This window comes from Lepidochelys olivacea (genome assembly GCF_965140295.1).
Source record: "Lepidochelys olivacea isolate rLepOli2 genome assembly, chromosome: 10".
Taxonomy (NCBI): Eukaryota; Metazoa; Chordata; order Testudines; family Cheloniidae; genus Lepidochelys; species Lepidochelys olivacea.
The window spans coordinates 47,881,282-47,988,779 of record NC_140420.1 but is presented as its reverse complement, the minus strand read 5'-3'; the positions used below and the strand labels follow the sequence as shown (position 1 = coordinate 47,988,779).

The 107,498-nt window shown below is 47.0% G+C and overlaps 4 protein-coding genes and 1 pseudogene across 12 annotated transcripts; 1 reads left to right on the top strand and 4 right to left on the bottom strand.

Annotated features, from left to right (window-relative positions):
- Nucleotides 1–6,917: 6,917 nt before the first annotated feature.
- On the bottom strand, nt 6,918–11,783 carry LOC311527647 (zona pellucida sperm-binding protein 3-like; the record flags this gene model as incomplete). The annotated part of the gene is given in 10 exon segments (XM_084641839.1): nt 6,918–7,092; nt 8,447–8,572; nt 8,742–8,884; nt 8,973–9,064; nt 9,165–9,285; nt 9,363–9,540; nt 9,613–9,716; nt 9,807–9,925; nt 11,371–11,498; nt 11,501–11,783. Coding segments are annotated over 10 exon segments (1,428 nt in total). The 3' UTR covers nt 6,918–6,958.
- A 7,172-nt stretch (nt 11,784–18,955) lies between these two features.
- On the bottom strand, nt 18,956–22,263 carry LOC311527650 (zona pellucida sperm-binding protein 3-like). The gene is made up of 9 exons (XM_084641842.1): nt 21,804–22,263; nt 20,948–21,066; nt 20,764–20,867; nt 20,514–20,691; nt 20,313–20,433; nt 20,117–20,208; nt 19,864–20,006; nt 19,603–19,728; nt 18,956–19,122 (listed from the first exon to the last, which is right to left on the bottom strand). The coding sequence occupies exons 1-9, from the start codon at nt 22,215–22,217 to the stop codon at nt 18,992–18,994; spliced, it is 1,428 nt and encodes a 475-aa protein (XP_084497968.1). The 5' UTR covers nt 22,218–22,263; the 3' UTR covers nt 18,956–18,991.
- Nucleotides 22,264–38,420: 16,157 nt separating this feature from the next.
- Nucleotides 38,421–56,610, bottom strand: LOC311527576 (uncharacterized protein). Of its 3 annotated transcripts, XM_084641712.1 has the most exons (12): nt 49,164–56,610; nt 48,449–48,507; nt 47,861–48,018; nt 47,095–47,219; nt 46,546–46,604; nt 44,882–45,018; nt 44,670–44,794; nt 43,081–43,139; nt 42,474–42,628; nt 41,720–41,829; nt 41,021–41,143; nt 38,421–40,381 (listed from the first exon to the last, which is right to left on the bottom strand). In XM_084641712.1, exons 1-12 carry the CDS (start codon nt 53,274–53,276, stop codon nt 40,331–40,333), a joined length of 5,274 nt encoding a protein of 1,757 aa, XP_084497838.1. In that variant the 5' UTR covers nt 53,277–56,610; the 3' UTR covers nt 38,421–40,330. The 3 variants fall into 3 exon arrangements, 2 of the variants coding, with proteins under 2 accessions (XP_084497838.1, XP_084497839.1); XR_014713372.1 differs by lacking the exons at nt 38,421–40,381; nt 43,081–43,139 and having other exon boundaries at nt 41,115–41,143; XM_084641713.1 differs by lacking the exons at nt 38,421–40,381; nt 41,021–41,143; nt 41,720–41,829; ... (1 more) ...; nt 43,081–43,139; nt 44,670–44,794 and having other exon boundaries at nt 44,882–45,007.
- Nucleotides 56,611–62,597: 5,987 nt separating this feature from the next.
- LOC311527082 (uncharacterized protein C15orf39 homolog) lies at nt 62,598–95,862 on the bottom strand. Of its 6 annotated transcripts, none has more exons than XR_014713236.1 (5): nt 95,444–95,862; nt 77,324–80,974; nt 69,136–69,169; nt 68,029–68,145; nt 65,918–66,056 (listed from the first exon to the last, which is right to left on the bottom strand). XR_014713236.1 is itself a non-coding variant. In XM_084640707.1 (4 exons), exons 2-4 carry the CDS (start codon nt 80,913–80,915, stop codon nt 66,053–66,055), a joined length of 3,630 nt encoding a protein of 1,209 aa, XP_084496833.1. In that variant the 5' UTR covers nt 80,916–80,974; nt 95,444–95,862; the 3' UTR covers nt 65,917–66,052. The 6 variants fall into 6 exon arrangements, 4 of the variants coding, with proteins under 4 accessions (XP_084496830.1, XP_084496831.1, XP_084496832.1 ...); XR_014713237.1 differs by lacking the exon at nt 65,918–66,056 and adding an exon at nt 69,631–69,847 and having other exon boundaries at nt 68,075–68,145; XM_084640707.1 differs by lacking the exon at nt 68,029–68,145 and having other exon boundaries at nt 65,917–66,056.
- On the top strand, nt 88,093–88,807 carry LOC311526984 (histone H4 pseudogene; annotated as a pseudogene). The gene has a single exon. The product of its transcript is annotated as a histone H4 pseudogene (transcript).
- Nucleotides 95,863–107,498: the final 11,636 nt, after the last annotated feature.

Below are 107,498 nucleotides of genomic sequence, written 5' to 3'. Positions count from 1 at the left end.
GTCCTGGGGAAGAGCCCAGTGGTTTTCTGTGAGCCATGCATGCTGTGCCTGTATGCACAGATAAACACAGGATTCCTCTTTCAACCAGGGGACAGGGCACTGGGCGAGGAACCATGACCCAGCTCCTCATAGGTAGTTAGGCTCAATGGAATTTAGGAGCCTAAATACCTTGGAAGAACTGGGCCCAGGAGACTGTAAGTTCAAGATTTGTTGCTTCCAGCGATGGCTGTTCATATTTATGTGTATTTATACTTGACTAGCTTCCTCCGCATGCACTAGGGGAGACAGGTCTCATTCTCCCCTGTTTTATAGGTAACGTCACCAAGAGGCTGCACAATAGTCCTCTTGGGAAAGGTCACATTTATATCTAGGTCATTAATATGGCAGACCTGAGTGTCATCCACTGAGCCAGGCTGTCTATTGAAGTGAAGATCCGAAGCATGTAGTTGGTTGTCCTGTCTGTAGCCACGGTTCTAACCACTAGAGAACACTTCCATTCCTGACACAAGCAGCCTGAATCTCATGCTGTCTAACCAACCATTGAACAGTCCACTTATACGGTGGATTAGCTGAATGGGCAGAGGGCCACGGGCTGGTTCTAAAGGGCCTGCGTTAAATTGGATGCCGATCATGGTTGGGCATTTTATGGTTCCACCTGATTGAAATTCTCTGTAGCCAGTTTAGTGAAGGCCGCAGCTAAATTTCTCTTTAAAACCAAATTTTGCATTTTTTTTTCAAAATCACTTACATGGGAATTGTTAGGGGGCTTATTCCTTCACCTACTTACTTCCCTGGTCCTTCTCGCATGAACAGAGAGCAACAATACCCGAAGTCCAAAGGTGCAAACAATTCGATGTTTATTGGGGTGAACTTCCAGCAAGCATGATTCCAGTTTCCTTCCTTAGTATCCTCCTTCCCAGCTCTGACACCACAGAGCCTTACACCTGTGTCCCTGTTCCCATTTCTGCCCTTTGCCAAACATGATTCCAACTTCCTTACTCCCATTCCCTGTTCCCATTTCCCCCTTTAGCAAAACATGATTCCAATTTTCTTACCCCCATTCCCTGTTCCCATCTCACACACCCACACCCAGTCACTTCCTCATTGACTACAGATTATATAGTAAAACTTGAGTTCTGCTTAGCTATACCTTAACCAATCATTTTCCTGAAATTTAACTAACCAATCCTAACATATTGTAACATGATTATGTAACCAATTATATCCCACCACCTCAATTAGTTTACACCCAGCAAAATTAATTATACAGCAGACAGGAACAATCACAGAACCAGACAGAGATTATACAGACAAACAACAGCAAAGTGGGAACTATAATGACAAAACAATACAGAAGTGAGGATTTCACATCCCAGCTATTGATAAGTGAGTTCTTGCCAGACAGGATGCTATCAAACTAAGTTTCCTTTTACATTTTCTAGGCACTTCCCTTTCTCTGGAGGTGATAGGAATACAATCCTGTCCTGATAGTGCCTAACAGCCCAATAGCACCTTATTTCAATGTGACTAGTGTGGAATGTGAGGATGTGACCGTTCACTTCCCAGCTTATGGCTGCCTCTGCTGCTTAGCCAAAGGCCTGAGCCTAAGCACAGGGCCACAAACTGTCACAGTAAGAGAAGGCCCTTACACTGGCAGACAGTGATTTTGATTCTTTCTTTTATACCTCTATCACTAGCCAAGTGATAAGAATACACCTAAATTCTTAGAGTATAGGCCTTTACAGACAGGCCTGAATATCTATATCCTAACACTCCACCCCTTTTTTTTTCTTTTGGGATCCTCCTGCCCAGGTATCCCTGGAAAAGCATAGGACATATGGCGACACATTTCCTGATAGGGCCAGGCATCAAGGTGGAAGGTGTCGATATTCCATTTGTCCCACTGCCCCTTGTGTAGTATTGTGCCCTGCACCTTCTCTCATATGGGCATACCACACCTATTCCAATTAGTGTTCCAGACTTCCCATTAGTTTGGGCCTGAGAAGGTTGGGTCCGGGTTGTCTAGTACACTGCAGGGTTTGGAGGGCTTATTACATTCCTAATAGGTTATCTCCCTATGCAACGTAACACAAGTACAGTTAACAATACAAAATCCACAGCAACACCGAGTCCTGACCACTGCAGTATGGTCCAACATCCAAGACACCCCCAGAACACTTCCTCTCCTCCTTCGACGGGGTCACGATCTTGTGTCCAGTTGCTGGCAGTTGCAACAAGCTGCTCCTTCAAGTTTTGTATGCTTTTGTCCATATCACAAGTCCATTGAATGTTCACAGAGAAATGGGATATTGTCCAAACCAGCTTGACCACTTGGTATGGAATCAGGCAGTAAGCCCTGGCTTATTCACAGCAATAAGATTCACAGATCCATTTGTGCACCAAAGTCCATATAGCAGCATGTAGATGGGTGTAGTTTGGTTATGGGCTGGTGTAATTGTGCCCCCAGTAATATGTACATTCCCAGCAAAACACCTTATACACAGTACACCCAATTGTCCACCCCTTGCATAGGCCATTGATCCCGCTCCTCTATAGTCATAGGAGAGGGGCACATCCAAACATCTTCTATTAATTTACACTATTTTACACACACCCCCATTGATTTCCAGTGAGCTCCTCCCCTTCTCATTATTTCCATAGGGCTTGTGGGGGCCACCTTAGTTGCCATTCCATTTCCAGGTACCACGGTAGCTCTTACACAGGTGCTGGCCTCCTAGTTGAGAATTTGCATTCCCATACACATCTTCCCCCCCAAGGCCAGCCTTTGGAAGCCATCCCCCACCCACATCATGAGGTTTTCTGTTCATTAAAACACAACAATGCTAGCAACAAGACAAACACCACAGACAAACAACACAAAACATAGATCCATGGTATTCTGGGTTATTTTTCCGCTGGCGCCAGCTTGCTTGTAGAGTGTCTGAAAAACAAAAGAAACAATTTCCACCCCCCTGGTGGGGACAGATTATTGCTTAATAATAATACCACTTTCTTTTACAAATGTCCTTGCTACTTGCAGGAAAAACAGAAGAATTACCTCCAGACTGTCCTTATTTTGTTCTATAGTCAGGCTAGTGAATTACCCCACTCACTGGTCATTTATGAAATTCATGAGATGGTGTACCTCAGTTTCCCCTCTTGTACAACAGACCAAGTTTGCAATAGTTTCTCTGCTGTACCAAGCTTTAAGTTTATTCTCAGGTAATAGCTGAGACACAGCTTCAGATTTTAGCACTGTACACACACACACACACACACACACACACACACACCCCTTAAGGTTAACCTGTCCCCCTTATTTTCAGGCTTGACTTGTTTTTTTCACCTCCCTTTTCTGAAGGGCCATAATCTGAGTCTTCTAGTAGCTTGTTTGCTGACCAGATGTATTTGTTATTTGCAGCTCCTTTGTGCCCATCAGCTAGGTAATTTGCATTTACACAGAGGATTACTAGCTTGCTTCTGGATCCAAAGCTGTTAGCAGCTCAGACACTGTCTTAAAAGGGAAGCATTTTACTTCCACCAGAGTTCTGATTACTTTCCACTTTCATCTCCTGCTCCAAAACACAGCGATCTGAAAAAGAAAGCACAACCTATTGTGGCTCCTTTTGGAGCCCTATTAGGATTTTAATGAAGTACCATGTTTTATTTGCATTTCTTTTACTCCTTTTCCAATATACACTGCACATGTCCTGGGAAAATGCAAATTCCTTACATATAGTTTAACCTCCATAACATCATATTAGCCAAATTAATTTTACACAAGGTATAACTGCCTCCCCCATGCCTACAGAGTTTTCATGCAGAACCCACCAAAGCAACAATCTGATCCCCCAGAGCCATCCCAAGGCTCAGTGTTCCCATCATTCCTCCCCTTTTCCTTTTCTTTTACCTGTGCACACATACACACAAAATTCTGTTTTGCCTAACATCCCTTGCACTGTAATTACTCTTTTTACACAACTGTACCCCGATTACACTTCCATCTTGTACAACTAGACACAACTAGGGGCAGCCAAGTTAAGTTCCAAAAGAAACCTCTTCCATCCTTTAGTGATTTTGATTACATTACCCAATAGTCAAATAATTTTGCTCAGATTCTCTCTCTGCCTGCAGCAGTCCCTTATAGACCATTTCTGTGGGAAAAGGGCCCATTTTCCCTCAGAATAGCTGTAAAGGCTTCTGTGGACAGAAGCGAAGATGGTGATAGTAGCCACTCTACCTGACCCCTTTGGAAAATTTAATGACCAAGCTTCCATCCAATGTGACTGCACAGAGTTGCACATACAGTTACATTTATATAACTGGGTTTTATCACTAAACAAAAACTTCCTTCTTGACATCTCACATAAGTATCCAAAGTACCCTCCATTAAAACTTCAGAAAAACAAAAGAGTGTGGAAAGGCAGGTTGCACTTTGAAACTTTTATTTTTTTTTCCCTCTACTCCCCCAGGACCAAGTCTCAGATCCAGTCTCTAAAGGTGGTCTGTTAACTCTGCTTTTGACCTTAAACCCTTTTGTGCCAAATCATCTTTCACTACCCCTAACTAATTTACCCTTTGTCACCGTGCCTCAGTTCCCCTGTGTGAGATGGGGATGATTACATGACCCCTCCCTAACTGCAGGTTTGAATAGATAAATGCAGTCATAGTGGAGGGATATTAGAGGCAGGGAGCTGTCTAGAGTGGAACAAAGGGCTGGGTTGAAAGCTTAAGGAATGGGGGGAAGGTTAAAGTTGTCCTAGAGGCAGCTGAGCAGTCAGTATCTCTGCAGCACCAGGCGTGGGAAGGTTGGGAGAACAGAGGGACGGTCAGCGGCTAGAGCCAGCTCTGCTCTTTTGAGGGCAGTATGTGTGCAGAACCCTGCTGATGACCTTGAGGTGTGTTCTGGTGGTTGAAGCACTGGCTTTGGACTCCCCAGCTCAGGGTTCAACTTCTAGTTCTGCTGCCATATTCTGGGGGGACCATGTCACAGCCTCTCTATGTCTCAGTTTCCACAGGTGTAAAATAGGGATAAAATTCCTCCCTGCATCTTGTGTCATCACAGGTGCCGACTCCATGGGTGCTCTGGGGCTGGAGCACCCATGGGAAAAAAAATGGTGGGTGCTGAGCACCCACTGGCAACCCAGTGCCTCCTGCCTTCCAGCGGGCCTTGCCCATCAGCACCTCCCGCTCCCTGTGCCTCCCACCCACCATGAACAGTTCTTGCCTCTGTGCTCCCAGCCAGGAGGGCAGGTACCTGAGGCTTCTTGCTTCCAGCAGAGAGATCCACAGCTGGAGTCTAGCTGGCTGCTGTACTCCTAGCAGGGACTCTGGGGGGCAGTAGGGCTCCCAGTGGGGAGCCCAGGTAGCAGCCCAAGCCAGAATAGCAGCCAGGCTGGGGAATTGGCTTTCTTGTTAGTTTCATGGCTCCCCTGGAGCCACAAAATTGACAAGAACAGCTGATGTATGGAACAGTATCTACCCCGACACTCCATCATCCTAACTACATGGACAGAAGTGCTACACCTCTCCCTGTGATGGTTTTCTGATGTTGCCATTGCAGGGGAGTTACATTTCAGCACAAGTGTTCACTGGAGACAAGGCCATAGTTTTCCCCACAGCAGCACAGCCCTATGAAGATGTTTAGGAGGCACATGGGATTATTTCCTATTCCACATCTTGTCAGATAGGAACATGCATCTTAGCTGCTGGCATCCTCCACCGTAGCATTACTGGTGCCCTCAGTGGTCCTGCTCTCTATGCACCCCTTCCCCCCCCCCCCCCCAGGCCTGCTCTGTCCCCTGCATTTGCAGTTTTCCTTCCAAGGGAGTTTTTACTGTACCAGGTTTCAGAGTAGCAGCCGTGTTAGTCTGTATTTGCAAAAGGAAAATGAGTACTAGTGGCACCTTAGAGACTAGCTAATTTATTTGAGCATGAGCTTCCGTGAGCTACAGCTCACTTCCTCGGATGCATTCGATGCTCAGATAAACTGGTTAGTCTCTAAAGGTGCCACTAGTACGTCTTTTCTTTTTACTGTACCAGGACTTTTCTACAGCAAGGCAGGTTGGATGGAGGATGCTGGCTACAGAGGTCATCAGAGCCCCGCTGCAGCGTCCCTTCCCCACACTGTAAGGGGTGTCATGCAGCAGAGTTTTCTGACCAAGATAGTGCAGGAGGTTGTTTAAGTGATGTTGGCTGGGCCACTGTATAAATAAGCCAAGCCCTACTGAACCACCGCAGGGCCAGGACTATGGACTAATGCCTGGCCACCAAAGTTATACCAGGGATGAGTTTGGTCCACTGGTAGCTTGTTCTCATTAGCAATAATGCTACCCTAGACTTGACCAGGTGTAAATTCCAGCTGGAGGAAGCTTATCTGCACTTGGCTGTTGAGCTTGCCAACTTTAAAATAAAATGGTTGAGTGGGGTATTGTGAGGGGCTAGTTGCCCTGACAGTGATACCCTGGTACATAGGGAGGCAGGGAGCCCCTCCCACTCCACAGCCACACTAGTTATAGCGTGGGTGTCTCCCCTCGAGGTGGAATTTATACCTTTCTATCTAGGATAGGCCTGCTGTTAGATCTGTTCTCAGCATTCTGGCTGCCTCTAGCTGTTGTCACCAGTGACTTCCAGCCATGACTCCCCCTGCAAATTAAGGCAGACTGCTTTTGTTTGGAGAAGGACTACAGGTAGCAGGTGTTAGATCCCAAGCAGCTCAGGACAGCACTGCCAACATTTCACATTAACAGCTCAACTCTGTTGCCAGGAGAGAGGCTAACTCTGCCCTCATCCCGCCACTGTGTGAATAGTAATCACTGCAGTGTCAGTTCATAAGGAGACCAGCTGGTTGAGTTACCCCCACAGCACAGAAAGCATCACTCCCACCCATTAAGAAGTCAGCACTGACCAGACTCAAGTCCATTTATGGGTTTATTTTACATGACACAGAAGGGCCAAGTCACATGACAGCACCAGCCATTGCACGGCTGCGGTTTTTGTATATGAAGCAGATGGTCAGAGTCACGGAGGCCAAACCAATAGCAGCCGCCACCAAGCTCAGCCCAAGCACCAGCCCAGGAGTCTCTTCTGCACCTGTAGGAAAGATCTGTGGTTAGAATGGGAACCAGGCACTTTTCCAGCTTTAGTGAAATCGCTGGGTGTTTGTATCCTACATAGGCAAGCCAGTTATTCCCTCTTTTGTAGCCAGGCATTTGATTTTTCCCTTCTTAAGTGTAGTGCTTAGCATTTCATGGACTTTCATCTTGAATTCTCCAGTCAGTTTTGAATTCTTATCCTGTACTCCAGAGTGCAAGCTGAGAGGGGTTGCACGGTGTCAGCCACATTTTAAGTACACTCAACTGTCTTATCTAAGAGATTCACAAAAATATTGACTAGTACCAGACCCAGGAACTGTCTGCTTAAATACACCCTCTCAGTCACAGCAGACTGCTGATAACTACTGAGTAACATCTTTCAACCAGTTGCATCTACATGCATTTCCTTAGTTTGCTTATGAGACTCATTGGACTGATCCAAGGCTGACTAAAAAAGTCTATACACACACCTGACATCTGCTTCCCCCACCTCCTGCACCACTAGGCCAGTAATTTCCTTTTTTGACAGTTATTGATCAAACACAAATGTCAAACCAATTCATGCTGCCTACTCCCTATAACCCTATTGTCTTCTAGGTGTCTACCTGTAAGGTACGGCACAATCAGTTTGTAATAAAGTTAGGCTAATTAGTCCCCCGCCCCCCCAGATATATTCTTTAGGCAGAGACATTAAACTGATCTAAGATCCAGGAGAGGACACAGAACACATGTACATCAAGAATAGACAAGGTATCCTTTTTTTAAATCCTGTCCTTCCTGAAGGAGCTATATCCATCTATAGCTACATTCCAGTCATCAGATTTCTCCCACCAAGCTGGGACATAAGCTAAACTTATGTACTTCTACCACCACTTTATTCCCCATACTCCTTGGATGTTGATCCACAAATCCAAGACATGATCAGATTCCCACCTTGTTAATCCTATGACCCTACTGTAATTTTCCATGTTCCCTCCTAAATCTAGCCCTCTGTTAAGGTCACTCTATTGGTTCTGTGGTATGTGTTTTGTCATAACTTCCTGGAGCAGGAGTCAGGCACTTCCTGTTAAACAAGCCACCCAGATTATAAATTAGTCTCAGCCACTTTAGTGCTTCAGCCCAGCTGGGGGTGGAGTCAGGAGTGGAGGATGGAGAACTTCCCTGGATTCTAGTTTGCTTCTTTTGGGTCCTCCCCACTGGTCTGACAGCCCATAGGTTTGTCCTGGCAAAGCCATTTACTCAGTGTTCCCTTGGGTTGCAGGGCTGAGCCTGGTGGTTGCAGGGAGTTTTCACTTTTCATAAAGGCCCAATGCCCTGAAGGTGCATGGATTACTACTATACAAGTTAAGTACCTGGTGATGCTGCCTTCCCTACTTCCATTTGATCTTCCACAAGATTCCTGGATCCCCAATAGGCATCAGTGATGAATAGGGGTCCTACCACAACATCAGCCTGAGCCTCCCTCAGTGAGGAGTCACCTGTATTGAGGTAAGAGATGTTACTACATCGGTGTTGCTTCTTTTGTTATCCACATTGTGATAAAGCCAAGCTGAAGGTCCCTGGGTTGTCTAGCAGAACCCCCTTTTTTATTGAGAGAGACCTAAACACCACACAGCCACCTATTAACTCTGATTATAGAGATCCTACCATGCCTGGAGGCCACGTCTCTCTGGAAGCGCCTCCCTGACCATCTGTCCAGAGGGTTCACTCTCCTGGACTGTCCAGCCAGCCCACAGTTCCCAGTCTCACAGCACCTGCAGATGTCTCGGGTGCCTTCCACTGGAGACCAGCTGGAACAGAACAGGAACAGTCATCTACAGTGAAGAGTTCTATTCTAGGCTGCCTGTCACTCCCCTGATGGGGTTCTAGGCTACTCACATGTTGCCTGCTTTGTTGAAGGAACAAGCCTTGTTCAAGGCATCTGGGGCTTGCTCAGCTGCAGTGACTTTCAGATGACAGGTGATGTAGATCTGGAAGGGAAGTGGGAAGAGGGGTTAGGACCATCCCAGGGGACCCTAACAGCTGCTTAGCCTGGGGAAATCGACTTGGAGCAGAAATGTGGGCTCTCACCAAGTTCCTGGCATCTCCTGCAAACCTGAACACATCCACCATGAACTGCAGTGAGTCCTGCCTGGGCCTGGGGGATATGAAGGCCGAGGTGGTGTCATCTAATCTTCCATCCACCAGGCACCTACACACAAGAACCAAGGGTCAGTAAGAGTCCCTGATCAGTCTTGTTTTAGTCTAGAAAGGGCTCCCAGCTCTTACCCATTGAAGTCAATGACAGCATAGCGGGGAGAGGAGTCCCTGTCTGGGCTCAGGGTGGCCACACAGCTGTCCACAAAGAGCCTCAGAGCCACATGGTTCCCAGTGCTGACATCAGCTTGGATATGCATGACCTCCCCCAGCTGGAATCCATTGGAGGGTCTCTCAGCACTCCAGTCATCTGGAAGGGAAGTTCACAGTGAGCAGGACAGACAGGCATGGCTGGGCTCCCCTGAACGGACCTCCCACCTACCATTCATCAGGTGCAGGGAGAAATCCAGCCTCTCCTCAGCAGACAGGGTAGAGCTGAAGGGAACCCACGTTGGCTTGATGGCTTTACTGCTCACATTGTCCTTCCTGGGAGAGGAGCAAACCTCAGTCACTGAGTCAGATCCCAGACCAGGGACTGAAGGGGAGGGAGGGGATCTGAGCATCTCAGACTCTCACCTGGGGTAGAGACACTCAATGGGAATCACAGCTGGATTGGTTCTTAGGATCACTGGGTTGCTGGCAGGTGTGGGGTTATAGTTCAGGCTTGTGCTGTAAACCAGGGAGTCCGGGGTCATCTGGGAAGGAGCAGACATGGAAGGGTTAACAGCACACAAGTGACATACAAAACTAGTAGGTTACAGCAAGACCTAGAGAAACATTTCCTATTAACAGAAAAGTCTTTCAACACGTGCACAACCATAGATGTAAGGTAACAGGAACTCTGGTTTTAGGGCTCCTTCCGCAGAAGGCCAGCCAGGTAAATACTGGTGTGTACTGTAGGCTCTAGTGCTGTATAGCTCTAGTCATTGCTAGAAATAGATGCTGCACTTTCCTACAGGTAGTCATCTTATCCCCCACAGTGATGTCACTCTGGAAGTCAGTGAGAATCTAGCTCCCATTGGGCACTCCTTTATGCTGTTGGCCATCCTTCCCTGGGCAGGATGAATTAATCCAGCTGCCCTGGCCTATTGTTATAGGGACTCTCCCATGGCAAGAGTCATTGTGAAAGTGAGACAGGGGAAGTCCAACAGCTGGTTGCGACTATCTCTTAGCATTGCAAGCAGGGAAGCGGATCAGCATGGTGGTATCTCAAGATATGACCCAAAGAGCTCAGTTTCCTTGCTGATAACACACTGGCCTACAGCCTCCCACAGCACTGGGCATCAAAGGCGCAGCAGAAAATTAAGTGGGATCCATGTGCTCTTGTCCACACCATGTACTTCTCTAAAGTTAGGGCTAAAACTACAAAAAAGCTGTGTTCTTAACTCAGGTGAGCTAACTGGGGTTCAAATAGCAGAGAAGACCTGGCACATCTTGTTTTAACCCAGGTTGCAGCTGAGATGCAACCCCAGGCTCCTCTACAAGTATTAGCCGAGCTGCTAACATAAGTTAGAAAGCCAAGCTGCTGTAACTTCACTGCTGTTTGACCCCCCAAGATAGCCAATGCTAAGTAAGAACAGCTTCTTTGAGTTTAGATACACACTAGATCAAACCCTCTAGAAGGGCACTATTGTGAGGCAAGTGTTAGACAAGGAAACCCCAAGCTAATCAAGTGACATGTGCCAGGTTCCTGCTCTCCAACTCAGATACGATATTGGGGGATCATTCACTCACTTACCCCCAATCCTTATGGGACTCCAAGGAGGGAGAGGTCACAACCCATCAGTGCATTTACTTGGATTTTCTTGTGTCTTATAGGACCAGGCCTATTCTGGCCTAAGCAAGATTTACAGCCTGTGTCCAGAGGGACATTCACACAGTGCTACCAAGCATCCCTCCCCACCCTATCTTTGGGCACTGCTTTAAAAGCACAGCTCAGGATTGTTTTGTGGGACAGGTGACATTAGGGATTCTGATGCAGCATCCACAAGGGAGGACCAGAGTTAATTCCACCCTTTGGTGCCTTTAACCCAACATTGCTTTTACACCCCATTTAGCCCCCCAATAAAGCACAAATGGGACAAAGTGTATGAGGCTCATCTTACTCACAGGTGGTCTAGCTTGTATGAAGCTGCCTTACCTGCAAGGTGCTGCCACATTCATGGAGCCCAGCTTCAAAAGTCACCATGTTCTCTGCAGCATTAAGGGATGTGTACTGGCAGGCAGCCGGGCCAAGACTCAGGTCAGCAGCTTTGATCAGTCTCCCATCCCAAACAGATCCCTGTGCACAGTGATCACCATCTGAGCCTCTTCACACTGCACCAGGACAGGCTGCAGTGGGGACACAGCCCTGAGCTGGGAAGCATCAGGCTGAGCCCAGGGATAGGGCTGGGCAAGAGAAGGCACATGGGGCTGTCTCTGAGGGGGCTCAGCCCTGAGGTTGGGTCTCCAGATGGCTGAGTCACCCCTAGAGAAATCCCAGGGATTGTAACAGGTCACTCTACTGACTACCCAGCATAGAAGAGCAATGCCCAGACCACCCCTATACCCCATCCTTCCTGCCTGAAGCAAACCCAGTACAGAAAGAAACTGCTGCTCTGCGACCCTTTATACCCTGCACCTAAAGCTAGCTCACAGCTGCCCCAGATAATTAACACCCTCCCCCAGACTGCAGGCAGCTGGAGCCCAATCACACCCACTGCTCACACCCTGGAGCAGGGAAATGGGAGGAACAATGGGAATCAGTCCCACCTGTTGGTCAGTTCATCAGTTGTATTTTGGGAGATTCCTACCATGTTTTATTCAATTAAAGTTTAAAAGATTTTGATATGATGGAAGTGCCAGTTGTACAGTCTGCTTTGGGAATGATGGATTCCAGGGGGCTTTCCATCATGGGGCAGTGGTAGCTGCACCAGAGTTAAACTTGTAACATGGACTTGTTAAAGCCGAAGTTTGCATCCTCTCTGAAATCCACATACCCAGGCAGATCAGTTTCTGGGTCAATGGCTGGGGTGGAGATTGTGATGCAAAGTTGAGTTCATTTGACCAAAGGCATCTTCTCCAGATACAGCTCTGCCAAAGGGCCTGTTTTTAAATGTGAACATTCTTATCATGAGAGTCATAGATTCCAAGGCCAGAAGAAAGAATCTCATCTGACGTTCTGACCAGCACAGGCCAGAGAATTTCCCCCAAACAATTCCTAGAGCTGATCTCTCGGAAAAACATCCAACCTGGATTTTAAAATTGCCAGTGATGGAAAATCCACCCCCCTCCCACCTTAGTAAGTTGATCCGATTGTTAATTACTCTCACTGTGAAAGATTTACATCTTATTTCCAGTCTGAATTTGTCTAGCTTCAACCTCCAGCCATTAGATGGTGTTAGACCTTTGTCTGCTAGATTGAAGAGCCAATTCATAAATATTTGTTCCCCAGGTAGATATTTATACACTGTAATCAAGTCATCCCTTAATCTTCTCTTTGTTAAGACAATAAATTGAGCTCTTTCAGACTTTCCCTATAAGACATATTTTCTAATCTGTTACTCCTTCTCGTGGCTCTTCTCTGAACCCGCTCCAATTTATCAATATCCTCCTTGAACTGGATGCAGGATTCCAGCAGCAGTCATACCAGTGCCAAATAGAGAGGCAAAGTCAAATCTGTGCTCCAATTCGAGATTTCCCTGTTTATACATCTCAGGGTCATATCTGGCTGCAGCATCACACTGGGAGCTCACCCCCAAATCTTTTTCAGAGTCACTGCTGCCCAGAATAGAGTCCCCCATTCTGTAAGTATGGCTTACTCTCTTTGTTTCTAGATGTATATATTTACATTTAGACATATTCAAATGCATCTTGTTTGCTTGCGCCCAGTTTACCAAGAGATCCATATTGCTCTGTATCAGTGGCCTGTCCTCTTCATTATTTACCACTTCCCCAATTTCTGTATTATCTGCAAAAGTTATCAGTGATGATTTGATATTTTCCTCCAGCTCATCGATGAAAATGTTAAATAGCATCTGGGACCCCACTGGAAACATGTCTGCTCAATGACAATTCCCCGTTTATGGTTTTATTTTGAGACCCCCACTCAATTAGCCAGTTTTTAATACAATGAACGTGTGATGTGCTCATTTTAGATCGTTCTAGTTTTTTAATCAATATGTCATGTGGGACCAAGTCAAACGCCTCACAGAAGTCCAAGTCTACTATGTCAGTACTGTTACCTTTCTCAACCAAACTCGCAATCTCATAAAAAAAAATCAAGTTAGTTTGACAGGATCTATTTTCCATAAGGCCATGTTGATTGGCATGATTTACATTACTTTCCTTTAGTTCTTTATTAATTGAGTCCCATATCAGCTGCTCCATTAGCTTTCTCAGAATCGCTGACAGGCCTATAATTAACCAGGTCATCCCATTTACCCTTCATAAAAATTGGCACATTAGTTTACTTCTAGTCTTCTGAACCTCCGAGTACTCCAACACTTACTGAAAATCAAGATTAACGGTACAGCGAACTCCCCAGCCAGCGCTCTTATGTGCATAGAGATAGGTACTGCTCGGGGGGGTCCACCTGAAGCCAAGATCATTGGGATACCCCTGCTAAGGGCTAGTGTCCATTCCCAAAGTGCAAGTCCCTAAACTTGTCCCATCCATTCAACTTTATTGCTGGCCCTGGGGAGCAGTCCAGGGCTTGCTGGGAGCTCTGCATGCCAGGCCAGCGTCCACAGATGAAGATAGACAGAAGGACCTGTAGTTTGGGGAAGTTGCACTTGGCTGGGACCCAGAAGGACATAAATTCAAGAGTCCTCTTCTGCTGCTGCCTGTTAATATTGATGTGTATCACTCAGCTCTGATAATTGACCAGAACTTCCTGTCCTACATTGTGAGGGACACATCTCTCATTCTACCCCATTTTACAGATCAGGTAACTTTGAGGCTGCACAAGGCTCCTTCTGGGAGAACTCAGAATAAAATCCAGGCCATTAATATGACAGACCTCAGGGTCATCCATTGATCCATACTGGCATTTGAAATGCTCATACCAAATGCCTCTGGTTGGTTCTCCTGTCTGCAGCCATGGCTCTAACCTCTAGAGCTCACTGGCAGACCAGATACAGGAGCAGAATCCAGGAAGCCTGCATCTGCTGCTGTCTAACAGCACTAGTTACAGAGCAAGTAACCTCCAGGGTAAGGGACCACCTGGTGGTTTTGAAGGGTCAAATCCTTCTGCTGAGCTACATTGTGAGTTCTGTGGTTCCAAATGAAGGAATTTCTCTTTGGGGGTCTTGGTGAAGGTTGCAGCAAAATTTCTCTTTAGTGCAACATTTGGTTTTTTCTTCAAAATCAGTCACACTAGAATTTTGTTAGGTGGCCATTCATTTTGGCTCTTTAGTTTCCCTGTGTGGAATGGGGATGATTGTATTCCCTTCAGCCACTGCAGTTTTGGGTAGATAAATTCAGGGGTGTTTGCAAAGAAGAGTGGAGAGATGTCAGGGGCTCAGAGCTTTCTCGGTCAGGACAGTCATGTGGGGAACATTAGTCTGTGTTAAAGGGTGGAGTTGTGGCAGTAGCGTGGTTAACAGGGGAACCCCATCTGCTGTGTGGGGTGGAGGAGGGCTGGGAGAACAGAGGGACCAAGGGGCTGTTAGGAATGTAGCCAGGGGACCCCAGGGATGAAGGAGGGTCAGATACTTGTTCAGATCAGGCACTGGCTTCACATTCACCAGAGCAGGGTACAGCTCTGGTTCTGCCACTGTCTTCTTCTGTGACCGTGCCCAAGTCATTCTGTATCAGTTTCCACACATGTGAAATAGAGAGAATAGTTCCTCACTCCCACAACACTGTCAGGGTATCTTCACTAATATTAGCAAAGTGTTCATATAGTATGGTGATGGGGCTGTGTAAGCACCTTGCTGGAGGCATCAGTGGCTGCCCTCGGGCGCCACCTCCAGTGTTAGACTCATGGAGAGTCCGGACAACCCTTCTACCCCTTGAGAGGCTAGGTAAGGGGCACCAGTCTTAAACAGAAACAACGAGGAATCTTTATGGCACCTTAGAGACCAACGAATTTATCTGGGCCTAAGCTTTCGTGGGCTAGAACCCACTTCATCAGATGCAAGTGGGTTATAGCCCACAAAAGCTTATACCCAAATAAATTTGTTAGTCTCTAAGGTGCCATAAGGATTCCTCATTGTTTTTGCTGTTACAGACTAACATGGCTACCCCTCTGAAACCTGTCTTAAATAGCAAACGCCTTGGTAGCTACCCTCAGGTCCAGGCCTAAGCAGTCAAAGGATAGAGGTATGCGTTTGAATTTAAGGACTCCAAGTGCTAGCAAATCCTCCAGTGCTCCTGCTAAGCGGTACGAGGGTTCATCATCCCCTCTTGTAAATATTGGCATCTTCTGTTCAGTTTCAATGTGGTTGCTTCAGCTCCCAGATCTCTTATGTCTTCATCTGTTAAGAAGGCCCCTGTGTCTGCAGTCTCCTCCCCATGTAGGAGCTGCTGAGCCAACTCACTCACTGCTGATCTCTCTTACTCTCCTCATTCTCTGGAAGAACTCTGGGCCCTGGAGAACACACACACAATGGATGCTAGAGCAGCATACCTCATTTTCCTTTCTTTTTGCAAAGACCAGGCCAAAAATGGCCCAGGCCCATTGTTCCTAGTTTCAGAGCTGTACATCACAGCTAGTGACATTTCCCTCTCCTCTCCCATGCACTCGCTCTGCCAGGGCCGCCTCAGGTCGCTGAAGAACGTGTTAATGGAAACGGGTTGGCACTGTAACAAGAGTTTTCTAAAAAAGCGAAGATCAGCCCCTGTAGAGGGCAAGTTTTAGTCAGCACAGAGTTCTTCTCTGGATGTGTGAGCAGTGTCTAGTTAAGCAGCTTGCTGACCTGGGACAGACTTCTTTCACCAATGGCATTTTAATCTAATCAGGCTTCAGCACCGAAGGTGGTTTAAGCAGGTTACGCTAGACCAACACGCAGACAAGCCAAGGCATTTCAGTGAGCACAGGGCCACATTCATCACGAATGCCTGCCTACTGCAGTCATACTAGGGATAGGCCTGGGCCATTATTAACCTGATGGCATTGCTACCACAACTCAGAGTGCTGTGAATAGATACAGAGTGTTGTCAGTACTCAGCCCTGGGCCCTGTTTGAAAGGGGAGTAGTGGCTAGGAGCGGGAGGGTTTCCCCCAGTAGTCTGGGGAAAGGGCTCTAGGATCTTGCAGTTGACAGGGAGCAGCTCAGAGAGAGAGAGAGGAGGGTGTCTCCTTTAATATTTGTCCATTACATGGCATGACCAGCAGTTCAGCTGTTCATATAGAGGAGGATAATGCCACATACAGCCTGGGTGCTCCCTGGGGTGGGGGGGGGGGAAGAGGAGGAGAAATCTCATTGAAATACCCCAGAGGGACAAAGTCAGGCAAGCCCTGAGTTAAAACTGGCAAGAAATATTCGTGACAAGAAGGGGTTCTATAACTCTATCAGACAAAAGGAAGCCCAGGGCCTGCTGCTCATTGGAGGTGGTGAGCTGGTAATAGAAGATAAGAAGGCAGAACTGCTCAATGCTGCCTTTCTTCAGTCTTCAGACCCAAAAATAACATGACTAGATAACTAGCGAAGTTCCACTTTATTGTCTAGGGTAAGTAAAGAATACACAGGAGATTGAATTCATTCAAATTAGTCAAGCAGGGTCTGAGGTCACTCAGCCCAGAGCCACAGGTGATATTTGTCCACTCAGGGAGGACAGGAGAGGTCCTGGCCACCTGAAGGGTTAACAGTGTTCCTCTTTAAAAAGGAGGAGCTGGGGAACCATACAGACCAGTCAGCCTGACCTTGATACCTGGGACGCTACTAGGCCAATGTATAAAACATTCCATTTGCATGTAGCTAGAGGATGAAGGGGTAAGACTAGCAGCCAGCATGGATTTACCAATAACAAGATCACAAACCAACTGGATTTCCTTCTTTGACAAGGTAACTGGTTGGACGGAGGAGGGAAATGCGGTGGATAAAAATATACCTGGACTTAAGCAAATGTCAGGTGGGACTATGGCTAAAGCAAGCTGGAGAAACGCAGGCTCAGTAGAACTACCATTAGATACATAATGGTCAAACAACTGCAAAACCATGACTATTTATGAAATGACATTGAAGTGTCAGGTCTTGCAGGGGGTTCCTTAGGACTCTGTTCTGGGGCTAGTGTTATTTAACATTAGGGAGCTGAACCTAGGAGTAGAGGTATGGCTCATGTTTGCAGATGAGACAAAGCTGGGTTGTCAACAGTGCTGAAGCTGTAATGAAAGATGCCTTGTAATGAAAGGCTCAAGCTTTTTTTTTTTTTTTTGAACTTCCATAACCAAATGCAGCAATCCCAGAGATATTGGGGCTCTGAACTGCCAAGCCTAGAAGTGCCAGGGCTCAGCCCTCAAACAAATTAAGCATTGGTTGTAAACACTTTGGAGGATAGAACTAAAATTTAGAGGGATCTTGATAAATTGGAGATGTAGGCAAGAGACAAAACAAAATTCACTAACGTTTAAGATGCTATACTTAGGGAAGACAAACCAAATGCACCAAATACAGAGTGGAGGATAACTGGCTTGTCAGTAGCACTGCTGAGAAGAACTGGGGAGTTGTGGTGGATCACAACCACATCAGGAGTCAACCAGGCAATACTGTCTTCTCCCCCCTAAAAAAACCCATGCAATTTTAGGTTGCATAAACAGATAATATGCAAGTACCACTACTTACAGCTGGCTAGGCCTAAGCTGGAATACTATGTCCAATTTTGGACAGAGCTGCATAGAAAGGATGTGGAGAAACTGAAAAGGATCCAGAGGCAAGAAAAAAAAAGTCAAAGGGATAGAATATAAGCCATTGAGCAAAGGCTGAAGGAACTGGGTATGTTTTGTTTGGAAAAGAGGAGATTAAGGGGGGGGGGGGAATATGACAGTCTTCAGATACTTGAAAGGCTGCCATAAAAAAGGCTGGATAAAAATTGTTCTCTTGTGCCAGAGGCCAAGAGAAGAGGCAATGGGTTCAAATTACAGCAAAGTAGATTTCAATTAAATCTCAAAAAAATTCTTAACTAAGAACAGAACGACAATGGAACAGACTAGGGAAGTCATGGAAACTTTCAGAGGTTTTCAAAAGAGGCTGGATAGCTATCCACAGGCTCCAACTCTGGGTGATCCAGCCCTGGAGCACCCATTGGAGGGAGAGAGGGGAGAAGAGTGAGCACCCACCAGCAGGCCCCTGATCAACTCTTGCCTCTCCCTCCAGCACCTCCTGCCTACCAATGGGCACTGCTGGTCAGCTCCTCCCCTTCTAGGGCCTCCCACCTGCTGTGGTCAGCAGCATGCAGGAGGTGCTGGGGAGCAGTGAGGGTGGGGCATGGAGGAGTGGAGCAGGGGTCAAGCACCCACCAGCAATTCAGAAAGCCAGCACCTCTGTAGCTATCTGTCTTGGCTGGAAAAGCACTGGTCTAAACCATCCTTCTCATTTGCAGACCCTTAAATTTTTAATGGAGGTGTGGATCCCTTTGGGGATCTGTCTGCAGACCCCCAGGGGTCCATGGACTATAGTTTTCAAACTCCTGCACCTTAGGAGCACCTAAGTGCATGGAGCAGCTTGTCTCCTTTCCCCCTTGCCCACAGAACAGAAGACCCCTCCCGCACCCATTAGGAAATCAGCACTGACCAGATGAGACATTTTGTAGTTTTATTTTATGTTAGACAGAAGGTGCCAGTCACACAGTTCCAGCAGTGGTACAGCTGTGGTTTTTGTATATGAAGCAAATGGCAAGAACCATGGAGGCTAAAGCTATGGCAGCTGCCACCAAGGTCAGTCCCAGCTCCAGCCCAGGATTCTCCTCTGCACCTACAGGAAGAGGTCAGTGGTTAGAACTGGAATTGGAGCTTCTTGGTGCAGACACCCCCACCACAGATTAGGAAGTGGTAAGTTCTTGTTTGTGCTGTTCAGCTATTGCTCAGCTTTGTGGACCTGATCCTTCATATTGATTTTGTTGACTAGTGTTTTAGTCCAAGACCAGCTGGAGTCAACTGGAATCTGGATTCTAGAGTTGTGGGTTTTAGGACACCTTTTGGTGCAACTAATCAGCTGAACTGCAGGGGGGCATTGCTGCTAGTCTAGAGATTTCTCTGCAGTGTTTAAGAGGGCATGCCCCTGGATTTAGTTTGCTCTTTTGCTTTCCAGCTGCTGCCCACAGGCTGGATAGCACTAGATTTGTCCTTGAAAGGTCCATTATTCAAGGTTCTCTTGAGGTGGAAGGCATCCCCCAAAAGATTCATAACATATGCTCCCAGGGTACACGGCTGGTTCTTATAACCTAGATGATACCTGGTGCTGCCACCTTCCTGGTTTCCATTTGATCTTCTACAACATCCCTGGATTCTTGGTAGGCATCAAGGATGAATAGGGGTCCAACCACAACATCAGCCTCTCCTACCCTCACTGAGGAGTCACCTGTATTGACAAAAGAATTCATCAACATTACTGCTCTTTTCCTCCTAAAAAGGGGATGACAACCAAACAGTGGGTTTGGCTAAGAGAAACATTTGGGCTCAGCCCCCTATTAGCTATGTAGGATATACAGCCTACCATGTCTGGAGGCCACATCTCTCTGGAAGCGCCTCCTTGGCCATCTGTCCAGAGGGCTGCCTCTCCCAGACTGTCCAAGCAATGCACAGTTCCCAGTCTCACAGCACCTGCAGATGTCTTGGGTGCCTTCCACTGGAGCCCAGCTGGAACAGAAGAAGGGGCAGGGTCACTTACAGTAAGACTTGTCCTCTCCAGGCTGCTGATCCCACCAGCCCCCAAACCACCTCCATGGGGTTCTACTCCAGCTACTCACATGTTGCCTGCTTTGTTGAAGGAGCAGGCCTTGTTCAAGGGATCTGGGGCTTGCTCAGCTGCAGTGACTTTCAGATGACAGGTGATGTAGATCTGGAAGGGAAGTGGGAAGAGGGGTTAGGACCATCCTAGGGGACACTCACTAACACCAGTTTAGCCTGGGGAAATCGACTTGGAGCAGAAATGTGGGCGCTCACCAAGTTCCTGGCATCTCCTGCAAACCTGAACACATCCACCATGAACTGCAGTGTGTCCTGCCTGGGCCTGGGGGATATGAAGGCCGAGGTGGTGTCATCTGATCTCCCATCCACCAGGCATCTACACACAAGAACTCTCGTTAGTAAGATCCCCACAGACTTGAGGTAGATTCCAGACTAGAAAGGGTTGCCACCTCTTACCCATTGAAGTCAATGACAGCATAGCGGGGAGAGGAGTCCCTGTCTGGGCTCAGGGTGGCCACACAGCTGTCCACAAAGAGCCTCAGAGCCACATGGTTCCCAGTGCTGACATCAGCTTGGATATGCATGACTTCCCCCAGCTGGAATCCATTGGAGGGTCTCTCAGCACTCCAGTCATCTGGAAGGCAATTTCACAGTGAGCAGGACAGACAGGCAGGGCTGGGCTCCCCTGAAGGGACCTCCCACCTACCATTCATCAGGTGCAGGGAGAAATCCAGCCTCTCCTCAGCAGACAGGGTGGAGCTGAAGGGAACCCATGTTGGCTTGATGGCTTTACTGCTCACATTGTCCTTCCTGGGAGGAGGAGCAAACCTCAGTCACTGAGCCAGATTCCAGAAGGGGAGGGAGGGGATCTGAGCATCTCAGACTCTCACCTGGGGTAGTGACACTCAATGGGAATCACAGCTGGATTGGTTCTCAGGATCACTGGGTTGCTGGCAGGGGTGGGGTTATAGTTCAGGCTTGTGCTGTAAACCAGGGAGTCTGGGGTCATCTGGAAGGAGGGGACATAGAAGGGTTAACAGCACACAACTGACATAGAAAGCTACAGTACTAGGTTCAGCAAGACCTAGAGAGATTTTTTCCTATTAACAGGATGTCTTTCAACACATGCCCAACTCATGCAATAACCATTGCTGGAAGGTAACAGAATCATTAGAGCTTTTTGAGCTCATTCCCCCAGAATGGCTGCCTGGGGACTCCTGATGGGCACTGTCGGGCCTAATTCTGCACAGCTGTGGTCACCACAGCTACTGCTTCTAGCAGTGTTCAACCATCATGTAGGATATGCTGTTTTCCCTTACAGGAAGGAAGCATTCTGGAAGACAGTCAACATCTAGCATCCTTTGGCCACTCCAGTTCTGCTGTCTGTCATCTCTCTCTGGGAGGAGTGCAGCTGTTGTGGCTTCTTGAAATAGGGACTCTTAGTGGAGGAGATTATTGCAAGGGCATGACTCAGCTCACTGTTCTCTCAGTGGAGAGGACGTTACTCAAAGGGGAAGCTCTGACAGCTAGTAGCTGCCGCTGAGCGCTGCGAGCAGGGGAACCAGTAACAGAAGCTATGGACTCAAGTCATTAAGCATCCTAGATGTTAATATCAGACTGGCATAGAGTCACCCATCAGCCACACTACTGTGCATTACAGAAAGTTAGCTGGGGCCTGCATGATGAGGGGGATCAGGATACTTATCTGAACCATTGGAGCTCCAGGCTTCTATGAAGCTGCCTTACCTGCAAGGTGCTGCCACATTCATGGAGCCCAGCTATAAAAGTCACGGTGTTCTCCACAGCATTAAGGGACGTGTACTGGCAGGCAGCCAGGCCAAGACTCAGGTCAGCAGCTTTGATCAGTCTCCCCGTCCCAAACAGATCCCTGTGCACAGTGATCACCATCTGAGCTTCCTCACACTGCACCATGACAGGCTGTAGCACGGACACAGCTCTGAGCTGGGAAGTATCAACCTGAGCCCAGGGGTAGGGCTGGGCAAGAGAGGACACGTGGGTTTCTCTGCGAGGGGGCTCAGCCCTGGGGGTGGGTCTCCAGATGGCTGAGTCACTCCTAGAGAAATCCCAGGGATTGTAACAGGTCACCCCACTGATCACCCAGCACAGGAGAACAAAGCCCAGATTGCTTCTGTACCCCATTCTGCCTGCCTACAGCAAACCCAGCATGAAGAGAAACTGCTGCTCTGGGCCCTTTATACCCTGACCTAAAGCCAGCTCACAGCTGCCTCAGGTAATTAATTCCCCAGACTCACCCTGGGAGCAGGGAAATAATGAATGGGAATTAATGCCAACTGGGAGTTGTTATCATTTGTGTTTTAGGAAACCGCCTACGTGGTTTCAGCCAATTAATAGCTAACAGACTTTGATGCTGATGGGAACTATCAGTTATGTAGCGTGTGATACTGATGACGGATTCCAGATGGAATTTTTGTATGTTATGAATCTTGTGCTGTGAGTGGGAAGCATTTAGTCCAACTGATTTGCTGATGAAATAGCTTAAATCACAGTCTTAAAGATTTATTAGCTTTAGTCTTCACCTCGTGCTCATAAAAGACAGTGCAACTGAGCAAATATGACTCTGTGCTGTTTGGAAAGCTGCCTCAGGGTGAGAAATGCTCCTTACTGCATAGACACCACAAATGGCCCAGGACAGGAATAGCGAGGGAGTGATGCACATCAGATCTGCGGAGCCCTGGTGAAGCTGAGATGGAGCCCCACAACTGAAACAAGAGCAGCTCAGGAAGGAAGTGTTTTGGCAGATCCCTGAGGAATCCAGGAGCGGGATCTCAAGGACGTCTTGCTGGGAACAGCGGTTGTGCGTCGTCTGGGAAGCACTGGCAATCAAAATGCCTCTGAATGCACTGTGCGCTCATGTGAGCATTCGTAAATTAGGACTTGGATGGGCAGATGGATCAAGGAACATCAGCAAAAAAAAACAAACCAACCCAGACTGTTTAGGAGAGTGCTGTGTTCCTGGAAGCAGCCTATCTCATAATGCTCCTTGGCCCACACATCCTCAGAGGAATCCTAAATCACTTTGAGGATCTGGGCCTGAAATTTTACAGAGTAAGTGAGACGCATGAGGCATGGAACCCGGAGCTCAGTGCCTGCAAGCCAGAGCAGCCCAGGCCCAGCACTCCACCCAGCTCCCTGCCTGCCAGACAGTGGAGTTTCCTTTAACAGCAGGATTTCTCCTTTCTGCTCGTCTCTCTCACATCCTCCCGAGCAAATAGGATGTGCCTTGGGGCATGAGGCAGATAACGGAACCAAAACAGCCATTGTAGCGAGTCCAGTGTTGCAGCTGGGTGTGGAGAAGTGCCCCACCCGTCACCCCTCCCTGTTGGGTGGTGAGATACCCCATGTTCTCCATTGGATGGGAGACAGTTTGACATCCCTGTTGGTTGGTCTGACCCTAGTCCGCCATACCCCATACTTGGTCCATCCTCTATAGGCTCAGGCATTATTCTGGTGCTCATTTCTTGGGGGCATAGCTGTGCCCCACCCATGAGGTCCTGAAGTGTGGAGATCAAACTCAGGGCTCTCATTCAGCAGTAAAGACAAGGGCCCGGACTCTTGAAGGTATCTGGACACCTACCTCCCAGCTAGATGCCTAAATACCTTTGAGGATCTGGGCACACAGCAGGATCTGGGCCTACTTCTCCTCTGCCTGGCACCTTGTCAGAACAGTAGCATTTTGCACCCACTTGGCATGGGCATAAGCGACTACACAAGGGGACAGTCAGGCCCTGATTCTTGTTGCCTGATTCTAATCCTGAGATTCCCCTGTGTGCAGCATAAAGAGTTTTTAAAGGGGAAGGCAATGACCCCCTGACAATACCTGCCATAGAGGGGGCATCCCTGGCTGCTACAGAGCTGGGGTAATGGCTGTACGCTAGCCCTGCTCCCGGTCCCAACGACAGGGGCCATCCTGGTGGCAGGAAAGGGTAAGCCAAGGGTAGGGAGGGGGTATGGCTGAACTGTACCCTGCTATGGCTATTTTTCCGCTTGCTGGGGTCCCAGGAAATACAGTGTAACTTAGCACAGGCTGCTCAGACTTTCATCAGCGCCTGGCCAGCCCCCAAATACGGCAGGCCAGCTGTGGCTGAAAGCCAACTTTGCCTTCCCCTCTGTTTCTGGCCCAAGTGGAGCTGCGAATCAGGACCTTGGCCTCTTGTGTAGTAATGACAAGAGCCCGCTGCCCCTGCAGTGCTGATGTATTGCCAAAGTACAGACAAGGGGCACCCATGAACCTTTCCTCCATTAGCCTGGACTTCCCCCAACCTACTGACTGCTATTCCTACCTACATGCCTCCAGCTTTCACCCTGACCACACCACACGATCCATCGTCTACAGCCAAGCTCTGCGATACAACCGCATTTGCTCCAACCCCTCAGACAGAGACAAACACCTACAAGATCTCTATCAAGCATTCTTACAACTACAATACCCACCTGCGGAAGTGAAGAAACAGATTGATAGAGCCAGAAGAGTTCCCAGAAGTCACCTACTACAGGACAGGCCTAACAAAGAAAATAACAGAACGCCACTAGCCGTGACCTTCAGCCCCCAACTAAAACCCCTCCAACGCATTATTAAGGATCTACAACCTATGCTGAAGGATGACCCAACACTCTCACAAATCTTGGGAGACAGGCCAGTCCTTGCCTACAGACAGCCCCCCAACCTGAAGCAAATACTCACCAACAACCACATACCACACAACAGAACCACTAACCCAGGAACCTATCCTTGCAACAAAGCCCGTTGCCAACTGTGCCCACATATCTATTCAGGGGACACCATCACAGGGCCTAATCACATCAGCCACACTATCAGAGGCTCGTTCACCTGCACATCCACCAATGTGATATATGCCATCATGTGCCAGCAATGCCCCTCTGCCATGTACATTGGTCAAACTGGACAGTCTCTACGTAAAAGAATAAATGGACACAAATCAGATGTCAAGAATTATAACATTCATAAACCAGTCGGAGAACACTTCAATCTCTCTGGTCACGCAATTACAGACATGAAGGTCGCTATCTTAAAACAAAAAAACTTCAAATCCAGACTCCAGCGAGAAACTGCTGAATTGGAATTCATTTGCAAATTGGATACTATTAATTTAGGCTTAAATAGAGACTGGGAGTGGCTAAGTCATTATGCAAGGTAGCCTATTTCCCCTTGTTTTTTCCTACCTCCCCCCCCCCCCGACGTTCTGGTTAAACTTGGATTTGTGCTGGAAATGGCCCACCTTGATTATCATACACATTGTAAAGAGAGTGGTCACTTTGGATGGGCTATTACCAGCAGGAGAGTGAGTCTGTGTGTGTGTGGGGGGGGGGGGGGCGGAGGGTGAGAAAACCTGGATTTGTGCTGGAAATGGCCCAACTTGATTATCATACACATTGTAAGGAGAGTGATCACTTTAGATAAGCTATTACCAGCAGGAGAGTGGGGTGGGAGGAGGTATTGTTTCATGGTCTCTGTGTATATAATGTCTTCTGCAATTTCCACAGTATGCATCCGATGAAGTGAGCTGTAGCTCACGAAAGCTCATGCTCAAATAAATTGGTTAGTCTCTAAGGTGCCACAAGTCCTCCTGTTCTTTTTGCGAATACAGATTAACACGGCTGTTACTCTGAAACCATTCATATTCTTGTTATTCATGACTATTTAAATAGTACCAGGATATACACGGGGCTCTGTAAGACTCAGAACAAGAGACAATTTCTGCTTTGAAGCCTTACAGAGAGCGGGGGCCAGATCCTCAGCTGGTGTCAATGGGCTGCTCACTTTAATAGAGCTAGTCCATTGACACGAACCCAGGGTCTGGTCCATTGTCACGACCTGTCACCTGGCTTCGCTCTCCTCTCTCTTTTCAATCTCCCCAACAAGTTGTGTCCTGTTGGGGCTCATTCCAGTCTGTGATCCACTGCTCTCGCCTGTTCTGGATGAGTGGGGATGGTCCAGAGCTTGCAGCTCAAACTGCCTTTCAATCCATCTATGAAGTGTTTGTTTGGGTTCTCATGCTATCATGCCAGGAAATCCACTGCAGAGCTTTACAGGAAGAGACTGGAATTGATGTGCTGAGAACAAGGAGCACTGAACGGAGTCACAAAAGTCAAACCCCATCTGTAACACCCGTTCAAAAATAAAAAGGTTACAGGGCCCAGATCCAGTGGCCACTGTAACCAATTAAAAGACACCCATTGACGTCTATGGCTCTGGTATCTGGCTCTTAGAGAGGGATCTGATACAGAGGTGAACTTCCCAAGACGTCTGTTGTAGTAATTTAGATGGAAAACATGGGCCTAAGGTGTTAACACAACCCAGTCACTATACAATCTGAAACAGCATTAAACAAGGTGTAGGGGTTGGTATCTAGAGACCTCTTAATCCCATGGCAAACACACCATTAAAGATCCTTTTAACCTTTCATTAAAGATACAGAAAAGAAGAGAAAACAGTCAAAGCATCTGAAATGTAAAGTGATGCTTTCTTTTGTCCAACATCCCTTGTTCTCTTTCCCTGGAGAGAGTTTTTAGAAGGAAAGCCAGTCTAACCCAGTCAAGGATCTCTTAACTCCAAACCATCCCATCCCAGTTTCTTTTGGGTCAGATTGAGACTGACCCAGGTGCCAGGGAAGTTCTGGCATCTAGCAGTCTCAGGATAGCCTCCGCTGGGCCTTCCCGTAGGCAGCCTGTGGTCCTAGCCAGGCCTTCTTTTAAGAGACAAGCACAAAAGAGCCATCGCTCAGCTGGGTTTTTTCCTCTTTTAATGTCTCCCCCCACCCCACCGGCCTGACACCTGTCAGGTATAAAGGGGCAGGGCTGATTGAGCCCATGAGCTCTCATTAACCCCTTCACAGCCAGGATAGGGTCTGGATCTCCCATCTCAAGGAAGAATAAAATATGGTATAGAAGGGTACAGCTTGCTTAGGAAGGACAGGCAGGAAAAAAAAGGGAGGAGGTGTTGCCTTATATATTAAAAATGTATACACTTGGACTGAGGTTGAGATGGAAACAGGAGACAGATTTGCTGAACGTCTCTGGGTAAGGATAAAAAGGGAAAAAACAACTAACAAAATCATCCAAAGCACAGGACTTGGTGGTGATGGGACTTCAGCTACCCAGATATTTGTTGGGGAAATAACACAGCAGGGCACAGATTATCCAACAAGTTCTTGGAATGTATTGGAGACAATTTTTTATTTCAGAAGGTGGAGAAAGCTACTAGGGGAGAGGCTGTTCTAGATTTGATTTTCACAAATAGGGAGGAACTGGTTGAGAATTTGAAAGTAGAAGGCAGCTTGGGTGAAAGTGATCGTGAAATGGTAGAGTTCATGATTTTAAGGAATGGTAGGAAAGCGAACGGCAAAATAAAGACAATGGATTTCAAGAAGGCAGACTAGCACACACAGGGAGTTGGTAGGTAAGATCCCATGGGAAGCAAGTCTAAGGAGAAAAGCAATTGAAGACAGTTGGCAGTTTTTCAACAAGACATTATTAAGGGCACAAGCGTCAACTATCCAACTGCACAAGAAAGAAGGAGCTGACTGAGGAGATATCTGAGCCATTAGTGATTATCTTTGAAAAGTCATGGAAGATGGGAGAGATTCCAGAAGCCTGGAAAAGGGCAAATGTAGTGCCAATCTATAAAAAGAGAAATAAGGACAACCCGGGGAATTACAGACCAGTCAGCTTAACTTCTGTACCCGGAAAGATAATGGAGCAAATAATTAAGCAATCAATTTGCAAACATCTAGAAGATAATACGGTGATAAGTAACAGTCAGCATGGATTTGTCAAAAACAAATTGTGTCAAACCAATCTGATAGCTTTCTTTGACCGGGTAATAAGCCTTGTGGATATGGGGAAAGCGCTAGGCATGGTATATCTTGACTTTAGTAAAGCTTTTGATACTGTCTTGCATGACCGTCTCATAAACAAACTAGGGAAATGCAACCTAGATGGAGCTACTGTAAGGTGGGCGCAAAACTGTTCCCGGAGAGTAGTTTTCAGTGGTTCACTGTCATGCTGGAAGGGCATAACAAGTGAGGTCCCACAGGGATCAGTTTGGGTCTGGTTCTGTTCAATGTCTTCATCAATGATCTAGATAATGGCATAGAGAGTACACTTATAAAGTTTGCGGAATATACCAACTGGGAGGGGTTGCCAATGCTTTGGAGGATAGGATTAAAATTCAAAATGATCTGGACAAACTGGAGAAATGGTCTGAAGTAAATAGGATGAAATTCAATAAGGACAAATGCAAAGTACTCCACTTAGGAAGGAACCACCAGTTGTGTTAGGGGGCTTATTCCTTCACCCACTTACTTCCCTGGTCCTTCTCGCATGAACAGAGAGCAACAATACCCGAAGTCCAAAGGTGCAAACAATTCGATGTTTATTGGGGTGAACTTCCAGCAAGCATGATTCCAGTTTCCTTCCTTAGTATCCTCCTTCCCAGCTCTGACACCACAGAGCCTTACACCTGTGTCCCTGTTCCCATTCCTACCCTTAGCCAAACATGATTCCAACTTCCTTACTCCCATTCCCTGTTCCCATTTCCCCCTTTAGCAAAACATGATTCCAATTTTCTTACCCCCATTCCCTGTTCCCATCTCCCCCACACACCCTCCCACCCACTTCCTCATTGACTACAGATTATATAGTAAAACTTGAGTGCTGCTTAGCTATACCTTAACCAATCATTTTCCTGAAATTTAACTAACCAATCCTAACATATTGTAACATGATTATGTAACCAATTATATCCCACCACCTTAATTAGTTTACACCCAGCAAAATTAATTATACAGCAGACAGGAACAATCACAGAACCAGACAGAGATTATACAGACAAACAATAGCAAAGTGGGAACTATAATGACAAGACAATACAGAAGTGAGGATTTCACATCCCAGCTATTGATAAGTGAGTTCTTGCCAGACAGGATGCTATCAAACTAAGTTTCCTTTTACATTTTCTAGGCACTTCCCTTTCTCTGGAGGTGATAGGAATACAATCCTGTCCTGATAGTGCCTAACAGCCCAATAGCACCTTATTTTAATGTGACTAGTTTGGAATGTGAGGATGTGACCGTTCACTTCCCAGCTTATGGCTGCCTCTGCTGCTTAGCCAAAGGCCTGAGCCTAAGCACAGGGCCACAAACTGTCACAGTAAGAGAAGGCCCTTACACCGGCAGACAGTGATTTCTTTCTTTTATACCTCTATCACTAGCCAAGCGATAAGAATACACCTAAATTCTTAAAGTACAGGCCTTTGCAGACAGGCCTGAATATCTATATCCTAACAAGTTGCACATGTACAAAATGGGAAATTACTGCCTAGGAAGGAGTACTGCGGAAAGAGATCTGGGGTCATAGTGGATCACAAGCTAAATATGAGTCAACAGTGTAACACCATTGCAAAAAAAAGTGAACATGATTCTGGGCTGTATTAGCAGCAGTGTTGTAAGCAAGACACGAGAAGTAATTCTTCCGCTCTACTCCATGCTGATTAGGCCTCAACTGGAGTATTGTGTCCAGTTTTGGGTGCCACATTTCAGGAAAGATGTGGACAAATTGGAGAAAGTCCAGTGAAGAACAAAAAAAATGATTAAAGGCCTAGAAAACATGACCTATGAGGGAAGATTGAAAAAAATGGGTTTGTTTAGCCTGGAGAAGAGAAGACTGAGAGGGGACATGATGATAGTTTTCAAGTACATAAAAAGTTGTTACAAGGAGAAGGGAGAAAAATTGTTCTTCTTAACCTCTTAGGATAGGACAAGATCCAATGGGCTTACCTGCAGCAAGGGAGGTTTAGGTTGGACATTAGGAAAAACTTCCTAACTGTCAGGGTGGTTAAGCACTGGAATAAATTACCCAGGGAGGTTGTGGAATCTCTACCATTGGAGATTTTTGAGAGCAGGTTGGACAAACGCCTGTGAGGGATGGTTTAGATAATACTTAGTCCTGCCATAAGTGCAGGGGACTGGACTAGATGACCTCTCGAGGTCCCTTCCAGTCCTATAAGTCTATGCTCCAGGTAGTAGCATGGGGCTTTGCAGATATTCCTGGGGCTGCCTGGCTCTCTGGTTAATTCCCTATATTCAGGAATAAATAGGGGTAATTATAGAGGTGGATGGTGAGGACCTTTCTCCCAGTGCTCAATTTGTAGTGCAAGAAGTGCCGGGGCTCAACCCGTTAAGTTCTGGGGTGCAAGCAATATTTTGATTTTCATTTCTGACACAGCAGGTCCAGAGGTGCTGGGACTATGAACTGCCAAGCTTAGAGGTGCTGGGGCGCAGCCCTGCACAAATTAAGCACCACTTTTTCCCCATCCGTCCACTACGCTTGGCCAGGAGGTGTTATCATGGGGAGCGCAGGGGGGTATATGCGCCGGCTTTGATTAGCAGCTTTCAGTCAAACTCTCCTCCCTGCACCAGCCACAGCTGATCGGCTCAGTGCGCCCACCAGCCCCTAAGGGCCACTCCGTTCCCGACTGGGCTGGCAAGAGGGTGTAGCAGTGACTTGTCTGGATCCAGAGCAGCTTCCTCCCAGGGCCCCTCTCCCCAGCCCACGTGGCCCCAGGTGCAGCCCTGAAGCAGTCTGGCCAGGCAGGGATGGGACCATGGAGAGGGGCACAGTAGGGGTGGATCTTGGGCGGGGGGACAGAAGCAGGAGGGGCAGGATGTGGTGAGTGCAGAGCCTCAGGATGGTGGGGAGAATGGGATGAAGGAAGAGTTTGTTCCCCACCCCATACAACCACTTTTGGGCAATAAGCCTCCGGAAGGACATTCCCAACAGATGCCAGAAGAGGCTGGCCCCTGGGGGTAGGATGAGCACCAGAGCAATTAGCTGGGCTACTGGGTAAACCCAAAGAGGACAGTGGGCGCCACTCACACAGACAGGGCACTTCCCATTAGCCCCTGTGTGTGGGGCAGGATTTCCAATTAGGCACGTGCCTAGGGGTGCCAGCATTCTAGGGGAGCCTAAAAGTGGGTTAAAAGTTAATACATACGCCAGTGGGTCTCAACCCGCGGGGCTGCACGCGGCCCAGTTGGCACAATGAGCTAAAAGAAGTTCCATTTGCCGCTCTGGTCCAGCAGGGGGCAGGGCTGGCTGATCGGCTCCTGCCAGCAGGGAAGGCGAAGTGCATGCGGTCGGAGAGTGGGCTCTGGGAGGTTTGGGAGGGGGCTCTGGGCAGTGAGGGGCTGTGGGGTGCTGGGCTGTGGGGGGATGCGGGACAGTGTGGGGTCTGTGGGCGGGGGGGACTGAAGATGCTGTGCCTAGGGGTGCATAAGGGATCAATCCAGCCCTACCTGTGTGTCAGAAGCATGTCCAGTGGAGCCTGCCTGCAGGGCCGGAATAATCACTAGGCGGACTAGGTGGCCGCCTAGGGCGCCAAGTTTTGGAAGCACCAAAAAGCAAGCCCAGCGGCAGCGGGGCTTTGCGAGGAAACAGGCGGCTGCCTCGGCTCAGCCTCCACGCTCAGCCCCAGCGGGGGGCACGGAGAACGCATTCAACCCCCCCACCCCCCAAACAAAAGAGCCTCGTGCGGCAGCCCAACAGAGGAAGAGGACGCTGGTGTGTTGGCCAAGGTAAGTGTTTCCCCACAGCTTGGGTGCCTGCTGATCCGTGCTCCCGACATGTGTGGGCGGCTGCAGAGGACAGCAGCCCGCAGAGCTGAGCTGCCCTGGTGCCCCTCTCCCTGCCCCAGTCTCTGTCAGTGGGGGAACGGTCGGAGCTGCCCTGGGCTGGGGCTTTCTGCAAACGGGACCCAGGCAGGAGAAGAGGGACAAAGCCAGAGAGACACTGTACCCCAAAGAGAGATCAGGGCTAATGGGAAATGTAGAGCTGCACTAATGGCTTCAAATACAAATAGCGATTGATTGGCTCCAACTATGCGGTATTGGAGAGGGAGAGGAGTGTAGGGCAAGCAGGATCTGCAGTACTTCCTAGCTGAGTCTCTCCATCCATCCCAGGATGGTCCTGCCAAGACTGACAGTGCGAATACAGACACATTGAATTTGGTTGTTAATGATGCTGCAAAGTGTTGCTTGGAGACAACAGCCTTCTTTGATTTAGTTCAGCGTGTTTATGTGTATTTCTCAGCTTCTCAGCGTGTTTATGTGTATTTCTCAGTTTATGTGTATTTCTCAGCGTGTTTATGTGTATTTCACACGTGGCTGGGAAGTTCTAACACACCACGTATCTAATCTCACAGGTAAGCCATGGAGTGAAACAAGATGGGAAAGTCCAGTCGATGCCTTGAAACCTCTTCACTATCAGCTTGGTGACATCTATGACGCTCTGATAGAGATCTATGATGACACTACTCTAACAGGATCATCTGGCAATGTGTCACAAGTTGATGCAAAGGATCTTACAAAAGCCATTTCTAGTTTCAAGTTTCTTGTTTCTCTTGTTGTGTGGTATGACATATTGTTTGAGATCAACATGACTAGCCAACAACTTCAGGAAAAAGAATTCGACATACATGACGCCATTAATCAACTTGGAGAAACCAAGAAGTTTCTTGTGGGCCGCAGAAGCGATGCAGACTTTGAGAAAACATTGGTAGATGCAGGTGAACTTGCAGAGGAGTTGGATGTACTGGCACTTTTTGAACCAGATCCAATCCGTATTAGAAAAAAGAGGAAGCAGTTCACATATGAAGCAAATGACAAACCTATTTATAATCCGAAAGAAAAATTCAAAGTGAACTTTTACTTTGCAGCCATCGACACAGCAATACATTCGGTTGAAGAAAGATTCACATTGATGCAGCAAATTAGTTCAGTACTTGGCTTCCTATATGATGTTTACAGTTTGCAAAATACAACACCAAAGCAAATTATGGAACATTGCTTGAATCTGGAGCAAGCTTTGCAACATGGTGAATCCAGATGTTGATGCCTTTGACTTGTGAATTGCAAGCTATTGCAAGACGAGTCCCAAAGAGTGCATCACTGCAAGATGTATTGAACTTCATATGGAAAAATAAACTGACAGATAATGTCCCCAACACAGTTATTGCTCTTCGCATCCTCTTGACTCTCCCAGTTTCTGTGGCCAGTGGTGAGCAAAACTTCTCGAAGCTCAAGTTGATAAAAACATACATGTGAACATCAATGTTGCAACAAAGACTTGTTGGGCTATCTACCTTGTCAACAGAACATGATATTACTCGCAGCATTGACTTGGAGGAACTTGTTTCTAAATTTGCTAAACTGAAAGCGTGGAAAAATAAATTCTAAATTATAATGTGTTACTCTGTGACAGTGTATTGTGTATAATATATGTGATTTATTTTAAGATCCATGCTATGTTGTGCAAAGTGAAAACAATAACAATGTCAACCCTGTAAGGTTATTCATTTATTTTCATTAAATATGAAGACTAAATAATGAAATTAATAAACTTTCAAGCTGAACGTATATTAATTCTAATGAACAATGCCACATTATGCAGTATTCATTTTTGAATGTTTATAATAAGCAATGCTCCGGGGGGAGGGGAGGTGGGGGGGGCACAAGATGGAAGTTTCGCCTAGGGCACAAAATATCCTTCAACCAGCCCTGCCAGCCTGCAGATGGGACAAGGTCGATGGGTGGGAAGGACCGGGGCATTCTCAAAGGGTGCAGGAGGCGACACTTGGGTTACTATACAGCACGGGGAAGGGAGAGATGACCAAGGGAGGAGGAGTCTCAGCAGGGAGACAAGTTTCTCCTTTGGGAAAGTTTGTAGCCCCGGCGCCAGAGCAGTTTGGCAGCAGAATACCCTCCAGGTTTGCCTCATGCTCTGAAGATACTGCTACCACTCAGGAGGATGCAGCAAGAGCGAGGCTGGGTGCCCTTGGCCATAAGCTCTGGCAAGGACAACAGAGGTAGGCACGTGCCAGTAACGTTACACAGCCATGCTAAGCCCTTCTGGCTGGAGAGAACTGTGGCTCTGGGAGGAGGGTGGGCTCAGCTCTGGGGTCTGCCCCCTGGAATGACAGCCAGTCACTGAGGTAATAGGTGGCAATGCCAGGACATTTCCAAACAGAGAGACAGGCGGTAAATAAATCAAACAAACACGATGACTTTCCCTGAGGAACTACGGCCTCGACTTCTGGTGAGCGAGCACTGAGCCGGGTCCCTTACCTACCCAGAGCAAGGGCTGCTCATCTAGCTAGGCCCCAAACCCCCTCTTTCACTACACCATTAACCCTGGAAGGGAGGACAGCATCCATGGCTGCCTGTTTGTTTCCCCAGGTGCTGAGTGCCTCCATCCATGTGGGTACAGCAGATCTCCTAAACCAGATGAGGGAGGCTGCCTGGGACCTTTCAGGGAGATCCTGGAAGGTGCACTTGGAGGACATGCAGAAGGTAAAGGGTTAGCATGCTGCAGGAGCAGATCACAGACTCGGATGGGGGAGGAGGGCTCTCGCCCTGCTGGAACAGCTGTAGTCCAATGTAATTCCTTCAAAACCCAGCAAAAATCCTTACCAATCCCCAAGGTACAAAGTAATGACTATGGAAACTACAGTAGAATCCCTGACCCTTTGCTGGTGGGACTGAGCGTTCTGGCTGGCGGTGGCGAGGCCAGGTGTCCTGTCTAGTGTAGGAAACAGAAAGCTGGTGCAGGAAGAGGATATTTCCATACTTAGATAGCTCTGCAGGTTTTATCGCCTTGGCTACTGCACGACCTCAGCCCAGCGGCCCACGGGCCAGACCTGCTTCTCCTCCTGCAGACATTAGTTGGAGTAGTGAGTATGATTCCGGAGGAAGGCAGGCTGCCCTTGGCCAGCAGGTGCAGCAAGGGTAAACAGAAGTGAGTCCCAGTCTTTTGTCCACCTGCTCTTAATCTTTCTGTAGTGAGAGGCTTCTGCCCCGAGGTTGGGGTGGGGATCAGCTCTCGGCTCCGTTTCCTGCCCACTACAAGGACACAGCTTGTTGTCGAGGGACAGTTAGAGCTCAGAGGTCAATGCAAAGGAGTTGTCCAGACTCGGAGCCTGACAGGATTTTTCTCTCTTCTGTTCTCAGGGGAAACCCCAGGGCCTCCCAGCTCCAGGAGCTGCTGGGGAACAAGTTATGCTCAGGTGGTTTCCTTCTGCAGTGACTGCAGAGAAGCGAGAGGAGAAGGAAATCCAGCTCCTCCTCTGTTCCTGTTACACCTGCAAGGCCCTATGGGAGTTTCAAAACTAACTTGTTGGCACAAGGTTTGAGGATAGCATGGAGCATCCCAGTGATCTGTACATAACAGAGCTGGGGGCAGGGCAGAGAGGCCAGGTGGGGTTTCCCTGCCTTTACTAGAGAATTAACGGTACAGAAATGGATTCACAACCATGTTGTGTTTTGCTTTACTGTGGTGGAAGAGCAGAAATCAGGCCCCAGAGATAGGGCTTAAAAAGAAGGCCGTTCCTAAAATGGGATCATTGGACACATGCCTAGAGAGGAAGGAGAGAGAGCTGATGGAGAAAGATATTTCCATACTGAGATGGCTTTCCCCTGCCTTTGAAAGGTTTTATGGCCTGGGCTCCTGGAGCACCTCAGGCCAGCAGCCTAGCAGCCAGCCCTGCCTCTCTTCCAGCAGATACTACTCAGGGTAGTGAAGAGGAGGCAGGCAGAGAAAAAGAGAGTTTTTTCTGCGAATCTCCAAGGGAAGGTGTAGAGACAGGTGCACAGAAGCAGCACAAGCCCTGGGAGTCAAGCATGTCCCAGTTAGCTACACTCGAGGAAGGGTACGAGGCCTATTCATGGGGTCTCTGCCCCACTTGGAACCTCCCACAGCCTCATGGGCTCAGGGCAGGTAAAACCAAGGACACCCAGAGGCTGACCTGGAATTCTCTCTGAAGGTGTGTTAGGCCTACCAAGGTTACCCTGAGCATCTGTGCTTACATCACACACTGATTCCCTTGGGCTTCTAGCACCCTATCCACCATTTCTCTCTCTACTAGGCATAGTGAGGCCAAGGCCAGTTGGGGAGCTTTGGTTGTGGTGACAGTCTGGCCCAGCACGGCCTGTTGGACAGAACCATTAAAGCAAGAGAGCCTGAGAAAGCGTGTGGCTGGGAGAGAGGATGACAAACTAAGCAAAGCCCCACAGCAGGCTTCACACACAGCCCCAGGATCCCCCCGCTGCCTCCGTGTGTAGCATTGGGCTCCCCCTGCAACCAGCTCCAGATTTCCCCAGCCAGTCCCACTGGTAGCATCAGACTCTTCCCCCACCCCGGCTGGCTCCCTGTGCAGCAGCCAGCTATAGCTGGTGCCCTGCAGCCTAGCTTCCTGTCAGCAGCTGCTCTCCCCTTTGACCCCATTAGCTGTCTTGCCTTCTCTGACTGGGCACTCTTCCCTACAGGACACCAGCAGCTGGACGGGGACATGCCAAGAGCTCATGAGCCATCTCAGCACATTGTTTAATAAACTAAGAAAACCCTTATTTGATGCCACCCACCTCCCCAGCACCAGGCCGGCCCCAGCACCTGGCCAAGCCACCTTACTCCCCTGCCAGGTAGCCCCTCCCGCCCACCACGTCCCTCCTCACTCCCCATCCCAAGGGGGGGGGAACACGGTGAGCAGTGGGGATTTCTGGAGGGGGAGTGGTGGACTTACTGGCAGGTAGCAGTGGAGGCCTTGGGGAAGGGGCAGGGCTAACACAGCCCAGGTGTCATGGCAGCGGGTCGGCAGCAGCTGCACCAAGGAAGGCTTAGCCTTCTCTGGCCTGTTATACCCACCGCCCATGCTGGGGGAACGGAAGATGCTGTGCCTAGGGATGCATAAGGTATAAATCTGGCCCTGCCTGCATGTCAGAAGCACATCAAGTGGGGCCTGCCTGTGGCTGGGTGGGAAGGGCCAGGGCACTCTCACAGGGTGTGGGAGGCGACACCCGGGTTACTATGCAGCACAGGGAAGGGAGAGATAGAGGGAAGAGGCGTCTAGGCATTGAAACAACCTTCCCCTTTGGGAAGGTTTGTGGCCTTGGCACCGGAGCAGTTTGGCGACAGAATACCCTCCAGGCTCGCCTCGTGCTCCGAAGATACTGCTACTGTTCAGGAGAATGAAGCAAGAGCAAGACTGTGTGCCCTTGGCCATAAGCTCTGGTAAGGACAACATAGGTAGGCACATGCCAGTAACATTATACAGTCATGCTAAGCCCAGTACAGCCTGTTGGACAGGAGAGCCTGAGAAAGCATGCGCCTGGCAGAGAGAATGATGATCTAAGCAAAGATGGGCGATAGATTTCTCTGTTCCAGGGAGCTCCCCATTTCCCCAGCCCTGCAACATCCCAATAGTTCCCCTCTGCAAACTGGATCTGCTCCAGAGACGGCAGGAATGGACTCTGGGACCCAGGCTAGAGTACTCCCTTGCAGGCCACAGCCACCCAGCAGGCTTCATGCATGGCACCAGGCTCCCCTTGCTGCTGTCAGCTCCCAGCTGCCTCCCTGTGTGGCCCCTGCTGCCTGCCCTGAACAGTGCCAGATTTCCCCAGCCAGCCCCACTGGTGGCACTGACTCTTTCCACCCCCCTCAATGCCCCAGCTGACTGCACTTGCAGCAGTCAGCTATAGCTGGTGCCCTCCAAGCTTGCTCCCTGTACATACTGCAAGAATGTAGTTCCATGCTGATCCTAGGAGGAGGAGGAGTCACTGTATAACACACCTGGATCTCTGGCTGTTCCAGGGAAGTGTCAGCTCAGACTAGACTGCCATCCTTAAACAAGGCCAGCTGAGCAGCACTGCTTTACTGGGAAACAGGCAGAACCTAGCCAGCCATGGTTGTGATTCATAACCAGGTCTAGGAGGGTCCAGATTTCCTCTAGCTCTGAGGAAAGTTGGGTGTATTGTCCACCATCCCCTTCCTGCTGAAGGGGCATCTTTAGAGCTGCTTGGCTAGATGTTTCCTCTGTGAAACTACAATAAGCCTTAGATGTGCCCCAGAAGGTTTAGGGAACTTGTCTGTTCGAGTGCTGACATCTTAAACTACTTGTCAGCAGGAATACTGGAGACTCCCAGTGCCACAAGTTTTCCCTGCAAAGGTCCATAGTCAGCTAAAGATTTGCCCAACAGCAAATGCTTTGCCGAGCTTGATATTCTTGGCTAAAGGAGGAATATAGACTGTCTAGCTGCAAAGCTCCTTTCAGCCCCCTCTGCTGTAATATGGGGTGGGTGTATTGCCATGGTGGGGAGCAGAGGATTCTGTGGAAGGAGACAGCACTGCTAATAAGGCCTCCTTTAGCTAAGGGCTGAATCTGGAAGACTGTTAGATGGTCAGCTCTGGGCTACCCTTAACCCCCCGCCCCGGCCTCTCAATAAGCACATGCCAACAGGGTATATTCTTAGACCATTTATTCAGAATCACACATAGTACACATTCACTGAAATGATTGCCACAGCTGAGAAACGCATATAAAAAAGGGGCACAAGTTAAATCAGTTTGCTGTGAGGGGGAATAAATATCTGCTGTTGGCAGGGAAAGCTATGTCAGCAGCAGGCACTTTGAATAGGAGTGGACTGTCACCCTACTACATTCAGCCTCATACTGTTTGCTACTCTTCCCCCTCTCCCCCCCAAAAAACCCATGAACAAACCTGATGGAGATTGAGGACTACAATAGCAGTCAGTTTCTAAGGAACACATTATTCTGTATAATTATGTTTAGACCAGTAGTTTCTCAGAAATGCAGACTTGCTGAGAGTTTGAAATGCAAGTAGTCCATGATGCAGAAGTAACTGCCCCATTACCCAGGTAATCCAGCTGTTTCTCTGAAGAGCACAAGAGAAGATTCTTTAAGGACATGGTGCTTAAGAGTGAAAGCATCCCAAGTACTGGAATAGCACCCTTCTTAGTCTAGGTCACCAATCTAGAGTAGATTCTCAGCTTCCTCAGAACATGCTTTGGCTTCTGCCACCTCAGTTTGACAGGTGACATTTCCCAGAAAGTTGGAAGTGCCCATCATTCAAGGACATATTGGCTAAGGAGACATGGCCTTATAGTGACTCAAACTGACAGGCGATTTCCACATCCCTGGGATGCGGACACCAAATAAGCTAACTTGGGCAGGAGTCCACCTGGCTGGTGAAAGCAAATCTGGGCTGGATCTTGTCTTTGCTCAGACCTACAAGATGGAAGAGTTACTCTTCCAGAGAAAAAGTCATGGATGCTCTTAAGGGAAGAGTGTCCTCTGGTTAAAAGGGGAGCCTGGAAGGGAGCTGAGGAGGAAGGAATCCTCACTGGAGGATGCTAACAGCTTCCAGAGGACTTGCCTAAGCAGGAAATGACAGACCAAGGAGGGAGGTCTGAACCACAGCAAAAAACTTCTAGGAAGCGGAGATGGGAGACCTTATCTTAACTCAATTAAGGGCCTTTTTGAGAGGCAGTTGCCTAGAGATTGCATTAGTACTTCTACGAGAGTGTCTGGGAATGAGATGATCTGATGTCCTTCTGTAGCTTAGGACAAATGTCCTCCCTGCTCAAAGAGCTCAGCTAGTTTAAGCAGTCACAAGACTGCCCTTGGTTCAGAGTTACAGAAACCAGGTATCTTAAGCCTCCTAGTCACAGCAACCATCAGAAGACAATGTTTTGGCACTGTAGCTACAGATACTCAGTAGCAAGCCATGATACGAGTAGGAGACAGTTTAAAACATAACTTAAAACATTAAGTCAAATGCATGCTTACAATAAAACTTCCCTATCTCATAGGGGATTTCTGCTTAAGTCAGGGAGAGCTGGGGGCATTATTAACACTGAATACCTAATCAGAACTCTTGCTAGGTCAAGAGGGCCTTCATCCAGGAGTTATTTCAGGTTGATAGAAGTCTGCCTCCTCGTGTTCCCTTGGAAGGAGTAGCTAGTCCTCAACAAGAGAGCTGTGCACAATTTAAGCATCACAGAAATCTTTTACTACAGCACTGATGCTCTTCAAGGAGGGAGGTGATGTCATTTCTTCCACCAAGAAGTTAGCCAGGATACACCTGGTGCTGCCACCTCCCTCCAGAATGTGGAAAAATGAACCCAGTTGCGGCCACTATTTTAGTTCTATAGTGTAGATAGAGTTTATTTAGGGTGCAGACATGAAATTGTTATTTCATACAGCTGAGAAAGTTTGCTCCATCCAACGATTTTAGAATCATTCACATTTGGAAAGCAGCATGAATACTGACACCCCTATCAGAGACAGTGCTTTGAATCTTCCTGTTTCTACAGCAGGTTGGAGATTTAGGCCCATGAGCCAGGAGGAAGAACTTGTATATTGCATCTTCACTCACTGGCAGAGAGTTTTGTAGGTGTGTACGAATGTCTGCCATCATCCTGCAGTTTAAAAAGAAAAAAAAAAAAGAGTTTAAGTCACACCCCTACAGATTTGCCTGTGTCCTAGATAGCATCTTCTCCTGTCCCCAAGAGGCTTTCCTTTGGGACCCTGTACTCAGTGACTTTTTGCTACAGAGGGGCAAGTCTACCTCATGAGGGAGAGCTCCATTATCCTAGGGAAAGGCATATATGGAAAGGTCTAACACTGCATTATGTGGAATGAATTAGCACACAATGCTAGCATATTCCTACTCCAGGCAAGGAGCAGCTTGCTGTCTGGAGCATTGCATCTCCCCCTCTAGTGCTGGATCTCAGCTTGGAAGGAAGGATCACCAAATATCTTAATATTAGAAAGGTATGGAGCCATGGGGATTTGGTAGTTGTCTCTTCAGTGGAGAAAGGAAGATTCAGATAATTGTATGAGTGAGGGTATTAATAGATCTGCAAAGCTGCACTCTAGGACATGGTAGGAAAGCCCATTAAGTAGCAACACTGGCATCCCTAGACCACCTGTTACCTCCTTGTTTGTGCCACCTTAGTATTGATACCAGGCCCCAGAATACTAATCTGTATTCACCTTAGGCATGGAATTTAAGTAAGGAAACATGCCCCTATCCCCGGACTGTTGTTGTTACTTGCCTCTTCAATGGTAGAGCGGAATCCTTGATTATCCAGTTCAAATGTCTGTGTCCCTGCTTCATGGTCTCTCCCACCCTGAATTATAGCCTTGTCGTGCCAGCCAAATAGCCCAGAATTCAGGTACTAGTCAGAAAAAAATTACACCATAAGTGAGAAGAGATTTGTGCTAACAGGCTAGTGAGAGGCACAACCAGTTGCTAGGAAATGACCGACAGCTGCTCTGAATAGAGAGCTCTGAACTGCATGCACCTTGTGTAGGCTAGCCCACATAGTGGCTCAGTGGACCAGGCTACTGGACAAGCCTGTCTGAGCAGATAACTTTTGTACAAGAGGCAAAAAGTTACCACCTGGAAATGGAGCAATTGGTGGTACATATTAACTCTGCTTTACTGCTAGGTGAGCTCCTACATCTGAAGCTAGCCTCATTCCTTATTTGAAAGTTATCCAGGAGGAGACAAAGTTGACCAGTATACATTTTACACAAGTGTTTCCACTTATGTTGCTCAAGAGCAAGTTACAGCCCATCCGTTTGGATGCCAAGGAGTTTTTGGGTTAATACCCAGTGTCTGTTGGTAGATCCCTGGTTACAGGAGCAGTCACCCGCAAGTGAATGGAGAGAGTACAAAAAAAACTGGACAGAAAGTTCAGATAGTGCCTTCTGCCAGAGGCTATGCTTACTAAGTATTACTACCAACTTACCAGCAGAGCCACAATGGGAATGGCAATTAGAACAAGGCCACACATGACAATAATTGCCATGGCATATCCAGGGAAACTTGGATACACAAAGGGAGGTTCCAGTTGGTCATCTAGAGTCAAGAGAGACAGTTAGTCCTACAGCTACTATGCTATGCCCTGTCAAAGAAAGTAAAATTCTTTTTAGTAGCACCCCCTTCACCCCCAATCTAGTGATCACCACAGCTTTATTTTTAGCTAAGCTATTTGAATGTAGCCCTTATGGGAGTAGTTTCTACTTTGCTGACTCAGCTTCACACCCTCCCCCCAGTCTCCTGCCCTCCATCGGGCACTCAGTCTAGTATCATTCTTTCTTCTCCAATGAAGAGGAGTCTCAACTGGTACATTAGGCCAGTAGTTCTTTGGAGCCAATCCCTGTGGGCGGTTTGAAGCAGTGGTGTGGCCAGCTGCCATAGCCAACAATTTAGAGTCCACCTTATGCAGGGCTCTTGAGCCTCCATTGGCATAGGAAGCGTGACAAGCTCTTAGTTTTGGGTGGCAGGGGAAGAGAAATAATTGATGCTTCCCCCCAGGTAAAGCAGTAGCACAAACATGGGGTTGTGGTTCTGCTCCTGAAGTTTAGTGCTTTTGAGCAGGGAGCTTCAGACTGGAGGTCTGTTCTACAGCTATGTTACAACAGCTGGATAAGACTTCAGAATTTGACCAACACCATGCTGAAGATGTCTAGTATTCCAGCTAGATTCCCAAGCAGTCATACCTGCCACTGTGAAAGAATACGGGTCCACCTGAAAGCCTGACCCAGCCAACATGTGACCTGGACCAACTGAAAGAACAAGAGTCTGCAGAATGTCTGTACTGGCTGGGGCAGGGTGCTGGAATACAACATCCCCATGACAGATCAGGGAGCCGCTTCTGTGGAGAGAGCAATAGATTCCAGTGAGGCACAGTAGCAGTCACTCAGAGGGCCACAGGCAGTCTGGACTTGAGAGCCAGACCCATGGCTTTTAACCCAGGGCTGCATCCTGGAATCATTCAGTCTTAGACTCCCAATTGTCACAGGCTCTAGGCAGCATGGGAATTAAGATCCACTGCTTCTTATGGGGAATGGTTATGTTCTAGCCAGAGGTTCACTGAAGTTGGTGGGAAACTTAGTAGGTAGAAGAGGGAGTCTCAATAATGGATTGAGACACAAACATGTGACAAATGCTTTGGTCAGGCACTTTCAGCTGGCATCTTCCTAACCCTACTAAGGTAGTGATATATCCTAGTACAGATACATTGATCCCTTGGTGCCCCAGAAGACAACCTTGTAGGAGGCAGACAAGAGGCCTTCCAGCCTACACAGAAGCAGAGCGTTTACTCACAGGAAGTCTCGAATTACCACTTGCAGGAGGCCTTGGTATTTCCTCAGGGAATGCATCAGCTGGAAGAGTGGATCAGAGTTAGACTGATTCAGTTCCCCTCCCACAGGCATTTTGTCCCATTGTGAAGCCTCTGCCAGCAAGGTACTCAGAACATCTGTCTCCAGCTCAACCCCATTCAGACCACTCTTTCCTCAGCAGGAGTCAGACCCAGGCTTAAGAACTAGAGCATGGCTACACTCGCCAACGTAGAGCGCTTTGAGTTAAACCAGCCTTTGTAGAGCACAGTAGGGAAAGCGCTGCAGTCTGTCCACAGACAGCTTCAAGCACACTGGCATGGCCACATTTGCAGCGGCATTGGGTGTGGTGCATGCTGGGATAGCTGCCCATAATGCAAGTGACTGCAATGGGCTTTTCAAATGGGGGGTGGGGAGTGGAGTGGGTTGTGTGTATGTGGGGGGGAGAGTGGGTTTTTGGGGGGCTGAGAGCATGTCAACATGCTGTCTTGTAAGTTCAGACAGCAGCAGACCACTCCCCCTGCTACCTCCCTCTCACACACAGCATTTCACAGTAATGGTTGCTTTGTCTCAGAGCAGATAAGCAGCTGGCTGTCAGAAACTGAGCTTTCAAAGGGCATTTCTTCATTCCTACAGTGATTAAAAAAAACAATGAGAAGAGTGGCCACTTAAGGGGATTATGGGATGTTTCCAGAGGCTGATCAGAGCGCAGTAATGCAACACCTTGTCCACATGGGCGCTGCAGTGCTCCAGCGGGGCACAACAAAAATGTTATTCCACTTGCCGAGGTGGAGTACCAGCAGCGCTGTAGCCAGAGTCAGAGTGCTCTACGTGCCTTGCCAGTGTGGATGGGTAGTGAGCCAGTGTGCCTGGGGCTCCTTTATTGCCCTGTAACTTGCAAGTGTAGCCAAGCCCTTAGCTTCACCCACCAGTTAGAGTTGTGGGAGCTCCAGCAAGGACATACTTGTCTGGAGTAACTCAGATGCCTTAAATCCATGTCAATATTCTAGGTTGAGCCTGGAATTCTATTAGAGCCTCACATATAGGACAACACATTAGGAAGCCAAGTGAGCTTTGAAGCTCAGACACTATGAAGTCTGATTAAGCATAGCATGCTCCAGTAGTGTAGTCTTAAGAAGCAGTTTAGTTGCAACTCCCCCTTCCCTACCACAACCCTCCAGCTGAAGCTTTTGCTGTGATGGAATTTTACAAAGTTGTTTGATTTGTGAGATCATTTAAGTGAGCAACAAGAGCTAGCAGACTGTCCCCCGCAAGAGCCTGGTTTCACTAGAGAGCCTCGGGTGGGGGATTACTGGTGCTCCAAGCCTCTGGAGACACTAGTTACGATAAAGCACTGTAACCATTTTATTCCAAGTTGAGAGTGCTCCTTCTCCTAGCAGATGGGGTAGTCCAAGGCCTATATTTAGGATTAGTCTAAAGCCTTGAAGTAAGGCTTTCTAGATTCCTCCTTTCTGCCCTTAAGATCTCAAGAGGGATTCTATAGGGTCTCCTCTCCAATCCCAGAAGGATCTCAGAGTACACTGGTGTCACTGGCTGGAAATTGGGTAGGCCTACCACATCAGCAAGGTCCCTGGTGAGGTTCTGGTGTTCCACAGAAGAGTGATCCAGCAGTTTCTCATTGACTGTCCTGTTGTTGATCAGGAAGGAAATGGGGAAGACCTGCAAGCTAAGCCTTGAATCTGGAATTGGAAGGAGAGATTCGAGCTAGATAAGTGTTTAGTGGCCTCTACCAGCCAAGAGGAAGTGCTGGAGGGAAGGGTACTGACCATCCACAGAGAGAGTTGTCAAGTCTACAGAGTAGTTAACAAGACCCCTCAGTGCTTCCAGAACCTGGCTGACATCAGCATGGGCATGCGTGTCAATGTAGGCTTTGCCACTGATCTCCAGGTCACCTTTGATGTCCCTAAGGGAGAAGAGTTTTAGCAGGGCACAAAGGTAGAAGCCAGCAGGGGTTTGGAGGCTTCCCAGCACACGTCGCCACATTTCATTTGGTTACTACAACAGTACTGCAGCCACCCAGTAGAGTCCCTCATTTCAGATCATAGTCTCTGCAGAGACTACGAAGTCACAACAGAGCACTGCAGCAGGACTGCAATCCCCCAGGACTTGCTGCCCTAATAGCAGGAGCTCATAAGATGTACTTTTGCCACCCAATTCTGCCCATACCACCACAAAAACACCCCCCCCCCCGGCCAGACTGTGGTAATTTGCAGGAAAACACTATATCTCATCAGTTTACCAAGGAGTAGCCTACATTTTGTTTGAGTTAAGCATTTTACATGGTTTAAGATCTGCTTTATTCTTTTAGTGATAAAAATGGTGTCTGAATTCCATGTGTATATTCTAATATATTAATGGACTTTTAGTAGCATAGGGTGGGGTGGAAATCTGCCTTTTGCAGGATCTAAGGTTTTTGCAGGTAGGAGTGGGATTTAAAAATATATAAAAATCTATGCATGAAACAATGCAGGAGCAGGATTTATAAATAAATAGTCCCATGCAGGGCTCTATTTCACAGCAGTTGCATTTAAGACTGGATGATTAATACCTGCCCCTACTCATCCTTTAATTGGCTTTTGTATTCATGGAGGGGGGATTTTTATTTCAATACAGCCAGAGGCTATTGACTAGGTTGGAGCCAGTGCTAGAACTAGAATGAGTCCAGTGCCCAACATGCTGCTTCGGGCATTTGAGAGATCTTTCATCACAGGATGTTGCATTGTGACACAAGACAGTTCTCATTGAAGGAATAGGATGTACTCCTCCCCCACCCCGAGTAATGTTAGCACCACAGCATGGAGACCTTGGATTTCTACCTCACAGGTCTACCTGTGTGTCTCAATCTGGTCTTGCAGGGACTCCTGCTATCCTGAATGTTCAGCGTTCTAGGTACGTAATGCAAGGAAATTATATGTAGTGTTGGATTCTTGCCTTCACTATGCTGCTTCCATTCCTTCCACCCTCTCATGCATCATGAAGGCATTTAGCTTACAGACAGTGGCAACAGGAGCAAGTCATTGAGCTCCCAGGATTGGCTCTTCCTTAGGGAAGGAGTATTTGGTAGAGAGATATTAGATGAGTGACATCTTGTGGGTAGCTTGATTTATTGCAAGGTCTCTATACACCCTACAATTCAGGGAGTCTGGAGCCTCCTCTCCTGTAGTCAATAGTAGTTGGAAGCTGCTGAATGGTTCTTAGTTTCACCCCAGAAGAGGGTCTCTTCCCCATCCTCCACCCCCACCTGTGCCCTAAAGCAGTCTAGCCTTGTGCAGTCTAGCCAAGGCTATTTGGCTCCTTTGCACTCAGCCTAGCACTGCCCAGAGCTCCCCATTGGCTCCCCCACACTGCTAAGTAGCTACTTCTGTGTATATAGCTTCCAAATAAGGTCTAGAGCTCTTAAAGGAATCATCACCTCTTGAGTTGTCCATACCTGAGTCTGACAAAGGTGAAGTTCTTCACTTTGTACAGGGCCCCCACAGACTGAACCACCTACAGAGAAGAAAGGGGACAATTTGTTTCCCAGCTTCTCCAGAAGAGGGGTTGGGGAGACTGAAGTGACAATTCAACAGGAACCTTATTCCTAATTCAGTTATTTAGGCCATTTCCATTCCCTAAATCTCTCATGTCCCTTGCAGTCCTTGATATGCAGCTGAGCTGCTCTTTCCTTTCACCCCAGTGGAACTAGATTGGAGTTCTGGTGGTCTATTTACTATGTGCAGCCATATGGTTATTTGTGCATCACGGTCTTCACTAGCCTCTACTTGCAGGGCACTAAGACCTCTGCTAGAGTTAGTGAGCACTCAGCCTTGCAAGATTGTCAAGCATTATCCTCACTTTGCAGATATCAAGTGACATACCCAATGGAACACAAGAGCCCACATTCCCATGCCTTAACCATGAGGTGATCATTCTTCTCTTACAAGAGATAAAGGGAGACACTGCTCCATTGTCATGCGATTCAGTATAAGAGTTACCATACCACATTGTTTAGTTGGTCCAGAGAGCCCTGGCTGCTCACCCCACCGAACGCTGCAATTGAGCCGAGTCTCAGAGCAGTGAATGAGACAGACAGCTTTTCTGGTTCTAGATTCTCAAAGCTGAAACCTAGACAAGAGGGAGGCAGAAGGGCAGTGACATTGCCTAGACAGAGTCATGGCCTGGTGTCCAGCCACCCTCCCCCTTCTCTGTCCAATGATGTTCAAGTAGTACACAGGCTTTAGGCCTTAAGCCCAAACTAGAAGATCCACTATTTTAAGTTGTGGCAAGGTAAAGTTTTGGCCAGAGGGGGAGAGCACATGGGGTAACAACAAATCTGAGGTGGCAGGAGGCATGCTCCATCTCAGTGATGGAGGCACCCTAAGAAGGGTATGCTACTCTGATATTTTCCTTTAAGCAAAGTGCAGCATACTGTGAAAGCATCCCTATAACTGCTACTGCAGCAAATGCAGTTTACCCATGACACTGGATGGTTATCAAGAACCATGGTACAGTAGTCTCCAAATATATGGCTTGCATCTAATTGGGAGCCAACACCCCTTTCCCTCCCCATCACCCAATTATGATGGGTCATGGAGTGACCATGGAGATTACAGAAGCCACCTCTGGGAGGCACACACCACCTGGCTTGGTTATTGAAGGGCAGGCTTGACTGTTCCTGTGGCCATCTGGCAATGGGGAGGAGTGGTAATGGGAGCTCTGCCCTGCTGCTGGGCACTGTATTGTGTTGCAGACACTCAAGTGCTTACCATTTGACCGGACAGACTTGACATCCACTCTCCAGTCAAAAAAGGTGTCCATTTTCCTTTCCACTTCTGTGACAACTGTGCGGATGAGGTCAGAGTTTGTGGGAGCAGGGCCATCTCTCTGGAATAAAACCTCACTCTCAACAATGAGAGAACCGTTCCTGTGAGAGGCCAGGGAGATAGCTAGATTAGAAGCTTTTAGTAGCATGATAGGATTGTATCAGGTACTGTGCAAACACAAGTCATAGCTTTAGAAAGGCTATTCCAAAGGAACACCAGTTTAAAGTGTGAATTTGGTAGACCCCACTGCATTCGTCAGCCAATAGCCACCTACTGTCTGTTCTAGTAAACAGACACTTGCTATCACTATGTGTACCCAACCTGCTTCTGTTGTGTGACTTGGTAAGTTATCCCATCTGGATGGGAAGGGAAGCAAGACAACCTGAAGTCCTTGACCTATAATGTTACTCCCCACCCAAGGCTCACCCTCTTCCCTGCATGGCTTACAGATATAAGCTAGTGATGGAATCTATGGACAGCACATTTAAAAGCTTAAGCATGAGGAGTACTTATGTTGTGTAAGATACTCACAAAAACTGGAGAATGTTTGCTTGGAGAAAGTTCTCATAGCTGGATAACATCTTGTTTAGCTAGAAACAAGAAAAGCCACTGGTTAAGGACACATTTTCACAGATCCTTCACTATGAATAGTGAAGGCTTACTGGAAGTGGGGTCAGACTTGTAGGAACCTGGACTTGTTTGTGCAGAGCCAGGAAGTGATATCGATACTCGTTCTTGGATTGGGAAGTGAAGCAGAGCTTCAAGAGAGACTAAATCGATAAGCACAGAGTGAGGGGGGGGGGGGGGAGAAGGGTAGAGTCCACATGGGTCTGAAGGATTAATAGGAAATGCTATCTCAGCATTGCCATGCATGGAACAAAGAATTTGTTTTACCACAGTCCATGGTAAGTCTATGCACATTTGGGAGAACAAAGCCCCTTGTTTATAGACTGCTTGTCTGCATCTGGCTAGTGTTGATCATGACTAAAACCAAACTTTTGGCTATTCAGTGGTAGAGTTATGTGCACTGGATACTCATTAAAGTTGCCAGTCTGATGTGGATGGGTATTAGGATCCTTATGGGCTAGGCAGACTTTTCCCTCAAGGGAGCAGTCTTCATAGACATAAGCTGAAAACAAGCTACAAGTAGCTACTCAGTTGCAGCCTGGCAACCAGAGGAGCAAAGTTCAGCTCTAGTAACTGGCTGACTTCTCTAAATTCCAACACTTTCAGGAGTTCTACTTACAGTTAACTTCACTTCCTTCTCCAGCTTCTTGTACCCATCAGAAGACTTGTTCTTCAGGAGTTCTGTGTAAGCGATTCCAATAAGACGGAACTGCAGAGATAGGATATGCACAGGCAACTGCAGTGAAGGTGATGTAGGTCTAGTTGCAGACCCAGTCTTTCCCCTAGGAGAGAAGCTCAGTGTTGGAACCTCAGATTCAGGCAGGATCTGCTTTGAAATGAGGCCAGTTTTGATTGTAGCCACCTGCTTGGCAGACACTGCAGCTGTGGTTAAGTTTGTTCTTGCAGCCATTGTCCTAGTTAATTCACTGAGGTCTGTTTTAGCTGTTGAACTGTGTTGGGAGATTAGCAGCAAGCGGGTGGACAAGGTTGATGTAGGAGGTATAAGCAATGTTGATAGAGTGGTTTTGTTCCAAGGCATCAGCTTAGTGATCTTTGGTACAGTAGGAAGCTGCAGGGCAGGGGTGGTTGAAGGTCTGGCACTAGTGAGCAGGGCAGTTGTCTTTGTTGTGGGTAGAATGCTGGGGGTACTATGAAGGGAAGTCACCACACTAGGTTTGGCTTCTGCAAGGGGCTGGAAAATGGGAGCATTGGGCCCAAAAGACTGTGTAAGGTTTGTACTAGTAAGTAGTGTAGTTGTACTTAGCTCTGGAGGTGATGGCAGTGGAGCAGCTGTTCTATTTTTGACTGGTGTAGCCTTCTCCACAAGCACGGCTGTGTCTGTCAACCCAACAGCAGGTGCCATAACACTGACTGGAGACTGAGCAGAGGCCAACCCACTGAAGTTTGCTGCCTTTGTAGACACACCTGGGACTTTGTGCTCTCCAAGAGCTGCTGATGTGGGCTTCCATTCTGATGCAGCTGTAGTGGAAGCTACTGGGACACCAGCTGCTATTCTAGGCACTGGAGTATATTCCATTCCAGTAGGGGTTGAGCCACCAAGCCCTGTTTGGTTTAGGTACAGGGGAGTGGAATGGGTGATGTTTGTCTCAGTCTTCATTATGACACTTGTATCGCTACTTGTTTTAGAGGGCAACAAAGGGAAGGTCTTATTCCGTGGAGAAGTGTGCGCCTTTGGCCCTGGCTGGATGTCTGTCCCACTAGGCAGAGATGTGGTTGAGTGGGATAAGACCAAGTCAGCTGGGGTGGACAGCCTTCTTCTCATTCCCGGTCTACGGAGTGAATAATGCTTACGTGCTGGTTGAGCTTGTGGCTTTGCTGAACTTGAACTGGAAAGCAGCTCTGTAGTTGGAGCATCACTTGAAGCTTCCAGCGGGAGCTCTGAGGAGCCAGGAGGCATTTTAGCCACTACTTCAGCAGCCGCTGGAGTCTGCTCTTTATCAAGGAACTTCACAATTTTAGATAATTCCCTGTAGAGGGTGGCACTAGTAATGTTTGCAGCTGTACTGGCTCTTGAGACACTAGAGGATCTCTCAGGGCAGCAAGCAGAAGTACTGGACTGACTTCTAGGGCCCTTGCTAATAGGCAACATATGGGATAGAGAATTGGCTGCAGTGTCTTCATGCAGGAAGCCTGCAACAGGCTTCACACTAGCCAGGACTGTGGAGTAGGTCAAAGCCTGACTGGTACCAGCAACTGGAGTGTCTGGCTTGGAGGAGACACCTCTCATTGATTCTTGAGAGGGAGAAACTCTTGTTAGATTAGCAGGAGCATGTGTAATAACAAGGCTAGGAGAACCCTTTTGTTCCACAGCTGTACTAAGGTCAGACACCCAGGTTGGACAACTAGTGGAATCAGAACCAGTACATGCCATTTCAGTAGTGTGCTCTTTCAGTCTATGACCCAGCTGTCCCACTGGCAGGATTCTCTCTGTAGAGGATGTGCTGGCAGTCTCTGCATCAAGTTTGAGATGATCAAGGGGATGTGTGGCTGAGGAAAGGCCAACTCCAGCTGCAACTGAAGGGGGACCCTCTGTAACACCTCCAGTCAGCTGAGTTATATCACTGATTGCAACATCAGTGAGAATGTTAGAGCTAGTTACTAGACTATGAGGGACTCCAGGGACAATGGTCTGTTCTGAAGAGGCCTCAGGAAAGGTCTCTTCCAGCACCAGAGAGCTTGGAGTGTCACGGTCAGCTGGAAGGTCTAATAATCCTGATAAACTAGTAGTTAGAACTAGCAGCTGGCCCAGCCCAGCAGTGGCTGGCTTGGGAACTGATGGTATGTGAGCCCTTGTTCCACTGTGTCCTGACAGAGCGGTAGGGATAGATCTCCCTACACCATTCTGTGAGGGAAACCCAGATGACACTTCTACTGAACTTGCATGCACCACACCAGGAAGAGTTACCTTTAGTGGTGAGACTGGAGCACCAGATGGGGGAGGAGATTGTGCAGTAGTGCTGACATGTACAGGTAGTGTTGGCCAATTAATTGACTCTCTAACAGTGGGTGAGACAGCCAGCAGTACAGCTGCAGTAAACTGCTCCTCAGTCTCTACCTGTTCAGTGTGGCCTGCTAAGGTGTCTGGAACAGTAAGGGGCCCAGGAGATGGGTGCTCTGTGAAGTGGCTCAGGTCACCCACATGCAGTGGTGCAGAAGCTGAGGTACTGGCCTTTGGTTTGGCAGAGGGCAGTCTTGCTGTAGATACTGGGGCTGGGAGCAGGTTAGTGGGTTGTGACATGCTAACAGGAAGAGCACTCAACATGAATTTCATCACATCAGATAGTTCAGAGGGACGGTGTTCCTGGTTGGGCATGGTTACACTGGGGGATGTATCCAAGAAACTTTCTCCTGATGGAGGAGATGGTGTCAGAGACCCTGGCTGTGTCCCAGGGACAGCACCAAGCCACACTGGCTGCACAGGTTCATGAGCAGCCACACCAGTTGATATGGGGGAAGAACCTGGCCACCTACTGGTGATCAGTTCTATAGGGCCAATGTTAGTTGCTTCCAGAGATGTGGACTCTGGGAAGTTGGTACTCATGGTTAAGTTATCCTGGGTGGGAACAGCTGGGCTGGCTGGCACAGTAGGACTTGTGGTCAGTGACATTAAGTAGGAAAGTTCTTTGCTAGCCCTATATGTTGGAGGTGCAGAGGCTAGGAATTCAGGCAAGACACTAGTGGGACTACTTCTAATGGCTCTCTGATCTAGGCTAGTGCTGGGAGCCATTAGTGTGGCAAAGTGGGTCATTTTATACAGACCCCATGCATCACTAGTGAGACCGTCTACAGCAGCTTGTTGCTTCAAGCCAGAGTTTGAACTTGACTGAGCAATGGAGGCAGCGTCTGGAGAAACTTTTAGGGGCTGTGCAGATGCCTTTGGAGCAGAGTGCAATGAGTCATACTGCAAGAAGTCTGCATCTATCAGAAGGGATTGTGCTTGGGACAGAGTACCAGGTACCATTGCAGGGTAATTAGAGTCCATTGTGCCAACTTCCACAGCTTTAGATGCATGTGGAGAGAATGTCAGGTCCTCCTTAGAGGATGCCTGTAGCCCCTTAGGCTTCTCTTCTAAGCTTTCCCCTGTCATTTTGGCTAGCGCATCAGGAGTCAGAGAAGTTTCAAGTCTCAGAGTCTTAGAGTCAATGCCCTTCTTCTCTTTCTTGGCAGCTCTCAATTTATAATGCAGGCTCCCTTTTCCATCAAGCTTGAATGCAAGTGCAGAGATCTGGCTTAAGTCACTCCATTTGGCTTCTGGGAGGCTTAGCTGGTCTGTGCTGCCTACAGAGTCTGCCCGTAAGCTTCTAGCATGTTGCTTTTCCCTAGCAGCATGCAAGTCAGTTTGCCCTTTTACAATGTGGTTCAGTAAGTACTTGTTGGGTTTCATCAAGATGCCACCAGTAGCATTCTGGGATAGCAATAAGTCAGGCTGCAAGGGTAAAGTTGTAGGCACAGTGCCAAGAGGGTTCTGACAAGGAGTAGCTGAAGACCCTTCATTACATGCAATGGTAGAAGCGAGAAAGCAGGTCACTGTAGCCAATATGATTTGCCATCTATGCCTTTTGGCAACAGTCACTAAGGCAGTGGCAGGGCATGGGGTTACTCTCATGGTGCTTTTTCTCCTTCTTGGGGAAGCCATTGTAGTGTCTTGCCCTGAAGACTTATCCATATGTGGCGGTCCTGCTCCATGATTTATCATGGGCAATCTCATCATGGCAGCTCAGCTGTGAAGAATTAGGAGATACAGTAGTTGCTTTAGTCTACAGTCCTCCCTAATTAAGGTAGCAGCTACTTTGGTAGCTCACATCCCCATGGGATCCACTAGCCCAACTGCTAATGGAAGACTAAACTAATACCTTAAATAACCTGTGCAAGGCTGACACTCCAGAGGTTGAGCCAATTTAGTCCTTGCTGTTTATTAGTCAAGCTATGCAATGTTTTCCATAGCTACCTGCTCCCTTAAAAAGAAAAAATAACCACATACAGTCTTTTCCAACTAGGACTTTAAACCAGGACCTTCCTATGCTGGTTTCAAATCAAGCAGTTCTTTAAATTAATCTCAGCTACAGCCTGTTTAACAAGGGGGCATGGGGGGAGAGAAGAAGAAGATTGGATAGATACTATTCTAGCCAAGTGCTTGTTTTCTTTTAACTAGTCAGTTCTGACATCAATCAAGAGCCAGGGCCAGAGCCTCAGTCTCCCACCACACGCTTATTGATGCGGCAATGGTCTTTTGTTGAGTATTAACATACCAGCTCTTAAATAGGTGTGTTCCTGTTTTAAATGGGTTCGCTCAACTACTTAAAGCCATGTTTAGATGGGACCTCAGAAGATGCAACAGTGCAGACTGCAAGTACTGGGCTAGATTAGAAACCCCAAGGAGTGGAGAGATGCCTTCTTTTTCCAGCCCTCCATTACTCCAGATCACCTATTTCACAGAGCTCTGCTCTGGAAGGGATGAAAGAGGAAGGAAGTGTCCAAAGAAAAGAAAAGCACCCCCAAAAAATACTATATGCATTCCTCCCCACAGTTACAGAAACTGGGAGGAATGGACACCTTATTCTTATGGAGAGGGATGTGGGACAGTTTGCCAAGTATATCACTGCACCCCAGCTAGCAGATCAGAACTTGTCAGCTACAGTTAATATGTAGGCTTGATAGGGAAGTCAAATCGAGGAGCCCTGAAGAAGAGTCTATGCTAAGTAGCCACTTTAAGAGCTTTAGCAGCTTCTACCCACCTTCCAGTGGTGGAACCATCACAAGGTAAACACTCTGCAGAGTCACTAGAGGGGCTGAGGAAGGGCGAGTGGGTGCCCATTCCAAAGTCTGAGGCAGAGCCCAGATTAGAGACCCTTTAGGCTACATCTACACAACAGCCTCCCAGCTCACATACACATACTTGTGCTAGCTACCCACCCACAGGGGTCAGGCCAGTTACTACTCAACATGGCTAAGCTGTGGTGCCACTGCCCATTCTACCACACCTACACAAACTTGTGCATAACAGTGGTGTATGCACACCGGGATACGTGCCCCTAGTTTTTTGTAGGCACAATTGCTTTAGTATGTACGCACCCACCAGCTCCTAGGTCTACAGCAGGTATATAAGTGCAGCTCCCATAACAACCTCAGGCTCAGCATTTTTGTCTTGGAGGTTTGTGATGGGAGTCTAATGCAGAAGTGAAAGTGTCTTGTAGGCACAGCAAGGCTAGAGCTGAAACAGCATCTACAGCTAGTGGAAGACATTCTAGGCAAGTTAATGCTACACTTGCTGTGGGGCTAACTGTGATGAAGCTTTACTAAAAAGTTAGGTGGCAAGCACTGGTGAGAGTCAACCATCCCTAGCTACAGCCATAGGCAACTCATGATCACGCAATAGGAGAGCATTCTAGACATGGACACTAGGCATTCTAGGTTAGAGTTAGCTAGTGGACCAGTATGAGGAAGCCTACACTTAGCTTGCCATGCACAGTCCTAAGCAAGATAAGGCTGCCCCCTCCAAAGCCAGGGCAGGCTAGTACATGCAAGGGCCAGGGCCACCAGAAGAGGCATGCACAGAAGAGAAAGATAAAGTCTAGGGACTCCCAATACCTAGCTGCTTCTTCTCAGTTACTCAGCTGTTTTCTACAGCAGTTGCAGGACTTTAGCTTGTTTTCCCAGGACAGCTTTTATGGCTTCTTCCCCCCACCACTTTCAGATGCGTGCCCAGTGCACTAGTAGCAAGCAGATCATGAATACAGGCCTGGGGGGTGGGGGCAGCAGGGGAAGAGAAATCAAGATCAGAGGTTTGTCAACTAACTTTCACTTCTCAAAAGCAGGCCTTGCCACCCTAAACAACTTCTTATCCCAGGTCTCCTCAACAAGCTTTCTACATACAGCCAATTAGTTAGGCTAGCTGCCTAAGACAATGCTAGTATGACAATTATTTACTAGATCCCCTCATTTTCTCTGCAAGGTAACCACTAGCTATTATACCCATTTGGCATAGGAATCATACTGTGAAATGAGCACCCCAGAACCCTGTAGGCCAGTCAAGCCCTGCAAGTCACTCTAGGCTGACATTAAAGCAACCCCTCTTAAGGGACTAATTTCACTATTAAGGAAGTACATATAGTGAGACACCCACAGCAGAACCAGAAGAATTTCTTTGCAAGAAGGCAATGATACTTTCAGAGTGAGAGCCATAGTCTAAGCAACTATTCACCCAATCCCCTTAACCAAGGCACTGATTTTCAACAAGCCCCTACCTAGTCTTACCTTAGGGCTACTGACCAGTCACCCACTCAAAGGGGAAGGGTACAAAGCAGCAGACCATAGGCCTGCTCTTTTATTTCATTGGCATGGGGGATGGGAATGCAAGGCAGGAAGTACCTGCTGAGTCCAGATGGCCAGGTTCCTCATTAATCCACTTTGCACCTCACCATGTGAAACCTCTCCCCACCAGAACGAGAGGGAGGAGGAATGCAAGTTTTCCTGTGGTGCTTTGGCTACAGGAATTGGGAAGTGCGTGGTCAGCTTTTGCTGGTTCTGAATGTGTGTGTGTGTTACGTTCCTCCAGCCCATTGACCCCAAAACACAACACATGCTCCTCAAAATGCCACGTTTGTCTAGACAGGCCCTCTATATGTTACTGCCCTGGAGTATGGGAAGGAGGGAAACACCAGCTGGCCTCTCTAACTACAAAAGGGAGGGGGTGTCTGGAGTTTGAAGGCAGCAACATACCGCTGCTTCCTCACTAATTGGTTAGTCTCTAAGGTGCCACAAGTACTCCTTTTCTTTTTGTGAATACAGACTAACACGGCTGCTACTCTGAAACCTGTCATTTACAAAAGGGTTTTCCATTGCCTGGCTGGGGTTTGGTAGGCTGACATTAGGCTCTTTTATTGACCCCAGGATATTCAAGGTACTGCTTCTCTCTGCCACACTGGCTACTGGGGAGCTGAAGAAGGATTTTCTTTGGTCTAGGGATGAGACTGGCTCAGGCTGCTACTTCCTCCACAAATCTTGGGATTTCCTGCCATATCGGGCAGGTTTTCCTCTCATGAATGACCGTGTTGCTGGGGCAGGCTCTCATGGCTAAGGAAGGTGAACTCTTCAATTAGTTATCAGAAGGCTGCATAGAAGCATGGTCTTAAAACCTACTATATGTTAGGAAGGGCAGGGCAGAAATCTTGAAACATAGAGGTTAAGGGGCATGGTGGGCTAATCTGTGTTAGGGCCCAATAGGGAAATAGCTAGGGGATAACCTAGCTACAAAACAAGGTATCATGGCAGAGGTAGATGTGGCTCCAATTCGTCATGTAGGAGGGGGTCAGGGCTGAATTGTATAAGTGGAATTACTTGGGGACCCCAGGCTTAAATAACAGTGAGCATTGTTATCATGGCTGGGGAGGGGGTGTTGCTCTTCAGCTATCTACAGAGACATCAGCCAGAATAAAAATAACTGATTCGCAACTCATGTGACCCTCCTGGATTCCTTTTTCTGGCCCCGCTGTAACACCAGAGCTTCAGACAAGACAAGACAAGACAACGACTTTGGTCCTGATCGTAACAGAATGCTGAGGTTCCCCTCAAGTAAGCACAAAACAGCAGCTCCCGTGAAGGGGCTAAAACTGCCAGCAGAAAAAAATATGAATGTCAGACTGGACAGTCCCTGTTGCTCAGCAATAGCGCTAATATTATTGATTCATGGCTATTTCCTCACAGACAGCGCTGGATCGAGTCACCCTAATTTCCCCTGGGCCTAGCCCCCTCTCCCAGCACCTTGGTTTTTTTAAAGCTGCTTCCAGCTGTTACAAAGAACTTTTGTTGAAATATTTCACTCAGGGTATTTGGCTGACAGTATTTTAAAGAACTGGGCCATTCGCTGTTGAACGATGCAATGGATGGGATGGATTAAACTGGATTAAATTGGTCAATGGAGAAAGAAGTGGCAACAGACGGACATTTTGCATCAGGCCCCCTGCTGGCCGTGCTCTGTATGTTGTAAGATAAAACCTCAGCAGGATACTTTGGGACTTTACTTCTGCTCCTACGCAGGTGATGGTTAGTATGCATGCCCATCTGTCTGAACATCATCAAGAAAAAGACATCAAACTCAGTGGGGGTTGCTGTAGCTTCCAGTGAGGAGCCAACGTGAAAATGCCACAGTTGGATACCACCCTTTTCCACTTGGCATTGGCTTTGATGCTTTTTATGGCAGCAACATACACTGGTCCAGGTTCATCTTTTCCAAAGTATCTATTTCAGACTGCAGTCACCCTGAATGCAGGAAAAGGATTGATCTAAAATAAGCTCAGTGATTCACACCCAGCTTTGATAATACACTTTCATCCAGAACACCTCAGACACTTCAAAAACATTTCATCGCCTCCTTTCCCATTTCAGCACTACCCCATTTCAACCATTCTCCTTTGTATTACACGCTGCCTGATGGCTGACCGCTGAAATTTGGAAGGAAACCATAAATTGCTCCAGGGGGAACTGCAGTCTTTTAGAACAAGAACTCAAATGAAGGGCCCTGGTCACGTACTGAAGCCTCCCACAAGTCTTGCAGAATTTGAAAGGACAGTTTCTTTCATTCTACCTGTTTTCTGTGGGAGTGATATTGGCCCAAGCAAGGCTGACCCCTAATGCAACACCATTGGATGCCACAAGGAGAGAACAAAACAATTTTTGTCCCAGTCCCACCATTCAGTCACATCTGCGTCTTAGTGACAGATACACAAGAGAGAGATTTCTTGAACATGGAATACCAAGCAGTTTTTAGGGGTAAGTCAAATCAGTATGAACTGCTTGTCTATCTCCATACTGATGGTTCAAAGCTATGGCTAGCTTATGCCATTTCTTCTTAAAGCAGAAGGTGAAGGCAAGCCTTTATTTCAGATGCCCTAGCTCTGTTTCATCTGGAGTCAGACGACATCCTCCCTCCTCAGACACTCATTGCAGAGGGTCATTTAAGGGCTTGTCTACATTAGCAGTTCTCAAGCTGGGGTCTGCAGCCCCCGGGGGGTCGGCAAGCCCTTTCAACGGGTCCGCAGGGCCCTGTGGTTGAAGGCCTGAACCCTGGCGCCCCCCCGCGAGGCTGAAGCCGGGAGGTGCGGGGCTGAATCCCGGAGCCCCGAGCCTGGTGCTCTCTGTGGGGCAGAAGCCCTGAGCCCATGGGCAGAGTTGGGGACATGGAGTGCATTGCCCGCCCCACAAACTGCAGCGGGAAGCAGGAGCCAGGCAGTGCAGGGCAGCTGCTGCTCTGGCTGGTGCCATGGAGCAGGCAGTGGCAGCGTTCCCTCCTCTCCTGCTGGTGCCCCGAGTTGAAGCTGCTCCTCAGCTCCCAGCCCCCTGTGCTCCCACAGAGGCAGCAGGTAAGAGCCCCCTGTTGGGAGACCTGGCTCCGTGGCTGGCAGACCTCTCTGGGAGCAGGGACCACAGGGGAGTCCTCCCAGTACACTGCCCCTAATACCCCTCTCCATACACCCTCTCTGCACCCTTAGCTAGCCCCTTCCCGCACACAGCCCTTTATCCTCCTCCCTGCACCCTGAGCTACCCCCCTGCCTGCACACAGCCCCGCTTCACCCCTCCCTGCACCCTGAGCTACTCCCTCCCTGCACACAGCCCCAGCTACTCCCCTTCCTGCACTGAGCTAACCCTCTGTCTGCACATAGCCCCAGCTTCACCCCTCCCGGCACCCTGAGCTACTCCCCCCGCCTGCACATGGCCCCAGCTACCCCCTCCCTGCACCCACAACCACCCCACGTGCACACAGCCCCAGGTACCCCCTCCCTGCACACTAAGCTGTTTACAAACTTTTTGAGCTAAGCTACCCACCTTTGAGTTGTAATTTTTGGTTGCGTCCCCCCCGCCCAACCCAGACAGGCTGGGTGGCCTGCTGAGGTGAGTCAGGAGTGGAGGTGGCGCTCCCTCCCCCGGACCCTGCCATGCGGAGGTGGCTTGAGCCCTGCTAGCCCCTGCCCCCCAAAAATAGAAGTCAAACTATGCCTATACCCAAGGCCCCGGCCCCAAGGCCCCCCGGGCCGTGGAGTTTTTATAGCATGTAGAGGGGGGCCTCAGAGAGAAAAAGGTTGAGAACGCCTGGTCTACATCTGTGGTCTGCAGCCGATGTCTAAGGGGTCCACAAAAGGTTGGCGTTACCATAGAACCGTAGTTTTCAACCTTAGACTATGTCTAAGGTTTCCAAAGGGAAACCTTTGACACCTCCATTTGAAATTTTTTAGGGGTCCGCAAATGAAAAAAAAAAGTTGAAAAACACTGGTCTACATGAATTAGACCATGGTGAGCTGGGGTGTGAATCAACCCCGCAGTAGCCTGCCATGGTCCAACTGTCTGTACATGTTGGCACACTCTGCTGATCAGAGCATAGGAACGGCCATACTGGGTCAGACCAATGGTCCATCTAGTCCAGTATCCTGTCTTCCAACACTGGATGGTGTCAGATGCTTCAGAGGGAACATACAGAACAGTGCAATTTATCCACAGATCCATCCCGTTGCCCAGTCCCAGCTTCTGGCAGTCAGAGCCTGGGGTTGCATCCCTGCCCATTTTGGCTAATAACCATTGATGGACCTATCCTCCATGAACTGATCTAAATCTTTTTTTAAACCTCATTATACTTCTGACCTTCACAACATCCCCTGCCAACAAATTCCACAGGTTGATGGTGCGTTGTGTGAAGAACTTTCTGAAAGGCAGCAAGTCAATGTAAGCAATGCAGTATCTTCACTGACACTGCGTTGACCTAGCTACATCGATTTAAGTGCTACACCTCTCATGCAGGTGAAATTAAGTTGGTGTAGTGGGCGAGTTACATCATTGGGAGCTACATTTTAGTGTATACGCTTTGAGTTAGCTTGACATAAGAGAGTTTATGTTGACCTAACTCTGTAGTGTAGACCAGGCCTTTGTTTCCTATCATAGCTGGTTATTGATCCATGAGAGGACCTTCCCTCTTATCCCATTAGTGCCTACTTTGTTTAAGAGCCTTTGGTGAGGGACCATGTCACTGCATCTTAAGTTTATTCGAGGGTTTTGATCTAGTCCTCTTTGAAATAGGACTGCCTCCAACCATTAGTGCTGGTCAGCGAGGTGCATACTGATGGCAGGCTAGAATATGGTAGCTTCACACCACAGCTCGCTCTGGTCTAATAGTTTGTGTCAACAAACCCTGAGCACTCCTGCCAGGGCCTCTTTTATCCTTGCTTCTTTGAACAGTGTGGAGCTCAGAGAACACAGGGCTACTACTTTCCTTCAACACTGGCAGTGAAGTCTTGATTTTTAGAGGCCAGTATGGACGAGTGCAGCTGGTACACGTAGGTGCAGGCGGGCGTGTGTGTCTGTCTCTTTCTCATAGGAAGAAAAAGAGGACTGCACATCAACACCTCAGAGATGAAGAATGATGTATGCAAGGAGCTGGGTCTACTCCTCCTCTATGGAATAGGCCAAGGGAGGGAACAGAAGAATTCTGGCAGGAAGAACTAGCTCTTTATTCAGCTGTGAGGGGACAGATTCTATGCTGCACATTCTGGGAGGCACCATACAGAGGGTTCAGCTCAAAGGGCGGGGCAAAGGCTTTACCCAGGCGCATATGGGCTGTTCTCATGCTTCTCCTCCCAACCTTAGCACCTGCCAACACTGAAGGCAGTGAGGGAGCGGTGGAGGGCCCGGCACAGTGGTGTTAGGTGAGTATATACTACCTTGTACAACGTACTAAGAGCTGAATTGGCGTGTGTTTTTCGCAGAGTTCTGTTCACTCAGGCTAAGTTACTTCCCACACTAACCTGCAAAGTACAACTCAGTATCTGGCATAAAAAGATAGGAAACTTGCCAAAAATCAAGATTGATTTGTTCTACATCTTAATATGAACTAGGGAGGTACCTTCATGGACCAATAGCTGGAATGCTAATACCCAAAACACAGATAACATGTTATTCTGTACCTTTACCTTCCTTAAGTGACTGGGATGAACTGATGGGTTGGATTTTAGTGACGTGGAGTTTTGTAACTTGTAAAATCATCCTGTCAATGCTCTAAGCTGAAACATGTAACTTTGGGAGCATACCCTCTATGGAAGGTGAAGGGAAGAACGTTGCATGAGATGGCTTCCCGCAGACTGGTATCGTATTGAACCTTTGTCCTGGACTGCATTATTGGTTTTTAGCCATAACGCTGACTGATATTGGTTATTTGGTCTCTTGAATTGATTTCATATCAAACCAAAGCGTGGTCAAGCAATTGACTATACACTTAATCAACAGTGGCCTTGTGCTGTTCCTGTGTCAGGGGAATTGTCCCCTGGCCCCTTGTAGCACTTTTACATCCCCTCTGTACCACTGGAGCAGCACATAGCTGGGGGCTGCACATGGAGTCCCGTGATATGGTCACCTCCTCCCCAGACCTCCCCTAAGAACACAGAGATGAGGGTCAACAGCTGTGGAGTAGCAATGGTTGAGGTCCAGCAGGACTAAGTGCAGTTTGATTCTGTGCAACAAATTTTTCCAAAGTGGGTGAAGGCAAAGTGCAAATATAAGACCCAATCAATACTGAAAGGCAGAACAGCATAGCATAGATCTTCCCCTGTTCCCACTGCAATCAACAATAGAACACCCTTCTGCTTCAATGGAAACAGGATAAAACTCTACAGGTAGCTTTGTTTGTGTATGTAAGACAGACAAATATCAGACACAGGGTCAAATCCTGCTCATTTGATCACAGGAGCAGTCCCACTGAAGCAAAACAGGATTTAGCCTATGCCACATAGTCTGATTTATAAAGGCACTGAACTGGGCTTCTGGGGATCTGGGTATTATTCCTGGCTTTGTCATGGACAGATTTTTGGCAAGTTGTTTCTCCTGCCTGTTCCTGTTTCCCCTCCCACTCTTCATCTGTCACATCTATTTAGATTGCAGGCTCATCAGGGCAAGGATCATTTCGTACTCTGGGTACATACAGTGCCTTACACAACAGGGCCAGTAACAGATTGGGTGCTACTGTAATAACATGGATAATGAGAAATCCAGAGTATTCAAAAACAAACAAACACTTTAATCAGGGCGAGGCACCTCTTATGGTGATATTCTTACAAAATATTAAATAACGTGAAGGTCTTTCTCCCACTTCAACTCTATACAAAAAAATTACAATATTATTTACAAACACTGGTCTCCGAATCACTTTACAATGCTACTCACAGACTGCGCATGGCAAGAGAGTGCATGAACGGCACAGAGAACCCCTCTTTCCAAGTCGCCTGCGTGTTCAGTACAAGCATTTTAAAAATAAAATGGTACTCAATGCAGCAGCAGCAACTGCCTCCAGAAGCAGGAAAACACCGTTTTGGAAAGACTAGTCCACTGGTTTTAGTTTTGTAGATTGAAAATAAATACTTCCTGTAGTGAAAAAAAAAAAATTCTCTTAACGTGTTTGCCTGCTCCCCCGACCAGCTGAAAATACCTGTGTGTAGAGTCTGCTTTTATACTTCTCCACCGCACAATAGCCAGTCCCGTTTGGTTGCCTGGTGGAGCATAGATGTGTCAGTTCTTAGCCATTCACTTCAGCTGATGAGAGGGAGACTTCAGTATTGTGTCTGGAATCATGACAGTGTTATAGGAAATGAAATTATAGCTGTTCTGAAGACATATCTGAGGTCTCTCTCCTCACCCCCATTTTATTGTTACATTAGGACCGTCCCCATTTCCTTGTCAAGTATAAAGGATTTTCACCAGCATGTGCATTCCCTAAGAGCTCCTTAAAAAAGACACCCAGGAGTGAGCATCCAGGACTTGCATTGTAATCAGGTTTAAAAAAATAAAAATAAATCCGTCTTTAAAACCCACTCAGAATGTCTCTCAGCTAAGAAGCGAGCTCCTAACCGGTGACACTATCTCACTCCACCTTGATTCAGCAAAGTTAACAAGTGAAGCCAAAAGTTTAAATAAAACAAACAAAAACCTCAAGGCAGCAGCTCCTTACAAAGGTAAGTTCATAACATTTTTAAAATGTTTTCATTCAAAACAAAATCAGTCCTGTAACTATGGAAGTCATAATCCCAATGTTCTGTTTAATCTCTGTAGCCCTTCATGATTAAAAAGGGCAGAGTATTAAAGCAAGAAGCTATATTTAATTAATAAAGTATGTGTAAAGAAGGAGGGAGAAGCAAAAGTTGGTTGAGTGATGGGGAGCACTGCAATGAAGATGTAGATGGTAGTTCTTAGAGCAGCTTCCCTCATAGTTAGTTTTTCTTCCTTTAGTGGCAGAAAGTGAAGTTCCCCATCCCCCCCTCCCCTCAAAAAAACCACATTGAACCAAAGAACCCCTTCCCCATAAAAAAACAAAACAAAACACATGGTTATTCTGCAAAGCAGATCAGATACAGATCAGCCAGTCTTGGTTGAAAGTGGAAAGGTTTACAAGATTAGCAATGGAAAACAGAGCCAGTTACTGCCCTTGTCCCAGCCAATCAGTGCTGTACATTCTGAAGTGTTCTTAAAAAGCACCCATAAGTAAGCCCACGCAAGCTGCTCTGGAAGCAATGAGGCAGCTAACGTGAGTGGGCTTAGTCTGTCTCTTGTAAAGCTTCCAGCTCCACAGAAAATGCACTTTCAAAATCCCCCATAGAATATTAAACTAAAAAGGAATATTAAAAAAATTAAGAAGCTGTGTGTGTTGGCGGACAGGGGGAGATGTATAAGGACCAAATTCAGGACCAGTTTAGATCCTGTGCAAGATCAAACCATTGCCAAGGGGATTGCATAGAGTGCAGGAAATCACAAAATTTGACTAAGAGACAGATCCTGCTCCACGGAAAGCCATGACTCCCTTGGCAGCAGAATCAAGCCCCACACGTCCAATTGCACCTCAGTTTCAAGGATGTTGTATCTCCAGCAGTCACCAGCTAGACCCAGAGGGGATTGCTCATAGGGTGCATTTTTAACAGAAACCCACACAAACTGTCAGTCAAGGGAGCATAAGAGCAGAAATACATTCCATCTGAAAACCGAGGGATGAGCATGGCTGGGAGGTTGTGTAAAGAGAGATGAAAAGAAAAGGTGCCTAGTGGAAAAACAGAGGGACACCACTTCCCTGCTCCTATTCCTGAGCTACATGTGCTTGGTGTGGTGCCCTCTATAGGCTGCTGGGGTTGTGCACGTGGAGGGCCTGTCCCCTTTGAACACTGAAGGTGGCCTCCATGGGAGAGCCCAGCCTCCAGGAAGGAGACAGCTCTCCCCAGTGGGGGATATCTGTGCCAGTAAGGAACAATGGGAGGTTATGGACATGGGGAGAATGGTCAGCCTGAGGGAAATATTGCTTTGAATAGATGCAATTTTCCTCTCCCACTGAACCAAGCCCAGTGACCTTCCATGTGAAATTTATCTTCTGGACTTCCCACTACAGGCACAAGGCACAGCAGTGCTTTGGTGTCCATTCAGAAGGTGCAGAGTGAGTGGCGGAGGAGGAAGGAATTAACTCATTTAGTTATGTGGCATTTCTCTCCATCGACACCTGGGTGCATTTAGTCCATTGATAGAGATGGGACCATGGTGCGGAAGACAATAAACAAGCCCTAGAGCTTTTTACTCTTACTGAGTTGGAGCCACTAGTGCTGCGAGCCACCAGCAATGGCCAAGGTTCACTTTCATTCATCCACTTTCAGCCAGCCTTTCTTGTAGTCCTGCAGGATCTCCAGGTAGTACTGCCACTCGGGCTCGCTGTCATACTTCACCTCATACACGGTCTTGAGGGGGTCCTTGTGACGCTTGTGGATCCTCAGCACCACTCCCTGGTACCAGGCCTCTGTCTTGTCATTCTCCTCATACAGATGTCTGATCCGCTTGCCCACCAGTTCCGGGTACCTGGATGGGGAGGTCGGACTCTCTGCATCGTGCCTGAAGGTCTTGGTGAGGAGGGAGCAGCCTCGCCTTGAAGCTGGACCCCTCCCCCTCATCCCCCTAGTGTCATGGTGAGGAGTCCTCTGTGCTCCCTGAAGGACCCTCTGGAATTTGATCCGGACCATTGAGTTCCGGAGGTGCAGAACCCTTGAGGTACTCCTGGTCTTCCTGGATGACTTACTGGTCAGCTTCAGCTGAAGGGTCCTACAAGGCTTGTGGGTTTGGAGAAGTTGCCTCTTGGCACCAGAGGGCAGTGGGAGTCCATTTGGTTTTGAATCCAGGGAGCTGGGAACAACTTGGGAAGATGATCTCTCATCCTTGAGCAAACTATCCCCTCCATCAGGAGGGGAGCAGTTTCCCTGAGGCTTCTCGTCAAGCGGCTGGGTTTTCTCTGGTCCCAGTGCAGCAGCCACCTCCTGGAAAGAAGACGCCTGCTTAGACGAGATCAGAAACTTTCCTTTGCTGTGCTTTCCCTTGAACAAGTTGGCCAATGTTCCAGCTCTTGCACCCATCAGGCCTCCAGTTGCTTTCTTCTTCACATAATCCACTGCTACTGCTTTGCCTTCATCTGTCAGAGTCCCTGCACCAGGTTCACCTAGGTGAGGAAGAGAGAACACAGTCAGTTAAGTTAGCGCCTTCACCTGCTTAAAATAAAGCCCTCATTGCACTGTGTGGACCGACATCTGTAAGAACTGAAGCCATAGGCACACCATATAATTTCAACCCTAGTCACTAGCCAAAATGCAATGGGCTCCATTTCCTCCTTCTTTAGGGCTTACTTCCAGTGACCTGAAAGGGAGCCTGGTAAAAAGGTCCCTTCAGATCCAGCACCTGTAGAGATGGACCACTCCCTGCTGTATTCCTCTGCCAGCAGTACCTAGGAGAATTCCATTACACTTATGAGGGAGAAGAGAGTATACCGTGGCACTGTGGTTACCCACCAGCCTATGACTAGGATGAGGAATTTGAACCTATGCCATTAGCTACCAGTGGAGGCTCTGCCATGGGTTTTAAATGGCTGTCATGGAAGTGCTACCTCCAGATTATAGTGTTTCTGACAATGATGTTCTACTGTCAAAAAACTGGGTTTCATTAGCTCCTGCCCACGCCCCACCCTCACGATTTAAACAAGATCAGCTTATTCTACAACTCTCCAGTTGCTCTGAGTCAATTACCATCAAGTTAAAAGAACAGGGTAACCTTCAGAGCTTGGATAGGAGGCCACTTCTGCACTGCTTCTCCTTGGTCTAGCCCCTGCTTTTGCCTAGAGCATGAGGAAATGGAAGCCATCATGTACTGATGAGATCTGATCTAGAATATCACAGAAATGTAGGGCTGGAAGGGACCTCAAGGGGTCATCTAGTCCATTTGCCCAGACTGAAACAGGAGTAAGTATACCTTGACCATCCCCGTTTGTCTAAACTGTTCTTAAAAACTTCTAGTGCTGGGGATTCCATTGGTAACCTCGTCCAGTGCTTGATGGTCTTGTGGTTAGAAAGATTTCCCCACACAATCCAAACTAAATTTCTCTTGTTGTAAACTAAACTGATTACTTCTTGTCCAGCTATGGAAAACAATTGATCACCATCCTCTTTAAAACATACTTATCAGATCTCCCCCAGCCTTCTCTTCTCTAGACTAAACATGCCCCCATCTTTCAGCCTTTCCTCATAGGTAGGGCCCTTCATTTTCAGGTTTTATTTTATTTAATTTTTCCATGAATTTATCGGTGTTTATTGCTACAACAACAAAAACAGGTGAAAATTGGTGGAAAACACTATTAATAATTTTTCTGGATAAGTATCAGGTTTTATTTTGGTGGACAGAAGGATGGGGGTGAGGGGGAAGTATTCAGTAGATTAATGCTTTGATGAATGGAATTCAATGTGGTTTGCTGCAGAACTAAAAACAGAACTTAATACACAATGCCACCTCTGATTTTAAGAAAACAGTATCTCTCTAATCTCCAAATAAAACTTTTAATTTGAACAAACAGTTTACTGTTGCAGACTTAGAACTGTTAGCCTATAAATATTTACATGTAATAATTGGGCCACACCATTTGCAGCGCATACACTCAACTTCATCCTTTTCTCCTGTTTTTGTTTTTTTTAAACTTTTGAATATTTCCTTGTGTTCTGAAACACATACGGATACAGGTTTTTGTTTCCTTCCCATTTGAGCGTGTCAGATCTTTAAACTTATCTGCTAACAGCTTGAAATGTGTACGTGGTGAGAGTGAGATTCATCAGTACGTTCAGATGCGCACACGCTTCAGAGCTTGCACGTGTGCGTGTTTGTTTATTGGGTGTCTCTCCTAAACGAATACATAGCCTTGCATCAACAGGCAGCTTTGCATATACGCACACACACACACACAGACTAATGTATTATCGTACATATATCTCATGCAATGTCTTGTATTTTCCTAATAAACAAGTACTTTTTTTATATATTTGAATGCTACAAAAGTAGGGTGAAAATTGGAAAAAACAAACAAACACTTTTTATAAAATCCAAGATTTTTTCAGTAAAAATCGGTTTAAACTGAAAACGAAGGGGCTTACTCATAGGCTACGTTTTCTAAACGTCATAAATTTTTGTTGCTCTCCTCTGGAGTCTCTCCAATTTGTTCACATCTTTCTCAAAGTGCAGTGCTCCAGACTGGAGCTGAGGCCTCACCACTGCTGAGTAAAGTGGAACAATTACCTCTTGTGTCTTACATAGAACACACTTAATTCATCCTAGAATCACAATTGCATTTTTCACTGCAGCATCACACTGTTGACTCATTCAATTTGAGATACACTATAACCCCCAGATCCTTTTCAGCAGCACTACTGCCTAGACAGTTATTCCCCGTTTTGTATTTGTTATTTTATTTTTCCTTCTTAAGTCTAGTACTTTGCACTTGTCTTCATTGCATTTCATCCTGTTGATTTCAGACCAAATTCGTCAATTTGTCAAGACCTTTCTGAATTCTAATCCTGTCCTCCAAAGTGCTAGCAACCCCTCCCAGCATAGTGTCATCCACAAATTTTGTAAGTGGAGCCTCCACTCCATCAGTTATGTTGCAAATGAAAATATTGAGTAGTACTAGACCCAAGACATACCCTTTAAATACCTCACTAGGTGCATCCTCCCAGTTGAACAATGAACCATTGAGAATTATTCTTGGAGTAGGGGCTTTTACCCCTATGCAATTTAAAAACAGAATTAGCAAAGATAGTCAATGTTCTCTTAGTAAGTGTTCAAAACTACGTTGTACCTAATGACCAAATAGTGTCCAATTATTTGGGGTGGGATTTTCCAAGGAGTCTAAAGGATTTGGGCACCTAACTCCCTTCAGCTCCTTTGAGAGTGATTTGTTCTGGATGGGATTTTAAAGGCATATTGGGAGGAGGAATAGGCAGGAATAATTTTTCAAGAATTATTCCAGTTTTGCCAACACACTCTAGGCCAGCCATTCCCTCTCTTGTCTCCTCCAGACAGACTGTTACATACACATGGGCAGATGGTAATCTGTTGTCCAGCATTGTGATGGAAGGCCAGTAGCTCAGACACCAGTGCCACTTTACCTGTGTGCCCCATAAATAACTGGGGGGTTCTCCCCAACAGCACGGTTTCAACTGTTTTTAATATATTAAAAACACACACAAAGAACAAATACCTACTTGGAGGCATGCTGGCCAGCTTGTGAACTTGGACCTGTAAGAAATAAAGTTATTGGTAATCATCTGAAGCGCAGCAAAGATGACACTATTCAAAGGCTACTTGGAAGGGGCAGTTGGAACTAGTTACGGTAGGATCACAGTCTCTACTTTGAAACAAAGAGAGACTTATGCTTGGTTTTTTCAGGGTACAAACTGATCCCCTGGGGAAATCAGAGTAATCTCTTTTCCCCTAATCACTTAGAGCTCTGCACAACCTATTGCTAAGGTTGCAGAGGAATTTCACCAGGCCAGAGGAGCTGGGACTTCCTAGCAAAATCTTGGTTGATTTGCATTGTGACTGATATGGAATTGAGGGTTTGATTCCACAAGGGACAGGGCACCTCCAAACCAAAAGCACTCAGCACCTTCCAGGGCCAGGCTCTAAATCATGATGATTCCATTGAGAATAAAATGGGAATTGTAATCTCATTGTGCCAGGGGCCTGGTTTAATATACCTTCTGTGTGGGTCACTCCAAAAAAATTGCAAGAGGTACTTCCCTTGCAGAAACACAGGCTGGGTCTGGGTGCACATGCTGGGAACACACCATCTTTCTGGTAATTAAGGCTTTCAGTGGAAATAAGTCCAGTTAGCTCTGCACAGAATCCCATCTACATGTTCCATATAGGGATCAGACCCTTTGTTTCTGGTCAAAGTTGGCCAACTGGCTCTGCCTACACAAGACAAAGCAAACCAAAGTTCCCAAAGAAGTGTCAGCAAGGGTTGACCTGAATAACACACTCAGTAACTTTTCCATTGACTTTTTCCATGGGGGGAATGGGAAGGACAGACCTCAACACCTCATCCCAACACTAGGGCCTCTAATGATGCAGTGCTCCTCCAGTTACTGCCTTGCGACATCATAGGGGCAAGCGCAAACCTTCTGTTGGAGATTTATCTTTAACACTCGAAAAGAGATGCTAATGCCAGTGAAGACACCTTCAAAGACACCTAAATGTACAGAATAGAGGGAGAACAGCAAAGACCTCCATCCCTCTCATAATGGAACCTAGAGATGACCAAAGCCCCTATTCAGCAAAGCACATTGATGGACTATACATGCTTCACGTTAAACATGTGTTTAATTGCTTTGCTGAACAGGGCCCTAATGACTAGAAAGACATTTTAACTGCCACAAAAGCAGGTGATTATACAGTCACAGCAGTTAGAGGTCAAGATTTTTTAGGCTCCTTTGCCCTGTTTTTTATTCCAAATCTCTGCTGTTACAGGTTCATATGTGGACAGTTAGTAGCTTGGAGCATCTATTTAAAGGGCTGGTTTTGGGTGCCATTCACAGCCAGAGTATGCAAAAGAAATGCAGCCACTGAGAATTCAGCTGGAGCAGGTATCCCTCCCACAGGGACAGAATACATCCCTTTAAAATTAAGGGACATCCCAAGAATGTAACCATCTGCTTAAGATAAAAAAAATACAGTAAGGGAACACAGCCATCTACAGCGCATAGGCAGATCAGGACAATATATCTCACTTGTACAGTCTGCTAAGGTAAAATTGGAGCAGTTTGCTACTTCCCTATGCCCTGAGCTGTGACCAGCTGTCCCGCTCCAGATCACAGCAAGTCTCTGTCATCACAACACAGGGCGCATATCCAAGCAGTGATAGAAGATGCTGAAGAAAACCAAAAAGTGCTGTGAGCATACATTGCCCAACTTGGCCCACTCTACCCCATGCTAAATAACTGCTTGGACCCAAAAGGTAAAGCTACTTTGTTTGCATTAGAACAAACAAACATTCTGCTTCGGGTGCTGTTTGGTTTTAAAATTCAGTTAGTTTCTTAGCCTGGAGCGAGTGCTGACTGAAATACAGCAGACTATTCCCTGCATGATCTGCACTGGGGAAAAGGGGCTTCTGAACTGAATGCCAAGCAGTGCCTTGACCTAGAATTCTCATACCTGCTCTGCAGCTCTGATCTATCTATTTGCTGTCTGAAAGACTACCCATCACCATGGTATCTGGTAGCAGTGAGCAAGAACATGAATGACTGGTTAGACTGATAGAGCTCAGGGGCAGGGTACCTTGTTTTATGGGGTAGGGACAGAAGAGTGTTAAATGCCAGAGGTAGGATTAAGGGCACTCCAAGCTACACACATTTACCCGCTGTGACACTAAGCACCCCTGTATTCACACCCTGCACACTGTTGTCATAATCTTTGTACAAAATATGCCTTGTGAGGTATTATTTGAAAACTAACACACTGATCATTAGTATCCTTGTGCAATATGTGGTGTGTATTAAGAGTGAAATTATGACTCAAGTGTATGTAAACCAGTTATGCCAGGAAGAGTCGGTAAACAGGTCTGCCCTAGACAAAAGGAATGTGTTTTCCCCACCTGGGAGTTACTTCTCAAGTACTTTGGAAGTCAATGAGAATGTATTTATGCATCACAGAACCAGACCCATCAAGCTAACAAGAGGTGGAGGCAAATCTCACACTAACAGGTGAGGGAGAAGACGTCTACACCCAGCAGGAGACAGACACTTGGTTGGGTTTTACTTTTCAAAGAATACATTGCAAAGCTTTACTGGTCTATAAAGACAGGTTGGGGGGCACTGAACCTCAAGTGATAAGCAATTGAATCAATCAATTGTTTACAATATTACTGTGTTATAACATATCAAGCTAGGTCTCTTCTGAAAACTAAGGACACATGGTGACCAATATCATTATGAATTGTAAAAAGAACGAGGAGTACTTGTGGCACCTTAGAGACTAACAAATTTATTTGAGCATTCGCTTTCATGGGCTAAAACCCATGTCATCGGTATGTATTAACACTACATAGGGAATCATGGATGCTCATTGATATTAGGCTGTACAGTGGCTGTACAGTCTGCCCAGACAGGAGGGAATGTCACAGCCAGCTATTTGTCTCCAAAGAGATTAAGCAAGGTGTGACTAAAAATAATGGAAGCCCCATTTATAGAGAAACCAGCCATGGGGTGGGAAGCTCACAGGAAGGGGAAATAGCAGGAGGTCTTCCTGTCCCTTGAAACAAAAAGTCATTGGAACTTTGGAAGATATAAGCAAAGACTTGAAGCCATCTTTGGCATCCACTGCTAGACAGACAAGGGAACAGACCCCTTGCAAGCTGAGAAGGATGGGTCCTTCAACCAAAGGGGAGGTTGAAATCTCTAGAACTGAATGTAGGACAGAAACTTGCTTATGCAAAGATCTTTCACCTAAGATGACAAGGGAAGCCAGAACCTTGTACTTTTGTGGAAGGTCCTGACGGAAAGTCAACCATGAATAGGAAAAAGAATGACAGGTGAGAAACCATCTTGAACAAAGCCGGTATCTTGCTAGATTAAGTTTAGACTTTTAGATGCATGTTTTCACTTTTGTTTTACTTGTAACCCTTTCTAGCTTTATTCTTTTTACTTGGCATCACTTATGTCCTATTGTTAATAAGTAGATTTTATTCTGACCATAAACCAGCTCTTTGATGTGTTTGAACAGAAGGGTGTACTTGCCCCCAAGTTAAGTTAATAAGTTGTGATGTGTTTGTCTTTAGAGGAACAAACGAACCATATTATTCTTCTGAACCATCCAGGAGAGGTCTGAACATTGCAGAGCACACGGTTTGGGGGAAATTTGGGATTGGGAGTGTGTTGGGATCATCTTGCTGGTTGTAAGCCAGGCTGGTGGCTGTAGACTGGCTGCTGGGGTCAGAGTTGCTGAACAAGGGCCATCTAAGCACACAGACACTCAAGGTGTGACCTACATGGTGGCAGGCTGGTTGTGACTGGCCCAGGCTGGGAGCTACAAAACATTGTGAGGCATCCAGGGTTACAGGCCAAGGGTGATAACCCCTCACTGGTCTGGATTGCACCCCTGAGCCCTGATCAGACCGTCATATACTGCAGTACAGGAGAGAGTTCATAGAGCTCTGTGGCAAGGATCGGACAGCCGCAGGCTTGATATTTCTTTTTAGAGAGATTCCACTGCAAAGATCACTCCACCTTCCCATGAGGCATCTGCCACGCCCTTCAATTTCTACCGTCCTGCCAATCCTATGACATTTCTGACAGCAAAAGAGCTGTTCTCTTGAGGCATGTCACCATGTCCAGAGAAAAATCAGAGGGTAAGGCCAGGCACTCATAGGCCCTTCTGGCCAGGCTGTGTGCGCACAATTCAACATGTTATAGAATGGACTAGTTTATCCACCAAATATACCCCTGCCTGCTCTGTCCCCTTTCTGCCTTTGCCATACACCCTGATCCCCTTCCATTCTCAGCTCCCTTCCCTCCCTTGCTAGCAGGACACTGGGGCAGCTGGCTGCAACATCTTCCATGCAGGTTTGGAACCAGGCGGGAAAACTGGCTGGCTGCCTTCAATTCCTCTGGCACAACAGCCCCTGGGTAGGGTCAGGAGCAGAACCGGCAATGGAATCCTGCCTGGCATGATGCATGACATTCCAAGCAGGCCTGAGGGCAGACGTGAGGGGATGGCCACATTCACAAGCATCACAGGAGACACCCAACACTTGATCAACTGAGGTAAATCATTAGAGGGTGGGATCAGAATCTGACCCACAGCCATTCCAGACCCATCCATCTCGTCGAGTGGCAGCATGGCATGCCCAAAGACTGTCACTAATGATAGCATGTGTCAACTACAAGGAGAATCAGACCTCATTAATATTGTTCGGCCTCCTGAAATTGCAGTTTTGGACCCTCCACCCATTTAAATGTTAAAATATGGGGCGTAGCTGGTCATGGCTGAATACTACAGAAAAGCCGTGATTGAATCATAGAATCATAGAATATCAGGGTTGGAAGGGACTCAGGAGGTCATCTAGTCCAACCCCCTGCTCAAAGTAGGACCAATCCCCAATTAAATCATCCCAGCCAGGGCTTTGTCAAGCCTGACCTTAAAAACTTCTAAGGAAGGAGATTCTACCACCTCCCTAGGTAATGCATTCCAGTGTTTCACCACCCTCCTAGTGGAAAAGTTTTTTCCTAATATCCAACCTAAACCTCCCCCACTGCAACTTGAGACCATTACTCCTTGTCCTGTCCTCTTCTACCACTCAGAATAGTCTAGAACCATCCTCTCTGGAACCACCTCTCAGGTAGTTGAAAGCAGCTATCAAATCCCCCCTCATTCTTCTCTTCTGCAGACTAAACAATCCCAGTGCCCTCAGTCTCTCCTCATAAGTCATGTGTTCCAGACCCCTAATCATTTTTGTTGCCCTTCGCTGGACTCTCTCCAATTTATCCACATCCTTCTTGTAGTGTGGGGCCCAAAACTGGACTCAGTACTCCAGATGAGGCCTCACCAATGTCGAATAGAGGGGGATGATCACGTCCCTCAATCTGCTCGCTATGCCCCTACTTATACATTCCAAAATGCCATTGGCCTTCTTGGCAGCAAGGGCACACTGCTGACTCATATCCAGCTTCTTGTCCACTGTCACCCCAGGTCCTTTTCCACAGAACTGCTGCCTAGCCATTCGGTCCCTAGTCTGTAGCGGTGCATTGGGTTCTTCTGTCCTAAGTGCAGGACCCTGCACTTATCCTTATTGAACCTCATCAGATTTCTTTTGGCCCAATCCTCCAATTTGTCTAGGTCTCTCTGTATCCTATTCCTGCCCTCCAGTGTATCTACCACTCCTCCTAGTTTAGTATCATCCGCAAATTTGCTGAGAGTGCAATCCACACCATCCTCCAGATCATTTATGAAGATATTGAACAAAACCGGCCCCAGGACCGACCCCTGGGGCACTCCACTTGACACCGGCTGCCAGCTAGACATGGAGCCATTGATCACTACCCGTTGAGCCCGACAATCTAGCCAACTTTCTACCCACCTTATAGTGCATTCATCCAGCCCATACTTCTTTAACTTGCTGACAAGAATACTGTGGGAGACCGTGTCAAAAGCTTTGCTAAAGTCAAGAAACAATACATCCACTGCTTTCCCTTCATCCACAGAACCAGTAATCTCATCATAGAAGGCGATTAGATTAGGCAGGCATGACCTTCCCTTGGTGAATCCATGCTGACTGTTCCTGATCACTTTCCTCTCATGTAAGTGCTTCAGGATTGATTCTTTGAGGACCTGCTCCATGATTTTTCCGGGGACTGAGGTGAGGCTGACTGGCCTGTAGTTCCCAGGATCCTCCTTCTTCCCTTTTTTAAAGATTGGCACTACATTAGCCTTTTTCCAGTCATCTGGGACTTCCCTCGTTCGCCACAAGTTTTCAAAGATAATGGCCAATGGCTCTGCAATCACAGCCGCCAGTTCCTTTAGCACTCTCGGATGCAACTCGTCCGGCCCCATTGCCTCCCACACAATTTAAATTTTGAAAGGTTTAAGAGGGAACTCTAGTTCCCAGGATCCTCCTTCTTCCCTTTTTTAAAGATTGGCACTACATTAGCCTTTTTCCAGTCATCTGGGACTTCCCTCGTTCGCCACGAGTTTTCAAAGATAATGGCCAATGGCTCTGCAATCACAGCCGCCAATTCGTTTAGCACTCTCGGATGCAACTCGTCCGGCCCCATTGCCTCCCACACAATTTAAATTTTTAAAGGTTTAAGAGGGAACTCTAAAAAACTTCCCATTTAGAGTTTTTTCAGCCTCATTCATGCTATGGTTGAAGGTGGGCTTAGATGGGGCCTTACAGAAGAAGATAAAATAGACCCAAAAAACCTGCTGAAAGTTCCCATCTGTCAATTTTTTTGGTGGCTTAAAACCTTTAAGAAATTGTATGTGTCAGATTTCCAAGAGGACTCTGCATGGCCCTAACTCAGTGCAGAAAGCTTTTGGAAATCTCACCCTCTCTCTTTTTCCTACCTCACATCATTCCCTTTTCTATCTGCCCTCCCCATCCCTTGCTATCCTTTTCTTCCACTCCCCTCTCATCTATCCTTCTCCTCTTCCTCTCCACTTACTGCTCTTTTCAATATGCTTGTAAACATTTTAATGCTTATTAACTCATGTCTCCAAAATGGACAAGACACAGGGAGTGGAAGAGGAAGGAAAAGTCTCCCCTTGCCCCCCCAGTTGCTGCCAGTGATTATCCAACTTCTGTGGTCTCCTTAAGGAACACAAAATGGTATTAAACTAGCCACTCCGTGCTTCAGAGAGCACCCAGTAGCAGAGTGCAGTGCTCAGTCTCAGATGCATTGCACATGCCACTGCATACAATGGAACACTGCAGCTCAGTACAGAACAATCGTTTCCTGACGTCACTCCAGGCAGTTATGAATTCCCGACATGAGTTTCACTTCTGCCAACAGGCGAGGCCACAAGAGCCTGGTGCCAAGACATTATGCAATGCGCCCTTGCATCTGGGAGGCCTCTCGGACCCAGTAGCTGGATCTTTACCTAGCTGTATATGTTACTGTACTTTGCAAGCCCACACAGGGAACACTTAATCACACCTGCAAGTTGTCCACTGTAAACTGAGGTGAAGGCTTTCAAGAGTGACTAATGATACTGGGTGCCTTTTTCTTTTTGAGTACCCACCCTGAGACCCGATTTTCAGAAGAAGTGCCCTCTAAAGGTCAATCCCCTTTATGGCATGCCAAGGCAGGTACACAAAATGGTGACACACGAAGTCACTGGTCATTTTGGAAAGCCTGGGTGTTACAGAGCCACTACAACATTTAGGCCAGTTTCTATAAAGAACCTTGTATCTCTCCCAGAAAGCTGCATTTCCTTATTTCTTTTCCCACAGTTCCAACTTATCCCTGTATCAACAGAAACTGGTCTCCATTCTAATCCACCTGCACCCGGATGTGTTGGCCAAGTGGGAAATTTTGCAATTCAGGAACTGCGAGATTGATAGTTTCCGGGGGAATGTATTATGTTACAAACACCGGCCAGTGACCCAACACCATTGGATGAGTCAGATGGAAGGGGAGGCAGGCTGCTTGGCAAGGAGGATGCATCAGTTGACCTTAGTCAGCTAGTTAGCAGTGATGGGAAAGGGAATGCAGAAGAGAGACAGGATCAATGTTCTTTTCAAGCACATCAGATTTTCAGCTACGCAATAAAATGCCCATTACTGGACACGTACAGCTGACCCCTTTCTTGGAGAGCTACTAATATATGGAAAATGTCCCATTGGCAGAACAATCTAAGGGATGGGAAAGGGCTTACTGGAGAGTTAGCACCACTTACCAAGATAGTGTTTGATACAGTCATGCCAGTGGAGATTCAGGAGGTCTGGATAGACGTCAGGCAGCTGTTTCAGGGCGAGCAGTTTCAGCATCCTGGAAGTACAGCACTTAAGCTCTAAGTCCCTCAAAAGCTTCTCCTCAGACAGGGTGGTGGGGCGCAGCTCCACCTTGTGCTCCTGCAGCACGTGGTCCACAGATGCTCCAGAAATATTGGGGAACAGTTTCTCCTTCACCACATGAATGGGAATGAAGATGGCACCTGCTCGAACCACATGTGGAAAAGGGCACTTGCGAGTGAACATGAAGGTCTCCAACTGAGACAGCAGCTTGCTGAGGAGCACACTGACATCCTGGAAACCCAGCCAGATCTCCTTGCCTTTGGAGGGTTTCTGGGCTTCCAGGATCCGGGAACCATTCTTGGGTTTGAGGGGAGATTTTGAGCTCTCTTTCTGTTCCCCGTCCAGCTCCACCTTCCTCAGCCACTGTTTGAGGAGCTCTGGAGATGTTCCAGACACAAAATATGAAATCCTGTTGCAGAGAGACATGTGCAATGCAGTGAAATATTGGCTGGATGAAGTCTGCTGGGCAGGGGATTCACAGTTGCTGGGCAGCGAGACGTTGGTCTCTCCCAGTGCCGGGGAGGCCTCTGGGGCACTGGAGGGCAGGGACTTTGAAATGTCGGGCAGTTTCAGATAAAGGCACGTCATCTGCAAGGGTTGGATATTGGCCTGGGTGGCTGCTAGGGGGCCCTGTGTCACTGCCAGGGGGCTGTTGGCCTGGATGGGTGCTGGGGGGCCCTGCGTTGCTGCTAGGGGGCCCTGGTTGGGTGCTGGGGAACTGCTGGCCTGGGTGGCTGCCGAGGGACCCTGCGTCACTTTCAGTGGGCTGTTGGCTTCAGTGGCCTCCGGGGGGCCCTGAGTCACTGTCGGAGGGCTGTTGGCCTGGGCGGCTGCCGGGGGACCCTGCGTGGCTGTCGGGGGGCTGTTGGCCTGGGCGGCTGCCGGGGGGCTGTTGGCTTGTATTGCGGGCACTGCACGTGCCGGGATAGATTTCGAGATTTTGTATTTTTTGAACATGAAGGCTGCCGAGCTCTGGAAGTTGCTCTTGTCCCCAGAGCTATTTTCCACAGTCAAAGGCAAGGCCTGGGTCTTGGAACCCTCGAACACCCTCTGCTTTTTGAGTGGTCCTTCTTTTGCCTCTTCCTCTCCACATTCTCCTTTAGGAGTCACCTCAGTCTGTCCAGCTGGGCTCAGAGGATCATTGGCCTTCACTAGCAGTTTTTTCAAGCTGAGGTCTAGCACTACATCATCTTGAGTAAGTTCCCTGTTCCCAGTGGCAGCTGGAGCGCTGATGCTGCCGTTCCGTGGCTCACTTCTCACTGGCAGGCTGCATGACAGAATCTTTGGCTTGTAGCTCTCACAGCTTCCCTCCTGCAGTTTTGCACTGAGGTTTTCACCCATCCCCATCTCTCCTTTTAGGGCCTGGGTTGCTTCTTTCCCAATGGGCTTTTCTGATGAATCCTTGGCAGAAGGTGACTCTGAGATAGCCTTACAGTCTCCACTTGCCAGGCTGTTTCGGAAGGGGGACTCTTCCTCTTGGTGATCTTTTGAGAAGGGAATCTCTGCCGACCCTTTAGACCCTTCTATGTAGTCCCGGTATGGTGCCAGGCTAAAGACGTTGTTGATAACTGGCATAGGTGGGGAGGAGGGAGGAGAATTCTCTGCATCTTTCAGGCTTTTCCGTCTCTCCTCAGAAGAAATGATCTGGGGTGAGGAAACAAGCCTGTCTTTGACCTTGAGGGCTTCTCCTTTTTTGTGGTGGTGGTGGTGGTACGGAACTGGACTATCAGTAATGACAATGGGAGCTCCTAACTGAGCTTCATGAATCCCTGTGTTTCTGTGCATAGGCTCTTTCATGGATAAAGTGGACCTTCTCTCTGAGTGGGATTGTTCCTTTCTATGCAGGCTGGGTTGTTCCGTCTGACACAGGCCCAACCCATAGCCTGGCTCTCCTTTAGGTAGCACTTCAGTGAGCCTTTCGGAGCTGTTAGGTAGCCTATCTGGAGCACCAATCGGTTGGAAAGCACTGTGCTGGCTAGCAACCTCTTTGCTTCTGGGGTTCTCCCTCACCGGTTGAGTCCCATGAGAAGTAGCTACTCTGCTATCAATGTGTCGATCATGACCGGCATCCGTATTAGCTACAGAGGCATTGTACAAAGCCATGTCAGAAGGGGCAAAAACAAAACTGGGGTTCTGCTGCAGATAGTCCACTTTGCAGCTGGAATTCTGCTGGAGCTCAGGTTCTCTAGAAGAAACTCCAGGCTTCAAAGCTGGAGAGGCCACTGGAATTGGACCAGCTGGGCTACACGCATAGCTCTCCAGAGGGCTGGTGTAATAGCCTCTCGGGGAATGATGCCTCAAGTAAGTGCTACAGAAGGGCTGAGGTTCCCCACTTCCTGGAAAGTTGGTTCCTTTGTAGCCACCTGCAATTGGCAAGGTCGACAGAGTGCCATTCTGTTCCTCAGCATGAGGGGTCTCCTTATAAAGGAACATCTGCTTGTGTGAGGTCAGTGGGTAGTGAGACACCGAGTAGCAAGCTGGAGATCTGTCCCGATAGGCTGCTGTTTGGGAATGGGCCAGTGGGCTGTCAGCGGAAGGCTGTAGCTTGGACCATGTATGTTGGGATAAGCTGCTTCCATGTACATCTTTGACCCTTTTCTGGTTGTTGTACACGGCAGGGTAGTTTGCTTCAAGGAAGGAGGTGCTTTGATGTGCTCTGTATTTCTCAAATGCTGTATGGTAAGGTGGAAAGCCTACAGAGGCTGCTACCATCTCTTTAGTGGGAACCCCTGTGCCTTGGTGTAACTGCAGGAACCTGGGATCAGGGTGATGGGCTCTCTTGGGTAAAGCAGTCCCACATGGCTGGTCTTTTACATGGATATGGTGCCCTGAGGATACTGGGGTTGGTACAGTCCATTCCACTTCCAGCGGCCTCTTCTGCATGCTCTCCATCTGAGTTTGTAAGGACACAGAAGCCCTGGGGTCCACATAGCAAACAGGGCTTCTATAAACTGGCTTGGGCACTGCCAAGGTAGCATAGCCTGTAGGTGCCTGAGCAACTGTTTTGTTTATGAGCGCAGGTTTTTGCACTGGGAAAGTGTGGCCCTGAGCCTGCTGCATATGATTTGCCCACTTCTCCTGAACAACCAGGTGGTCTCGGACCATGCTGTCCTTCCCTTTGTCAGCACCAGAGCTCTGTAGTCTTACCCCCAGGCTCTCAGCTTCTCGTCCATACAGCAGGCAGTTCATCAGTGCACCATCTCTCCTCAGGTGCTGGCTGACAGCATTACCTGGATATTGTATGTAAGATGCAGCTGGACTCCAGTGTGTCAGAGACTCAGTCCCATCGGGGCTTTGCAGCGGGTAAGCAAAGTAGGTTCCCTTGTAGCTGAAATGGTTTTCAGAGCCATTACTAGGCAAGGGGCTCGATTTACACAAGCCCGTGGGGAGGACACAATTTGGCTCTGTCTCCAGCCGAGGTAACTTGTTGTAGGTCACAGGGTCCAGGTCCTCTGAGTGTCGTTTCCCAGCCATTATAAGTCAGTCTCCACCTTGTGTCCTGAATGCACAATAAGGGATTCACTCCGACTTGCCTGAAAGAGAAGAAAAAGGAAGACAGTGATTTAAGCAAAAGGGGCCAAAACCAAGTCACACAGAAACTTGCCACGCAAAATTGTCTTGCCATGTTATTTTGGTAACAACTGGGGAGAACCAGGGGTGTAAAATGTAGAGAGTACATTTTAGGTTTATTTGCCTTCTACTTCGTAAACCTTTAAGGGTCACTTTTTTCATGCTTTTCTCTGCAACCATGAGGACTATAAACTGTTTAAATGAAAACTGAGATTTTCAGGTAATCCCATGATTCCAAAAACTGGGGTTTTATGAGCAAACACCAAATATCATAAAACCTTTGATAAACTTGTGAGGCTTGGCAGTGTTAGGGGTTTTAATATCCACTATAGTTCTTTTATATGTTAACCACAATCCTTTTTATGTTGTGCATTTGTATGATTTAGTCTCTGTACCTATTCAACTGAAAAGTTCTCTGTAGTTAACTTGAACCTCATCGACAAAATGAAGGAAAGGCATGTACTCATAAGGAAATGTGTATGGATCTTTTAACTCCCTTGATCTAATCTAGATGTCCAAGAAGGGACCCCTGGCAATAACAAAGGATGCCTCATACTACAGAAGTGTGCTAGAATGAACATAATTTTAAGCATCCATCATCAATTACTCTGTTAAGGCCCTACTTGAATTGCGGGATGATTGTCAAATAATTGCAGCTGCGTTGCAGACCAGACATGGAAAATCGCAAAAAAGTAATAATGGACCTCTATTAATTGCAGTGATTTGGAATAGAGTAGACCTATTTGATTAAGAAAAATTTGCTGGAACAATATAAACACTCAAGTATTATGTTATGCCTGGGAGGTGGTGGTGGTGGTGGTGGGAAGCAGGGTTGTTTTTGAATAACCAGACATTTTGCTGCAACTGACAGCCTGAGCCCCCACCGCTATCAGCTTGAATAAATGGGTTCTACTGTACGCAAAATTGTGGACTATGCAAAGTAAGCTAATTAAAACCAAAATTGCAGAGGAAGCCTAATATTGCAGAAGCCACAATATCACAAATTAAGTAGGGCCTTATTTATAATACAATTAAGTTCTGTGATTGATAAGATGTATTTGTTATTGCAGATGTTTTCTGTGATTTATGAAAACATGACCCATTGAAAGATGTTTTTAACTCATTAGAAATTGCCTGTTACCACAGCTGTTAATAATAAAAACTGGATTAGAAATTCCTTTCGCTTATCAATCATATAAACTGGGATACCATAAAAGAAATTCCATCAAGTACTGAGGTAAATTGAGATACTGAAGAGAGAAGAAACACTAGGATACATTATGGGAAAGTAGCTTTTCCCTCCTCAAAGGATTTTCTGTCTCCTAACCTAAACCAATATATAAGGAATGAATTTGGGGATGTTAGTTGGAAGCAAAGTGAGCTACAAACTTCTCCGCTCTCACATTGGTAATGTATGTTTTTTAATCTGTAGTCTGCACAGTGCTGTATTCAGTACCGATCAATTGTCTTAAATAAAACTTTAGCTGAGTTAGTTATTTGCCATCACCTCTTTTAAATGCAAACACGCAATAGCAGCGTGCGATGGTTCTGTCATGATTCAATTGAACGTTCGGGGGTGTGGGAAACGTGTAGATAGTTGAGCCATTTCTTTTAATGATTTAAAATGTTTTCTCAAAAGTATTTCTAGGCCAATCTTTCTTAATCCTCCAAACATTTGGGGGAATTTATATTCTGCAACTGTATTGTGTTTGTACATTTGCATATATTACTCCTAGAATTCAGTTAAGTGTAACCACAGATAATTGGCTTAATTAGCCTTAAAGTTTACTATATTCATTTTAAACCAAATGTTAGAAACAACCAGATATTCTTTAATATGACCAGCCTCAATTTCTTATTTTGAGCTAGTGTCTGAGGTGCTGACAGTGTTATTGTGCTATCACGGTTTACTGGCTGAGAGCAAACCAAGACCCTACACTCAACTAAGGCCTTGTCTATACTAGACAATGTTGTCAGCAAAAGGCAGCTTTTGTCGACAAAACAGTGGAGGTGTGCAGACTACAATGCTCCTCCTGCGAACAAAAATGCTCCTGTTTTGCCAACAAAATAAAACCACCTCGACAAGAGGCATAGAGCTTTTTGTGGCAAAATTAGATCAACAAAGCGCCAGTGTAGACGCTGTGTTCTTTATGTCACCTTAACTGGCCTCCAGGAGGTATCCTACAATGCCCACTGTGACTGCTCAGCTCATCGTTTTGAACTGCACTGCCTTGAATCCAGCTACACAGGCATGTGCTCCTCCCCTTTCAAAGCCCCAGGAAGTTTTGAAACTGCTCCACATGGAGAGCTTACATAGCTGCTGCCCAGCTGAAGATGCCAGCAGCAAATACACTCCTACCTGAACTACAGGGGAGAAGACAGATCTCCTGGGTCTGTGGGGAGAGGAGGCTGTGGGAGAACTCTGAGGGAATCAAATTAGCGCAGAATCCTGCTCCCTCTGGCCCTAGGACCACAGCGGCAGGCAGGCAGGGCAGGCTGCTGCTGGGAGGGGTGGGAAGAGACTCCTGCTGTGCAGAACCAGGGAGTGAGGCGGAGGCTGATGTTGGGGTGTCCCCCCTCCACCCAGTCATGTACCGGTCTCTGCTGAGATGGGGTGAGGAGGACATCAGCTGTCTATGCATCAGCTTCTGCCTCAGATTGGTTGCTTCCGGCGGCTCTCAACTTAAAGAGACAGCATGCTGACACACACACTCTCCCCCAACACACACTGTCTCTCTCTCACTCTCCCCCCCACAACTGTGGACTTATTGTTTTAGTGTTCAGCAATGTCAGTTAATGCCTTTCATATGGCTCAATGTATTCAGTTGTTACGATGGGTTATCATTCCAGCAGAGGGAGCTATAGGACCATCACAGTAATGATTGCAGGACATCTGGAAATGCCACTCAATATCAAGACCAGGGGTGAGCAAACTACGGCCCGCGGGCTGAATCCGGCCTGTCAGGGCTTTGGATCCGGCTTGCGGGATTGCCCCTCGTTGTGCGGCAGGCCCTGCGCCGCTCTCAGAAGTGACCGGCACCATGTCCCTGCGGCTGTGGTGGGGCGGGGGGGGCAGAGGGCTCCGTGCAATGCCCCCCGCAGCTCCCATGGGCCAGGAACAGAGAACCACAGCCAGTGGGAGCTTCGGGGGAGATACCTGGAGGCGTGGCAAGGGCAGCGCGTGGAGCCCTGTGGCCCCCCCCCACCGCCAGGGGCCACGCAGGGACATGGTGCCGGCCACTTCCAGGAGCAGCGCCGCGTGGGGCCAGGGCGGGCAGGCAGGCAGGGAGCCTGCCCTGGCCCTGGTGTGCGCCGCTGCCACCCCGGAGCCACTTTAGGTAAGCGGCGCCGGGCCAGAGCCTGAACCCCTCCTGCTCCCCAACTCCCTGCCCTAAGCCCCCTGCCTGCACCCCGCACTACTGCTACACCCCGCCCAACTCCCTGCCCTAAGCCCCCTGCCTGCACCCTGAACCCCTGCTGCACCCCAATTCCCTGCCCTGAGCCCCCTGCCTGCACCGTGCACCTCAACTTCCTGCCCTAAGCCGCCTGCCTGCACCCCAACTCCCTGCCCTGAGCCCCCACCGCACCCACACCCCTCCTACACCCCAACCCCCTTCCCCGAGCCCCTCCGCACCCCTCCTCTGCCCCAATCCCTTGCTCTGAGCCCGTTCCTGCACACCGCATTCCTTCCCACACCCTGCACTCCCTCCCGCACCCCAACCCCCTGCCCCGGCCCTGCATACAATTTCCCCACCCAGATGTGGCCCTCGGCCCAAAAAGTTTGCCCACCCCTGGTCAAGACCATACTGATGAATTTCTTTCCATTTATTATCTGGGACTGAGTTTTTTTCTTGGCAAGATCTAGTGCTCACAGAATGTGACTGGGAGGGAAACATGGAGGAAATAGAAAGTGGGGATGAAATAAAGGTCTTGTCTACACAGAAGAAATTGACCAGCATAGCTATTCTGGCATAACTCCCCCCTCTGGACATGATATTCCAAACAGTCTGCTTTATGAGTGGAATACTTATTCCAAATAAAGTCACTTTTACTTCAGACTAGAGCATCCACACAGGGAGCTACTGAAGAATAGTTATTCTGGTCAATTTTCCTGTGGAGGCACGCCCATGGAGCATTTAAAAGGATGACCTGCAAAGGATTAAACAAAACCCACATGAAAGGTCAAGTTTTTAATGATTTAATAAAGAGGCCCAAGCGATTTTTTTTAAACCCCACTTTACATGATTAAAAAAAGCAAAACACTTTAAGGGGCCATTATGATCTGAACTCTTGCATAACCCAGGCCACAGAAATTTCACCCTGTGATCCCTGCATCTAGCCTAACAGATCATAGTCAAACTAGAGCCAATCTTCTCATAAGACATCCAACCTTCATTTAAAAGCTTTGAGTCTGATTTTCCCCCTCCACTGCATTTCCCTCTTCTCCCAGAGTAACATTCAGTTTTCAATACCACATAGGATTCTTCCATCAAAGAGAGAAAAGGCTGTTTCTTTGCAATATCCCCACCAGAGTCACATTGACTGTGGAGATTTAGAAGTGGAAAGGTGGTTTCCCTACACAGAACCTGCAAAGATAAATTCTGAACCCGAATTGGTTAGCCGAAACTGGAATGACAGCTCCTCCCTTACTCAGCTGGTCAACTGATTTACTTGCCCTTTAAGTAGTCTGCTGCTCTAAGATATATCAGTTCTCACCCCAAAACTCTGTAGTTTGTTTTCCTGAGCAAAGGGATTATAAGTAAGATTTATATTGAGAATAAGAGTTTGGTAGTTAACTATGGATATAAAATCCTCTCCAATTTGTTTCTCCCCCTATTTAATTTCAGCAACTTTTCCTTTTTCGGAGGGAAACTATTTCCCCAAGTCACCATCTGTACTTGAGATTGGGGAGCCCCCCCCCTTTTTTTCCCTGCAATTATTTAACTTTTCCCCTCACGTTTGAGAATCAAGGTTCCCCCCTTTACGTCCACTGGAACGTATCAAGGGAAACAGTGGATTCTCCACCTCTTGATGTCTTCAGATGAAGACTAGATGCCTTTCCAGGAAGATGCGCTTTCGCCAAACAATGTATTGGGCCCAATTACAGGGCAACGGGCCGAAATCCTCAGGCCTGTGTTATATAAGAGGTCAGACAACATGATCTAATGATCTCTTCTGGTCTTAAAGTCTATGAAACGCCTTCCTGTACAACAACTGGTTTATTTAGAGCCATGTAGAACTGGAATACCACCACCCTGTCAGACATATGGGTCTTTAAACTGAGCAGATTCTCCATCTCCCCTTGAAGCAAGCCAAGGAAAGTGTGGGCCCCTTACTGAATGAGGGAGGCAACCTAGTGACAGAGGATGTGGAAAAAGCTAATGTACTCAATGCTTTTTTTGCCTCTGTCTTCACTAACAAGGTCAGCTCCCAGACTGCTGCGCTGGGCATCACAAAATGGGGAAGAGATGGCCAGCCCTCTGTGGAGATAGAGGTGGTTAGGGACTATTTAGAAAAGCTGGACATGCACAAGTCCATGGGGCCGGACGAGTTGCATCCGAGAGTGCTGAAGGAATTGGCGGCTGTGATTGCAGAGCCATTGGCCATTATCTTTGAAAACTCGCGGGGAAGTCCCGGATGACTGGAAAAAGGCTAATGTAGTGCCAATCTTTAAAAAAGGGAAGAAGGAGGATCCTGGGAACTACAGGCCAGTCAGCCTCACCTCAGTCCCTGGAAAAATCATGGAGCAGGTCCTCAAAGAATCAATCCTGATGCACTTGCATGAGAGGAAAGTGATCAGGAACAGCCAGCATGGATTCACCAAGGGAAGGTCATGCCTGACTAATCTAATCGCCTTTTATGATGAGATTACTGGTTCTGTGGATGAAGGGAAAGCAGTGGATGTATTGTTTCTTGACTTTAGCAAAGCTTTTGACACGGTCTCCCACAGTATTCTTGTCAGCAAGTTAAGGAAGTATGGGCTGGATGAATGCACTATAAGGTGGGTAGAAAGCTGGCTAGATTGTTGGGCTCAACGGGTAGTGATCAATGGCTCCATGTCTAGTTGGCAGCCGGTGTCAAGTGGAGTGCCCCAAGGGTCGGTCCTGGGGCCGGTTTTGTTCAATATCTTCATAAATGATCTGGAGGATGGTGTGGATTGCACTCTCAGCAAATTTGCGGATGATACTAAACTGGGAGGAGTGGTAGATACACTGGAGGGGAGGGATAGGATACAGAGGGACCTAGACAAATTGGAGGATTGGGCCAAAAGAAATCTGATGAGGTTCAATAAGGATAAGTGCAGGGTCCTGCACTTAGGATGGAAGAATCCAATGCACCGCTACAGACTAGGGACCGAATGGCTAGGCAGCAGTTCTGCGGAAAAGGACCTAGGGGTGACAGTGGACGAGAAGCTGGATATGAGTCAGCAGTGTGCCCTTGTTGCCAAGAAGGCCAATGGCATTTTGGGATGTATAAGTAGGGGCATAGCGAGCAGATAGAGGGACGTGATCGTTCCCCTCTATTCGACATTGGTGAGGCCTCATCTGGAGTACTGTGTCCAGTTTTGGGCCCCACACTACAAGAAGGATGTGGATAAATTGGAGAGAGTCCAGCAAAGGGCAACAAAAATGATTAGGGGTCTGGAACACATGACTTATGAGGAGAGGCTGAGGGAGCTGGGATAGTTGAACCTGCAGAAGAGAAGAATGAGGGGGGATTTGATAGCTGCTTTCAACTACCTGAAAGGGGGTTCCAAAGAGGATGGCTCTAGACTGTTCTCAATGGTAGCAGATGACAGAACGAGGAGTAATGGTCTCAAGTTGCAGTGTGGGAGGTTTAGATTGGATATTAGGAAAAACTTTTTCACTAGGAGGATGGTGAAACACTGTAATGCGTTACCTAGGGAGGTGGTAGAATCTCCTTCCTTAGAGGTTTTTAAGGTCAGGCTTGACAAAGCCCTGGCTGGGATGATTTAACTGGGAATTGGTCCTGCTTCGAGCAGGGGGTTGGACTAGATGACCTTCAGGGTTCCCTTCCAACCCTGATATTCTATGATTCTATGTGGTGGGATCTCAGGGGGGCAGATTCATCCATGGGGTAACTCGACTGAAGTCAGGAATTCATTTGGCCCATTGCCTCACTCTGAAGCAGTTGGATGCGCACGCCACTGTTGCACATGATCACTATTCCCCCCCACACACACATACCCTGGAGCAGGACACAAGTCCACAGGATTTAAAAGCTAAAAGAGTTGTGGGGCGTGAGGGGGAAGGTGGAGAAAAGAGGAAGAAAGAGGGTGATAAAACCTCTCTCTCATAGCAAAGGCAGCAGGAACTGCCACAGCATGAGCATGGGCTTTATGGTTCGGTTTCTTCCTTTTGCTAGGAAGCTGTGTGCAGCACCCGCTTCCTCAGGAAAATAATAGGTGATTGTTAGTCCGAGTTCTGGTTTTCTGAGAGCGGTGGTTCCAAGGTCGTAGCATTATGTCTGGTCGCGGCAAAGGTGGTAAGGGCTTGGGAAAGGGGGGTGCTAAGCACCATCGCAAGGTGCTCCGTGATAACATTCAGGGTATCACGAAGCCGGCTATTCGTCATTTGGCGCGCTGTGGTGGTGTAAAGCGTATTTCTGGCTTGATCTATGAAGAAACCTGAGGAGTGCTGAAAGTGTTTTTAGAGAAAGTGATCCGTGATGCTGTCACTTACACCGAACATGCCAAGCAAAAGACTGTGACTGCTATGGACATAGTTTATGCTCTGAAACGCCAGGGTCGCACTCTCTATGGATTCGGGGGCTAAGTTTCCATCCGGTTTTAAAGTTGAAACATCCTCAAAAGCCAGTCCCCAGTGCGAGAAAGTGGGCCACATCTGTATCAGATTATGAACTCCTTTTGTGTTTTCTGTGCTAAACACATGCCTAAAACTTGCCCCAGGCAGCCAGCTGTACTGAGTTCCAGACAGTGGCACTGCCAGGAAAGGTGCTTGACACCTCGTGAAGGGCCATCACTGAGAAGCCAGCACAGAGCGATTTGGAGCCACTGACTTTGAATGGCTATATGGCTGGCCCACCCCCAAGGGAACAATGGGTTTTCTTTACAGGGGTCCATAGGTGGTGAGAAACCGGAGAGAGAGGCAGCTGGAGTTTTCCAGCTGAGCACGTGGCAAGGGGACAGAGACTGTATTTGGGAGCAAGTCTCTGCTCTGAGCACATGGAAGCAGGACAGGCAGGAGAGACTCTCTACGGTTGCCAGGTGGCATTTACATGGCATGCGGCAAGAAGACTCATGCACCTGCCCTCATGTAGTTCACGAGTTCAGTAACATGGAGTGACTCTGACAGCATAGTCACCTGGGTGTCTCCTCGCCCTTCTTGTTTCTGACAGGTTTGTTTACCTCACCTTTCCCCTCTGTTACAGAGGTGCTCTCACTGGAAGCCAGTACTTGAGGATTGGTTGAGATAATGTGATCAGGAGGCTCCTTGGCAATTTACCTTTAACCTCCTTTAATTAGAATACACCTTAACAATGTTGGCTGTTTACAGTGCTAAAGTCCTCAACGAAAGAATACCTGACTGCCAGATGACCTATGATACCTTCCACACCCCCATTCCCTGGAAGTCTTCTACTGCCTCTGAGGGAGGAGACGCTAATAAAGTCAGATGTCAGTTAGATAAACATGTTGCCGCTCTTATCAGAGGGTCTGCAAGGTCTTTTCAAACATCAGTTCAGCTTCACAACACCCCTGTTATCAGACCTTGTGTGCTGATGGAGAAACTAAGTCATTGAAAAATAGGAAGTGAATGGCCTGAAGTCACAATGGAGTTACTAGGCAGAGCTGGGATTAGACCCAAGTGATGTCCCCTAACCACTACTTCATGGATTAGCAGGTCTGACAGGACACAGCAGCTTTTCTGAATTTGCGAGTATTGGATGCCACCTTGTTGCCCAAGTGGTGGTTAAGAGACTCAAATTTCAAAATGCAGACCCTGATCTGAATGTACTCAGTTGGAATGTCCAAGTTCTGGACAGAGAGGGTGTTTCGGCATGTGTTTCGAGAGGAGTTTATGTTGAAATCCATCTATAGTGACCACTCAGGAGTGAATTCTGTAGCTGAGGTTGTAGAGAGATTCCATTTATCTTTCCTTTCCGATTTTCACATGGTCATGATGTACCTTCTGGAAAATTGAGGTGAAGAGAGTGTGTGGATCCTAAGATTTTAGGGCCTTCCTATGGGTTTTTCCTACAACTCTGTTTTTTGGAAACTCCAAACTTTTTTAATTAAAAAGAAAATTATACAACCAAGCAGCAAACACAATTCAACTTTGTAGCGAGCACAAGACCATCACCCCGTCTCCAAACCACACAGAAGCCCAGAAGCACAATAAGATCCTGACAACACGGCGGTAATTTTAGTAGGCAGGGCCCAACTCACATAGGTAATCTTCACAATGAAGACAGGCTGGCTGCTGGGATTAACCCAGCCTTGCAGAAAACTAACAGAAGGGAAAACATACCCTTCCCCCTCCCCCTCCCCTCCCCCGTTCTCCTTGATGGAGGTATGAATGTCAAAACCTAAACTATTCTAATGCTAAATACTATATTTAAAGTGATCAGACTAAGCACAACAAATTTCTTTAACTGAAAAAAACCAAACCCTAACCCCACAATAAATTAAGTGCAAAATACTACATTACTGCAACAGTAAATTTATTAATTGACATGCACAAAGGACGTTTTCCTCTCCCCAATTCCTAATGAATTTGTGTTCCAGCATACAGGGTTTTTTGGTAGACTGAATTATCAAAATATTTTCATTTGGTTACATTTACTTTAAGGCTGTTGCAAATTTAGCAGTTCTTAACAGTCACTGAACTAACAGTGTCTAACTCATTATGAGGAAAAAGAACAGGAGGACTTGTGGCTCCTTAGAGACTAACAAATTTATTTGAGCATAAGCTTTCGTGAGCTACAGCTCACTTCATCGGATGCTGAAGCTCTAGCTCACGAAAGCTTATGCTCAAATAAATTTGTTAGCCTCTAAGGTGCCACAAGTCCTCCTTTTCTTTTTGCGGATACAGACTAACACAGCTGCTACTCTGAAATCTGTCATTATGAGGAGACTTTGAAACAATATTCTTGAAGCTTGAACTGCAAGACGTTTCTCCCTCCCCACCTTCCTGAGGAGCATTAAGAGGACATCATTCCTGCCATCCCACGCCACTAGGCCAGATTTCTGAATAGCATTGTGGGTAAATATTTTTCATTTAAGAACACATCCCAAATAAACAGCCCATTTGATATTTAATCTGTGTTTGAACTTTGTAATCTATTGCTCAGGCTACTTGTCCATTTCCATTATTTATAAAGCACTCCAGGATGAAAAAGCTAAATAAGCGCTAAGTGTTGTTAAAAGCAGTTTGCGTGCACAATAAGCAATATATGAACACACAGCTATTTGAGGTGGGGGGGACAGGGGAGAAGCCCTTTGTCTTTTCCGTGTATACAGTTCAGCTGCCTCCACTGGGACTATACCTTTAGGCCCAGATCCTGCCTTACACCTACAAGTAGTGCCAACAAAGCCAACGGAAGTACTTTAATGAGAAAGGTTTATAAGCTCGTGGTCTTAACAGTTACAAGACTGATAAGCACCTGGCACAGATAAAGCTACAAAAACAAAGGCTATTGTCTCATCGTACCATCCGTGTAGGAAGCGGAGGCAAGGGAAATGCCTGAATGAATTTCAGCACGTGCAGAGTCCTTTGTGAGCGATTTTGAAACCACTCACAGATAATGACTGGGGGGGGGAAAGGTGGGCGGATTAAATAGATTTATTCCTGTTTTCAGATGGGTTTTTCCCAGAAGCTGGGGGGGGGGGGCTGAGAAGAAAAGAAATGCTCTCTTTTTTTAAAGTGGGGAAATGTGAAGAAAATCATATTCATTATAAGAACTGATTGGTCACAATCTGCTTTATCCGGCACATTTCTGAGGTTTTTAAAAGGGTGCTGGTGAGGTTCCCACCCCACCGCCTCCCCCCAATGAAAGGAATTAAATGAAACCATCCAGCACATGTCTACTGGGGCTGCCACCCCCAGCCTCAGAGCCTGCTCTGGAGGTTTCATACATTTGTTTTTGTTTTGACAACTCAGAACAAGTACAACTGTGTCGATCATTTCACCCTCAGGGGCCAAGCCATCACGCGGCCGCCACACCACACAATACAGCCCGCCCTGCCCTTCCTCCACATGATTAGGTGCCCAACAACTCAGGAAAAACAACAAGTGTAAGTCTCTCATTTCAGCCTCTCTCCTCCTACCCCCATGTGGTATGAGGAGGTAATCATCAACTACCAGCCAATCCAAAAGAGACAGGTAGCAACAAGCCAAGAGATTTCCAGCCACCTTTTTAAACTCCCATTCACGCGCCAGTTGTCCAGATCTAAGGGCAGGAGTCCTACAGTCCTACCACACTTGTGCTCCTGTAGCAGCCCCGTGAAGCCGCTGCCCTCACACTAAAGCGTACAGCTCCCATGAAGGTATCAGTAGTTGGCCAGGGAATTAGGTGAATCAGAATTACATTCTCATTCCTTGTCTCTCACCATCCATTCAAAGAGATTTATTCAGTCCCTCCCAGCCAGGTCCTCCTCAGTTTCTAGACTCCTTATAAGCAGCTTTGCCAACTACTGCAGAGCCTCCTTTGAAGCTCCATCTGTGCTGTTGGGTCCCATCAAGCATATGGGAAAGGCCACAAAAGATTCCGGGGCAGGGACGAGGCATGGATGGCAAGATAGAGGAAGAGGTGCCAAAGGGTGGGAAATGGGGGAGAACTCCAGCCTCAAAAGATCTGTACCCCTTTTGAGAGAGACAAGGTGGGCGAGGCCATATCTTTTACTGGACCAACTTTGCTGGTGAAAGAGGCAAGCCTTTGAGCTCCATAGAGCTCTTCTTTGGGCCAGCATTTTGCTCAGCTCAACACTGCTAGTTCAAAAAGACAAAAAGCACCTTGTTGTTAGAAGCCCCTCTCACTGAAAATACACTGTTAAAAGCTGCTTTTAATGCATGCAAATGGTGCTGGACTGACAGCTCACACAACTCTCTACAGCCCACATTGGTGACTAGATGGTAACAGCTTTAGCTAGCACCACAGGCCAGATTTGAACTGGCAGCCAAAAGAGGTGGGAGACACTTGATCCTATTGCCAGTTCCTGGATCCATTTATAACCTGCAAATACACATTTTATAAGACAGTGGGCACCATTTTGGAGAACACTGGTGGCAGCTATCACGTAAAAACAAAACTGACACCATATGAAACAAGCAGCCTGTAAAGGCAGGGTCAAAGTCTTAAAGTGTAAATATTTTAAAAATGTTGCCCAAAAGCTACTGGAATTCTCTCTACAATTATGAGAGTTTCTGCGCAGTTGCAATGCTGGTTTCATGATCTCAGAGACCCTGTGCCCCTGCAAAGGAAATCGCCTTCCAGTAACCTCTCCAGCAGTCTTTGACTTAGGGTTCGAGCCTGCATTGAGGTCAGTGGCAGGATGAGGTATGGAAGATGTCAGGGTTCAAGCCCTTACTCACATTGCACAGCTTATTCTCCTGAAGAAGCACTTCACTATTGGATCTTTCAAATGGTGAGGCAAAGCCAAGTTTTCCCTTTAACCAAATTCATTTGTTTTAAGTTGATGTTTATGAAGTTGTGTACTCACTCACTCACTCCCCTTCCTGCAGGGGAGTGCATCATTTTTATTGGAAATAGGAGAATTATTTCTAAGAGCACTTGAAGAGTACCATAAGTAAGGAAGAATGCTCTATGCCTGGATGTGGAGCTGGTCCAGTAAGGCAGGAGAACAATTAAGCGTCCTTTGATTCCAGAAACAGATAACATTATCTGAATGCTTGTAGCAAATAAGCTATAAAGATAGGACAACACCTGCAAATGAATACCGTATGCACAGATCTGGTTCAAACGTACCAGTTTAATTTAAAATATAACAAGCCGAGACATATGCATTTTAGAGCTGGTGGCCACTTACAGGCAGTCACAAAACAACAAAGCACTAACTATTTAAGTCTAACTATACTTGCTCTAATGATCTATTAAAGAATTAAGAAAAGCTGAAACCGAAACTTAACCAAAAGTTCATGTATGTGTGGATGTACTATTGTCAAATGTCCTTTATTCAATACACACATTCACACAAATGGTATTTCCTAAGTTCTGCCCACTGAGCCCCTTTGTTGATGCAAGTACTATAGTTACCAAAAAAAATAAACCTTACTTACTGTTCATCAATGCCTGTTGATTTAAATGAGAGTTGAATACGTCCCTGAAAGCAGCATTTGGCCCAACATACACATTGTACATAAACCACAGGAACCTAAACTCTCCATAAATGGGTAAGAAGCTGTAACTGAAGCCTGAAGACCATTATGCTCTTAACCATCCAACAAGAAACAGATGATCTGTGGGAATTAATAAAAACTCAGTGCAGTGGGGGGGGGGACGACCTTGGGGAAAACTCTATATAAAATATATAACTGTTGTGTCAGAGAGGCGGATTATAACCAGCCCCTTTTACAAAAGATTATATTGCCAGTTGCTGAAAGTTATTCTCATGGTCACAGGCCAGGCTCCAGTCCAGTCATTTTATCACTGTTAAGGAGTGATAAAACTGAAGGGAAATGAGAAACAATAAATACCACTAGTGAACCAGGTTTAACAGACTATAGAAGAATCTATACACAGAAAAATTTAATTTGCGAACTCTTCCTCTCCAGAAGTTGTGCTTGCACACATGTTGCGGCACCTCAGAACGATAGAAAAGGCATTTTTAAAATAAAAGACGAGGGTTATTTTTTAAAATGGAGAGTTTTCTTAAAAACAAATGGTTCCAAACCGTAAGAAAAAGAAGGAACTTGCCAAGAGACATTATAGAATCATTCTGTGAAGCACATTTTTGGCATTAGCCCAAATCCACCAAGTAGACTAAACAACTAGCTAAAAGCCTTGGTAATACCCAAGAAAGGGGGGGGATGGTCAAGAATTCTCCATCTCAGATCCCCACCCAGGCCTCTGCACAGCCGATGCTGAGTCTCCCACACAGAGGGAGGAACCACATTCACCTCTCCGGTTTCTATTCCCCCAGCCTCCAGTAATCTGATGCAATAACAGATCTTTCGGTTCCTCTCCGCTCCCTGCCTCACACGACAGACTACGCGGTGCTTTTTAAGGGGGGTGCTGGGGAATGGAGAGACGAAGCAATTTGGCAGAGTGACTTGTTCTGCCCCCCAGCCCACGGTCTGGCAGTGCCCCTCTCCTCTGAGCACGGGGACAGCCAGCGATGGCCAAACAAGAGACTGAACCGTCTCGCCTCGCCCCCAGCACGTTGTCCTGACGTAGCCGGCTGGCTGCTGTGAGTGGGGGGCGGCTGGGCTAACCTGTGGCTGCTGGTGCCGGGACCGGCTGCTCCCCGCAGGTAAACTGGCCCTCCCCAGGCGCATGGTCCAGAGCCAGCGGGGGGCTCCGGCGGAGGAAGGGGCTCTCTGCGCTGGGCAGGGCGGTGAAGCCGGGCGCTCAGCAGCCACGTCTGGGTACCTCTCTTCCCAAAGCCCGCCGTGCGCTCCCGGCCACGCCGCATCCACCTCCGAGCGAGGGAGCGCTGGTCCCAGCCCCACTCCGTCCCCGTGAGAGCGATCGGGGCAGGCAGGCATCCAGGGCTGTAAATTCAGCCTGACAGGCTTTTCCTCCCGGGCTGCTCCGGATCAAGAGGGGAAGAAAAACACCCCACCGCAGGAACGGGTTTGGAGCCGCTGCCGGCCAGAGCTGAGAACCCGCTGCATTGTGAATGTGAAGAGGAAGTTAGTCAGTGGGAGGAAGGGGAAGGGGGGTGGGAGGATAAGGGGGGCCCTAGGGAGAGGGTGGGGAAGAGGGAGGAGTTGAAAGGGAACGAAGTGCTGGCAGGCGTGAGCCGGGACTCAGGGTGAGGGCAGGCTGCATGGGCTGAGATTGTGACCCAGCCTGGGCGTGGGATTGAAGAGACTCGCGAAGGGTTTCACAGTCACAAGCGGCCACATGGAGACTTTGCCTCCGCTCACTGTGAGGGCCACTACGCTGAAGGAGCTGGCCAGGCTCAAGCCAAAGCTACAGAGCATGAGTGGATGATGAGCAGGGCAAAGCCATGGCATTAGCAGCCCATGAGCCTGGCCAACTCAGTGGAGCATCAGTGGGGTGGCACTGAAACGTCCTACCTCCCGCTGGTGGCTGGGGCCCTTGGTGGGTTTCCATCTGGCTGTGTACCCTTCTGCCACCAGTTCCTCCCCGCTGGAGAATTGAATCAATCTAGAGGCCAGGGTGTCTGACTGGTTGCAGTGGTGGATGAGGCTGATTTGGTGTCTTTCCCTTCAGCGGAGGGTGCTGGTGCTCAACAAGTTGGTCCTGCCCGTGCTCTGGCAGTGGTTCAGCAGCCGAGCCCACCCCATGCTCCCTGGCCCGTCTCCAGAAGGAATTTTTTCTGGAATGGGCTACACTGGGTCTCTGCGGATGTCCTGAGTCTTCCCTGTGGGGAAAGCAGACAGGGCCTAGTCTGCATCCACAGCCAGGTCTACACCTTCCACCTTCAGGCCCTGCAGAGACTCCTCAGCAGTGCAGGTGGAGTGTGCGGGCACATGCCTTCCTCAGCCACCTCAGAGACCAGCAGCTCTTTTATCTCTACCTGAGACACCTCCCCTGAGATCTTCTTCACCAGGACCTCCTCAAGAGCTGGAAGCTAGTGTCAGCACCCAGGTCCATATCAACTGTCAAGGGGGAAGATCTCCATACCAAACCTCTGCTACACAACCCCCCATCTACGTGTGCAAGTGATGGAGTCCCCCTTGGTGTGCCGGAGGTTGGTCCTGACTGGCACCCCCAGACTGAGACATTCTGAACTACGCTCAGAGGGGCTGGGTGGACCCCGCAGCATTTGGCCAGTGCATGAGGTTCTCCACCCCACGCATCCCATCATGTGATCCAGGAGGCAAAGGCAGACTTGACTCATGCTTCTCTTGCTTTCCTCACACAGGTCCTGCAGGAGGATGCTCATTGCCCACCCCTCACCCTCCAGAACATGCCATCAGGCCCATGCCCCATGAGGCCCGCAGCACACCATCTGAGCTGGCTGCACAATATCCAGCCCATTTACCTCCAAACCACACCCAGAGAATATCTGTGCATGCACATGCTTCACACATTCCATTTCCTTGCCCTTATGTCCTGCCCTGACAGCAGGTTCTGCTACTTACGGCTAGTGAGGAACCTAGTGGACCAGCCTGTATTCCACTCTGGTTCCACAGCCTACTGGGGATATTTGTTGGTGGCTCCTCCACAGGGCTATGAGCACAGGCATGTAGCCTGGCTCAGTCCACGAAGACCTCTGACTCCTATCCTTTTTGTGATGAGAGGTAGATCCTGGTGCATGTCTTTGTAGAATGCTTTAGGTTACAGCCCCTCTTCCGGCTCCTCCAAAACCTATTACTGAGATCCTTGCTGCACTTCTCCCCACATCTCCTGATCTACACACACGACATCCGTCACAAAGTCACAGGACCTCCTCATCAACCTCCTCCTGGTGCTGGCCAAGATGGCATCCATCATACCAGGAGAAGGAAGCTGAATGGGGGAGTGCTTGGTGACTGTAGGGTTTATTTCCATTCCCTTGTTTGGTCAGGTCTCCAAGCAGAGTTTCTGTAGGCAGTGTCCATGTATGCCTTAGACACTTTTGAGGAGCAGTGGGTGTTGTCGAGGGATCTCTGCTTAGTGTCCTCCTCTGGATCCCTGATTTTTTACCTTTGACCTCACTCCCATGAGTGGGGTGTTTTTTTTCCATTTGTTGTCCCCAGAAATCATTTGTGGTGTGGCTTAAGGGAGTAGGCCTAGACCCACCTGTCCAAGTACTACAAATAGTACTAGAGCTTCAACCCACTAATGACTGGATATCTAGCTCAGGTTTAAAGCACCATTTAACTTCAGCTGGAGATTTGTGGTTGTGGACAGGAGTCAGATGAAGGACAACACTTGAGCTGTATCTGGAACAAAACACTGCAGTGAAGACAAGCTGTAGAACCACCCTGAAATGAGGAAACCTCCCTTCTGTGCTAGTGAGAGTTGGTGGAGGCTGGGGTTGGGCTAGGATTGTTTTTCTTTTGAAGAGTGATCTCACTGTAGAGCTAACTAACTTTTCTCTTGGGGCACATACAGGAATGACCCTAGAACATCAGCAGGAAGTGGGCTGAGCAGGGGGCATCAGTTTCTGAGAATTTAAACTTTCACTCAAAAAAACCCCTTCTGAATGTGAACTATACAGTGTGTCTTCCTGAATCGGCAGATTGAATTATCATTTGAGTTGTATATTGCTTAGATCTATTTTCTGTTCATCTCAGTCATGTGTTGACTCTGGAGCCTACTTCTTGTGTAACTATTTCATGTCATATATTAGGAGAAACATCCAGCTACTCTGGGACTGCATAGAGAGTTTGTTGATTTTGGAAAGAGCTCAATTAGAACAAAACACACACTTTCACTCTGTCCAACCCCGCCAAATTGATTTCTGGGCACGAGCTTACACGACAGCAGGAACTAATGTGGTTTATTTCTGATAAGTACAGCAATGTAGTCACACACAGGAAAACAATCCTTCCCGCTCCACAAGTGGAGCTATAAATGGAAAGATAACCAAGTAGAGGCCAAAGATCATTCTCCCCTCTCCCCCAACCCCCAAGGAAATATTTGTATTTTTAAATACTCCCAGACATGAGACTACTTATTTTGTCTTTAGTCAGTGGGAGGAAAGAGTTGCGTCACTGTGATGCTACTTCCTGACATTGCATCAGTCCATGAAAAGGTCTGGTCTTTGCCTAGTGGTGCAACATCCGGAGCCAAGAGGTCATGTGCTGGCACTGTGGGGGAGCCCTAAATAAACTGAGGACTTGTAGCTGACCTAAGTGGGCAGACCCATGAAATCTAGGACTTTTCTTTTGAAGTCCTAAGTAGCCTGCAGTATTTATTAAGAGGGAGCTCAGAATAAACTTTCCCCCCCCCACCCCCAAACATTTTTACAGTTGTGCAGATGATTATATATTAGGACAAGGGCCTGTTTTTCGGAAGTGCTGAGTGCCCACAGCTCATATTGAAGTTAATGGGGCTCTCAGTGCCCCTGCAAATCAGGCCTTTAAACTCTACGGTTAAACCAGGGGAAGTCAGGGCAACATCATTTTTCAAACAGACATTAAAGGCCTGATTCTTCACTGCCTTGCTTCATTCACCTCCATGCAGAGGACACACAGAACTCCCAGCCTGATCTGGCAGCTATTTACATGCACTTTGCACAAGAAAAGTTGACTACACAAAGTGCAAGGCTGTGGAGCATCAGGCCCTAAGTGCATTTCTTGCCATTGATATTTAGCCCTTACTTCTGCAAAGGGCTGTGCAAACATTAGCTAACCAACAATTAACCCTCACTAGACTCCAGGAAGTATTGTCAGTGTTACAGGAGGAGACATTAAGAGGTTAAGTGACTTGTCCCACACTTTAAGCCAGTGGAAAGGCAGGATTAGAACTCACAGCTGCCACTCAGCCATGCTGTGTCTTTCTCATTATATAGAACACTAAAGAGCTGATGGTGAATTATCATGGGACAACATTTCATTGCTAGGTGGTAATACTGCCACACTCCCCCAGGGTCTTACTTCATTTCACCTACCTTCTGTTTAAGCTCCATCAGCTGCCACTAGGTCAGGTCTAGAACAGCACTGAAGGAGAGCTGCCTATCAGTCAGCTCCTTCTCTTTATGTGCTGCCTCCTGGCTCCTCCTCTCCTATATATTGCAGGAGTTGAGCTCTACTTCTATAGAGTGACAAAGCACAAAGAAAAGAAGGCCATTAGCAGTTAAGCAGCAGCGGTAGCTCTTCCTTAAATTGGAGGAGGGGGCAGGAGCCATGGTTTGTTGCATGTCCAACCCCTGCTCAACCGGAGATCGGCTGAGTACAACAATACAGGTGTATTGCAATTGATTGGTTACACAGACTAGTGTTAAACTCGTGTCACCCCCATGTGGGAACACTGTTAAATCAGTTTAGGTGTGGCTAAAATTGATGCAATTTACTTAATTTAAGGCACTTAAATTAAGAGATTTAATTACATTGATTTAGTAACTGATTTAGTTGAATCTGCAATTTCTATGTGTAGACCAACCATAAAACAATCAGCAGTGAAGAAATTAGCCATGTTGGCATTCACCCGTCCAGTACCAGGCTTCTGAGTTAACACTCCATTGTGATGAATGAGATCAGTTCACACTTCTTTCAGACCTATTTTTATATCTGTTCTAGGCAGAGAAACTCAGTAGTGTCTCATTTCTCTAGCTCCCCCATTCCCTTTCCACTTCCTGTGGAGTCCAAGAGAAGTGAGGGAAAGAAGAAAAGTGGCTGACACTAGCTAAATTACCAACCTCTAAGTGGGGATTATATGAAAAATATGTTGTTTTCAAGGTTTATATTATTTTTTGGCTACTGATTCAATATAGCATTATTGTGGCTAAAAATTATTGTGTTTTTTTAAAAAAATAAAAAAATATGAAAACTGGCTTTTTGAAGGAATTCAAGAGCTTTTTTGGGGGAGGGAGGCGATTCCATTTATTTTGGAATTTTTTCAACCAAACAAAATGTTTTGATAAGTATAGAAAGTTTTCATTGTGTGTGTTTCTTTAAATTATTTTTCCTCACTTTTCAGTGGGAGAATTTTTTCTAAAAAACCCAAAACTTCAATGAAACAAAAAGTGTGACTGGAAATTAAATGACATATTTTGTTTTATTCAAAAATTCCATGAAAAACTTCAGATAAAATGAATTTTTATCTCATTCAAACTTTTTCACAGAATATACTTACCTTTTTCGATGAGTCGAATTGTGGCCCATCAATTTTTATTGAGGATATTGCTGTTGTTATAGATCAGTAATGAGGAAGGAGAGGAGAACAAGTGTGTACACAAAGGTGTCAAGTAAAGGGCTAGTTGTTACTTAATGCAAATATAAGTTTACATTTGCTCATGAAGACAGTTTAATGTGTTTGATCTGTATTCCCACCACTTTTGTGATTTTGTATTTAATTCTGCAACTTAGGTGTACTGAAAATCCTCTTGTGTGTCAGGAGTCAGATGTGGGAGGGACTAAGAGGTGGATATATTGTACTTAAATGCCACCCTCAAACCCAAACTCTTCTGACAATCCCAGAGTAGCTGAGTGTTTCTGCTAAAGTTATCATCAGTGGAATAGTTAACAAAATTGACATTTAAATTCTCCTAACTACATTTCATATTTAACACCCTATTGAGATGATTGAAGCAGTTCAAACCTCTTTTATACTCCTTTTCAGCAAATAACTTAAGAATGTGCTTAAAGTTAAATATGTGCATAAGTACTTTCTTGAATTGGGGCCTAAAAACTGTTGAGTTCTTCTATTTGCAGACTCAGGGGCTTTGTCTAAACTTTGTTTTTTTTTCAACAAATTTAGTTAATATGTTTGACGGTAAGGTCTGATTCTGATAATGAAAGTGGAATAGTTTGGAAGAGTCTGCATAGAATCCAGCTCTTCCTAGATATGCCAGAGGTAATTTTTACCACCCGGTTATGTCTTCTTGCAATTGGTCAACTACATAATTTTACATTGATGTCTTTGTTGACTTTTAATACACAGATATGCAATTTGGATTCACACCCATTAAAACCAACAAATAGGAAGGTGATAAGGTTTCTTATTTGCATGTACTGATATCATCAGTGTTTACTGTAATTTAATTATCGCACAAAATTTCACTTTTATTTAGTATGACAGATGAGAATCTATCTATATTTGAAATGTATAATAATACATCATTTAAGCTTATTTGCAACTATGAATGCACTATGAAAGCACTCCACTAGACAAGATGAAAGCATAAAATATTCTTCAGCCAGTTAGAAAATGTACTCACAAACCAAATTTAAAACATCCACCATGAATTGTAGATCCACTCCACACACTCAAAAGCCTCTTCTGAGAGAGAGGTAAATAGTGGTGTCCTCCAGGGATCTGTACTGGCCCCAGTCCTATTCAACATATTCATAAATGATCTGGAAAAGGGGGTAAACAGTGAGGTGGCAAAATTTGCAGATGATACAAAACTACTCAAGATAGTTAAGTCCCTGACAGATTGTGAAAAGCTACAAAAGGATCTCTCAAAATGGGTGGCTGGGCAACAAAATGGCAGATGAAATTCAATGTTGATAAATGCAAAGTAATGCACATTGGAAAACATAATCCCAACAATACATATAAAATGATGTGGTCCAAATTAGCTGTTACCACTCAAGCAAGAGATCTTTCTTTTGGGTTTGTTTAGTCTGGAAGAGAGAAGACTAACAGAGGACATGATAACAATTTTCAAGTATGTAAAAGGTTATTACAAGGAGGAGGAGGAAGAACTGTTTTTTCTTAACCTTTGAGGATAGGACAAGAAGCAATGGGCTTAAATTGCAGCGGGAGGTTTAGGTTGGACATTAGGAAAAACTTCCTGTCATGGTGGTTAAGCACTGGAATAAATTGCCCAGGGAGGTTGTGGAATCTCCATCATTAGAGGTTTTTAAGAGCAGGTTAGACAAACACCTGTCAGGAATGGTCTAGGTAATACTTAGTTCTGCCACAAGTGCAGAATTAGATGACCTCTCAAGGCCCCTTCCAGTTCTATGATTCTGTGATCTTGGAGTCATTGTGGATAGTTCTCTGAAAACATCTACTCAATGTGCAACGGCAGTCAAAAAAGCGAACAGAATGTTGGGAATCATTAAGAAAGGGATAGATAATAAGACAGAAAATATCATATTGCCTCTATATAAATCCATGTACACCCATATTTTGAATAGTGTGTGCAGATGTGGTCACCCCATCTTAAAAAAAGATATATTGGAATTGGAAAAGGTTCAGAAAAGGGCAACAAAAATGATTAGAGGTATGGAACGGCTGTCATATGAGGGGAGATTAATAAGACTGGGACTTTTCAGCTTGGAAAAGAGACGACTAAGGGGGGATATGATAGAGGTCTATAAAATCATGAGTGGTGTGGAGAAAGTAAGTAAGGAAGTGTTATTTACTCCTTCTCATAACACAAGAACTAGGGATCACCCAATGAAATTAATAGGCAGCAGATTTAAAACAAACAAAAGGAAGTATTTTTTCACACAACACATAGTCACCCTGTGGAACTCCTTGCCAGAGGATGTTGTGAAGGCCAAGACTATAACATGTGTCAAAAAAGAATGAGATAAGTTCATGGAGGATAGGTCCATCAATGGCTATTAGACAGGATGGGCAGGGATGGTATCCCTAGCCTCTGTTTGCCAGACACTGGGAATGGGCGACAGGGAATGGATCACTTGATGTTACCTGTTCTGTTCATTCCCTTTGGGGCACCTGGCATTGGCTACTGTTGGAAGACAGGATACTGGGCTAGATGGACCTTTGGTCTGACCCAGTGTGGCCATTCTTATGTTCTTATGCATCTGTGTCAGATTCCTGGGGAAACTGAGCTATGAGAGCAATTGGTAACTATTGCTGTTAGTATTATTTTCAACCTATCAGCCAGTTTTTAAGTTGAGATCCTAACGTGCCTTTCTGCAGTGAGAAGCGACTGTGTGAAAACAGCATTATGGTGTAGTCCATGCTTTTGTCTCTTGGTGATTCCCTAGAAAATTTGCCCACGGAGCAGTACATTTTTATGAATATTTCCAGTTACAAATTTACATTTATTTCCAGCTATTTATGTAGTACCCCGTTTCATAACAGTATTAAGACTTTATTTAAATAGGTCAGCTTTTTCCTCATTTTTAGTAGTTTTACTTTGGGTAGGTTTATTTTTCACCTCTTGAATTATATTTTTCCTTATAAAGAATTTTTGATTACCGCTGGGTATGACAAAGGTCCTCCCTAAAGCCTCCCCAGATTTCCAGAGAAGTACTAAACAACAGATGCAGTTTATTTTGACTTTTTCTGAAATAAATATTTGTTGTCATAAAATTTCCTCCCAAGACATAAAATTATTAAGGCCTATTATAATTGAACGTGAGTTCCTGTACCTCACCCACCGCTCTAGTATCCGAAGCATCTTTTATTTTCTGTCAGTGTTTATCCAGATAAGTGCATGCTTCCTAGACACTGATCCTATAACTGTGATCCGGTGAGGCAGACTGATATAGCGACAGATCCAAACTTCTCCAGAGTTCAGAGGTATTTGGACCTGAGAGTTTGATTCAGAACCATGATTAGTTATCACTTCCCCTCTGATTAGCTCATCTGGATCAGCCACACCCATTCATTCTAGTTATGATTATAGCAACAAGCTTGTATTCTTGAATGAGAGTAAAGTGAGCTTGAAATTGTATCTAATTTTTTTGAACTGATTAAGAGCCTGCTTCTGTCCTGACTCCAGTACAAGTCTGAGGATACTGAGCATCTCACAGGAGATGCTCAGCACCTTTATCTGTGAATGTTCCACATATGGACTTTCAGCTACATTGTTTAGTGAACAGTTAACATTCAAGGCTGTTTGGATGATCTTATGTCAGTTTAAACCAGGTTTTCAGTTTAATTTTAAGTTGATGAGGCACAGGTTTAAACTTAAACCAAAAATAAGCCATTCTTAAATAGGACTGTCCACAAAGGCATCTGCACTGCTTTCACTAAATCAGCGTTCATACCCATCTGTAATCACTTTGTTGTCCGTTCCTTCTCAAGATCCTCCATGGTCTATCTGATGGCTGGTCTACACTAATGCTGTAAGTCGATGTGAGTTATGCTACTTTGGTTACATCCATTACGCGGTAACTGAAGTCAACGTAATTTAAATCGACTTACAGCGGTGTCTACACTGCGCTATGTCGATGGGAGAGCGTATCCTGTCAACATGGCTTCCATCTTTCGGGGAGATGGAGTACAGAGGTTGACAGGAGAGCACTCTCCCATCAACTTAACATGTCTTCACCAGACCCACTAAATTGACACCGCTGCATCGACCGCAGCAGTGCCAAGTTAGCTGGTAGTTTAGACATGGCCTGAGAAACTGCCCCTCTTTCTTTAAAGCTATGTCATCACTGCCAAAAAGGTATGGGGGCAGGGGAAGGAAGTTACAGAGAGATCACTGACACTGCGTTGTTATCTCACTGTAAAGTCTTAGTGAAGATAAGTTTCAGAGTAACAGACGTGTTAGTCACCTGTACTGTTTATAGTGCAGTAGCTAGGCAAGGGTACTGGGTTGACCTCAACCTAGTTTACTTCCTGGTACAACTTCAGAGCTTTGTTTCCACCATGATTTTACAGCAGGATAGTTAATGTGTGATTGTTATCTAGCCCTTGGTGAAAACACATCTTTTTTTAGCAGAGAAAACAAAGCCTAAGAGTTTGTCTGCATTAGTGATTTTTTCATGGGACTGTAGCTGTACACACCCCCAACGTAGATGTTCTGCATAGGTGCATAGCGGGGCTTCCCCCAGTATGACACCAGGTTTGGTCCAACCAGTGTGAACCCCACTTTAAACCAATGCAATGCATCTACATTGGGATAGCACTGGGAGAGCTACATCCAAAAATCCCTAGTGTAGGCAGGCCAAGCCACCTACCGTGTCTGATGTGTGACTGGGCTAAAAGCAGCAGGAGAGGTGTGGATTGTCAAATTCCGGAGCTATGGTTTCCATGTTTCTTTCTGAGGCTTCTCAGCCACTGCAGCAATCACTCCTATCTTCAGCTTGGGTGACTTTATCCGTGGTTTGCTGTCTTTAGGCTTTCTGTGAGCATTCAGGATCCATACTGGCTTCAGATTTCTGCCACTTGGCCTCCGTTCCTTCTCAACCGCTGCCCTGTCTTAGTCTCCATCGTACTTGTGACTCTGCTTTTTTTTTTCAGTCCTGACCAACAATTTTCCTCTAGAGATAATTCCCTACTACTTGGAGTAAGATATTCATAAGCTGTGTGTGACACAGGAACCTCTTGGTGCCAAATGGCACAAGGCATGGGGGTTGGAGGACATAGGGGTTTACAGGAATCCCCTGGGCCTGTATACATAATAGCGTGCCAAAGGGTGGCGTGTGAGGTCTCTACCACCAGCCAGTACTGCACAGCGCATCCTAGTCATTGTGAAATGTCTGTATCTATCTACACTGGAAATTATGTTCTTAAAGTCTTGAAGTTAAAGGCAAGTCACGAGGAGGTGACCAGTCCTGGATGGATTCTGTTCAGGCAGGGGATAGGCGACACTTCTCTCTCTGTGTCTAGTCAGATGTGTATTGTGCATCTCACAATTTAAGCCTATCTGCATGTGGAGTCAGATGCTAATTAGAAGAGAGGGAGGCCACAGGGAAGATCAATCAACAGGGCGTGTCCTCTTTATGAATAAAGATCAAAGGACTGTTGTGATATATCTAGGATTGCAAAGAGGCACAGGGATCTTTCTACCGATAAGGCAGGAGGATAATGTGATGTCTCATGAATGGAAGATAACAGTCAAACCTGGCACTGGAAGGATTTTGAGTGAATGTGACATATACAGGATACAATCTAGACTAGTGAGTAGCTATGGCCCCTGCCCTCCCACCTGAGGTGCCCTTTACACTGCTTTGCTGTTGTTGCTTCTTCTCCTGGATTGCTCACAAACAGCCTCTAGCATGTAAGTTACTCCCAGCTATGTCAGTGCACTTGCAAACTACCAGTCACACTCACGCTTTTCCCAGCTTGAAATATACCACAGGGTGACATCAGCATACTCCCTCATTTCCCTGCAGAAATGTGTGTCATGCACTGCCCAGCCTTATCCTGGGCAATACAAGCTCATATCATGTTCATCATTTTATTAACAAGATTTGTGCATATAATTTCCGTTATTCCAAGCGGAGTTTCCCGGGACACTTCAATTCAAACACACTGGGTTAGGTAAAACAATAAAACAAGCTTATTAACTACAAAGAGATTTTAAGTGAATACAAGTTATGAGGCCTAAATGTCAGAATTGCTTACATGTAAAATAAAAGTAAAACACAATTAGTGCCTAACTTAACACACTGGGGTAAATTGAAAGCAAAGTCTCCCTCACCCCATTTCAGCAATTCTACTGGTGGAAAGAAGTTCAGCCAGGATTCCGCCCTTCCAGTCGAATGCTGCTTCTTTTGTTCCTCAGGTGTTGTGGAAACAACATCAAAGCCCTGGCTGGGATGATTTAACTGGGAATTGGTCCTGCTTCGAGCAGGGGGTTGGACTAGATGACCTTCTGGGGTCCCTTCCAACCCTGATATTCTATGATTCTATGTGACTACCTGGATTTGTGCTGGAAATGGTCCAACTTGATGATCACTTTAGATAAGCTATTACCAGCAGGACAGTGGGGTGGGAGGAGGTATTGTTTCATGATCTCTGTGTGTATATAAAGTCTGCTGCAGTTTC

Bases quoted from the DNA above. Each gene is read 5' to 3' on its own strand.
- LOC311527650 (XM_084641842.1), bottom strand. From the start codon at position 22,217: ATGGGGTACAGAAGCAATCTGGGCTTTGTTCTCCTGTGCTGGGTGATC. The intron at 20,434-20,513 runs GTAAGAGGTGGC...TCTTGTGTGTAG, and splicing joins GCTGTCATTGACTTCAATGG to ATGCCTGGTGGATGGGAGAT. The intron at 19,729-19,863 runs GTAGGCTGTATA...TTGTCAATACAG, and splicing joins AGATGTGGCCTCCAGACATG to GTGACTCCTCAGTGAGGGTA.
- LOC311527576 (XM_084641712.1), bottom strand. From the start codon at position 53,276: ATGATGAGATTGCCCATGATAAATCATGGAGCAGGACCGCCACATATG. The intron at 48,508-49,163 runs GTAAGTAGAACT...TCTTGTTTCTAG, and splicing joins AGAAGGAAGTGAAGTTAACT to CTAAACAAGATGTTATCCAG. The intron at 41,144-41,719 runs GTAAGTTGGTAG...TTTTCTGACTAG, and splicing joins TTCCCATTGTGGCTCTGCTG to TACCTGAATTCTGGGCTATT.
- LOC311527082 (XM_084640704.1), bottom strand. From the start codon at position 80,915: ATGGCTGGGAAACGACACTCAGAGGACCTGGACCCTGTGACCTACAAC. The intron at 66,057-77,323 runs GTAAGTGGTGCT...TTCCTCACCTAG, and splicing joins CTGTATCAAACACTATCTTG to GTGAACCTGGTGCAGGGACT.